The sequence below is a fragment of the Corvus moneduloides genome, chromosome 10 (assembly GCF_009650955.1).
Source record: "Corvus moneduloides isolate bCorMon1 chromosome 10, bCorMon1.pri, whole genome shotgun sequence".
Lineage (NCBI taxonomy): Eukaryota > Metazoa > Chordata > Aves > Passeriformes > Corvidae > Corvus > Corvus moneduloides.
The window spans coordinates 7,729,595-7,873,773 of NC_045485.1; the positions used below are offsets into that span (position 1 = coordinate 7,729,595).

General features: G+C 38.0%; 1 long non-coding RNA gene across 1 annotated transcript; it reads left to right on the forward strand.

The window, feature by feature from the left end:
• The first annotated feature begins 8,728 nt into the window (after positions 1–8,728).
• On the forward strand, positions 8,729–116,900 carry LOC116448987. The gene is made up of 6 exons (XR_004242186.1): positions 8,729–8,872; positions 23,416–23,486; positions 23,821–24,025; positions 24,349–24,520; positions 49,840–49,951; positions 116,713–116,900. It is a non-coding gene; the product is annotated as an uncharacterized LOC116448987 (long non-coding RNA).
• Positions 116,901–144,179: the final 27,279 nt, after the last annotated feature.

A 144,179-nucleotide genomic window follows, 5' to 3' on the forward strand; every position in this document is an offset into this window, starting at 1 on the left:
ACACAATAGTGTAAGACACTTTTGACTAGGCACATTACCAAAGGTGATAACATAATTAAGCCATGGCTTGTTAGAGGTTGAGACAGTAGCTAAAGGGAAAAGAGTTTCATTTCTCCATCTGGATCACAGAGTGAATTTGAAATCCTGCTGCTGTTTCTGCTGAATCTAAATAACGCTTCTCCTGGAGAATCCAATGCCCTGCAGGTGTGCCCCTAATGTGTAAGTGGTTAGCAGTGCTCCAGCAGGATCACCTGAGGTATCTCACGAGAGCTCTCTCAAGTAACACAGTTCTAGCTCACACCACATCTTATCGAACATTTTCTAAATGATCAAACTTCCACAAAAGGTTGAACAGGGAGTTCATGGTCTGTAAAGATCCTGTTTGAACAGCAGTGCTTCACGAGTTCAGGTCCAATCCCCACAAAGATTAACTTGAAATCAGCCTGTAGTTCTAGGAAAACTTAGCAGATCTTGTACTCTAAATTAGTAATCAACTAATGTTGCTACTTTGAATGTACAAAACATTCTCAATAGATTAAAAACCTCTCTTGTTCAGTTGTGGACATTAACAGCTGTCTTATCTCTGGTGCCCTTCTGTGAGCAGATCCCCAGCCAGAGGTTCATGCTAATTAGGAAAGGGTATTGTGTGTGTGTGTATTAGTTTCAACTTTGTGTTTAAACCCCCTAGATTTCTTAATGTTGATGTCAAAAAAAGGCTTTCTTTTAGCCTAACCTCTTGAAACTACTTATCCTAATATTTATCCTCATGTTATATTGCAGACAATCCCATTCCGTTAGCAAGTAATTAATGTGAAGCCGTGTCACCAAACCCTGAGGCCCGTCACTGTTGCAACTGAGTGTTAATTTAAAGCATGTTTTACTCCTCAAATTATCTCTTTTGAAGAGAGTCTCTCTGCCACAGTTGTGTATTGCTTTGTTTTCAAAGTAATCATCTACAGTCCAGATTTCCTTTGGGAGGGAAAAACAAACAAACAAAAATGAAAAGCCAAAATAAAGAGTTGGAGCCAAACCCTTTCAAATTAATGAATTAAAGACTTCAGACTTTTGTATTGTTAGCCGATGTTGAAGCATTAAACTGCCTCCCATAGTTTCCTTTCCTCCTTTGTTAGTTAAAGCCTCTTTTTTCTTTTTTATGATCAGTTTTTACAAGTCTGATTTTTTCATCTTCATCAGAAATAGTATGTTAAAGTTATTAAGCCAGCAAGGGTTGAATAGATTTTTGGTTTTTTTTCACCTCCCAGCCCGATATCAAAAAAAGGCAGTGAGCATGAGATCATGGCCTTTTAAGGCAAGAGTAATCTTTTTTCCAGTTCTAACAAATTTCAGACACTTTTGAACAGAAGAGATCACGTTTCTGTGCTGTAGGTAGATGGCTCCAGCATTATTCATATGATTCTTTGTATATGTCTGTAGCAGCCCTTTAACAAGAGCAGTGAGCCAGCTCTGAAATACAATAGCACTCAGGGCCACCCTTTTATGTTTGTTTACTCATTTTTACAAGCCTTCCCCAGTTATTTGATTCACAGAGCTGAAGCATGCCAGAAGACAGCTCAAGAAATTCATCGGCCTTTTTTTCAGAGAGTCCTGCTCTGCTGACCTCTCTGTACCAGGATACTGGGGCTTTCTCATGGAACTCAAAACTTCTATTTTTTTACCACACAGCTGGTTAACAACTTATCTGGACTGCTGTCTATAGCAGTCTATCTCTTGATTTTTAGTACATCTTCCCTGGCACGGAGTCTCCACTGCTGAAGGTCTGTTCCAGAGCAAGATAAGTCTGTAAACAACATCTAGATGGAAGAAATTTAATTAATCACTTAAAGATTTTGCCAGTGAAGGTCACATGGGGGCCAGTGGGTATCAAAGCTAATTTTGCTGCTCATATAAAAAAGATTTTACAGGAGATAAATTAACCATTGGACCATTTTTTCTGTTACTTTATTTCATTGTGGTAGTGATTTTGAAGAGCCAAATAGAAATAAAAATTGTAAACCATAATAATTTTAAATCAGCTGTAATCTTATTGCAGCAATGATCTATATAAAGTTTTCTCACTTTCATTATGGAAAATAGACAGGTGCAACATGATCTAGCTGAAATAACCTTAGATTTGAGCCCACTTGTATAGAGCTTCAGTTAGAAATTGATGTATAAATCACTACTCTCTGTGACCATGTGCCCAGTAAACTGAGGGCTGACTCAGTCTTTTGAGTATTTAAAAACTAAGCCAAAAGGTCTTTGGGTCTAGAACCTTCCTTTTATTCCTGTGTGTATAGTTGCATGAATAAAGGAATTGAATCATCCAGGTGCTACTGTACTAGAAGTAATTAATACTTAGAGGGTAAGTATGGTTTTTCCTCCCATAAATTGATTTAATTTTCCTCTCCTGATTGCCTGGAGTGGCTTACTTCAGCAACCTTGCAGAATTTTCTATGGTTTTGATTTATTGTACAGCATCCTTCTACACTTTTAATCCTTACAGCTTTCACGCATATGGAATTAGTTACAGATTTAATACCCCATTGATATCAGTGCAAATATTTAATTTCTGACATCTTTAAAAGAAAGGAGATCAGAGTTTCAGGTATTTTCCTACTTCTAATTCTCATTTAGATGTATTTTCTACTGCAAAGGTAACTTTTGAACTTAAAATATGACTGATATCTGAAATGCAGCTGATGGTAAATACGTGTATTATAAACATACTGAATGTCTCTACAAATCAGGGATAGAAGTTTTACACTCATTTGCAAGACCCTAAAATGTGCCTGATTGCTTACTGCCAGTTTTTTTTTTTTCTTCTTTTGAGGACCTCTAAATCCAGTCCTGCTGTAGCAATGGCCTAATGGTTTATCTGCCAATGATGGTGGCCTCTTCTAGAGCAGAGACACTTTTTATGATTTCATATATACATATGTACAAATATATGAAATACTTTTAAAGGAAAGGGATGACAGGTTTGGAAAGCGAGTCCCTGGGGAGTTTTACATATCATGATTTCTGAGGGACTGAATAAAAGGAGAAGGGTTTCCTTCTTAGCCATGTAGAAAATGGTTTCTATTCATCACATTGAACAAGTAAAAGAACTAGATTTTTGCTCCTTATCTGTATGTCTTTTGGGGATTTTTGTAAAGAACTTATCTGGTAGTTCCTGTCAATTTTTTCCTTGAAAAGTCATTTTTATTGAGGAGAGAGGGTTGTGTGTTTGATCCATAGCTATATCAAAGAAAATTCATGAGAAAAGTGTTTCAAACATTTTTTGAAGTTTTTTGGGTTACTCTTTTCTTTAGGATAATAGTATTTGTAATAGCATGTGACTTCATAAACAAAACTAATTTTATTTTTATGGGGTTTTGTTTTTTTTTTTTTTTAATTGCTCTCTTCTGAAATGAAAATCAGTTTTTGACCAAATATTTACTGTCCAGAGAAAATGGTCATGGCTCCTCCACATTCAGATTAGAGTAGTACACACAGGGCAGCATTCTCTAGTAAACTGTGTGGATATTCAAAATAGCTTCTATGGAGCGAGGTGCTAAAATGTAGCCAACCTCTTGAGGGCTTGCACTGTTTTCTTGGAGGAACACTCACAGGTTTTGGCTAATATTGACAAGTTTGAAATAAGTAGATATAGATTCTGATGGCATGTAATATAAAGGACATAATTATTAATGTAAAAACTTTGTGTTAGTAGAATAATAAATGCTGTGGAAATTACGGCTGACAGCTACTTCTTTATCAATGAGGTTCAAAGAAATTTTATTTAGGCAGGCACCAAGATAGATGTGGGCAGGAGTCCCCCTAAGCTTCCATCCTTGTCAAATACAGTCTAGCACTGAAATTGTATAATACATGCAAAAGTTCTTCTGCCTATATTCATTTAAATATTTCAGAAAACATCATCACTTCTGCATTGATTTCTCTCTAAAATTTTCTTTAATCAAGAAGATCGTCTACCAGTTTCACTATTAAAACATTAAAACAGGGCTGTCCACAATATTATTTACCATGCTTTCACCCTTGGCTTGTGTCTCTGAATTTCAAAGAGGAAAGCAGTCCTCACTGTCCTAACAGTTCTGATTCAGTTCCTGGTGTAAGAGATAACTAAATATACGGTGGGAATTTGAAGGATGTCAAATTAATAATTCCTCTTAGTATACAAGGCCAATTTTTCATGTAAATATGCAGTGATCCTAGATTTCATGGAGACTTTGGTGAAATACCCTCAGAGCTGCTACTCCAAGGGTTCAAACTCAGTATGGAGAATAGATTATTCAATCAAAGAAATTGAAAAAGGCTAATTTGATGCCTATCTTTGAAATGTGAAAAGGGAGAAAATTCATGGGAATTTTAGAGTGTTCAGCTTAATTGCCAGTTCTTGAAACACACCAAAACTAATTACCAAACAGAATGTTATGTCAAAATTAGATTGGATTTAAGATTGCCAAATTGTTTCTGCAGGTATCATACCTTGTATATAAGAAAGAAAAAGGTGTAATTTATCTTGTAATTGGTTAATTCTGGTCTCTTGTGATGCTCTCTGAAAAAAAACAGAGAACCAGCATCCTGACAGGTATAGAATCAAAGCAAAACTGGCTAAATAACTATTTTCTATGTGGCAATTATTGGTGCTTAATTGTCACAGTACTAATGGGGTTTTCATCACATTTTGTCTTATTTTCGGGATCCATTTATTTTTACTTTTAATTTTTTCATTGAAAATTGAGTATTGACTTATGAAATTGGTAGATTAGTTGATACTTTGGGAAAAAGCACTCCAGTTATCCAAGGCGTACTTTGAAGATCCTGGTAAGTTTCTGTGTGATCTTAATAAAAATGAGACAACTATGGGAAGGCAGTGACAGAAATGCAGTGTGTCCTGCTCTGTGAAATATGGTAAGGACTAACATGGCCTATAGAAATCTCTGTACTTCTGTGTCCCTGGGTCCTCATATTCAGCCTGGCTGACAAACTGAGAGATGAGATCTTTGGAGTCATCTGGAAATGGCTGAAATGTCCTGTTTGCGCCAAAGTCCTGATGTAGGCAGAAGCAGTGAGCAATGACCAGGCCATATTTTCCTTGTGGAGAAGGGCACATGCTTCTAAATAAAGGTGGAAAAATCTCTGCTTATATGCTGAAAAACACTGTGTGTTTTGTACAATGCAGTTTTGCACTGAGTTCTAGTTTGTTTTGGTTTTGGTTTGGAAGGTAGGTTGTTCTCCCTTGTTAGTTCCCAGATAGCCCACAGGCAGTAAAATTAGAAGTGTCCAACAAGCAAGAAAGCATACTGTAATTAAAAGCTGTTCCCTCTCCCTTTCCTCTACAGATCTCAGTAAAAAAAGTGTTAAGAATAAACTCTTAAACAAAACTGATTTTTTATGAGGTTTTCCATCTCTAAAGGTACAAAAATCTTAATTTGCCATTGACAGTCATAGTAGAAGCAGCTGGTCCTAATTGAAGAAAATCTCTCCTGATATTTTCTTCTCAAAGTCAGACAAAACCAAATGCTGAATCTGCCCACCTCTGAAACTTCATAGGTTTAGGGCTGAATCAGGCTGCCAACTTCGCATCTGGTCCATATGAATATAAGAAACCAAGCAAAAAGAAAGAAAAATCAAAGCAGTTTTAGAAGTAATGTGTACATTAAACCTCATTTCATTCATACTCTTTGAAGGTTATGCATTCCTCCCTATTCCAAGAGCCTAAGATTGTGCAGCTTGCTCTCTGAGAAGTTGCTGTGAGCACTCTTAATCTTCAGGCTTTGGGGGCAGGTAATTTTGCCATGACAGGTAAATGTCTGTGGATCATATCCTTCAAGGGGCTGTCCTGATGGAATGCTTTTGAGGCCTCTGTATGATTTGATGGGTTTGTATTATCTTGGCATCTGCTGGTGCCCGCAGCTGTGGAGGTGCCTGTGGGTCCTGCATCCCAGGTCCTTGGCAGCAAAGTGGCAGCAGAGTCTGGTCAATGTTTGCTAAACGCACACTTGATTAAGGTGAGCTGGATTTCCATAGGCTGAATATGATCCTGCTTTACTCTGCTGATGCCATGATGATTTTTTTGGCTTTTCTTTTATACATTTTTACTGCTTCTGTATTCTTAGTGCTTTTTGCCTACATTCTTGGACTTGTTTGTTAAGCTAGGAGACCAAACATTTTAGAAGCTTCATAGTTAGGGATCAATGTGCCCCAGACCCCAAGGTCCTCTCCAGAACACACTTTTTAAACTAAGATAGAACCATCCAGGGGAGGGTTCCTTGGGGAGGGGGGCTCATTTGAGCCTCTCATTGGGGAATTTTTAATAGATATGCTAATTAGTAAGACCTATAATGTTATACCCGATCTTTTGGGGGGATGCATTGCAGTGGGCATTGAGGTGCATTCGACCTGAACGTAGTGAACCTAAAGGTGCTTAAAATAAATACCAAGGTAAAACTCCTTTTTCCCTTCTAACCGTGTTTGACTCTTGATTTTAAGACAGGAAAAGGCATCATGCCTGTGCTTGGTGCACACCGAGCACAGCAGAACCCAGCTAGGGGGAAATACAGGCTGTGAGAAGGATGGGAGGGGGGGAGAGAGGCTGTAATAAATCCCCGACTACCATTTCTACAAGTCCTTGCTTGCAGATGCAGTAAAATTGAAGTGCTCATCCATAAATGAGCAACTAGAAGCAAAACCAACATAAACATTCCTGCACAACTAATCAATAAACTCGTATGTCTTCATTAGCAAGGTAGCATTTTGTGTTATTGATATTAAAGATCTACTTTCTGTGTTGGGTCTCACTGCAATTGTTATTGATGAATAAAACTCCCGTGGGCTGAAATTGTTGTCTTTTAAAAACTATAATCTTGATTGGATGGCTTTATTTTCCTTGCATTGCTTCTCACCACATCTCCTATTAAGCCAATAGTGTTGAGAATGTATCAGTTCACAAGTCTCAGTTGTGACTCACACTGGACTCTGCCTGGATGAGACAGTAGCAGAATGCTGAAGCTATATTGGGATATGTGTTTTACTTAGGGCTATTTAAAGAATGGATTTTGATTTGTGTCATTCCTACTTTAAATATTACTTGTTCAATAACATGTTCAGTAGTAATTAGATAATTTAATGTCTACTGACAGGTCTTTTGTGACTGAGACCCAATTTTAGCTCTGCATACCAAGGAGCTTGCCAAGGAAAAGTAACCCTTTTACTTACTAAGGAAGGATAATGGGTAACTTCTGGAATTAAGTGAAAAATTGAATCCAGCTTCCTGTGTGCACTTTAGGTCTCACACTGGGATTACAGAACTAGCTCTGAACTGCTTGGCTGCTGACAATAAAGATTTTATGTGTGTCATGTTGAATTTTCAAAAAAAGTTCTTGAATCAAAAGGTCAGTTTTACACTGAGTCCGGCTGTTTGTTTAGGAATTTAAGTGCTTTGCACTGGCTTGTCTTCTCTGTACCACTCAAGTTTAACTCGTCATTTTGGAGCAAAAATTGATAAGATTCCAGTTTAAGGAAAGGAGAGAAAGAAAATAAGGTCATATGCAAACAGAATTTCAAAGTGTTAGCTTACTTTCCATCATGAAGAATTTACCCACTGAAGAGCTCTTATTGGCCAAGTTCTTTCTTGCCAATGACTTCAATACAAGAGAAATTTTATAAACACAGGAATAATTTCATTTAGTTGTATTACTATGTATTAATATCTATCCATACACCTATGTATATTTGATCGATGCAGAGTTGGTATCCTTAGCAATGAAGGTGCTTCTGCCCTTGGAATGAGACAGCAAATGAAAATAAATACGCTTTTTCATGTATTCAACATTTTAAAATATTTATAGGCTGTCTTCTGTGGCACATAACCTATTACAGTATAGGTCATCTTCTCTGTGGAGTGTTTCATCCTGAGAACTGCTTGACTGTGCCATGTAATCACTGGGAGCAGACACGTGAGGCCCCTGCTAAAGGGAAATGCCATCATTTCTAATCTGTGCGTATAAATGGATCATGCAAGTCTTAAGACCTGTGTGAGTATCCACTTCAAAAAGTTTTAAAAGTCTGTATTAAAAGCTTCTTCATTTTAACACGGCATTCTCCCTCAGAGACTTTCTGCAATGGTTCATTAATCAAGAAAAGCTTCATTAATCAAGATATAGTCTGAATTTTAGAAAACATATTTAAATTAAATACTCAGTCCTGACAGAATGTATTTTCTAATGTATTTAGCTAGAACCGTGTGAAACTCTCAGTCAAGAAGTCATCTGATCTTCATTCAGCCTTCTAACAGGATGTCTAACTTTGATTTTTATGTTCTTTTGGTGTGAGAGATTTAAAATGTTTTTATTTGTAAATGATTTTTTTTTTTTAAATATAAAACTCCCGTGTGTACTGATTGGAGAATTTTTTCTTTGAAATTCTGCTGTCTGAATTCCACAAGAAAATAACCAGGAAGCCCTGTGATGTGATATTGTAACCAGACTCTCACTTAACTACTCATTTGTCTTTTAACTTGGTCGTGGGAATAGTAATTTACTAACCTAATTCAATGCATTTGTTGCCTTTAGAGATCAATGCTGCTCCAAGCAAAGTCAATAACAAAACTTAATTGATTTTCCTGGGACCAGGTCAGCTCCTTTACACAAGTGAGACCTTATAGCATCATAATTTTTCTGGACAATTGCTGAAATATTAACCTATGTTTTTGTCCTAGCACAGACCCTGATACCCTGTGTAAAAGGAAGTTCGGAAGGCAGCTGACTTCTCCAAAGAGCTGTGGCAGGTCAAAAACACAGCCAGGATTTCCAATCTACTGAACCACAGAGCATAGGGGGGCTCCACTCTGAACATGTGGCATGAAGAGGTAGATTATCAATATGTTATTAATATACTTGATAATTATTCCTTTCCACTACTTAAATGACTATTTTTTCTTTCCCAGGCATAGATAAAGACTCAAGTTTTTGGAAGAAATCAAATCTGTTATAAACCAAGTATTTTTGGGAGGCAGTGTAATTTAGTACAAGAACCACCACCCTTTTTGCCAAGAAGTAGGAATTATTGTACTGTCTGTGTTGTTGAACGCACTGTACATCCAGGGTCTTGCTGGACTCAATATGATAAAGAAATGAGGGTTTGTTTAAGGTATCTGTGCCATGACCTCCTGGTATTCAGCTCTAGATCAGTGGTAGGATTTGACAATAGCAACAACTGTTCTAAACCACATCTGTTTTGTCCCTAAAAGCATTTGGGAGCCTTTAATCTTTAGACAGAAGGTCATAGGTAGAGATGCACAGGAGTCAGTAAGGAAACTGCTGGAGGATGCTAGGAAAAATTCAAACAGATGAAGGTACATGGCAGATAGCTTAAGGTAACAGGAGATACCTGTTATCCCAACGTACAGCACCAAAGATGAAAAGAACTACCAGTAAAACATATTTTCAGATGGTCTCTACCTCTGAGATTGAGGGGAAAATCTGAATGTAGTAATTAAAAACTTTAAACAAAGAATATGCAAAATACAGAGAAATGCAAGTCTGGGAGCTGAGTCAATGGGAATGTAGACAGAATGAGATTTGTCTACTGCCTGGCAGCTTTTCTCTGAACTGCCTCAGCTCTGTTTAGGTGTCTGGGAAATGATTCCTAAGAAATTTTGAGGCTTCAGATCAGGGTCTTACAGAATGAGCAGCAAAACACAACCTCTGCATCTACAAACAAGCCTAGGTTTGATAAGCTATAAAAGCACTGTAGCCCGCAAAGGTCTCTTATGTTGTATCAGTTTAATCAGGCTATTAAAGGAAGACAAACCTGTTCTTGACATTTTTGAATATGCAGTGTACTGTGTTTTTTTGTGTGAAGCAAGTTCATATCTTCACCCTGTCTTCATCAGTTTTTTGTGTGTGAAGGTAAACTGTTTGAAATTATGCTTTGTTTTATACAAATCAGTTGAGCCCAGTAAAATATTTCTCCTACATACTATTCTAAATACAAAGGCCTTGCTGAAGTACAGCTGAATATTTTGAGAACTAATTTATTAAGAGCAGAACCAGTAATTTTTTTACTGGGGAATCCTACAGCTTTATCACATTGTTCTATGTTAAAGTAATGATGCATCAAGTTCCCCATTAGTTAGTGAGGAAGAAACCCTCAGGGCAATTGAAATAAAACAACTTAATGTATAGAGTACCTGGAAAAAAATTACAAGGCTAGACAAGAAGAATGTGGCTACGCTGGAGGTCTGTAACCACAGTCTCCAGGAGCCCGGAGCCCTGGCCATACCACAGCAGTTCTTTTGGACACTTCTTCCTTGCTGCGGAAAAAAGATTTGTAAATTTATATTTGAAAACCTCTGCACAAGACAGCTTTGTCAATGTATTTCAGCATGGGATATTGAAATAAATCATGAAATTCTCAATTAAACTTTGATGTGCAAACCCCTTGTTTCATAATAATTAAAAAAAGAAGTTGTTTATTAAGCAGGTTGCTTGGGAATAAATAAATAAATAAATGTCAGGAGGTATTCTGGAAAGATTTCTCTACATTGAAACCGGCAGATTTTACAAAGCTAGTTATGTACCTGAATATCAAAGTTTGTTTAAAAAAAATTTTTGTAAAGACCTTTAATAGGTCTTTCTGTTGGTTTATATTTGCTCCCCTAAGTAATGGAGGTAAGTTTTCATGAGCCAGATTTTCACTGTAACGATTAAACTTATTTTTTTGTTGCTGAAAATAAATAGATTGCTTTATGTGTGAATCAGAGAACAAGTTCCAGTGAAATTATATAATATCTTTTTCTCAGGTTTTATGCCTAAAACATAATTAGAAAATGTGTCTGCTAATTATGGATTATAATAAATGGAATATTGCTGGAATTTACTTGTGAAATTTCAAATTTGTCAGATTTTTAAAGAGCAAATTTGTGCTGCTAATTGATTATATGAGTTATTTTACTTGTGTCAGTGGGCAAGAGAGAGAAATGGGACATTATATGGAGAAACATAGCACAAGAATACAGATATTTTCTACACTGAAATCATAGAGCAACACATAGAACATAAATAAAAGGAATGAAAGAAAGAGTAAGTTTGAGTACCCTGATGCTTTACATCCTATACAGGTCAAAACTGGGCTCAGGTCTTTTCTGTGAGGTTCCCAAAAATTATGATACTTTGCATGAGGTGGCATTACTGGTGATTTATCTTTTCATTAACACACAGATACCTAGCAGGGTGTGTTTGTCTCCCACATACCCTGCTGGGTATCTGTGTGTTATTCTTCATTGCAATTAAAGTTATGTTTGTAGAGCTGGTATTTCTAGAACTATATATGTTTTATCTATATATAGTATAGAACTAGCAGATAAGTGCAAAAAACCTGAAGGTTCAATTATTTTTCCTTGCCTTATTCCTTTAACTTCTGAAGACAGAGAAGCTGACTGACTATTGCAAATTACTCAGGAGTGGTAGATTGAAGTGGCAATTACTCTTACACCCTTGACTGGAATTCTCACTCCTGCTCCTTTACGGCAACTTCTTCATGTGTTTCTTTCATTGTTAATTCACAGCATGAAAATTCACATCGAGAAATGTTCTACTGCAGTTTTGGAAGTGCAACATTTCTGTGCTGATACATCAGTTATTTTAATGTTCCTTATTTAATTAAATTATTATTATCAATATTGCTTTCTGTCTGAGGCAACATTAGAGCCTCTATTAATGTACGCATTAATATGCATGCCTGAAATATGCTGTCAGATGTTGCCTAAAGTTATTTACTTCTTAAATCCTAGGGATTGAAGTTCAGGCAATAGTTCTGTCTTAGCAGCAAGCTACAAACTTCTGTCAAGAGCAGTAGAACCTACCTGGGATGATATTCTCCTTCATGGGGTCTGGGGTTGAAATTAAAAATACCACTAAAATCAGAAGGAGCAACAATGTGTAGGTGACAGTATGTTTCAATTCTGCTGTTCTCTCAATGAGATCCTTAATGCCAGTAATGAATTATATGGAGAAAAGTACGGATCAGAAAGTCTCTAAATTCAGGTGTTTGTATGATTGCTGTTATTTCACCAGGATCTGTGGTTTAAGTACCAGAACAGTAGCAGATGTCGTAGCATCTTTAAATTTTACAACTTTGTTTATAATTCCACTCTGTTAAAGTTTTAATGCTTTGAAGTGCATCATACAAGTGCACGTGGCGTAACTATTGCTAGAATCACTTGAAGGGGATTTGAGGAATTCTCTTCTTAGCAATTTCCTACAGGCAGCTTTTCAAATTCACTTTATTGACTCCAAACTATTTCAGTTTCTACTTGTATAATTTTACAAGAAATATGACAAATGTAACTGTTTTCCCCATGTTTTATGTCTCTAATGAGGAGCAAAAGGTCAAGGACTTTGGGATGGAGGGGGAAACCAATTACTCTTGCTACTGTGCTTTGGAATACTGCTGGCAACTTGCACTCATTTTCTACCAGCAGGATTACAGGACAGTTAATTTCCTTAGAAAGTTTATGAGGCTCAAAGGATTGGGGTTTGTATTTTTTTTTCAATGCTTGCTATTCTTGCTTGAAAGAGACTGAGAAATATTCCCTCTTTATATATGCATGACATATATCATAAAAAACAAAAGCTTTTTAGAATATCTACAACTTGAAGGTTAGATTATTTTTTAAAGTCATTAGGTGCTCTAAGCTGCAGATAGATGTCTGACTGATTTTCAAAAGCATTTATATGCCTACCTTATCTGAAGAGTTGATATGCCTAGCCTATGAGGTATTTGTTAAAATCCTAATTGACTATCTGCTTCTTGGGCACATTAATTAAAAATCTGGCTCTAAATGTCATTAAGGGCTATGAAGAAAGGCATTCACTGGAAAATAAAAAGTCAGAAGGAAAACCAGGTCAGTGTCATTAGCAAACTCGATAAATTCTTCTCATGTTTGATTTTGCACAGCTGACTTGAAGGCTGGATGCTGAGGGAATCACGGACTGGCTTGGGTTGGAAGGGAACTTTAAAGTCCCCTAGTCCCCTCCCCCGCTATGGGCAGAGACACCTTTCGCTAGACCAGGTTGCTCAAAGGCCTGTGATGTAAGAAAAAAGGTGGGTAAGAGCTTTCTTTCCCCATAAAATAACAGATTGAATTTTCCCAGTGCAAGGAGCAAGGTCAGAGGGCAGGGACCTGCTTTTTGAAATATCAGACCTAGCTCCTGTTTAAGTAAAGCTTGTCAGCTCTCTCTGTGACATCAGGCAAGGCTGTGCCGTGTGTGAGGGTCACTTGAGCTGTTTCAGTTTGTGACCAGGGATGTAGGGCCAGGTAATCAATGTTTGTGCCCAAACAGCCACATTGTTAAATATCCTAACTGCAGGAAGTCCTCAGACACAGCCCATGGTGCTCCACAGTGTCAAGGGGGGACACAGGGACAAGGACTGGCCAGGACACAGCTGCTCCATGGGTCCCACTGCACAGCACAGGCCAGGCCTCAGTGGGGCTCTTGTCCCACAGGGAGGATTCAGGATCCACTGCTCCTCACCTGATGTCCCACTCAGGTGGAAGTCATGCTTCAGTGACTAGTGAAATGCATCTGTGGGCTTCTGGAACATGCTTTAAACATCCCCTGCTGGCCTCGGAACCTGAGACTAACTCAGAGAGTTTTAAAGATCATTTAGGGAAAAATGTAGTGAAGGATTTTAGCCAGTAGTGAGCACACCTGTTACAGAAAATTGAACCTTCAGCTGGGGTCTACTCCATGGGTCATGGTGGAGAAGAGAAAGGTTTGAGACACTTCAATCTTTCTTCCCCTAATGACTAAAGACTGCAGAGATCTGTCTGAGGTCTGCAGCCCTGTAACCTGTACAGCCTGAAAAGGGATATGCCTGATATGCCAGGTGGCCTTTAAAACACCCAGTCCCATCAGACTGGAACAGAGCTGCTTAATGCACTGCTAATTCTTCTCTTCCATTGCTGAGTTCTCTCCTTCTATCACATGTCATCCAAAGTCTATGGCTTGTCTGAAAACTGATACACTTAAATGTCAAAACCATCTGAGGATTTACACAGTCCCTCTGCCCTTTGGCTATTTCTTTCTTATTTTTTTTTCCTCTCACTTGGATCTCTCTGTGCTTAACTAAACTACTACTCATAGTCCTAGGAATAGAAATTGGTGGTCCAGACTTTAATATGCCTGTTGCTTTACATGCTCCCAATTTGAATATGTGATTTATATGAATCTGTTCTAAATATTGTGTTCTGTACTCACCTAACCTTTTTCTAACTTTAACAGAACCAAAAATAATTTAAAGCATTTGAAAACAAGCATTTAGAAAAATCACTAGGTGAATGTGGCTATTTAAGTACCGCACCGACTAATTCAGGCAAGAGTGGTTTCTTTCTGAAATAGCCTAGTACTTTGGGTAGAAATTTTGTCTGCAGGGGAGACCGTTACATGAGATGCATGCTGTGCAAAACTTTAAGCCATGATTGAAAAAAAGCAAACTTTAAGCCATGATTCACTGGCAGAACAGAAAATTGTATCATAGAAGATCTAGAATTTATACATAAAGAAAGAGCTAAGCTCTCTCTGGTTAAAGACTGAGCAGGCATCCCTCTGTGATGTGACTAAGCTCAGTCACCAATGAACTTAATTCCTATGACCAAAACTGCTGCTGATTTACTCTGGTGTAAATGAGCAGAAATTCCAGAGGAAGTCTGGTTGCATTTCAGTGTAATGGAGAGCACAAACCTCTGTAATGGCAACACAATAAGGCAGGGTTTTGACTGCCACTTGACTCCAAATGCTGTTTTACTTGACCTTCAAATAGCACAGCCTCTGCCTAGCAGTGTTTTCATTGCTGCTCCCGAGGTGCATTATTTTAGTTTCTTATTTGATTGCAGAGACCAGGAGATAAATGAACGAATAAATGGTAAATGATTACTTGAGTGGAGTTTAACTAGCAGAGTCTAAGCAGTGCAGTGGAGTGATAGGAATGTTTTGGTCAGGTGTTTTCTTGGTTTTATTGCCAGCATGACAGATCAAAGTTTTCCTGCGAATGGGAGTAAGGAGAGAGATGGATGAATTTTGGTCCTTTGTTTGGTCTTGGTTTAATTGAATGGCTTAGGAGGATGCATTGTTTGTTAAGCACAGACCACCATCAAATAAATAAAGACAAATTTCCTGGCAACTGTTTCTGAACATTTTGGGTTTCTGGTTTTGAGTTTTTTTGGGGTTTTCTTTAATATCTCTAAGAACATAAGAACATAATTCTGGTTTTGGTTTCTGTAGCTAAAGATTTGGAGTAGGGTTGCAGTGGGTTTTGTGTATATAGGAAAAATTCCAGCTTTTCTTTGCAAAACATACTTAATGAGACCCTGAGTAGCAACACTGTGAGAAGAGATGGATGCTATTTCCCTTTTAGCCCCAGCTACAGTCTCTAGACTAACCCACAGCAGCAATTGTCTACTTAAGACCCACACAAGAAAGCCTTATTTTGCCCTCACTTTCCCTCTCTGTCCATCAGCAGAGATGACTCCTCTATTAACACTGCATATGGTTTGTCCTCACCTGAGGATACCAAGAAAATTTTGGCTTTCTGGTATGGAAATACATATTTATATGTATGCATGCATATGTATATAAACATGCACACCCATAAATATTGTATTTTCAAAAGGTCTCACAAATACAGTGTTAAATGATGACCATCATGTGTTATGTTGGGCCTTTTCTTGCTCTGTGGTTTGCACAGCCCTTGGCACAGAGGTGTTCCCAGCTAGGAACTGGGGCTGTGGAAGGTCTGTTTGCCCTCTGATTGGAATGGCCAACTACTTTTGTTCTCTTTCCCAGCTGAAGCAGCCTGTGAGAACACACTGAAGTGCCTGGCAAATTAACTTATAAAATATGAAGGAGTTCAGTGTATTACTATCTTTCACATCCTGCACTTGGCATTACGCTTTGGGTGTCTCATTCTGGTGACAGAGGCAGTAAAAAGAGCAGACAATGCAGTACAACAGTCTCTAAATCTGTTGTGTGACATAATGAAAATGGAAAATGGTTCTGTATAAACCTGAGTTATTCTCAGTACAGTCTTTGGATTGCAATTCCTCGATAGGATGACCCAGCGTTCTCCTTTGTCTTAATTTGAACTGGCCACTGACTTGCAGTGTATGAGAATTCCCTGGATAACATCAGTAAGTGATGGATTCCCAGGACCCCTGGCACGTGTTTTCAAGGGATTTGGTTTAATGATAATTGTTTTTGTCCTTTACCAAAATCCAGCCTTGTTTCATGAAAAGAAAAAGAGAAAAGGCTGCCTCTGGAAATGTTGTTCATCTCTGCAGTCATATTGAGAAACAATGCATCTTGCCAGAGTGATGTGTCCAGGCAAGGAATCAAATATTTATTATTTTCTAACCCCTCTCCTTGCAGATAAGAAGCTAAATAATTTTTCAATCAAGTGAGAGTGGAGAATTAAGAAATGAGTGGGGTAACATTGGCTTGATCTAATGTTCACTGGAGACCCTCTTTATTTGCATATTTGGTTTTAGGTTTTCTGACACTCTGTTCTCCCAGCTCTTTGCTAGTGCAGAAACAGCAGTACAGTTCAAATATTTTCTCATTTGAATGTGTAAGCAGCACATGTACTACCTTCTATAATTCTGAAGTTACTGCTTGCATTTGTGTCTGTTTGAAAATGAGTATGTGAAGCTTAGGAATCAGATAAGTCCCCAAACGGTTTCTCTTTATGTTCCTCCTATTAAATAGCTTTTCTCCGTTTCTTAAATTAAGTGTTTCGTATTTGGACAGTAGATCAAGCTGGCCTTGCTGCCATAATTGTCATCTTAAAAGAACAGGTTTTTTATGAGAGCTCATATTGCTAATAGCAAACTGAATATGCATGGGGAGCTGCCTAGTGTGTTTCATCAGCATTCTCACTTGCCTTTCCTAGAATTATTATGCCAAATTTTTCTTGTCTTTTGTGGTTTTGCCTTGTAAATGTCTTAACAGCTCCAATGCTGTAAATTACAAGTTTAGCAGGTTAGTTGGAGGGAAAGTAGAACCACTTGAGTAGAAAAAATGGGGATGGAAATGAAGAAAACCAATTTGAGTGGACACAGTGTGTGGCAAAACCTCAATAGGTGAAGGATGTGTTACCCCAGGGAACAGCTTTATGTTACAAGCTGTGCCTTATAATGCATGTCTTTCTATTTTGACAATCCCTGCCTTCAGCCTGATGCTTAATAAAGCACCTAAACCTATATTCTACTCCCTGTTGTGTCTTGCTGCTTAATCATACAGTATCTGTTTGATATTTGATCATATTTTTCTGCAGAAACAGTTTTTAAAATAATTACTCAACATGAGCATGGAATTATTTTAGGGTAGTTTACACTGACAATTTCCTGAGTGACATCTCTGCAGAGGCAGAGTCACAGTGAATTGTCAATTCATTTAAAAAGTTCAGTGAATGGATGGAAGAGTGCTTTCCAAGCACAAGCTTTAGCTCTTCTCTTTAAAAAAGAAGAAAGACATTTCAAGCAGGAAAAAAAGTTAGAGTCAGGATCCTTTTCTGACCCATTATTGTTAGGTATGACAAATGCTAAAAAACAAAGCCCAGGTATCTGAGAAACAGGACATCTGACATTTGTATTCCCTTTTTCTTGGTGCTGTGGTAGCTGTCACAAGGTCCAGAGAAGACTGAGACCATTGTGTGTTCTGTGGCAGAAAAGGATGTTCTCTGCAGATGGAAGACCTTCCCTAAGGCCCAGTGCTTCCATCTTTAGGGCAGGGGTGCTGAGGACTGTGCTCTTTCCTCTGAGCTAGTGCTCATTTTGCCTGCTGCAGCTGTATTGTTTTAATTTCCTTCAATCTCTATTTTCCAGAGTTGAAGCCAAATTTTAAACACTGCTACTAGATCATAATGCCTCTGCTTTTCTTTCAGGTTTCTGGGTTTTTGTTTGTGGTGTTTATTTCTGAAGTTAGGCAAGAATACAAGGAGAGTGATGGTGTCAATACCAAGGTCTGTGCAAGTGAGGCAAACTGCAGTGCTTATGTCTTCTGAAAAAGCCATTGGACACATGGAAATAGTAGGAAAAAAACAATTAGAACAAAGATTCCTGTTGCCTCTAAAAGCACCCCTAACTAATATGAATGTTTCCACTTTAACTTCTGTCCTCATCAAAATGACAAACACCAAAAGTGTTTTTCCTCCAATTTTTGAGGGCTTTTGCTTTTGAAATAGACAAGTAGAATCTCCCAAGAAATATGTTTCTTGGGATTTTGTAAATGTAAGTTTTTAAACATGTTTTGCCTTACTGCAGCATTCAGTAATGAAAATATTGATCTTATTAACTGTGCTAATTAGAGCTGAACAAAATACCTCCAGCAACAGCTAGTGAATATGCAATGATATAACAATTCTGAAATTGCTTTGCCAGTGTTTACAGAAGATTAATATTGTCAGGGATAAGTCTGCTATCTGGAACATTGTGAGAAGAGAGCGTGGTAAATATTTGCACACTCTAAATTTTAAATTCATATTTCGGTATAAAAAATTTCCTTTGTAAAATCAAATAATCTATATATCTTTTTTTCAACTAATCTGCTTAATAGGAGAAAGAGAATTAAGCAGGTTTTGCGATGCAAGTTCAAATGAGAGTAATCCCCTGTTGTCAAAGCCTGTGAGCGGTGTATTTACAAACTGTCTGGAGAAGAAGGGAAGCCTCAGATAGTTTGGAAATGCAAAGTGTTGATATTTGTGAAGAAATTACTTGCTCACTTCTGACAAGGACTCTTTGTACAACACCTGATACTAAATGTTGAATATGCCCAGGGTTTATTGGAAATAGGCTTTAATATATATTTAAAAAGTGGGTTTAGTACACAGGAAAAGATGAGTCTATAAAATACTTTGTGAAAGGACTGAAGAAGATTCCTTCTGTTAACAGTGTAAGATTCTACTGAACTTTGAAGTAATGTCATATTTTCTTTTGAGTACCAGTCTCCCAATACATTTGTCTTGTAGAAGGTGGCAGAAATGCTAATGCAGGGAGATTCTGGGCTGGTTGCTTTGCGATATGGCCAGCAATGTAAGAGCTGAGGTTTCACTCTGAGCTGTTAAGTATTCTTCTACCCTCTTCTTTTACACCACAGCTCTTATGCTGGTACATGCTCCTGCAATAGAGCAAACAGTTGCCTCTGTTTAATGAGCCTTTTCATTACTAAAGTGCTGCAGCCATTTTAAACAGCATACACAGTACTCATATTAATAATTCATTAGTGTATCAATTACTTATTTTTAGTTCTAATTATTTAGTTAATGTTTCAAAGAGTTTTTCAAATGTAAGTATGTTCCAGGGACTTTCATTGGTACTATGAGTCGCTGAAGTTTTTTTGTTTTGCCTATGTGGAAAAAGAGGAAGTTGTTGAGTTTAGAAACAATCCTAACATATGGGGGCAGAATGAAAGATGTAGAAAATTTATGATACTGTGGTAGCCAAAAGCAAGCAGAGCTAAATCCAAAGTCTGGCATGTGCTCTTTAAAACAAGGCATTTTGCCATGTTTTTGTTGGAGAAGCACTGACTGTTGGGTAACAAGAATGAAACTTCTTAATTAATAACATCAACTCTTGTGAGGTGGGGTTTTTTTTTCAGAATAAAGATTAGCTAATCTCTTTATTTTTTTAATTTTTTTTTTTTTTCTGAGTGTTTACTTCCTTGGCCCATGTTATACTGTGGATTTATGTTCCAGTATCTCGGTTCTTCGTGTACTTTCCAATCCTGGTTCTGCAACTCAGAAATGGAATTCATTCATTACGGTTTCATTTTTGGGCATCAATCCCATGAAGTCTCTGGCATATGGGGATGTTGATGGGATGACTCACATGCATAAAATTAAGCTTGTGTTTAACTAATGGTAGGATCAGAGCTTTAGTCACTAGCAGAAATGTATATTTGATTTCCTCCTGGATTTAGCATAGCATATAGGGCAAGATATATTCCCAGCTGGAGATGGAGAGAAGGTGGTGATCAAGGAACAGGGACAAGTCCCTGCCCCTCATGTGTTTGTTTGAACTGACAATTTTTCTTGGAAAATGAGAGGCTTGAACTTCAGGAAGGTTTTTTTCTTAGTATTAGTGGTTATTCTAAAAAGGAAAGCACAAAAATATCACAATAAGGTAGAATGGTTGGCTAAGAAAGATCAAATGCTTGTGTTTCCTAGGTAGTTGTCTCTCCCTTATGGGATTCCTCTGAATGTTTAGTGCTGATGCAAACAACAAAAGCCACTATGAGACTCAGCTGTAGAGAGCTTCTGCTTTTGGCATTGGAAATAAAAACTGTCCAAATAACTCCCAGTGCTGACCTCTGGATGCTCCAAATTCTGTATACTTGGATTTTTATGTTCATGCATGCTGTTTTCATTAGTATAATGCTCATTATATGAGCATATGTTTGTTATGTGTGTAAAACCCTGACCTATATCTGAATATATACCTTAGTACCATCCCATGCTTATATCAATGTTCAGCTGCTTAATGGCTGTGCTGAATTTCTTCCCTGTTCTCATGCAATGGTCAGGTGTGGCTTTGTGTAAAACACAGTAAATTGCTGCAGTGCTCTTCTGCCATTCTTTAGCAGAATTTTTTGTCTGTTTTATATCCTGTGTCCCATGTGGTTGTCTCAGCTGGGTGCTGAGCCTGGATATTAACCAGCACAACTCAGAAACTTCCCAGACTGTGTATTGGCCCCCTCTGATTTTATTTTCTGTAAACTCAGATGAGTTTTCTTCCAACTTCTCTATATTTGTGTATTTTTTATGATACTTCCAAAAGACTACACTGAACTTCTTTAAAGAACAAGCACATCATTTGTCCATGAGGGTTTAGGGCTTGAAAGAAGAAGCAGAGGTGGGTAGCAGAAAAAGCAGCATTTTCCAACCTTCCCTTGGAGAGAGCTTCAGAGAACATCGGATAGCTGCATCGGCTGGGAACTCCTGGCTCGCTGCTGATAGTGAGGTTTAGCTTCCAGAAGCTTTTGCTTCTGTCAGCTCTAACAGAGAGCTTCTGCTGGCTGTCTCCTGTTTAGGAACTGCTGCAGCTCTTGCCTCCAGCTGACAGCTGTGCAAGGGAAGTCACGCACTGCTCCACAGGCTGTGGAAGAGCCCAGCTCCAGCCTGTAGCCAGCACAGAGGTCCTGCTTGTAGCAGCACTTGGCAGAGTGGCTGCAGAGTGGCCCAGAAATTCTGCTTAAAACTGTGCAGTGGTAGTGTCAGTGTGCCAAGAGCACCAGCAGAGGGGACTTGGCACATCAGAGGACTGAACCCAGATGGGACTCCCATGAGAGAGTGCTGCCATCCAGGTCCTGAGCTACAGGGGATATCTGATGCATCTCTCTGACTGAGCAACACAAGTTGAAATGAGGTTCCTGTTTGAGATAAGGAAAAAGATTTTTCGCCATGAAGGTTATCAAACACTGGAACATGTAGCCAGAGGGTGGAGATAGTTAAGTCTCGAGTCTCTCGGCTTGAGAAAGCCGTGCATAAACTGGCCTGGGTAGCAGTGCTTTAAATAGTGGGTTGGACTACAGAGGTCCTTCATAACCTAAGTTATTCTGTTGTACACAACAGGCAAGTGGCACAGAGCCTGTGAATATTGGCTTTGGGATTGGCTCAAATGAAAACCTAAAGAATGATGCCTATGTGTGACTAAAAAGAGCTTCAATTACTGATTTCATTAACTCAAAGTGGTGCTTTATGATTTCTTCTCCCACAACCTAAAGAGGCTTTTGAATTTCTCAGTTTAACACAGAAAATAAAGGTGACTCTCTAATCACTTTTCATGAAATGATCTTGTCAGGTTTGAAGTGATATTGATTTAAAGTTGTAGAGGGAGGGAAAACATTGCAATCCAACTGATGTGGCAGCCTCAATAGACTCAGAGGGATATGGTAATAATTATCATTGCCATTAAACACTAATTAGTACTGTTAATTAGTTAAACACTAGACTAAGCCTGTCTTGTTCTGCCGTTGTGTTGTTGATTTATTTATTTATTTATTTAGAGGAACAACGGAAGGTAAATTAATCAGGAAAATTTGATTTGGTCCCTCTCTCGAGTGGCTCTTGATCCTATTACTGCTTGTCTCTTTGTATTTTATGAAACCCTGGAAGTTATCTTATAGAATAGCTGGAGAAGATCAGGAGTTCAGCTATGCACAACTATCCTCCTGAGGAATATCCTCACTCTGCTACTCCAGCTCTGCTCTATAACACAATAGTGGCTCTGTGCCTGTGCAGACCAGTGGAGAGTTTGCCTTTGACTTCAGTGGCCACAGAAACAGGCCCCAAATGTCACAAATGTACTCGCCTGTCTCAGAAACAAGGGAAGTGACAGGTCTAGAATATGATTAAATTCTCTGATTGCTCTGAAGTGATTATTATGGGGATTTTTTCAGTGCACCATGTCAAGAAGCACTCTCAGCAACACAGTCCTCCTGGCTCTTGAAGGGTGAGTTTATAGAAATATTTAATTTCCCCTTATGGAGATTTGTACTTCGAAGCAGTAGTTGGCAAGAGAGTGTAGTGAGTGACTCATGGTGCCCTGCTCTGCCAGAATTAGGGGAAACTGAAGTGGGTAATGTTGCTCTGTAACTGTGAGAAAGAAATAGGAGCTGATTTTTTTGCTTTCAGTGCTACAGTTTGGAGTCCAGAATTTTCAGAATCTCAGGCAAAATACAGAGATTATTGAATTGGTGTGGGAACCACTCCAAGTAATATCAGACTGGCATGAGGATGAAAATGTGGAAAACTTTTCCTGTGAAAACATGCATGCTAGACCAAAGGCAGGTTACCTGAGGGAGGAAGGCCTTTAGTGACATGCATGAAGTCCATGCTTGAAAGAGTTGTTCAAAACAGACAGGGAAGGTCTGTAATGCCTCTACAAAATAAAGTCCTGTAGCTTTGGCAGTGAGTATCCTTATTCAGTGACTGTCCTTTTCTTCTGAAAAGTGTGTCTTTGCTGGGTAAAGGGTTTGCTGCCTGCTGCCTCTCTGAACCAGGAATATCTCCTGTCTTTTGCAGGTATTCTGTCTCAAATACAGGCCACTGCCATGCAAACACTACTGACCAGAAGTGGAAAAGGCAATGACCGTGTCTGAGATACAGAAGTGGCTGGGTGACTCTAGAAGAGGAAAAAATGTGCACTAATAAGGGGAAAATTGTGTATCTGTGTATAAAGTGTCAAATATGATTTGGTATATAATTTCCAAAGTTTATCTTTTAGGATCTATGTTGAAGTTCTTTTTCCATTTTTAATTACTTACATTTGTTATTGAACTTTTTTTTTTTTTTTCCTCATTTGTTCTCAAAGCAAACACTTTTTATCTAGTCAAAGTTTTCACTGTCTTTTTCCAGGTCACTTGATCCTGAAAAATGCACAGAATCCATCTTCATCATGTTTTTAATTAAATTTTCCATTTATTCAAGTAAGTTTGCTTTTGGCTTTTTTTAAAAATTTGTACGTGTTTTGCTGAGTTTCTAGACATGTAGGTACAACTTTCGATTATATCAACTTTTTATTTCACTTAGAAAATCTGTCTTTTTTTTCTACTTTACAATCAGATCTAATAGCAAGTATCTAGCAATACATAATAAAGGTTTGTATAGCACTGAGTAATTAATTAACAGAACAGGTACATGATGAATCATATAGCTGTACCTGGACAACTCTATACAGTAACAAACTCTGAGCATCCTGTTTTTTGGTGGGGTGGAGAGACTCCATGAAATCTATTAAAATTTTATGTATCTCTTTTCCAGAATGCAGGTGGGATCTGATCCAAACACTGGAAAGCTGAACTCTTGAGTACCAGCTTCCACTTCTTGTCCTGGACTCAACCAAAGCTTTTCTGGAGAAGAAATCTCTGAACACCATGCTCACTATTTTCACTGGAATGACAAAACATGCTTTCTTTGAATTTTACAATTGGCACAAAAGCACATGTGACAGCAGTTTCACAACACAGTAAGTAGAAATTAAATATAAAATATGCAGGTTTGCCCCTCTGAGTATGCTTGACCTGCCTGTGACACATCCTGTTCAGGGTGGGCTGTACATCACTGGTACCCTTTTTATGGGTGTGGTGTAAGAGGCAAAACACAATGGAATGTGTGAGTACCTTTTGGGCTGGAACTCTGAAGGAGGATGTGATGAGATGGAGTGTTAGCTCAGTATTGAATGGTCCTCCTTTGATTGCTTTGTGTAATTTTCATTCTAATATTCATAACCCCCCCTCAATTTTGGGGGTGGATGGTGTTAATGTATTTACAGTGTGGTTGGTTTAACAGCATGTCCTGCAACACAATCTGGCTTGCAACAGCAGAAACTGAAACTGGAGAAGGGCATTTCATATCCGGCAGACAAAAGTGGTGATATCCAAGACTTCCTGAGTTCCTGTGCCTTGATTCTGTAACATTTTGTTGATTTGACTGTGAGTTATGACTTGCAAAAGCAAAATAGGTAAGTCTTGTTATGGCAAAATCATTAAGGGATAATTTTCATTCCCACTGAAGCCTTTGACAAATGCCCTCTTGATGCTGGTGGGAACATTAATGATCATTAACATCTAATTTGAAGCATTTAAATTATGAGCAAAGGCCCATCTGGGTATTCTTTAAAGTAAAGTACTTTCAACAATGATCACTCAGTTCCCATTCTGCCCCCACTATCATCAGCTGCAGTAGTAGGAGGGGATTACCTGTCCCCAGGAGCCACGGTCGGGCTCCAGCACCTTTCCCTTGGCCTGGCAGAGCTCGGGGATCTGCAGCCAAGGCAGCCAGAGGTGTCTGTGCTGTCCGATGAGGGCTCTGTGCTACCTCCCATTCACAGCTGGAAGTGAACACTTGAGACAAAAGCAGTTGGGGATTTTTCTTGTGAGGAAAGAACAGGGACTTTTCCAAGAGAGGTGGCTCCTGCAAATGCTGGCTGTTAGAGTCAGAAATCTGGCTACCTGCTTGGGCTTGCTGATGTACTCGTTCCTTGTTTTTAATCCTGTCATATGCAGTGAATCATTAATGGGTTCAGAGGAGAGATGTAACCTCCATAAATAAAAATAGCACTTCTACTCTCATTTTTATATCAGTACATAAAATAGCCTCACCTTTGTTTGTCCTCTCCTCTTTCTCCATATTTTTATTTCTTTCCTGTAATACAGTTTCCTTATTTATTGTGTCATGCATCCTGCTCAGAGAAAACTTATCAGGCTTACTAAATATGAAAATGATAATATCTTTTAGGATTTATGTAATTTCTTCTGCTGTAATGGATGACCATATGCAAAACAATGAGAAACATAAGGATATTGAAATCATCCCTCTGTAATGAGCAAGTAAATCATGAAGCTTGGAGTTTAAAGGACTCCTTCATAAGTTAGGAGATTAGTTCCTAATATAAATTGGCTGGTCCAAAAAAAACCCAAACCAAACCTCAAAAAAGCAATAAATTAAAAGCAGCCTTTACTGGGGGAGACCTTGAAAGATCTTTTACTCATTTTTCAGTTATTTTTTCTGTCTTAAAAGTCCTGTCAGTGCTTCTTGTTCTGATTTTTGGCATATTTGGTAACATCCTAGTCTAAGAAGTTTGCTGCAGCAACACAATTCAGAAATGACTGCGTGGCAGGATTGCTCCAGCAGGAGACTCCATTCAGACCATGGCTAACATACATGTTGACTTAAATGAGCTCAAAAAAAAATGCTTGTGGCTGTTATGGATGGGAATGTGAATAATTTTTTTATGTAATGACCTAGGAAATCCAGTACTTACCAAAAAAATTAAAAAAAAAAATAAAAGAGAACAGCTGGCCCTCCTGTCCTCTTCCTCCTTTAAACCTCTTCAAAAGTTCTGGATGTAGTCCCTGACTGTAAAAAGAGATTGAAATATTTTTGTTGTCTTTTTATTTAGATAGTAAGAATGAAATCCCTGGCTGAAGGAGTTAACAGCATTGTCCAGATGTAAATGAAAAGTGAAACAAAAATATCAACAGCACCAAAATCAAATAAATTCTTTAATATATTGCCAGTACATTGAATTGAACTGCTAAAAATGTTGTGCTCTGGCTGGCAAGCTGAATGAAATGTGAGACCACATAGAAACTTCTACAGAAAACAGCTCGTTTGAGGATTGTCACTTTGCTCTGAGAGAAATGTCTCCTTGTTTCTTTTTGGCTGTGATAACTAGCCTTAAGTCTCCACAGAGAGCTGTATGATGATGAGCTGTGCCACCTGGGAGCCAAGTGTTTGTGCCCTCTTGATCTCTTGTATGAGAAATGAGACTTCAGTTCTTGAGGAGGAAGAAAAGAATGAAAAAGGCCAGTCCCTCAGGGAATACTATCAGGGCGTTAGAGCAAACAATGCCTGTATCCTTTCACCGATGACACAAACTGGTTCATCCACATCTAAAAGGATAGGGAAGAGAAAAACAGAGTTTGTGGTCTATATATCTTCATTGAACAAAACCTGTACTCTGGGCCTTGTGGCTGTTTGAATGATTCAGTCATAATTGTAGAGTCCTTATGAAATTCATTTTAGTTACTCCTTTTACTAAACAAATTGGTTATGGTTTGGGACAGCCTGAGACTCCAAATTTAAGTGTGAGAGAAGAAAGAGGAGTGTGAAGGCGAACATGGATTCTGCATGCCACGGCTGAGCAAGGAAGATGAAGTGTGATTCTCATTTTAAATTGGCTCAGTGATGGCACTTCTGTTTCAGGTGAATTGCAATAAGATTTTCACAGAACTCATTCTTCTGTACAGACTGGCAGACATTTAGTTCTGATTAGAGTTGTGCCTGGGTTGGGATGCTCGGCCACTTGCCCTGTCCATTTCACCCCATGCATACTGCCTTGGCCAAGGCTCTTCCATTCTTCCTGCTCCTGGCCTTGCTGGGCTGACAGCCAGGCAGAAGGAGGAGGTCATCTTTTGTTAGATATTTTTCTCTAGAACATCTGTTAACAATCTACCTTTATTTAAAAGTAAAAGCTGGGTAGCTGTAGCCAATTTAAGACCACATCTCTCTGGAAAAGGCAGCTTTAGGGAAGAAAACTAGATAGACACGTGCCTCTTTGTGAAAAAAAGAGTCTGGTGTGAAAACTGTTTGGAAGAAGTATTTCCACTACTCAGAGACAATCACATTGTAAATAGAAGTAGCAGAAGTAGAAAGGGTGCTGGTTATTTGCCTCAGGACTTACTAAGTGGGTTAGAAGCCTAGGCACAGACTGGCTGTAAGGGGTTTAGTCACGTGAGCTGAATACTGACATTTCTAAAACAAATCACCATCTTTATTATTTAAATTCAGACTATATAAAATCAGATAAAATAAGAGAAGTTTTGAGATTTTCCTGAGATAACTCCATCTATCTCATTTCTTACAAATACTTCTCAAGTAATTTTCAAGATTTTGATGAGACACTGCAACTTCCTTGGAAATTTATTCCAGCATCTAACTTTTTATAGAGACAAGGATTTTCTCATTTCTTGCAGCAATTCAAACCCATTTTTGCTCATCCTGTCTACCAAATATAAACAGTATCCCCTTTACAATAACTTATGTGTTGAAGAATGTGGTTGTGTCTTCTGGGTTTCTTTTCTGCAGCTTAAACAACCTCAATTCTTTTTTGATAGAACCTGTTTTTTAGGACCATTAGTTATTTTATTTTGTCTCTCTGGGAACAACTTTTGCTGGTCCATCTGAATTGCCAAAGCCTGACCCACTACTCCCAGCTATGAATTACAAATGTCCCATTCTAAAGGTTTTTTTCATACATCTTAAATATGTCGAACATCAAATCATCTGTAGGAGCCACTTATTTTTTAATAGAATGATTTGTCTTTACGTGGTTCTCATTCTGGTGTTCAACAGTTGGAGAACTTGTTTACTTCATAAGTGTGAACTGTCATCAATAACTGTCATTAATTATTACTCAACATATTTAGTGATGTCTTGTGAATGCTTTTGGAAATATACTTTTAAACTTTAGGTTTTGATATTGGTGACCTCTGTAACATGATGTGCAATTAAAATGAAAGCTTATTAACCAAGTTTCTCACCTTTTTATTTTCACTTAACACTATTCTGTGATGATGCAGGCAATGCAGCCATTCCCTAGATCTTTTCTATACCATATTTTACTTTTCTGTACTTCTTTTAGGCCTTGCTGAGTCCTTTTGTATCCAAAGAAATCACTCCTGTTTTTGTCAGTCTCATATTTGAAGCATTCTCTTGGATTATTTCCATTTTTCTTCTTGAGCCCCTTAGTCTGTCCATGAACTTTAAAACTAGGCTTACCACCACTCTGAAGTTGTCTCCACATGGAACCAAAGCACAGATTAGTACTAGAATGCATCTTGTGTCTGGCAATGGGATGAAGAATGTTTCATGTTTATCCTCGTAGGTTATGACACGTACTAAAATTCTGGTGTTAGCTGCAAACACGGTCTTCATGCTTCAAATAGGGTTTTTGTTGTTATTTTAAGTTATTTATATTTAATTCTCTCCTGTCTCGTTTCCGGCCTTCTCCCTTAAAATGAATAGGTGATCATGATGAGTTTCTAAATTTTTAAATAGTCCTAGAGAAGTGTGTTTTTTAATTATTAAAAACACGACATTTTTTCTTGACTTCTGGAACAACAATTGCACAGGACATGTTACCCAGGCAGTACTCTGTACGCTGAAACACAAGGCCAGACCATAGCTGGAGCTGAACAGCTCTGCCTGTGTCGATGGTAAAGGGGCTGGTCACTGCTGTGAACCTAAACTTCCCTTTGAAATGCTGCAGATTAAGATAGGAATACTCAAGGGGAGATGGCTGTGACTGAGGTAGAGTTGCACATGATTCCCCACTGTGCAGCATCCTGTTCCATCTGAAATTTTTGAATTTAAATTTATGGGTGTTTTTCTTTCCACTTGCAGGGCAGACATTCTGTTTCCTAAACATATCCACTTCCTACAAAACAGGCAGTTCATTTTGCTTCCATGGCTGAACTTGTACTCAGGCAGCTTTTGATGGATGTGTTGTTTATAGTTCTCCTATGGTGTACAGCTTCACCAGAAGTTTGATTGTCTCCTGTGTTTTGTTGTGTTCATTACAGGGGTATGCATACACAGCTTTCTTGAAGCTTCTCTTTGGTAAGAGAATTACAGGGAGGGAGCAGCCAACTCGTTTCCTCTTCAAGATGTGCTGAAACAAACAAAAAAAAACCCGTTGGGCTGCTCCTCTTCTTTTTCCTGTTCAAAGTGGATGACAGTTGAGGCAGGTGCACGTCAAGCAACGTGCTGAGTTCCTTAAATATCACAGTGCAGATTTCCCCTCATTTTAGGGTTTGTGTCACATGTCGTGAGCTGGATGGTGATTTTTATTACGTGCTCAGACATGTATTGCTGACTTCCTCTGATATCCTCTGACAGCTCTATGACTATAAGCTTCACTGGTCCCCTTACTCAGACACATGCACTCACCTGTCATTGAGGCACAGCTTACCAGTATTGCAAATTTTGATTTATTAAAGTTCATGTTGCCACAGAAACACTTTTATTTTCAAAATTATTTTTATTTTCTTTGGGACAGCTGACTTTTCTGTATTTTTCATCATGTCTCTTATTTCATTTTAAAATTAATTTCATGGCTAGGTGCAGTACCCTACTGCGCACAATTATTGCACCAATATAAAATCTAACCATCACAAAATAATTTCCAAAATCTAGGCAGTTGTTGGAACCAGTGCAAGAAAATCAACAGAAAAGTCCTCTTGTTTTTGCCTTAAACTGAGTCACCTGACATTTAAAATATTGTCTTTAATATTTCTTTCTACCTCATTAGAGAGTTAAATAATCCATGAGATAGTATGTATTAAAAATCTATTCAAAACATTACAATATTGCTTTTCAAAAAGCCTCACAAATCTACCTTGTACATTGAGCCTGTACCTCATATGTTGGTTAACAGCCAAATGGAGCTATGTCTTACGGTCTAATTAAAGGCAAAAATCAGGACAACCACAGTTGTCTTTTGTAAATTAAAAGTCCTCTTTTATGTGCTGCAGAGGTGTCAGCACTATTATAAGGACTAATCAGACATTTTACAATGTCCTGGTACCAGGGAGGAGGTGGTATTGTGTGTAGTTTAAAGATTATTAAGTTTCTTTAGCACACTGGGGTTAGATTTTTAAGGATGCCTTCAGTGCTTACCTGCTGCTATGAGGGGAAGTACTTTATTGTCTTGTAAGAAGGAACTGGGCTTTTTGGAGAATTAAATGCTTGTGTATAATGGCAAGCTTCCACTTCTAAAAGTCACTAAAAAGAACAAGCAAATTGTTGTAAATATAGTGGGCTTCATGTGTTTGTGTGCACTCATAAATCCCAGCCAGAGTATGTATCTATAAATCCAAACTCACCTGCTGATTGTTTGTGGTATTTCACATCCGTTTCCTCTGTAAAATATATATTTCTATCACTCATCTTCCGTCCCCCAGCAAACACCCAGATAATTCTTCTTTGCTTTCCTTAACAAACATGATTAGCAGAAAGCCTGGGCCAATGGTGTGTGCCTTTTCAAAATAAAATTAGATTATCCCTTTCATGCATAGATGTTTTATTTAACATCCTATGATTTACAAACCAGACTCATGCTTAAATTGGGCAGTAGGAAAGGTGGGGACCAACTTGTTTTCATACTTTATTTTTTAATGCTTACATTCTTGTCACTCAGAACTTGGTTATAATCATAATCTTGCTTGTTGCTTCCATTTTGCCCCCCCCATATTCTACCTGATTTTATGTGCATTCACATCTTGAGTGTGAAATTCCTTTTTTCTTGTCAATGCTTTATATGCCTAGCTAGAAAAAGAAAAAAAAACAAACCCAAGACAAATATGCATACATTCATTTTGTCTTAATGATAGGAAAAAATTGTGACAAAAATTATATTTGATGTGGTCCCTACTGTGCTTGTAAACAAGTGAGCATCGTCCTTTGTGAACAAAATTTGTAGTTATATCATCGATTTAACTGAAGCTTCTAGTATTTATGAGTAGATCTTTAGATGAGGCATTCTGAAGACATTAATCAAAGTCAGCTCCAAAGAGTAATTTTAAAAATTTCATTTAGTATATGAACTTCTTGCAAAAATATATCTTCTGATTAACTATCTAAACTGAAATGAAAAGTTCTGTCTGCCTAGTGTGAGAGCAATCAGTGTTTAACAGACTAACAACTGTTTCAAAAGAATTCAACACCCAAATGTAATGGGCACTTTTGAAACTAAATTTTCCACGTGGTGTTTAGGGATTTAACCATGCAGTGCACATTAGTGTTAATGGGAAATTGTCCGGACAAATCTCTGCACATTACACTGCAAATGCACTCCTTAGTGTTTAAAGCTGGCCTGTTAACACCCATTATGGAGCCGAATTCAGGAAAGGAGAGGAAGAAATATGGTACCTGAACATCCATCATGCAGCAGTACAGTCCTCCATTCAGCCCCTCTCCTCCCCACTCCCCCAGTTTTTTTGGGGGGGGGGGGGTATTTTATTTTATATTCTTTTGTTTTTTGGGGTTTTTTTTACAGAAATTCTACAAGAAGACTGTATGGGGATATTCTTCCCTATGGAAAGGCATTTTCCCAGATTGAAAAATAACTGTTTTTCCTAGGGGCCCAGTTGAAGTTGGCATGGAACCGGTGGAGGGGTTATAAATACAGCAATAGGCTTTTCTGGTTTTATTTTCCTATTTAATTTCTTTTCTTTTTAACTAGCCTTCATGTCAATCCCAGCCATTCTTATGCTGATTCTGGACCCGATTCAGCTCCAGCAGAACTTAGAGATGAGTGAGGGTAATGTGATGGACAAAGCCTCGCATAAATTTGACAATAGCATTTTTTAATCATACAATGCTGGTTTGGTAAAATTGGACTTGTGTTGAGAACACCTAAGTTTAGATAAAACTTTTGCTACCCACTGCTCAAATTTTCAGTCATTAATCTTCCTAGATAGCATATCTAGGTTCAAGGTCTGGTTTCTCCATATTTATTTATAGGTAATGGAAGAATTCCAATGAGAAATTTTGGAATTTGGTCATCTCAACATAGTTGTTGTCATCCTGACAATAAAGACAGTGAATCTGGAATGTGGGCAAATGACTGAGAGCAGGAAGCTGAAGCTGCTCTGTCACACCTATACTGGATGTCCCAGCCATCAAGTTATGTGGAGAAAAGGACTTTATAACACCTGTGAAAAACAGGAAATGTCTTTGCTTTGTTCCAGGTTACTGCTAACATTTTGAAATACCAAATTTACTCATTGTAGGAAAACCCCTTACAATGAGAATGTGGAGAGCCAAGAACTGGGTAGGGAAAATGAAGAATAAGTGTGTGAGATACGACAGAGATTTTTTCAGAAAAGCATAGTTACTGAAGAGCTGCATTTCCATCTGGGATTTGCAATTTTGTTCAAGGTCTTGTGCTTTACTTTGTTTTGGTATTCTGAATCTTGCCTCTTTAGGAAAAATTGAAATGAGGTAGAGTAGAATATTTTTGCTCTGGGGTGACTCAGCAGAAAAGCATAATTGCAGCTGTTTCTTCTTTTTTGGTCATTGAAATGAATGAAATGTATAAATACAACCCAAATCCACTTTGGTAATATCTCTCCCTTGGAGCATTATGGACCTTGGAACACGATGTCTGATGGCTCCTATCACTTTTCTGAGAATTTGTGCAAGGAAACTGAACTCGGGTTAAACCCCTGTTCTTTGAGGAGCTGACACAGGTTTTTGTATCTTCAATGATAATACAGTTGTGTGATAAAAATGCCTTCTTATTTTTCCAGTTCACAATGTGCATTTTATTTTTACTGGTGCAGAATGTGTGCTCTAGAGTAAATACTGCCTTGTAGTTTTCAACAACTGAAATCTCTCAAAATTGGCAGACAGATTAATAACACATGCTCAAGGTGCCCATTAGTTATGTCTACAATTAGTGGAAAAGTGCCACAGCTCATTCTAAGGAGTTATTAGGGGCATTTCTGTCGGAATGCAATCAATTCTTTGCTCCATATGGTTAGCCAAAGCCAGCAGAGCTAACTTAAAAAGTCCTTTTACGGATCCTTTAGAGACAAGTTAAACTAGCTTTGAAAGACTTACCACAAAAACACTGTTGATCTACTAATGTGATTGAGGCTCTGGCACAGCGTACTTAACTCTTCCTCTTTACAATACTTTTTCAGGGGAATATGAAAATGATGTATATGAGTTTCCCTTAACTTGCTGAAGTGGCTTATGACAATTTTTTTTCTTTCCTCCTCTCTTCTCTGTGATGTATGCAATGACAAACCATTCCTGATGAACAATTATTTAATGCTGTTCTCTGTATCTGTTCTTATTACTCACTAGAGTACCACTCTTCCAGGACTATGATTCCTCTCTGCCTTCACTTCCTTTCAGGTTTTGTAATTTCCTTGATTTGTCCCTTGCTGGTCTCCTGTTCCAGCTCTGGCACACAGTGCTGCCCTCTATGCTGCTTAACCAGGGATCTGCTCGCCTGCTGCCCAGCCAGCCTGTGTTCAGTGCAGGCACCTGTTGGGATATCTTTCCAGAGAGCTCCTTACAGCCCCATCACTGACAGCAGTGGCTCAGTGTCACATGTTATGCGGTCTCTTTGCTTTACTTGTCACCCATCAGCTTAGCTCTGCTCCTCTCACCTGTCAGGCCTCATTGTAGGATCCTTGTGGCCACCAACCCCACTTTGACATTGGATGCTTTGCTTTTCTAATTCCTTCTCCAAATCCTGCTTCACCTAACTTCCTGATGTCTTCTGCAAGAACTTTGTCATGTTTTCCTGCCTAAGCTGGGATCCTTCACTCTGCTTCTCTGGAGTGCTGCTGTCTCCAAGGACCTTTGGCTGAGGGATTGGCTCCTGACTGGGATCTCATGTGTGACTGCAGTGAGACTCAGGGGGTGCTGAGCTACTAAACGGGGAGAGTGGGATTCAAGACCCCAGAGGCTTTTATTCCTTCAGTAGGGCAGCTGTGTGATGCCCTATTGCCAAGGAAGGATTCCTTTATTAGAAAAGTGCCTTATAAAGTGATAGGTATAAGCCTTGGCACTCCCAGGTCTCTTGCTTTCTTCTCAAGAGCTGCGTATCCCACCATTGAGCCACTGTCACCAGGACTGCAGTGAGCTGCAGGAAGCAGAAGGCCTGAACACCTGAAGCTGGAGGCAGGGTGACAACGACACAGCTCAGGCTGTTCTCAGTGCCCAGAATATATTTAAAGCTGCTAAGGTGGTATAAACACTGAAGTAATGAGGCAGCCACAACCACTCTGATCTCTGATTAAGAGAACCCAAACCTCTAAGCAGGGAGGCTTGTTGAAGTAAGATAAGCATGGTAGTTAGTCACTGCTTATTCCACATGATCTTGATATATCAGCTCTTTGTCTTAACCACATACAGCTTGTGGGAGAAGTACTTTTCCATCTGTGCTCTGTTATTGTCAATTTTAAAAGTGAGTTTGAATCCTCTTAAACTGTTATGGCAGTTTCAGCCTCATCCTGTCTTAAAGATCCCATAGATTTTGGTAGCTGCTTTGTTCGATCCTTCTATTGAACACTCAGAAATCTGCCAGTACACCACAGAGTAGGTGTACTCAGAGTGGAATACTCTGCATTTACCCCAGTGCAGGGGAATGGGTCTGTGGTGTGTCTGTCTGTGCTCCAGCAGAGTGGCAGTGCTCTGATTAAACAGATGGATAATTGAAATAACTGCTCTGGGAAATTCTTACCCCTGCCCCATATAGGCATTTGGTTTATTTAAATAATACATATTTCACATTTCAGTGGTAGAAAAAAGACCTTTGAAAGCACTGTATTTTGTCCAAATTTGTGTTCTTATCTGCTGGTAGGTTCCAACTGTCCATGCAATAGCACAATTTCTTATTACCTTGCAGCTCTGAATTATGGGGTTTTTTTCACTATTAATTTGACAGCCCGTTGGAATACTATTTGAAAATATCCAGACATTTTTAATAAAATATTTTTGGTCATAAATGCTATAGGGAAATTTGGCACAATATATCCTACTTTCAGAAGACAAATTTGCATTTTTACAGGAGCAGCTACAATGAGAGAATAATTTAGGTGCAGCAGAAATTTGGGTGAAATCCAATTGCTACAGTGAAGGTACTATTAGTAATGTGCTTAAATCAATACCATTTATCTTTAACTTTCTAAGAACAACTAATTTACAGACCCTGAGAAGAAACAGTAGTAATTGGCAGCAGTGTGAATTCTCTTTTTGTCTGTCGTTTTTTGAGCTCCAGTGAGAATACTGCACATTAATTTCTTGGTTACTGAGAGACTAATAGATCTCTCTGTATTGTTAGCTTTTAAATTTGTCACATAACACTTCTTTATCTCTCCCTCTTCCGCAAGCCCTTCAATATAACATCCCAGGTGTTCTCCTTCACTGTGTTTCACCCTTTTCTGCTGAAGTTGTCACTCAGCCTGCCCAGCACTTTGGCAGACCCATACTGTGGAAGGAACAGTTCCCTAATCACGGGTCGGGTAAGGTTTTGGTAGGGAGGATGACTTGGAAATCAAGATTTGGGAAGTGATTTCAGGGATCAAGAAAGGGTGAGTAAAAACTATGGCACTGCTGCCTTTACCACCCACTCTCACTGGAGCCTTTTGTAGAACTTCCTAAACGGCTTTCTGCTGAGGGAAAGAAGAAATGTTGTGTTTCACTCTCAACAGCATATGCGTTTTTGTTCCTCAAAATATAATGTCAAAACCTCATCTTATCATAATATGCCTGCACTATTAGGAATTGTGATTGTATCTTGATAAAAATGTTACCCCCTTTCAACGGCACCTAGTAAAAATTGCCATTTTGGTCCATTCTAATGCCATTTACTTCACTGGGGATACTTGGTTCTTGTGATGGCATGATGCCCCAGTAACATTCTTTATGGATTTCCAAGCCATAGAACTAATGGAATTCTATGAAACTCAAAATCTGTCCCCTATTTTCAGATATACTGACCAGGCAGACTCCTAGGAAGAGCATTTCTATTTGTACATCATTTATCTACTCTTTTCTGTACCATTTGTGTTTACCTGTAGACTGCAAAGTCATTTTTACCTATTGCAGTTATTCCAGTAGCACCAACAGCCTCTGACTGATCTTGTCTGTGGTTATTCCATCCCCGAATGCAAGAATTGGTGGCCCAAAGCATAACAATATAAACTGACAAGACAGAAAATGGGACAGCGTAAAGCTACCCAGCTCAGAGGCATGCAGCAGGTCAGTGGTGTAGCTGAGAGAGAACTGCAGTTTTCTCACTGCCTCTGAGGCTCTGTACTTTGGGAACCTCATTCTCTTCTCACTTCAACAAATGTTCACTCTGCACATAAGTCGTGTAGGGATCTCCAGTCTTCCTCTGAGCTCTTGCCAAACCCAACAGTGGGAAAGCATGGTGAAGTGAATTTAATGAATGTCATTCATTTCAGCAGTGAAACACAAATTTAATATTTTGCTTAGCCTAAAATTTATATGGAAGGAATGAAAGTCATGAGCAGAGCTGGCCAGAATCTTCCAGGTTTTGGGTTTTTTTACAGACAGAAAAATACTTATATTACTAAGACAAAACATTCTGCTCTATGTAGTGCTGTTATTTAAGTTGTGCTAGAATCTGTAATATATGAGGCTTATTTTCTCCCTTCAAGGCAAATGGAAATCTTAGAAAAACAACCTCTTATCCCCCCTGAACTCACCAGCCAGAAACTTTTCCTGTATGGCTGTTGAGTGGGAGTGCACAGTATCCATCACTGCATATCCATGCCTCCTATTCTATCACACTGCCCTTCACAGACCTCTTTTCAATTTTAAATGAATAAAAAGTGCGTTGAATCATCTGACTTTTGTAGATGATGTTCCTTGTTTAGCTTGTAGCAGAAGAACTCAGCCCGAGTGATGTTGGCAGACATGCCACAAGAGCAGCAAACTCAGGAATTGAGCAGGGAGCAGATAGTAGAGTACTGAAGAGTTGTCTGGGTAGCTACTCTGTTCTTCAATCACCTGTTGTGCCGGGACAATATTTGCAGTTTGTATTAGGTGATGATTCAACAACATACGAACTTGGAGAGCAGTGATTCCCCTTAGCAGACCATATACCTCACTCTGATAGGATTCAGGAAGTTCTCCTCATCTTTGACATCCAGAATAATATTTACTATGTTGTTCCAAGCAAGTGCCTTTCCTTTATGGAAGAGTGGCCACTGGGGATGAGTTGTTTATGCTGCAGTGAAGCTGCTGAAACTGCAGTTTAGGGAAGATGCCCCTGAGCAGATTGGCTAGACTTTTGCCACAGTCTTTATGGAAACCTCCAAGAAGCAAGAATTCAGAGGATTATAGGTGCAATTAGTCTTTTTGTAAGTGCTATAAACAGAGAACTATGTGTAAGGATGTGGATGCTGAAAGCTGGATTGCAGAGAAATTTTCCAGCTTTCTGCCAGCATCCGTGTGAAAGTCTTGCTTTCACACGCACACTAGCTGGGAACAGTGAGGGGTTTTTGTAAAACAATACTTTTATCTTGCAGATGCAATTTGTTATGTAGTTTGTTATGTTACTGACTGGAGAAATATTTTGAAATGGGTGTTGTAAGGTTTAACCAATTATTCTAAGAGGTGGATGGTCAAAGGATCAATAACCTTATGCCATTCAAGTGAACCAGGTTATATAAACGAGTTTAGAAATTAATAAAAAGCCCCTTCCTCTTGACTGGAGTCTATGCCACTTTTCTCGCCGTCCCCAGTAAGACAGCAACACAAGGAGTATCTGGGGAGAGCTTCAGTCATGGCCAAGCTGCAAAGCTGGTGATGAGAAGAAACCTCTAATTGTCTGTGTGGGATAGATCAGCTCCCACAGTGCCATGAAACATTCAATGCCAAAGTTGGACATAAGAGGTTCACATTCACAGCCATATCACAGTATGTTCCAAAAGCTTTGTTGGCATCCTGCCTTTCAGTCAAAATCCCCATGCATTACCATGCAATCAGTGTTTTCTCCTTCTGGAAAGCCAGCACCCTTTCAAGGCAACAGCTGGTGCAGTTACTGAGAAACTGACTGAGCCTTATCTTTAAGGGGTAATGAAATGATGACATCTCTCCATTTCCTATTTTGTATATAGAACTTGCCATGATCTTGGATCATGCAAACCCCTGGGGATTTGGAAGATTGTGAAGTACCTCATTGTAAGCATTTTGTTTTCTTGCAAACGCAGGGAGGGATATGAGAAAAATATCTGTTGTAGATTTTTTGCAAATGTAGGAGGACTCCTGATGTAATCTTCAAAATATTCTCATGCCCATGTAGTCACCAGAAACATTCTGGCCGTGCTTTTTCTTCCTTGATGCTTACTATTGCTTATTCTTTCCTTCTTGATGCCTTTTGTTCTTTACTTCTCTTGTTTAGCTGCTAATTTTGCCTTGTTACATGACAGGATTTTGTGGTATTTCCTCCTCTCTGACATGTCACATCTTCTTAAGTCACAAATGCTCCGTTGCCACCATTGCCCACAGACAGAGCTGGTGGTATCACATGGTTTGTGTTAGTGTGTGAAGGGCTGCATCAGAACTTGTAAAGGATTCACTCCTGGAAAACTTCACTCTTAACAAATATAGTTTGGAAAGGAATAAGATGCCTGACAGACTGAGACTGATATTGCACAGTCTTACTTCTTTAGGAGTCATGCTGAAGGGTAACGCTGTCTCTTAAGCTTTTGACCTCCACAGATCAAAGTTGGTTTAATTTTGGTTTATTTTCCAGGCCCTTCTAAAAAACCTGGTTCAGTCAGCATTGTCCTTAAACACAACAGGGTTCCAGATAACACACTGGGCACTTTGTGTGCCTAGCCCCTCAGTCCTGATGTCTCTTCCCAATTGTCTCATCCCACCATGCAGCTGTTTGACACTTGCACTGCTTTAGAGTTCAGTAGAAAACAGCAGTTGAAGAAGGTGAGCTGATCCGATTTCAGAGAGAAAAGCTGGTCTGTTCTGACGGTAAAGATGTGTTTTCTGCAATTAATATTTGCAGACCTCTTTTGTGGAGGAAATAGGAATTGATTTGGAAGAATCCCTGGCATTGTAAAGCTATCAAAGCGAAATTGCTTATTTCAATTTGCCATTCATTTTGAAAGCCTTTAAGCCAATTAGAATTATTTTACTTCAGCACAGTCATTGCTTCCACATTATAGACACGTAATCTTGTTTCAGTAACTCATTAGTGGTTCATATATATTTTCATATATAGTTTTATATAAACAGTCTTTTTCTCCAAATGATTTAATATTCATGAAAAGTATCAGAAGCTACAAACATTGATTACATCTGTAGAATAAACAAAGATAAAAGAGTACTTGAAATACCCTATCTGTGTCCTTCAAATTTCATGAAAAGGACCATCTCTGAGATGACATGTTGTCTTTCCATCCACACAAGACTCCTGATGTTGCCAGCCGGTTGCAGTGAACTTCCACCAAACAGAACAGCTCTCCTCTAGGAAATGAATGAAATGAAACCAGTTAAGTCAATGCACACAAGTCATTGAGTCATGATGTGATGTAACAGCCTTGTCATCTTCTTCTCTTCAGTGTGCAGCTCAAAAATGCATTTCTTTTTCTTTACTAATGCTGTATTTCTCTGACCTTAGCTTAATGAACAATATTTTTTCCTCCTTTTTTCCTCGTCTTTTCTTGCCATGCTAAAGATGGATTTATAAGGCTCATTGCACTGGAAATGAGGTGTGAAAGCTTCTGCCTTTTGTATTCAGTCCAGACTTAACTTTAAGCAAAAATATTTTCATTTTCAGGTGGGAGGGTTGGTATAATCATCTTTGCATTTGGCTCTTGTGGGCCCCATCCAATTTGCCACACCTGAGGAAAAATGTAATGGGAGAGTGAATCTTATGATGGAATTGCTTTTCAGGGATAAATTCAAAACTATATTCTCCCTTAACTTTGTGTGCTAGTGGTTATTAATTTCTGATTTGTAATTTGGTTTGTGAGCTGATGATGGAGAGAAGTTCCCCTCTCACTTCTGTGATCAGAGTTAGTTCTTGCAAGCAGATGATGTGATTTGATACCTTTTGTTGTGGTTACTGCTGGTTTTGTCATTGCTGTTCATTCTCTGAGTGAACAAAGCAATGTAGCCTTGATCTCAGATTCAGTTGATATATTTAGTGCAGGCAGAGAATGCTCCAATAATGTCCAGAGACCAAATAAACCTGTAGGTAGTAAACCCTGCCTCTCTTTCCAAGATTTGAAGTAGACCTTTATAGCTCCAGATGCTGTCTTTTGCTCAGTCTCAGACAGCTGCCCGTGGATGCTCTCCAGAACGGTATATCTCTAGTTACAAAGCCTAGATCCCATGAAAGAGCTGTCTAATATACCAGAAACCAGCCCAACAGGTCTCTGTTTCAGAAACCTGCAGACTGGTTTTGAGCAAGTTACATCTTTGAACTGGGAGAACATTTTAAGTTTATGTCCTCATGACATCAAAAACCCTACAAGTTTTCAGATTTTTGTGCAATGTCTGCATTTATAAAATACTTTTAACTGTGGCTGATTAAATCATCTGTCTTAATTAAAAGCAGATTTTAAACATATGAATGTGCGATTGTAACAAAATTGCTGCTTTTCAAAAGTTTAATTAAAAATACTTCTGGAAAAAACCAAACCCATGAAGAAGTGAGGTGATGTCTGTGTGCCACCCCCTCCTTGTTCACTTTCTCCACAGCAATGACTGTGGATACTTATTTGGAAGAATACAGGGCTGAATGGTGAATCCAGCTAATTCAGGAGCCTCCTCATCTCTCAGCCCCTGTTCTCTTCTTCTCTTTTCCTCTTCCATCTTTTACTGTTCTCAGTGTCTTTCTTTTTCAGTGTTAACTTGTACTCTCAGAACCTAATGGAATAAGCTGCTGGCTGCAACAGCTTGTGTTAAGCAGCAAAGATGGTGTGGGAACAATTAATGAGAACTAGCTTGGAAGTAGCTTTCCCAGTTTTGTGATGGCTGTCATTGGGGCAGTTGATTGGAGGCTCATTCCAGTTTTTTGCAGTCTGTTCTGCAGCCACTCAGCAAGTGAAATTGAGATGGCATCACTTATAATAATGCACAATAACCAAAACCTGAGAAAACATTGCTTTCTATTCACAATATTGCTAAAATTCTAGCATGGGAGTTCGTCTCACTCCCCTCTTCTCTCTGCTGTCATTTAAATTTTGTTGTTTTGTGCTGTTCTTCACCAAAAAGTAAAATCACACTAACTAATCTGATCTGCTCTAAAAAGGTGGAAAGTGATTAGGGATGGAGATTTATTCTCAGTCTCTATTAAATTTCCTATGCTGTTTACTCGAATTTCCCTCTCTCTCTTTGTTTTCTAACAAGTTTTTCTTTCTCTTTCCCTGCTCTGGGTGAGGGCAAGGGAGAGGAGGGACTTGCTGCACACGAGCTGCTGGTGGAACCCTGTGGAGCGGGTTGCTGCCAGGGGCAGGAAATGGAACACATGCCTTCCACCCAGGCACATTTCTGCCTCTAATCAGAGCTGCAGTCATGCAGGGAGAAGTGGCACTGACAAAATGTCAAGAAATCAATCCTCACATGCACATGGGTTCCAACTGGAGCTATGGATGTATTTCTGACAGAGAGGAAATGGCCACAGCCAAAACTGTGTTGTACATCGTGATTACAGCTGTAAGGAACATTTGATTTAACCCAAAGAGTGGAGAGCCTTTAGATTGTGAGTAACTGATCCAAGCTTCCTAATGGAAAGTTTAAATGAACTTAATTAGCAGCTTCAGCTTGTTGTGTTTCTTGCCGTGCTGTACTATTGCCCTGAGGAATACCTGTTCTGCAGAGCTCTGGCTCAAAGGCTGCTAAGTCTTAAATAAATCAACTGTATTAATTTATGAGCTTTCACATTATTACTTTATAACTAAATATACATACATATATATTTTGGCCAAGGCTGAAGTAATAATTTCTCCCTCTCTTTAACTTGCATCCCGGGGCTTAGCAATAGAGTGCACTGTTCATACATTCTAGTGCAAAGGGAAAAGCAGAGATGCCCTTGAAGCTGTCTTTGGTATGCAGTGCATGCAGCCCTGGTGCTTCCCTGCTGCAGCACTGGAGCCTTTTTCCTTTGCACAGAACATAAAGAACCCTATTTCCTGGATCCCACAGTTTATATATTTTACATAGAAGATGAAAGCCTTGGAATTTGTCCTAGATTGGCTCTCTGAAATGAAAAGTACTGGGAATTTGTTTCTATCCTTTCAGGGCCATAAAAATCCTAGGTTAAGAATTTCATAGCAAAAGTACCACAATGTCATAGTTCTGTGGGCCCTTGATGTAAAGTATAATAAAGAGCACAAAACCAGTTAAAAAACAATTAAGGAGTTTCTTCATGTAAAACTGTCATTGTCTTTAGCTTTGATAATGATTTAACATCTAACTGCTATTAGAAAAATACTAATATTTCCATCACATAAAAACAAGTTACAAGAGAGTTTTCTGAGGCAGAAAATATGTTCTAAAAATATAACTTTGAAGTTTAGGATTAAATAATGATGGAAGATATGATGAGTTATGAAGTCTCTCCCATACAGAGATGGAAGAGAATGATTAATTCTAGTAAACACGAATTATATGAACTGGATTATTTATCTATCTGTTTATGTGGAAGTTGAAGTGAATATTACTGAGAATGCTTCTGGTTTTCTTTAATGTATTTAAAATAATGATATGTAAAATGAAGCATGTCCTCTTAATTAACTTGTGAGCCTCACTGCTACAAGATATTGTTCAAGGCAGAACATAGTAATAGTTTGTAGAAGGCCAAATAATTTTTTCAGTGAACAGAGATGTGATAGGTGAGGCCAAGGGCTGGAGATCTGCCTGTGACAAAGCACATGCTGATTATGATTGAATTTGTTGCTTGACAGACTATTTTCCAATTGTTACCTGTATCACCCTGGTTAAACTGTGCTGCTGCTGTCAGAGTGAGGAGCCCCATGTCACTGGGTCCTAAGGAAGTTTCACGAATAGCCTTTTTTCCTGGGGTGTGTAATGTGTGTGTATGTCAGGCGAAAACAGCTACTTGTGCTGAGATTTCAGAACAATTTTGGAGGTTTCTAACATTGTCAAATACAACTTCTGGAATTTTCTTTCAGAAAAAGAGCTTTTTTTCTACTAATTTTTAAGACTTTAGATATCACCATTTAGCATTTTTTTTTATTTGATACTTATAATCCTAATAGTTGCAAGCAAATATGGGTGTGAATTCAAGTACAAAATGTTACATTTCTCTACTGACTAAGCACAATCTTAATTAACTCTACACAAGCATGGAAATTCTGGGTGAAATTTGAGGGTCCTCTGCAGTGCATCCTAGTGCTTCAGGCATAATGGAAGGCTGCTTGATAGAAGGCATCCTATCCATGGGCTCTAGTAGTTGGAGATCAATTTAATAGCTAATTACTTCCAGCACAAGCAAAGGCTAACTCTGAACCTCATGTAGTTTGTTGATTATATCAATGTGGTAGTCACTGAGAATGCAGCACATAGCACATATTATTACCTTTTTTCATGACAATTAACTGTCTGCCTCTTAATAACTCTGCTTTGCATTACCGTGGAGAGCGAACTCCCTGTTGAGGAAGCAGGGGCACTGAAACAGCCATGCAGTGGTATGTTCTGACCTGTTGAAACATTCCATGTACAGTATACACAATTGTATTGACCTGCTGATGATAAAAGCAGTGTATTAAAGGGCATTGCTACAGTACTTTCAGTCCTGCCTACCTCCTCAGTCCCCAGAGTGGCTCCATGAACTGCTGAATTGGTGGCCTGGAGGAGAATCCTGACTTGGTGATGGAGGATCTATTTCAGATGCATAACCTTCAACACCAACCTACCTGTTACATCTTTTAGTTTAATGCTGTGAAGGTTTTCGTGCCTGGCACTTGAAAATATGTGTTACCTAATATGTTTCTTTTAATACATAGTCAAGCCACATACCTGATATCTGATGGCTTGGTGTCTGCCTATTAGTTTTGGAATAAGTTCTTTTTATTACTTGCTTTCCTTCCTCTATCTCCAGGCAGAATAAATCTAAATTCAAATTTTAAAGTGGAGTGGGGGAGGGCAGACAAGAAAAAAAGAGGCTAGCAGTCAGCTCAGCATGCCAAGGTTCATCCCAAAGCAATTTTTACAGCTGCATTTTAAACTAATTAAAAAAAAAAAAAGGAAGGGTTTATAATAGAGATTTGAACCATATCTTAACAATAGAAGAGCAGCTGGGTGCTGCTAGAATATCAGAGGTTGCTGAGCATTGCAGTTTGAATGAAACTGTCTGCCCAACTTTAAAAGAAGATGTCAAGTGTAGACCCTCTCTCACTGAAAAAGAAAAAAAACCATTATTGATCCATTTAGCTGGTAACAGATAGGAATCAAACCAAAAAGTATGTTCTTCAGCATTCAAGTTAGATAAATGTCAAGAGCTGCAATTGATCTGGAGCTCACTGCTAAACTCTGGCCATACAGAGTTATAGACTGGTGAATTCTGCAGGAAGTGATGGATTCTATAGAGAGATTTTTGTCATGTTTTCCACGAGAAACCCTATTTATACAGCAGCCTGCTTGAAGGAGGGTGTTATGGTACATGACACTGGTCAGAGTCAGCAGAACTGGGCAGAATTCCCTAGGTTTTTGAGAAGGTATGAAAGTTCAGGTGTATGATTTGGTCTGTTGGATTTGCTCAGTTTTCCTGTACTTTTGTACAAGCACTAATTATCCTCAATTATGACTGTGGTGGCATATTTATCAATTTATTGAGACAGGCACCTTCATATCCAGCACTGCAGAGACTAAGTTTTAAGTTTGGATTTTACTAGCAAAAAACCATCACTAAACAGTCTCTGAACCACACTTGTGTCCAATATGGAAAAATGTCAGTTTCACAAAAATATATTTTTAAAATAGTTAGAACTAGAGTCTAATCCACAAATACAGGCCAGTTTTCATACACTGTGAATTACACAAAATTAATTGCTTCCAAAAGTGTATTTTATGCAATAATGTCAGCAAAAAGTTGACAATTTTTACATTCAAAGAATCCAAAAATATAAATGTAGTATGTTTTTAATGCGATAGCGCATTTCCATAAAATTGATTTTATTTGTAATAAAAAATGGGTTAAGAATCATATGTGTCCAAGACAACCATTTGGAAAAACTCATTACTGTTCTGGACTTCTGTGCTCCTCTCATTTGACCAAATTCATCCAATCAATGTCACAGCAGAAGAATGGGACTTTTTTCACCAGGGCTGCAGGACAGGAGAGAAACGGGGGCGGGAAATAAATATGACAAGGGATAACACAGATCCACACTGTTTTTTGTTATTCAACCTGGATACCAATATGAGAAAAACTTGAGATAACTATCTATGGTGTATAAGGAGACCATAAACTGACATTGGGTTATCACACAATCTTTTGTGAAAACTGTGATTATGCACCAGTGTGAAACAGATTTGTCACAGCAGCCTCAAGGCCAGGTTTTCAGTCGTCCATGTTTTAAATCAGATTTTGATAATGATTCTAAACCAGGAGTAGGAAAGGAAAAAGTCCGAAGTATTCTCTGTGTTTTTCCATTTGTGGATTTTGCTTTTGCCTTTGATGGTTTTCTAGACAATGCAGTCCTGTACTTGACAAAATCCTGATAGGAGTATAGAATGAATATAATTAATATTTTAATGAGGTAACAGTGGGAGAAAGGTGGTAGATTGAATAAACAGGTGTCCAGCTAAGAATTTCTCAGTGTCTTTGTTCCCAATGTAAAACACTTCAAGTTTAGTTGAGTACAAGAAGACAGCATCCTTGAGCCTAAGGGCTCTGTCCAAAGTGCACCATCATGTTTGACCCATTGAGGCAGATGTTTCTGGCACTGAGGGCCCTTTTTCCTCCTCCGCTGTCTTTTGAGATGATAGCATTGGAGAACAATGTGAGCATGTGCTGGGCTCAGCCCACTCCCACCCCTTTGGCATCCTATTTAAAAAGTGCTGTAAAACCATTTTGCTGCCTGAGGAAAAGCCTGTATTTAGTGATAAAAGAAATTACGTTTGTTTTTTTTATGAGATGAGTACACAGCAAATACTTATGAATTCTCATGCTGATGGAGCTGCGTTGTTCTGAAGTAAATCATAGAGCCATAGCATCATTTAGGTTGGAAAAGACCTTTAAGATTATGGAGTCTGACCATAAACCCAGCACCACCGAGCCCACCACTACAATTCTAAATGTTTATTAGTAGATATATATTTGTCTTTTTGATGGACACATGCAAAACCAATTAATGCCAGTGTATGCAGTGAAGGGGAATAAAATACCTCTGCATGTGGACAGAGAGAACTAGAGGGGTTTCTTCAAAGTATTTAAAATATTCTAAAATATCTCCCAATTACTCATTTCATCTTTCATTGTTCTTTGAGTCCCTCCCTCTTCAGAAGATATTTTGGGGGAAGTTAACAAATTAGACAATTAATAAGAATGGTGAGAATTAAACACTTAGATACCCCAAAGTGAGGGGAGCTTTCTCATTCTGTCTAATCTTTTGAGGGTAGAAAAATTCTTCAACCAAAGTCTGTGGCTCTGAGCGTGTTCAGATCTTAGTGGGAGCTGAACACACGCTGCTGACCTACATACAGGTATTTGTTCTCAACTTCAGAGTTTTCAGTTTCTTACTAAGGTTCCTCCTTTCAGTTAAATGAACAACAAATCTATCTGCAGATTTTTTAAATTTTATTTTTAAAAAATAAATGACCATTTAAGGCACAGCAACAGCTCCAGTTGAATTATTTCTTACAAATGACTGTTGCTGTCTTCAGCATCTCTAATCCATGAAGTTGGCGTGGAAGGCATGTAGAAAAATTGAGTTGGAACATTTACTATAAGTGTATAACTGCTCTGACTGTATGGTATGTGGTTATGTTTAATGTAATGATTATAATCAAGTGGATGGCACTGGGCTATCAAATCACTGTCTAAATAAAAGAACCATCATTTTTTTCTTGACTAAGTATAGCAGCGCATGTGGCAAAAGTAATGTATTTTACTCTTTCTGTTTTTCCCCAAAACGTGCAGAATGAATATTTGATGTGTAGTGATCTTCCCACTCTGCATTTCTGTTGCATTTCATTTCCTAATGGCCCACTGGTAAAGGAAGATAATATTTCCTTAGGCTTAGGTAGGAACACTAATCTTTATATTACATCAGACTTGATGAATGGATCTCTAAAAATTTACAAGCTTTCTGGGAGGATCCAGAGGAATCTGCACAAAAGAACAGTTTGGCATCTGCTTGTGCCTCCAGAACTGTTGGAAGAGAACTCTTGTCACCTCTTTACCCCAAGATATGTCCATAGTCTGTTCTACATGTGTCCCTTAAAGAGTTCATTTCCACACCCAAGATGAAGACCAAGCAATGAAAGAAAAACACAGTAAGAATAATCTGAAAGGGAACAAAAGCCCCTACATTAAAACTCAGCCTCTGCAAAGTCTAAGAAAATGAGCTTCTTTTCATGAAAATTTGAGATTATAATGAATAGCAGAGCACTTCTTTGCCAGATGAATGGCTGCTAAATATAGCATTTCCATCAGAAGTTTCTTAGATAGTGGGTCTCTAGGTAAATGAACATCCTGCTTCTGCCCTGAAGATGTCTTTATCTTTAAAATTCCAGTCTTTAAAATATGCTTTTTATTCTTTAAAATAACTACAGAGCTCACTGACAGGCCAGGCCAGGCCTGAAAGTGCCCTCCAAGATGGCTCTCGCAGCTTATACTGCTCTTTGCAGCAGATTGCTCCAGCCAGGCTGCTTTCATCCCCTCACACGTGAAGTGCTGTAGAATTAGAAAGAGGGGGCTTGGGACTTGGCATTGCAAATGTTTGCACCCTGCCCCCTTCCCAAAGTCACTGAGTCTGGTATTAAAGATCAGAGAAAACTTTTGGAATGATTCATGAGACACCACTACACTCCCTCTCTCTGGAGCTCCCCAGTTGCCCGATTCCTTCTAGACATCAATGTGGTCTTTTATTGCTGCTTAAAAATAAATGGTATTTTGTTTGCCTACCTGACACTTTTATTAACTTCAGTCATGTGTGTATGTGCACATGTTTCTCCAGGCATGATTTCTCCCCAACACCCCCCAAATTAAAGGGGGGATGGGGAGAAAAAAGCACAACTTTATTTGAAGAGAATTTGTCCCTAATCTGTTGCAGCTGTAGGGGACCATTCGGCCAATTAAACAGAGCAGGCTTTGGCTCCTTCCCAAATGAGGTGACCACATGTTACACTTGGATCGGTCACCTCAGGGGAACTGTGGGTCACAGGGGCATCTGGTTGTCATTTCCTCTCTGGTCAGCATGAGGCAGGCAAGGAGGAAAAAAAATGTGCATTTTATTTATCTCATGTCTTGTCCTGCACCATCAAAAGTTCCAACAGCATCCAGTCAGAGCTGGAGAGGCTCACATGATGTGATGCAGTCCAGGATTTGGGAATGAGAGCTGTGTGATTGATTTGCTTAGCTTTGAGGTGTCATTAACTTATCTCTCTTTCTCTACTGCAATAGCATAAATGTGAAGGTTCTGTTAATATCAAGGAGCTATGGAAGTTTTGTGCTGTTCTAACTGACTTGAGAGTTGCTCTCCTAGGTAAGAAATCTGCCCCCTCTGTAAGAGGACATTCCCTCTGCCAGAGACAAGTGAAAAGTTCCCAGGCTGGGAGGGAACTGGGGTTTGATAGAAATGTAAGACATTGTGATTTCCAGTGTCTTGAGTGATGTAATCTCATGGTCAGCAAATAGTGTAGATCAGGAATTATGAGCAATTTTATAGCTGATCTGTAGCTTAATTGACTCCCAACCTGCACATACACCTAGGGCTGGAGGGTAACACTGGCTTCAGAGCCATCACAGCAAAGTTGTCTTCAAAAAAATCAGAAACATCTGGTTTCAACTAAACCCAGCCACTAATAAACTAATACTTATAATGAAGGGGGAAATGCTTCAATGAACTAGTCAGGTCAGTGAACTCCTTTTCCTCTGAAGGTGCCTGGCCCTCAGTTTTCAAACTGTTATGTTTAGCACAGACTGGTTATTTGGCTTTGCTAATGAAGTAGTGTCAGTGATGAAAAGGTTTTCTTGATCTGAAACTTTCATCCTTTCAGTGCTATGAATTTAGAGCTGTAAAATTTCCATTCTTGGGTACTGACCATCACAATAGCTAAGGAGTCATGAACAAGTCTGTGCAAGGCAGAGGAGCTGATAAATGTTCTTTCTTAGGCAAGGTGAGTGCAGATGTTGGTGTTAAAAAAAGGCTGTGAGACCCACTCAAGACTTAGAGAAGGAGCATATGGAGCAGCTGATGAACCATGGCAGCCTCCTTGTAAGGATCAGCCTTGATGAGAGGCTGGAAAGGAAGGAGTGGGTTGTTCCCCACATGATAGAACACAGCAGATCATACCATGGCCTGAGGCCTTGGACCAGTGTCAGACCTGACACAGGCTTTGTGGGGCAATCATTTAAAATAAGGGACAAGTGAAGTTACGGCTGTGTGCTATTCGGTCAGAAATAGTTACTCCAGTCCATATGTGAACCTCTTCAATTTCTTTGTAGAGGAAGAAAAATGACCAAGTTTTAATTTCTGTCTGGTTTTACTAACTTGTTTCTTGTCTTTCCCCCAACAGAACTTTGGTTTTTATTTCTGGAAGCTGCCCTGGCCTGAAGCCCAAGACCCAGCCTTCTACTTCCTTCATCAGTCCATACCTCCCACTCTGTTACGGGTTCTGGTTTTGCCATGTATGTGATTTTCCAAAGTGTGCTGTGTACACTACATTTGTCTGAAGAATCCTATGGTTTCTATTCTGCTTGATTTTTGAAATGTTTGCTCTTTTTCTTTATAGCTTCTAAATATCAGAAAACCTGTACAACAAAACTGAAAGTCATATGCAGTTACTAGTTAATGCTTAGTTATCAAATGGCTCTAAATCTGAAAGGAAGCAGGGGGGATTTTACTTTAGCTTTTGTCAATAACTTTTACTTTTTCCTTTGGACTTCAAACCCCTTATCCCGGTGGTTATCAATATCATAACAGCTGGTGAATAAAATTCTATGTGGCCACTTTCAACAAGACCTAGAGGGCTGAATTTTCAGGGTGTTTAAAATATGGTAGCCACCCCCTACCAAGGCTGAAGCTATGAAAATGTCAGATTTTGTCCATGAAAGACATTCAGATTTTGAGATATTATCATTGAGAAACTTGTCCTCCAATTAGGTTTCAAGCAGATTGAACACAAAACTTGATCAGAGGTGAAATGATCACTTATAAAAATTCTGACTAAGGCAGGCTGTGGGTACACAGGTGACATGGAGTGCTCCAGACAGTGCCCTTGCAGGCCATTTCAGCCGTGGTGCCACCAGGAAGGAAGGTGCTGGCATGCTTGGTGCAGGCTGCCTCACCCCCGGGGGATTTACACTACAACCAACCAACCAACCCCACACAACAGACCCCTGGCTGCTCCTGGCAAACCTCAGCTGGGCAGTCTCTGAAGCAGCTTAGGAGACTTGCAAGATAAGGTTGGAAACTTTTGAAGCTGGCCGGGAATCATTGCACCAGCTGCATATAGTCTTGAAACTTGGATAAAGAGCATTTTGCTCCATTTAAAAACAATCAGGGTAACTACTGCATTTTCAGTCAAATGCCACACGTTCTAAAAATTCAAAAGGGTGGCCTCAACTACACTGTGTTACAATCACCAGAGCTGGGAGGTCAAAGCACTTGCCATGCCCTTGATATCCTTTTAGGGCCTGAAGCTGTCTATCTATGGCACTGATAATAGGGTCTTGCATAATGAAATATTTCTCTTCTCTGATATATATTAATTCTCCAATTAATACTATTTGTTAGCAAAGTTAGAGGCCATTTTTTAATTATGGTTAAAAATACTTTCATTTTCTTCCACTTGGGAAGCTGGGACAAACTAGGAGAACTCAGTAAGTAAGTCCCATCCTTTTTGACACCTTAATAAAACCTGTCTTAATATTGGGCTCTAGAAAATGTAAGTGGCTTCCATGGAGATCTGATGGTTTAATCAACAGTGTGCAATAAAAGATGGTAATTGTGCCAATATACTCTGGTATTGTTTCCTCTTTAACATATCTCTGAGTCTTCTAAAGTTGATGACTGGGCTGAGGAGCTTGTAAGCAGTCCCTAGTCAGTTTGGTAGTGAAATTTTGATTAAAACCAAGGTGAGATTTTACATAGAACTCTGCAAAAGGAGTTAATAAATCCTATTCAATGTCATAAGAAAAAAGGAGAGAGAAAAAAAAAATTGAACCCACAAAAGCAGCCTAAATCTTCCTGGGTAACTATCAGAAGAAATGGCAAACTCAAGCATTTTATTTCTTTTCTTTTTCCCTGCATGTGCTTTTGATCTAGAGAGTGGACGTAAGTTAGCCCCGAATATTTCTAAAACATAGTAATTTGTCAACGCACTATTTGTGTAAAATGGATACTATAATAAAAACAAGTGACAAAACACTGGTCCTTTGTAGATCAGATTCAGATTTTTCTTGCATAGCCTACAATTTTCCTACTGTATTTTGTGGTCACCAATGCCAGTTCCAATGAATTTTCAAATTATAAAATGAGAGAGCTAAAACTAAACTCCTTCTGACTTAAGGTATGGATTTCTGAATTTTTTAATTAAATTTAAATTTTAGGGTAATTTAAATCATTTGCAGTTCAAAAATATTGTCAAAATAAATGGCAGATTATAAATAATTGTTGGGAATATGTTTTAATTATCCAAATATTGCAATTGTTTTATCTCAAATACTGTCCCTGAAGTCCAGACAGCTGCTTTTCAATCCCTTTACTGGCTAATATCAGAACTGAATATAAACAAGCTATGCCCTTTTAACCTGTAGAGTTTGATTGGCATTATGTTAAACTAACATACCTCTACCCTAAGAAAACACAAACCCAGCTTTTTCCAAAGTAGAAGGAAAACTGCAGGGCTTTTTGGATAAGGTCATGTTCATCCCCCTTTCCTTCCTTATTTGTAACATCTTCCAGAAGCACAGAGAAATGGCAGAGTGTTTTTGCATCACTAAAAATGGCACAGTTTGACTCAGATTAAACATAAACACAACTAAACATGAGTGGCAGAAGCAGGAGTACTTCAAGCTCCTGGAGTGAAGGTAGGGAAGGGAGGACTTGTGGCTTTATCTGCACAGAGTAATCATATACCAAAGAGTTGAATCATTTTCTGTCTCTTTCTGATTGCCTCTGATCAGATGAGAGTTATACGTCACAATTGAAGAATTTGTTATCCGTCTTTAAAAGTTCAAGTAAAGCCTAATTCTGAAATTTATCACAAAAATGTCCAAGGCTTTTAAGCAAATAGACTTGAAATAATAAAAATAATTTTTCTCTTAAATCTGTCTTGAAAGCGGCACTGTAGTAGCAAAGTCCCTGTTGAAATCAGCATCTGGCAGGGTTAGTCCTTCAGGTCCGTATCCCACCCTCATTTGTATGCATGAATTTAACTTTTTGCAGGAGAAGGCTTTTATTGAAAATTGTTTATAAAATTGACACAGGTTTATAGGATGTTAGACTCTTGTGCATAAGAAAATATTACAATTTGGCCATATGGAAAATGTATTAGAATAAATTAAAATATTATGAAAAGGTTGTAATACCTCTGTAAGTCACTTTGAACAATTCTGTGGTATGTATGAGAGAATTATGTACCTTTTAGAGGTTTCTACAACTTACATGTAAGCAAAGGAACCAATATTTTTGCTACAGTACTGTGATTTTAGGAATATTTCTGCATCTATCAATATGCAGTTAAATACAGTTCTTAGTCCAATTGATCATTTCTCTCTAAATTAAAATCCCTGATCCAATATCTCACAGGTACTTATGACCTAAATGAATTTCCAGTCCACTAACTGGCTCTTTGGTGGACCAAACTGGGGCCCCGAGTACTGGCCAACACAGAGGAAAGTTTGTTTCATCTGAGTCTGTTCAGGTTCAGCTGCACAAGCCCAAAGGCAGGAAAGTAAATATTTTGTGTACTGTTCCTTTTTTTCAGGCCCTAAATACATGGAAACAAGAAAAAAAAAAATTACAAAAACTGAAATAAAGTTACCATCGGTTGTGTTGACAGAATTGTTGTGTAGTTCAGGAAAATGAAATTGATGTAGTGATCCACAGCGCTCTTTGTCCTCTTCTTGAAGTAAAATAAGTTCTATCTTGTATTAACATTATTGATTCAGCAAGTAGTGTTGTGATATCTTATCCAGTAAAACTACAAACTGTGGTGGCAGTTTGCAGCATGGCTGAAAGCTGATTCAGCTCAAGTATCATGAGCGCGGTTAAGTAGATGAACAAATGAGAAATCTGTGTCAGGGGTGTAATATTTACAGTTTGTGTGCCCAGGAGCCCCACTGAGCATGCACTGTTTGTTTGGACAAGTGCTACTGGATTTCAGAACTGGCCCCCAGGTCAGTGTCAACACTTCTCAGCCACGGGTGGAAAAGGTTTCAGGAAATTTCTATCCAAGGCTGCAATCAGGTTTTCCCATATTTTCCTGAGTTGGTAGCTGTAGCTCGGTAAAACAAGGATGTTACTCTTGTCATGTTCTTCATGTTTTGTACTTGAAATATAATGGCAAGAACTTCCTGACATCTCTGTTATTGATTCTGCAATGTCAGAATCTGCTTTCCCTACAATCCATATGAAAATGAGGAAGTATCCTTAAACTCACAAGTTAATAGGCTCAGCAGCAAAGTCTCACAGTTTTTTGAATGTAGTTTTCTCTATCCATGTTTTCTCTAAGTGGTTTTGACAAGGGGCAGAAGAGGAATACAGATATTAAAGATATATCTAGTGAGTTGTATGTGGAAGTAAAAGTGGTTTTTTGTCTTAGTTTTATGGATTTTAGAAACTGAGATGGAAAGGAACTCCTAGGGGCATTTAAATAATAGGTGAATTGTATGCCAATGCTTTTCTTGGATTCAAACCTGTGACTTCTCCTTTTAATTATCCATATTCTCAATGTTTAAGACAAGCTAACAGCAATCATGAGGTAAAGAATCATTTAACTAGGACATACATGAACAATATTGACAATATGTCAGAAAGTAAAAGGACTTTTAAAATCGGGAAATAACCCATAAAGATATCTTAGAGAAGATATCTTAAAGTTTAGAGAATGGTATTTGAGATGATAGCATGGGGAATAAACCAGAAGGAAAAAAGAATTTAGGCTTGGTGATATCACTAGATAGTTTCCAGTTCTGCTTGGCTTTCAGGTGCAGAACTTGGATTATTGCAGCAAGAAGTGGATGTGCACACCTGTGAGGAATGATAAAGTTATTTAACTTGGCCTAGACTGTAGGGAAACATCTCAAGTTTTGATTTCACCACAAACTTTTATTCTGGACATGATCGAGGTATTCAGAACAGAATTCTGGAAATGTATGAACATAATGGACAACTCCTTTGAACATAATAAAACTCTTTTAAACACTCTGTGAAACTTCCTAGTTTCTTTACCTGTTTTTCACTACTTTTTCCATCAGAAAGTTGGGATTTTTTGCTTTGCTTTTTCCTGAAGATGAATTATTTATTTTCTGCATCTGAAGCCCTCTGCTCTGTGTACTCTAAGACAGGCTATTCCTATCTCTTTTCACCAGACTGTCACACACTTGATGACTTACATCCACTGTCATTCTTCTTAGGCAAAACAAGCCTGTTTTCTCAATCTGTACTACAGGGGTTTTTTGGGGGTGTTGTATAACTCTGCTTGCTGTTATTGCACCCACGTAACTTGCTTATGACTCATAAGCTTTCTTTACAGGGATTTAGGTAGAAGAAACATCTTTTCCAAACTCCCAAGTGTATAAATGATGAGCAGAATCATCCCTTCTTTATTCAATCACATCACTTAAATATTTTACTGGCAGAAATGGAATGTCCTTGGGATGCTGTGTTGTACAGATGTATTACAAACCAGTTAACAAGGACATTTCATGTAATCTAATTTTAATTTACATAACCTTTTACAATTGGATTATTAAAGCCTAGGCATTGTAATGCATGTGTGGAACAAGGTGCACCCCTGCCTAAGGAGCCAGAGTCACTTGGCTGCTGAGGAGAGTGCAGCATTTCATCTCACGCTTGGAGGATTCCTGCAGATTTGTGTTCTTTCATTCGGAAGAACAAACTGTCTTTAACAAACTGAAAAGTGTTTCAGGAAAGAGTTAATTAATTTCTCTATAGAAATTATGTTTCCTAACTCCATGCTAGAAAGGATTAAGTAAGAACTTGCTAATTGGAGGAGGTGGGAGGGCCGCGGATTTGTAGGCAGAGCAGGTGATAATGTAACTGGTGGAGATTACAAACTAATTGTGTGAACCAGCAATTGCCTGCCAGGTGTGTGAGATGCACAGCAGGGTGGAGCGAAGGGGTAGCTGGTGGGGAGCAGGCAAGGAGGAATTTTACATGCACTTTAAAGCTCCGAGTGAGGAGAGCCCTGATTAGCACTTTGCTCTAGGTGGCTTAGGCATGAGAGGGAAGGACAAACGGGCAGTGTAAGAAGCTGGTTGTGTTCTTACAGATTTGTTTTAAAGCATGACTCTGAGCTTCTGGGTTACATTTGACCACTGCTTGATGTTGTGTAGTCTGTTACTGTTCAGCAGCCACCTATAGGTTGGTATGAATGAGCAAGAATTTTGCTTGGTGGTATTAGTGAAATATGCCTGATTAAAACCGTGACAGTTGTTCTCTGCCGTAGAAAGGTCAGGTTTCATTCCAATTTAGGTTGCCTTTCAAACAAATCCTTGGTATTAGCTACAGCTTTAGATAGTATGGGGATTGCTGGGAACACTTTGTTATTCTCAAGTACAGGCACTGAAGAGTAATTCAGTCATTACGTATTTTAATACAAATTACAGCTTCCTGAGTAGCAACTATAAATAAGCTCTGCTGCCATGTGTGGAACAGGCAGATGAGCGTTGTGCTCTCACAGAGCAGTCCCATAATTGAGAACCAGATGCTCCTAAGCTCCAGCCCTGATTCTGGTCTTCATGTGCGTGCTTGAGTGATTGCCTGCATCAGTGAGTTGTAATTAATTAGTTAGTGCCTGGGAATGTGCAGAAGGCATAAAAGCACTACAGAAAGTATTTGAGGAGGTGTTTTGTTGCTCCACTTCCTTCCCCTCAGAACTAGGTGGTGTGACCTGTTGAAAAGCACCTAGGTAAATATGTGTTTCACAAAGAAGGGGTGTTAATATTTGTTCCATTTTCTTATTAAGTGAACTATGAAAGTGAATTGTTAAAGCTTTCTATATTAGACTGTAATGAAATTATATATTTTATTTGATAGGCAGTTAATGGTGATGTGTTTAAAGTCTCAGCCGTCAGCTGGTGCTTTATTTTGAGCTCAGCTATTATTATGGATGGTGACTTTTTTTTTATCACTGTAAGTTTTATTAATAACATTAAATACTACCATCTATAGATGATGATGGTACTGTAATAATATAATGAAAATATAGTGTTTTCACAGTGGCCCAGAGATGCAAACTGCACACATCTCTGTGTTTTAAATGAATGACTGTGCTAGGGAAAGGACCAATCCTGTTCACTTATCACTGGCTATTTTTAGGTATGTTGTAGACATACCACATACTTCTAGAGATGTTAAAGACAGTAACTTCATTTTGAACAAGGCTGTTTCTTGCATTTCTAGCAGTTATCAAAACATTTAGTGAAATATGAATTCTGCGGTTCTTGTATGATTTAAGAAATGTGAATTAATTTTAGTATTCTAACATTAATATTTCTTGGAAGGCTATTAATCACTTGACTGCCAGGTGTTTAAAAACAGTCTTTCAAATGGGATATGTACAAGGAGATGAATGTGTCTTCTATCTTCCTTTCAGCAAAGAGACCACAGCTTTTCACCCAGCCAAGCATAATGCAGGGAGGTCTGGTGGCTGAATGGCCTAGTGTGAGTAAATAATGGATAACGCAAGTAACTCAACAATAATGTAACTGCCTAACTACTGGATAACAGCTCCCTTCCCTGCCCTCCAGGCTATGCCCGGGACTCTGTTACCCTGTGGAGTGAATTTTAAAGGAGAGCACTATCTCTGTACTCAGGCTCAGCTGAGAGAGCCAAGAGCTTTGCCATGCGCCCTACGAGCTTGCCAAGGGTTTTGAAGACAGGGCAAGTTGATAAAGAGGTCTCAGGATCTGCTGTAATGCAAACAGAAACACCTTGCCTGGGAATGGCATGCCCCCAAAAGTGGTGATCAGGGATCAAGTCGCAGCTGCTAAAAGCATTTCTGCCTCAGAAGAGACAGAGTGAGCTGCAGGTGTTTGTTGTCCATGGCCCAGCTCGTGGTGCAGGTGTGAGCCAAGCAAAGCCTTTCTGCTCCACTGCTGCAGTGTTGCTGTGATGTTTCCCTGTTTTTCTAATGGCATTTCCATTATGGATGTGGAACTGTGATTGCTTGGTTTCAGTCTCTGAAGTTTCAATACTTAGACTCCTTGGAATGTGAGAGAGCAGGGGCTGGGCTCAGTGTGGTTTTGCTGGTGACATGGAGGTAGAAGAGAGAAATCTTCCCTCTTTTTAGCAGTTGAGAATATTGTATTAAACACTTCACTTCTTGGGGAGTAGTCTGCTGTTATATGGCAGATCTTTGCTGCACTAAGAAAGTGATTCTTAAAGGGCACCAGTTCTAAACCTGGGCCATGAAGAGTAAGTAAACCATCTTAATTTATACAGCACTGCCTTTGAAACATGGGTGCCACCTCTCTATTTGCCAAGACATAGGAGTGGCACTGCTTTTTTTGGAAATACTGGGTGTTTTTACTCCTCTTATTTTACATTAGAATAAAATTGTATTTTTTTAGAAGTGGGCTGTAAAGTGGACCAAAGATTTCTGTTGCAATTTGTGACTTTGCATCCCTGTCTCCTCCCTCTACCCTGGGGAAGATCCTAAAGCAACACTTCAGATTGCTGTAAAATGATAATGTGTCCCAGAAAACCTTCCCGGCTTTTCTGAGCACCAGTTTCTCTGAGAAGGCAGTTGTAAGAAGGGCTCCATAACCTTGGGAAGATGTCACAACAAATGAGCTTTTTGTGCCTGTTCTTAACCTTTCTGCTGATTATTTTAAGTATAAATATGAATATAATGAAATATCTTGCTGTACATTAAGATGTTAAGGGAATCCATAAATCTATACACCAGGCTGAATCTCATCCACACAACTTTATATGGCTTGAAACTATTGAGAAAAAAAAATAGTGTAATCTTCCTTTTCCTATAGTTTTACAAAGCATATTCTAAGTCTGTGAAATGAAGTCCACATGTGGGGTATCTGGATTCATTGGTTGGAGTCGTGGGGGGTGGGTTGGGGGATGGATAATGTAGGGTCATCAATTCTTGAGTGCACAGGAGTGCTTGTGTGAGATTAGAATAGAAGACAATTCTGAATAGAAGATAGTGCTGCATTGTCATAAAAATTAAATGAGAAGATTGCAGTGTTATCAAACTGTGTGCCTGACACTTATATAGTATAGTTTAAGTCTATTGTGAGTCCAAAACCAGTGGATTCAGGAAAAAAAAGGAAGTTTTCCATTTTCAGTTCTCTGCATCTCTCATTTCAGATGTGTGCACAATGCTCTTATGAGGTTTTGATTTGTTTTGTTTTTTCCTGTTGAATCTTATCCAGAATGCTTGAATGTGTTAATGACTCATGGAGTACAGACCTTGCCTTTCAAATGAGTTCTATTTTGTGGGCTGGTGAATTCTTAGCAGAGCACATCATCTTGATTCATTTGAAGATGATATTTAACTTCTTTTCTAAATCAAATCAGTTTCATAAAAAGGTATAGCTGACTGAGACTTACAGATAAGACCAGAACACTAGATTTCTTTTTTTTTTTTTAAGCTTAAATTCCATTCAATACTTTTTTAAAAGCTGTAGGAGTGGGAAAATAAGAATTTTCTCTTTGACTCTGTTTCCTGAAATTATTTTTAACTAACTATCAGTTATGTATGAATTTTTCCCCTTCTTTTTGGAGTTGAATACTGCTCTGCTCACTTTTGAGGGGTTTTTGTTGAATTCTTGTAATACTAGTCCTATGTGAGTTAATCTTCATGATGTCTGTAAGGATAAATATTTCTCTATAAATCTTGCATGCACCTCTACCTTTAAAATACAAAATGAGTTCTATTTGTAGATTAATTGGTACCCTTTCTCATACAAATGACAAAAGAAACCTGAAGTATATTAGTAATGTGATGGCAGTAGTACTTCAAGCCCAATTACTTTGTCTTAAATTGAAGATAAGCAGAATTGTAGAATTCACTCTAGCAATAAAGGCCACTTCTTCAAGTGGAATTAGGAAGAAATTAAAGGAATGTTTGGCAAATGTAGGTCTTTGCATGCTTTTTCATCTTGGGAGGTGTGTGGAAATAACAGAATGAAAAACAGAGTCAAGTGGGGTTTTTTAGAAGTATTATTCTACAGTTTTGACTGTTTGTGGTTGTCGTGGTTTGGTCCCTCAAAACCAGATCTTGAGGCTTGAGATAAGACACATCAAATCTGGTTATCGCACCCTAATTGTGTATTAGTTTTTTCTGTTTGGATGTATTCTTGATTGAATTCAGTCAGCGCTGACTGCCTCTGGGAAAACAGTTTTTTAAAACTTTGTGCAGGCTATTTTAACAAATGGCCAACAATGGATTTACTAAAAGGCAAGTTACAAATCTCTATCAGTGTGACACTGATAGAGATTAAAATTCAGCTGTGGGGCATCTATGTGAAACCAAAGTTGATGTGTGCTAAATAATGTGTATTTAAACTTAGTGTTTGTGTCAATCTATAAACATAAGCTTTGTGGATCTGCTTGAGTTTCATGTTAGAATTTTGTTAGTGTTCATATCAAGAAGTTCTAATGAAATTCCAAAGGAGCATAATGAGAAATTAATTCATAATAATACACGGAGCTCAAACACTGTTTAAAAATAGCAGCTGAACTACAGAAATGTGAAATAACCCTTTGTGTTATTTCCTGCAGACATATCCTTATATGTCTGCAGAACTAATCCAGGAATGTCCCCAACAATAATCTTATCCACAGGGTCAGTAACCTTCTAACATCTGTGTGTCACACTATTTTTCTTTTCCTAAATCAGAGACTCTTCAGGATCTGGTAGATATTGCCTGTCTCGAGGTAAAGAACTGATGATCAATCCTTATGCAAGGTCTGGAGTTCTCCGATAGCAGGGATTGATAGGAGGGAGAATCTAGAGTCACCTGCTCTGCTGTAGGACATGAGTGGCTCTCAGTCTCCTGGGAGCTACTAGGTCACACAGGACAGGCTCTGGTTTTGGACCTGGGTGTTATTTGCTACTTTAAAAACCTGCTGAGGTCAGGCTTTTGTGCCAGGGGGTGCAACTGGAGGTGGTGAGAGAGAAGACTTTCCTGTAGCATTGAGATTTCGGGTTGTAAGATAACCGTTATGGGGATTTTTGATAGTGAAGGACTTTAAAGAGCTTGAGAAGCATTTTCATTGCATGATCTGATTCACAATATACAGATACTCTGACTACTTAAGCAAACTTCTGCAGTGGTATTGTTGTGTACTACTTTTCACATGTTCCAAAAAAAAGTTTTTTTGATTAACTGCTCACATTCAGCATAAAAAAAACCTTTTGTCTCAGAGTCACTCCATCAAAAAAACTACTGATGAGGAGGAGAAGTTCAAAAGATACTTAATGTTTTAGATTTCTTTAAATTGTAAGAGTAGACACCTGTCACTTGAATGGAGAAGACATTGTGCTGCTTCTGCTCTGTTCTCATCAGTACAGCTTTGAATATTGGCAGTGGTAAGATTTCTTGGGAGGAAGGTGGGAGGATCACTGAGCATCATTCATAAAAACACCACCAGGAGCTGTTTGCTCTATCAGGGGAACTCATTCTGAAAGCAAAAGTCTGCATGTGCAGAACCTGGTGGACAGTCAGGGGCAGGTGCAGAACCTGAATACTGAGAGAGTTTTCTACCCAAAATTTCGTCTTTCATCTGATTTCCTATCTATTGTGGATACTGCCTTTGGAGCTCATAGAAATGTTGAAAAAAGCTAATAACTCTGAAAAAATGCTACACGTGAAAGCAGGAGCGACTACTGGCTGTGAGAAATGTAGGGTTTAAAATGAACTGAGAGAAAACCACTTAAAGGACATGGGCAAAGAGAGAACTATCAGAGAGAGGAGTCCCAATATCTGTGAGTCCTCTGATGACCAGTACAAAAATTTCTTTCAAGCCTTGAGCCCTGCATGAGAAGAAAGCCACTGAAGATTTTTTTTCTTTAGTTTTTGGATTTTTTTAAAAGGAGAGGAGAGCTGTTTAGGATTTTTTTCTTTTTGCTTTGGGTTTTTTTTAAAGGACAGGAAAGCTGTTTGACCTGGTATCCTATCTAATTACCTATTGGACTCCTCTAATACTTAAGCAGAAAGAAAGGACTTCACAAGTAAAAAAAATATATATAAAATTTAAATATGCTTAAATTGGAGATTCAATTATCTACCCAATAGTTTGAAAAAGTTCCAGGGGTCTGATGACAAATCCATTCAGTTTAAAGCAAGTCTTTAATGGGCTCTGGATTATACCTTAAAAGAGGAGACCCACCTTAGTCTGCTTATTCCCTCTTCCTCTCAATTTCCTGATTTGGAAAACTTAACACTTTGCCCCTGTCATTTGAAGTAAAAGTGAATTCCTTTATGATAAAAACACTGGAGAGGACAATAAAGATTTAGGTGAATTAAGAAGAGTTGTATCCATAAAATTCTTTCCAGTAGCCAGCACTTGGGTGGTCATCCTCTGTTCTGACTAATCTCTGCTTAGTACCACCATGTTCTCACACCTGTAGATGGAAGACTGGGCAGTAAATGAAGGGATCTGTTGGTTTTACATCTTGCTCTCTTTGTAGAAATGCAAAGTGTGACCTTCTCTGTCTTTGTTGCCATTGGTATCCTTTGTCTGATATTGTGTGACTTGTTGATTCTCCTCCCATTTGATATGAAATGTTGATATACCGAGCAAGTTTGCAAGGGAACCCTGAAAAAATCCTCTGGGTCACCATAACCAACAGGACTGCATCTTCAAGAAGGCTTGCCCCATCTTTTTAAGAGGTAGGCATTGTAATTCTGAGAAGGATAATGAATATTCTGTGATTAGGTGACTTTTTTTTGCATAATCCAGATGCAAGGTCAGATAGAACTATCATAATTACTGTAGCACAGTTCCATGTATTCCTAGAAATACATGGAACATGTACAATACAATATTCCTAGAAATCTTACTCTCCTAGATCCTAGTCTTTGAACTTGGGGGGTTTTGTGGTGGGTTTTTTCGGTTAGGTGTTGTTTTGCTTCAGGCTTCTGTTTGTTTGTTTTGGGGGTAGTTTGTTTGTTTTGTATTAGACTATATGATTGCAGGGATACAAACAAAAATATCCTGAATGGTTTTGTTGTTAGTGGTAACACTGAGCCAGTGCTATTGAGGAATAGCTGTTCCTCTCTGACTGGAGCTTCCTGTTGCTAAAATACACATCAGTTCTCACCTGTCCTGGGAGATTCTGCTTCTGGAGACAGGGAGACACATTAGATTTGTTTGTGTTTGTTTTGTTTGCTTTCATAAAGCAGTTTGGAATTGTAAACCCAAGTGTAATCAACGTTACATGACTTTGCTGTGAATGGCATAATTACATTCACATGCCAAGTGTGAAGTGCTTTGACAGTCTCGCAACAAAATTCATTCAAAGCTTTGAAGCAGAAGAAAGAAATGAAAAATCAACTATTGTCTTTTGGTGAGAATAATAACATCTGAGACTCCATCGTGCTTATCCACCAAATTCTAAGTGGAACGGCTTTTATGTGCAATAGGCTGTTTACAGCGAGCCATTTAAAATAATAGCCCGTGAGACCATTCCCTGATGCACGTTGCTATACCTGGAGAGCCTGCCAGATACCATCAGGAAAATGGACCATAAAAGCAATCCAAAACCTACATTCTTAGTGGAATTTATCTGATAAATACCTTGCAAAATCCTAAGTGTTTCATTCATCTTTTTTAAGTGTGATACACTGATCTGCTTATCTGTTTAGCCTCACTGGCAGCATTCTCTCCCGAGGTTAAAACACGTAAGGAAGACACATCCATTCACTTTAATAACTGTTATGTCCCGAAGAATAAGAGCTGCAGAATCATTAATTAAACATGATTGTTCTGGGGAAGGTCTCCTGATGAAGATGTATGTATGACTCACTCGGTGTCGGTAAACTCTATTTCAAATACAGTTTTTCACGTTTGACCATTTTCAGTGTCAGGTAAAAACTTGTCAACAAAAGAGCCTGTGTATCTAAAAGCATAATTTGTAATAGACGTTCAACCAATCCCTTTCACCTCCTTCTGCTATCTGTAACATTCAATAATGGAATTATGGCAGATGAATAGTCCTATATTTTTGTCATAAGACTAGAAGCTGGGAAATTTTTGGCATCAAACTCTGTGAGAGATGGAAATTTTTTAATGTAAAATTTCTGTTTAAACACAGGACTGTGTGATTTCAAATTTTATTTTAATGCCACTTCAGAATAAAATCACAACAATTTAAAGTTTTTCTTGAAGACATTTGAAGAAAAGTATCTTAAGCAAAACACTATTTCAGACAAAATCAAAATATTTCTGTCAAGTATAATATAAATCCCAGTGTCTTACTAGAAATATCCAAGTGTTTGATAATAATGTGCTTCTGATGAAAAGAAGCTGCATTTCTGTGAAGTATATTTGAAGTCAGAAGAGGTTTCATCTTCCTTTTTTCCTCGCCTTATATTTCACCTATATCCTTGATTCTTTCTTATGTAGATGTCCACCTTCTGTTTCTTCATAATTTCAAACACCCCTGCCTTTTCCTTGATGTGTTTTTTTTTTTCCCATCTATAAGATATTTCTCACAAACTTAATTAAGTAGACCTTTGTCTTTAAACTGCATGACTGGGAGATACCAGAAGCTACTCTAATAGAAGCATAATAAAATAGAGGCACAGAGTTTTTTGCCTGTGCTTGAAAGTGGAAGGGCAGCCATGTACTTTGTGACTCTGAACAACAGGGTAAATTTTCCCTTCCACCTCTACACAGTTTTAATTAATATATTCCAATATAAGTAGTAAGCTGAAGGCCTCCTTTTGCTTCTCTTCAAGACCAGTAGTAACTAACAAAACACCCAGAACAAAGTGTGTAAGTTTATAAACATAACTCAGTGGATGCTGGATCCCTTAAAACTTGGGAAACACAAAGGTATCATCTATTAATTGATGTAGTTCTAAAAGTGTCCTTTGACAAGGTGAGCAGAGGGTGTTTTTGTTCTATTCAAGGTATCCTTAGGTTACCTACCTGGAAAAAGAATTTGATGTGTATGTGAATATAAAGTTGTGAGTGGTTTGTAGGGTAGAAATTGTTAATTCTGGCCAAGAACACAAACATCTGCCATCTATTCCATGAGAATTTTGGAAGTAGCTCCACCACTGCATGCACAGACCAACAGACCCTGTCTGTTCCTAGCTATGGGGCCATGTGTATCTATAGGAGCAGTTAGGTCTGCGTGCCTTTTTTTGTTTCCCACTAAAAATGCAGAGATGACATGTGGGTTTATGTTCCAAAGTACTGTCCTTAGACTCTTTCTCAAATACATTCTGCTCCACAGCAGCAGTACTGGAATTGTGAATTTCTTGTGGTCAACTTTTTTCTATCAGCCTGAACAGAGGGAGTGGTTTCCAAGTAAAACTGCAGATGTGCAACCTGGCACTTCCAGAGAATCTTTTATCAGGACAAATGCTTCTTTGGTCAGTGAAAATATTTGCTAAAATGGAGAAAGATAAAAGAAATGCCCTGAAATAGATGGTAAGTGAAACATCAGCTGGGCTGGTGGGCTGTGGGTTGGTGCTGAGACTCAAAAATTCCACTCAAAGATTTGAGCCTCTCTATTTGCAAAGGAGTGACCTAAATTTGTTAATGTCTTTTTTGAGGCTGACTCTTGTACTTTGAGGAAAATCCTCCAGAGATACTGGTTTCCCTCACATGTAGAATGTGAATCATATGGAAAATCTACCAGAGCTGGGTGGGAGCAATTCTTTCAAGCTGAGATAGGATGCTGAGATTTAGCCCTTTCCTTTGGGACCAGATGCCAGATCTGTGTTCTGACTATCTTTGGTACATATGTGAATCTCCAAAAGGGCTCATTTATAAAAGGAGTAGAATATCTGATCTGAGATCAGTCATGTAGATCTAAGGGAAGGATTTTGCCTTGAGTGTGAATTAGTCTCAAAGACAAAATTCACAGCAGCCTACTTGTTAATGAATTACAAAGTCTTTATTTTTAAACATTTTAAGTCTTCTTAAGTTCCCACAAGGAACTCATTATGCTTTGCACTTGGAAGAAAATGGAGAAAGCGTTAAGTGGTGCTTTGGAGGGTGGGGAGTCTGGTTCCAATACAGATGAAGTTGGTGCAATTTTACACATGTAATATAAATAAAGGTAATGATAAATAGGGCATGCACAGTAGGTAGCTGCATGCCCTAATCTGTGATATGATGCATATTTATGAATGTGAATATAATTAAAAGCTGGTGCTCCAAGTGTCAATCAGCCCAATTTATACACAGATCATTAGAGGAAATGTTTCTCTTGAAATGGCAGAATATGTGGAGTGCGGACCTGGGCGTGCAGATTATATTTTTTCCCATTTCTTCATTTAGAGCTTCCTTTTATGGCTTGAGACCTGGAAAGTCCTTGAAAAAAACATTAGGAAGATATTTATCTAATTAATTGCTTTTAAGTCTTGACTGTGTGTGTGGGTTTTCAGGTTTTTCTTTCCTTTTTTTCTTAATGTGAGTTGCAAAGCAACAGAGGCATAATTAGTTGAATTTGGAGGATTTGTTCAAAAACTTTTGAAATAACTTAAAAATAAGCAAGTTTTTCAGTATCAGTAGAAATTTCAGATAATGTCTAGGGATACTAAGTTTGATGAAAATACTCTGGAAAATTATGATTTTGATGTGATGATGTTCTCTCCTTGTAACAGCAGTTATTTCAAGGAGATTTAGGGCCCTGGTCAGTGAGGTGGCACAATATTATCAAAGCCCATATCAGGGGCCCTTGGGATTATTAGGGGTTCAAGGGGAAGAGATATGGACTGGAAGCCACTTGAAGCTTCATGTGGACAATGTGCCCAGCTTATTTTATAGCCACATTTGTGAGAGGGGGAGGATGCTAATTCTCCATCCTCTGGGAAATGCTTGCTCTGGATCAGAGGCTGCAGAGCATGTGCAACTGGTACCTGAAGGAGGCCAGCATTTGTCTGGTTATGGGAGAGGAGGGAATTCATGTGTTGGGTTGACCCTGAGTTGATGGACAGTCTTTAAGACCAATTACGCTTCTCACAATTTACATATTTGAACCGCACAGAAAGGCGGGACTTCCCCTTTTGGTCGGAGCTCGCCTGCTGGAAGGTGGGGGGGCTCCGAGCCTCCCGGCCCCGCTGGGCCGGGCCGGGGCCACTGCCCCTTTCCCCCTTTCTCAGCACCACGGCACGGACCCTGGGTCGCTGGGGGGGACTGTCCCAGAGCCGCAGGCAGCTCAAACCAGCCATGGACTGCTCACAGCTAAACCCATCCAGCGCAGCTTCTGGGGACAGGCGGGTCCCTCTCCTCTCCATGCGGAGCCGGCGGAGCCAGCGGGAGCCGGCAGAGCCTCCTGTCTGCAGCCAGCACACTTCGTGCTGAACTAAAGAAGACACCGTGCAGCCAGCAGCACAGAGGGAGCGAGGCTTTCTCCACCGTAAAGCCCGAACAAGAACACCCTTCAACATGGCGGTTTCAGAGTCAGAGAAAGAGAAGTGAGTCACGTGGGACGGAGCTGGAAATGGCGACAGGAGAGAAGAGGGCGGTGCCGCGATTCTGGCGCGCAGCTTAAAAGAAACCTTCTTGCATGCCGTGGTAAGAAACCGTAATACCACAAACTGTTTGTCTCTTTAACCCAATGAAAGAACATGGGGGGATGGAGTATCCTCGTGTGCCTGTGAAGATTATGAAGAATGCCTATGCCAGGCTATATAGAAGTAGTAAGAGGCTGTTAGAGACTTGTGGCGAAGAAAAGCCTTTGTGTGCAGGCCAAAAGAACTTATCCTTAAAAAGATGAATAACCCCATGTGATGGCCCATGTTTTGTAGTATGAATGAACTGTGAAATTCTTCATGGGAGAGATGTTCTACACACAGCAGACTGTTTGTTTCCGGGCGGGCCTGCTATTAGTGGCAGTTTGGGAACCACGTGCAACTGAAGGAAAACCTTTTCTTCCTTAAGCATAAGAGAAAGACTTTTCAAGAACTGCAACACTGACTAACATCCCATGTTCTGTTATCCCTTGTGTGAGCTGGATAAAAGGAGAGAAGTGCTGGAAAGGGGGGGGGGGGGGGGGATTTACTTTAATTTTGTTTTGTTGTTTTCTCTTTACTTTTAATTCTGTTAGTAATAAAGCTCTTTCATTGTACTGCAACTGTTTAAGGTTTGTGCCTGCTTTGCTTTTCTCCTAATTCTTATCTCACAGAAGGAAAATAAGTAAATAATGGATATTTTGAATCAAAACCACTACATTTAATTGGTGTTTCCGCCCGGTTTCGAACTCAACCCGCTACATCAATGGTGGAGAATGCGGGCAATTAATGAGCGCTGTGAGATGAAGATTAATTAGGAGAAAATAATAAGCAGAGCAAGTAGAAAGTTATAACATTAAGTAGAATAATAGAAGAAATTTGCTTTGTAGTAGTGGTAAAAATTCTAGGGGTGGAGGTTTATGGAATTTGTTTTCTTTTAGCTCTGGTTTTGCTATTTTAAGTAACTTTTGGATATGTAAATTTTAAGAAGCGAGGGGTGGAATGTGTTGGGTTGACCCTGAGTTGATGGACAGTCTTTAAGACCAATTACGCTTCTCACAATTTACATATTTGAACCGCACAGAAAGGCGGGACTTCCCCTTTTGGTCGGAGCTCGCCTGCTGGAAGGTGGGGGGGCTCCGAGCCTCCCGGCCCCGCTGGGCCGGGCCGGGGCCACTGCCCCTTTCCCCCTTTCTCAGCACCACGGCACGGACCCTGGGTCGCTGGGGGGGACTGTCCCAGAGCCGCAGGCAGCTCAAACCAGCCATGGACTGCTCACAGCTAAACCCATCCAGCGCAGCTTCTGGGGACAGGCGGGTCCCTCTCCTCTCCATGCGGAGCCGGCGGAGCCAGCGGGAGCCGGCAGAGCCTCCTGTCTGCAGCCAGCACACTTCGTGCTGAACTAAAGAAGACACCGTGCAGCCAGCAGCACAGAGGGAGCGAGGCTTTCTCCACCGTAAAGCCCGAACAAGAACACCCTTCAACATGGCGGTTTCAGAGTCAGAGAAAGAGAAGTGAGTCACGTGGGACGGAGCTGGAAATGGCGACAGGAGAGAAGAGGGCGGTGCCGCAATTCTGGCGCGCAGCTTAAAAGAAACCTTCTTGCATGCCGTGGTAAGAAACCGTAATACCACAAACTGTTTGTCTCTTTAACCCAATGAAAGAACATGGGGGGATGGAGTATCCTCGTGTGCCTGTGAAGATTATGAAGAATGCCTATGCCAGGCTATATAGAAGTAGTAAGAGGCTGTTAGAGACTTGTGGCGAAGAAAAGCCTTTGTGTGCAGGCCAAAAGAACTTATCCTTAAAAAGATGAATAACCCCATGTGATGGCCCATGTTTTGTAGTATGAATGAACTGTGAAATTCTTCATGGGAGAGATGTTCTACACACAGCAGACTGTTTGTTTCCGGGCGGGCCTGCTATTAGTGGCAGTTTGGGAACCACGTGCAACTGAAGGAAAACCTTTTCTTCCTTAAGCATAAGAGAAAGACTTTTCAAGAACTGCAACACTGACTAACATCCCATGTTCTGTTATCCCTTGTGTGAGCTGGATAAAAGGAGAGAAGTGCTGGAAAGGGGGGGGGGGGGGATTTACTTTAATTTTGTTTTGTTGTTTTCTCTTTACTTTTAATTCTGTTAGTAATAAAGCTCTTTCATTGTACTGCAACTGTTTAAGGTTTGTGCCTGCTTTGCTTTTCTCCTAATTCTTATCTCACAGAAGGAAAATAAGTAAATAATGGATATTTTGAATCAAAACCACTACATTTAATTGGTGTTTCCGCCCGGTTTCGAACTCAACCCGCTACAATTCATCTCACACATCTAAAATTATCTTGATTTTCATTTCAGCTTTGTATCTCACCTTTAAGAACATGAGCAGCTGTCCAGTAAGTGATTCTGTGCCAGCCGATGTGGAATGTGAGGTCTTTTATGTAGCTAAATGCAGTGATTTAAAACATCTGCCCATATCCCTGTTTTTTCTATTTGACTGTTGTTCCATAGTGGAAACTTCTTAATGTGATGGAGACTTTTTATCACGTAGTATCAAATTTCCAGAGTTATCTTTTCCCTCCTTTTTAGAAGTAGATATGTATTTTCTTGTGAATGATGGCTTATATCTCAAATAATTTTGGGAATATATTCTTATAGAATTGTGGCTGTTGAAAACTTCTTGTATTTGTGTTTTGGGTTATTTTGTTGGTTTTTTTCTTCTGTGGGAAAAAAAAAATGTTACGTACCATATTACAATGACAGGGATGAATATTAATAGAGGAATATATTTACCTGTAGAGGTAAAGCAAGAGTAGTTTACAGGTATAATTTTGGGAGCTTTGTTTAAGGTTTTTGGTTTTTGGTTTTTTTTTTTTTTAAGTCCTCTACAAATAACTGCAATTCCAATGTGAGTGTCCTGGGTGTTAAAATAAAAAAAAAAAAAATTGCTAATCCTGCTGTAGGATACATGCTCCATTTGTATGACTGTGGGAATCTGCTGTGTGTTTATACTAGGAGGGGTCTGATCCTTTTTGTTTGCTCAGTGCTAATGCCAGAAGTTTGTGAAACCTGTTCACTCGCCCTCGAGATGGAAAGGTCAGTGTTAACTTCTGCCCACAGGGACAGTCTAGAGAATTAGGGTAGGCATGGGTTCCAGTAAATCCAACTAAATATATCAAGAAGTTCTATTTGCAGCTTTTTTTGGATGAACCCTTGTGTGCTTTTTATTTTGACTATGAACACAGTGTTGTGCAGACCTTGTATAAGTGCATTATTTAAGCCAATCCAAGCCCTCTTCTGTATATTGAGATCTAATGTGGGAATCCCTGGTAAGATGCCTTGACACAAGTGTTCCCTCTGTCAAATGGTACTAAAGAATAACTTTTTCAGTTGACCTAATCCTAACCTTGATCATGTCCAGATATGCTGCTGCTCATAGCAAAAACTGGACCACCTTAATTTATTCTTCTTTTAATTTGTCAGTTTGGGGACATATTACCTTTTAACTTTAGGAAACTATTTTTAAAATTTCTTTAGATTTGGTTTGTTAGAAGCTACCCATTTGCAGTTGATGTTTAATTATTTTTTAGGACCCATGAGTTATGAAAATATTTATATAGTTAATCAATTATACTACTAGTGGATAATGGCTAAAAATATAGTAAGTAACTTTAAAGTTATATATGGCTTATAATCTTTAAAGGGTTATAGGTCTTTAACTACCCAGTAAAACTATAGAGAATTTACAGATCACTGTTTTATTGGTATTATAACTTAACTACTTCTTTGAACTTTCATTAATGACTGTTGAGGCTTTTTAAGGATGACAGTATCTGTTTTACCTTTTGGCTGTTACTTTTAAGAAATCTGTGATGTGAAAGCAATATATACATGTATTTAGGTAACAGATTGAGAAATTGAAACAATCCAGAAAAATGGTAATGGAAGTTGCAAAGTATTGATATAGAGAGAGATATGGATATAGGTATTTATATAATATATAAGTAATATACATCAAAAATATGAATATTGTGCTGTTACTCATGTGGGAGTAAATGTATTTTATAGTTTCCTGCTTTGTATTGCTAAGAGTGAGGAAAGAATGAATGTTCAGGGTTAATCTTCCAGTCGTAGGAGTAGCTTCTGGGTCTAATTTACCACCAAATGGGTGTAAATAATTGAAATCTTTTTGGCCAGAGGGCTGTGAGCAGCGAAAATAGGAAAACACTTGCATTTATGTAGTTGGCAGAGCCACTACTAACCCCAATTAGGTCTTGAGTAATTAAGGCTATTCTCACAACTAGTTAGATAATTTCTTGCACATCTTGTTGAGTTAGATCAATTCCCCCAAAAACCCTGAAAACTGAAATGTAATACCTGGACTTCCTGGTGAAGCAGCAGCAGCTCATGCTGTGCAGGGCCTTGGGCTGAGTGGGCAGAGCCCAGGGCTGGATGGCCCCAAATCTCTTGAGTTACAGGGCTGGAGGAGCTTCCATTACCCAGAGTTGAAACGGAGATAGAAACCCTTGGGGTGGAAAGAGAAAAAGCCACCTCTATCTGCAAAGCACTGTAAGAAGTGCTGTGAGAAACGTTCTTCTGTTCTCCCAATAGTCCTAAATCCAGCTCTAACATGTTCTGTTAAATAAAATTCAAAGGGTCACTTTCTCCTAAAAAGTCATCTAGGATTTTAGTGTTTGTTCAGCTCAGTGTCTTATAAAATTTACTCTGTTCTGAGACAAAAAAAATTATGAATACGAAGCTGTACATAAAACATGGTTTTCAGCTCAGAACAACAGCACAAAAATTTACTTGAAATAATTGTGTGGACTGTCTTCTTCAATTACTTTCAATAAAACTGAATATTTGCAGTTCATGTTATACCAACACAGTCCCAACCTGCTGGGCCAGGTTTGGTTTTGAGCAGCCCATAAAATGGTCTGTGCCTTCTTTTAATACCTTTTTTTTCAATACCATTCCTCTAACTTTTAATCTCTACTTCAAAAAACAGTCAGCCATAGATATGTGTAATGTTTCTAAGCACTAAACCACACTGAGTTTCCTAAGTACTAAACCACACGTTTCATCTGAAGCCATCAAGAAGGAACAATGTTTATGTGAGTCTGCAACAAATTCCACGTGTGAAGTCTCTCATTTACTGAAAATCTTCCATTCACTGAGGCCAATGGCTTGTGCCAGAGCTTTGTGGTGTGTCAGCCGTGCAGATTGTTTCATTGCATCAGGAGTTTGCTGTGCTGTCCATTTGCCAGGTGTATTGAGGAAGAGGGGTGGGAAATGATGTTACTCCAAGGCTTTGATCTTTTTTTGTTAATGAGCTGGTTGACACCTCGGGTATTAAACAGTTGGAGGCTTTTTTTTTTTTTTTTTTTTTTTGCGGTGAAGGCTGCAGCTGATATGAAAACAACCTAAATTTGGAGTAATACAAGCTAAGCCAAGCAACATTTTTCCACCTCCAAGTAATAGATTCTATTGCCCCGTAAATTTAAATTACTCTTGTTGCTCGTTTCTTGTTTCCTCCTCCCATTCATTCTTTTTCTTACTCTTAACATCCTTGGAATATGGAAAGCATTTGGATTTAGTAGAATGGCTTTTGTTCTCAGTTTTAAAACACAACATCTCTCTGCCACCCATGTGCTAACTGCCTCAATTTGTGGGTTTAACCTTTTCTAAACACACACACACATGCACAGAGAAATCCTGCCTGTTGCCCTTCTTTTTGGTTTTCTGCAGGCAGGCATGGGTAATCTCAGATTACTGAATATAATTCCTGATTGCTACTGGATTCTCTGGATTAACCATTGTGTTGTAGGTTGAGGGAAATGATCTCTGGTTCCACTTTGGTTCTGTTTTCTTACCCAGGGGCAAAGAGGAGACTCGGGGAAATGACATCTCCTTAACTCTGCTGTCTTCTCCTCCTTTAATAAACTCACTGAAGGATGTTGATGTGTACCAGGGAGACATTATGCCTCATTTTGGGTGGCCATATTCCTGAGTAATTTGTCCAGTGGTTTTTGTTTCTGTGAAAAATGGAAGTCTGTCAAGTGAGAGGTTTAGCAGAGGATGTTGTTGATGACAAGATTTGTTTTACCTGCTCATCTGTGCAGCAGTATGTCAGGTTGTCTTACTTACCCAAGGATGATGTGCACTCTGTGTTTTTGGTAGTTAGAGGTTTCCAGTTTATTGTAATCTTGGAGCCCCAGCTCTGAGTGTGTCAGCTTTAAAGTTCAGCTCTCTGGTACGCATCCAAATACCTGAACATCTCTGTGTGAAAAACTGGTTTAATAACCCCCAAAGGGGCCTCAGGTTTAGTTGAGGAGAATAAATAAATAACATTACATAGGAAATAAAATTAGAATTAGGTCTTCTCTTTCTCATATGTCATGTCATGAGGAAAAAGTTTGGTATCCAAACTTAATATCATATTCAATTTGGTAGATCAAAGAAAAGGTGTGAAAAGTTTCATATGGGGCTATTAGAACATTTTATTTAAAGTTCAGGTGGAGCTGATGTGTTTTCATGTTTTTATGGGGTTGAGGGACAAGAGTTTTTTGGTTTTGTTTTTTTTTTTTTATTTTTCACAGGTCAAGTTGAATAAAAGCTGGAAAAAAAATTCAATCCTCTTGCCCTTCTGAGGGTGAACAAAGTATCACTGATGTCATACAGGTAGAGTGACTGAATGATGAGCACATTCTGCAGAAATTTAATTTAATCTCAGGTCACCATTTGATTGGAGAGATTAAGAGTTCGGTTAACCTTTGGTGAATTCCCAGGGCTGCCTCTGTGTGCTGACTGGAGGGAGCCTTGGGCAGCTGTCCTAAGGACAGGCACACCAGTGCCAAATGTAACTTTAATCAGGTGGATTTAGTTCGTCTGCCTCTATAAACCTCAAATCAGAGAGGGGACCAGTGCCACATGATTGGGAAAGGAGTGTATGTCCATGCTGACAAACCTCTGTTGGCAAAGAAGGTTTTTTCTCTCTATAGAAATGTTCAAAATTGGGTTTGCTTGGCTATATTCAGTGCAAAGCAGTAGGTGTGGAAAAAACCTGAAATAATGGAGAGTGTAAATTAATAATCTAAATGCTACTTTCTGATTATCAGCACAAAATTAGACATTAAATAACACAGGAGGCATTCATAGGCATCGGTATTTTTCCTTTGCTTTTTTCTGAAGTCCGATTTAGTGTTGATATGCTTAGTATCATTCTTTTTTTCTCCCCTTTTCAATGTCTTTGATTTTAAAAAATGTGGATAACTTTTTGCATACTGAACAAAAATCTATAAACCTGTTCCTTGCTGAAGCACTGAAATAGTCCTGCTCTTACGTCAGTGATGTCGATAATGCTACTAGTTCAGACAGTCAAATGGAAGTCTCTTAAAGGAAGAAAAGTAAAAGAAAAAAAGGGTGCTCAGGACTCGTGACCCTCAGTGTATATTTGAAGTTTAGAAAAAATAACTGAGAAATAAAGATATGTATACATTACTGTATCTCACATTACGAACGTGATATGAACTGTCAGGTCTGACAGTTTTATTTCTAATTCTTTGTAGTTCCCAAGTTTGTTTTTGGTCAGCATCTATGTCTGCTTAATCAAGACTGAAATTTTCAGTTTAGTTTTGATGGCCAAATGTATGACCTTTATATTTTGGGGGGAAAAATGTCACACTTTGGCAGTTGACTATGCAGAGATGTTTGAGTTACAGGCGCATATTAAAAGCAAAGAAAACAAAATAAATTTCATCCACTGATCAACATGGTTTTTTAATAAGACCAGTACACTATAGCAGCGATAAAAGGAAAAAGGTATTAAGAAGGTGGGGCAATGTGGGACAGAAGGAAAGGTAATTAATTGTCACTCAGGTGCTTTACTTCCATGTAAATCTTGTCAGTGTTGGCTCTTGCAGCCCCAGTTTAACAACATTATTATAATATAAACATAAATATGTTACCTCACATGACACTCATATGGGAATCTCATTCACAACACAAAACTAAAGAATCTGATTCCTCTGAGCTGCCTTTTCTCCCATGGGACACCTGGGAGAGCAAATGTGAATTTCTGAAAGGAGAGCAAAGACCACTTCAGAATTTTTTCTTCACCTTTCACCATTCATTCTTTGAATTTTTTTGTTCTACTCTCTCTTTGCCCCATCTCCTGGCACTTCAGGGAGTTGATTTGAAACCTTGCCACCATTGGAGACTTCATATTTTCAGCACCCTGTCAGCATAATCTTAATAGCCTGATGCTTATAACATGGCTGTAGAAGTGCTGTAAGTGGTATCACCCAAAAAGAGCTGTCTGTGTAGGTGAAACAAACTTCTCCATTCTTCAGAGCAAAACTAGTATTTATGCTATTTACACTTTCCTAAATGATCTCTCAGCATTCATTGTACATGCATTGTAGATACTACCAAGCTTGGGAGCACAGAAGAATGGCATAGGTAGAGATGTTCAGATGCATTGCAAACCTTTTGTTCAGCTGTCAGACCATCTGAATGAAGATGGTTTGTGTCAGGCATCCTGTTACAGCTACTTCATGCTCAGGCTTGTTTCACCTGTTCCCTGGGTGAAGCTGGCAGGAGTCACTGCAACGTGAAGGATCTTGCAGCTGCAATCCTGAGCTTTTGCCCAGGAAATCTGCATAGAACCCCTATATTAATGAAATGGCTCACGTCCTGCTTGGTTCATGCTAATATAGATATCATTAATATCGATCACAGATTAAACTTCTGTCTTCAAAGAAAGAGAGGCTTAATTATGGTTGAAATCCTTCTCTGTACTTTAATCTGTAATATTTTACTTTGAAGTTATAGTGTTTCTCTGGGTACCGTTTTCACATCTGAATATATTGTCATGTAAAGCCCACTAAGCTGCTTCATGCCCATTTATTGCCCTTAAGAATTGATTCCGTCCCCTCAAGCATTTCCTTATTTTTTGAAAGTGTGCCTTTGTAGACTTTACAAGATGTTACCACCTTAATCACTATAAATTCCAGTGTGTGCTTAAGGTCTTAAATGTTTAGTCCCAAGAGGCTTCACATTTAATACGTGAATTAAGCACTCTTTACATACTGAAAAACGTGCAGAATAAAGACATTCTGTAGAACCTGAAACACTTTAAGAAGAGGTTTGTGCATTATAAGTGCTGCTCTGCCTCACTTTCCTCCTTTTGTAGCAGTGCTTTTTGACAGTTTCTTGGTAAATTGGGCTTCCATGCTGTGTAATTAATTTGAACATTCATCTGTGCCTGACTGAAAATTTTTGATGGCTTCATCTTTTAATAAATAAATCTGATTGTCCTAAATTCCAAAGCAAATAAAAAGTATTTGAAGGTCCTAACTGCATTTTTCTCCAGTGAGATCTATATGCTCTAATGCTCTGCTTAAGAACAGAGCAGGACACATCAATCAGAAATGCAGATACTGATTTACAGGGTATTCAATTAGAGACCTGTTTTAGGGAGGAGAAATGAACTGAGCATTCAGCTGACCACAGTGTGTTCTTTGAGAATTCATTACTTGCTGTGTTGGAAAACTAACTGGTCAAGGAAACTTACCTTACCTGTCAGGGTTGCTATTTGAGAAAAAACCACTTGCCTCCGTCAGCACGGCTGTTTAGATAAACCGATCACTTCTCTAATCGATTCTGAGTGCTGAAAAGTTGCCATGGATACAAGATCCTGCAGCAATCAAAACAGAAGGTAAGTTTAGAATTGGAAGTGACAGATTTATTCATCACATACTTAACAAGCCTTTGAAGGGAAAGAGAGAGTTTGTCAGAGTCCTTAGGCTGTGTATAAAAAGATTGTGGAGAAATACTCAGAGAATTGCCAATAGGCACTTCAGTTGGAGAGAACTGGGTAATATTTGCATTAGAACCATTGCACAGATGTGTTTGCTTGAAACTTTTGCTCTGGATGACAAAACCATCAAAGTCTGCAAGCCTGTTACCATTTATCTTCTGTCTTGCAAGAAATGGTCAGCTGCAAATTTCTGTCTTCATGATGGAGGGTTTCAAACTGTTCCAGGCTCAGCTTAGGAGGCAAGGAATGCAGGGCATCCACTTCTGAAATCAAGCCTTTGGATCCTTCTCTCCTTCAAAGTAAATTTCAGAAAGTGAGTTTTTAATGTCCCCTACTAAAAATTGCTAGAATCCTGCAAAAGAGTTTATTGGATTTCTTTGTGATCCTGCTGAGCTGCCTTCTGCTCTCCTGTTTTATAGTCTTCTGAGTTTAGTGTATTTTTCAGCTGAATGTTGCAGGGATGTCACTCCTTCATTTGCTGATGATGTCGCGTCGCAGTTTGGTACACAGGACTCAGTCCTCAGAAATTCACTTACTTGTATGAGTGAGATGGGAAACAAAACAACAAAATCTACTTTAAATGTGAAAGGTCATGGAAGACAAATAAAAATAACTAAAAGGAGAGGGAAGTGTTGCAGTCATTTCATTCTCCTGGGTAAGCTTCTTGCAGTCTTAGAACTGTGCTGAAATTAATTTTCTCTCTTAGTTCTTTCAGACTCCTCAGAAATCACCTCTCCCCCTCCCACTTCTCTAAACCGAATGTATATGTAATAAGAGGACATGTAAAACCAAACTCATTTCCTGCTTTCTCCTATGTATAAACATACAGTGCTAATTGAATTTTTTTGGTAAATCAGTGTGCACCAAAAAATAAAGCATATTTCCTTAGTTCAAAACATGTCTGGGTTGGAGGGTTTTGTGCTCAAATCAAGAAACCTCTGTGGCATTATATAAACATGCAAAGAAAGTCAGTATAATCGATAGGATTTGCTTTTAATATTTTTTTGGTTTTCTTTTCAACCTGTGGCTTCCTAGTAAAACTTGGAGATTGAAATTCACTTGCAAAGAGCCAAGAGAAAGCATTTAGTGAATCTGTATGCAGCAACCCAGCTGTGTTTAGCTGGCCTCTCATCCCAAGGAGGTGAGCTGCCAGAGAGGTGCTGTGCAGCAGAGAGGGCACGAGGCAGGACTTTAAAGCTCACAATTGGTGTTTAAGTGCTCGATAGAACTGTTTGTCTCTGAACCAGTGTGGTGTGGGGCTCAGTCATGTGTTCCCTGGAGATGCTCTTCAAAACAAAAAAGTTCTCATTTCACTGCATTCAGGAGTGCTCTTGCTTTTGCTTAGCAATTCAACTCTTGTACATTCTGTGTTTGTGATCACAAAAATGTTTTTCCACAGAATCTTCAGTCTTTGTGTCTGAGTATACATCATTCAATACTTATGTCTTTAAGCTCACATGCACATTGTAAACTTAAATAATGCATTCTGTTACTAGACATAAATAATGATACAAATTTTGTTTCAATTTAAGTGGATCTGTCTTAATTAGTATACTATTACGTATCTTCCTCTTCAGCATTCTGAGGGTTACAAATTAATGAAGTCCATCTCATAGCAAAAAAGAAAAGTTTTCATTAAAAAATTGAGATTTTGTTTGCTACTATATCTGAAGCCAGTGCTATTCACGAAAATTTGGGTGGCTGCCCAATATTCTTTTGAAAATCCTCAATCCTCCAAAGATATGCAGAAGAATGTGATTTATGGTGCTCTCCTGTATGCTGTGTGTCTTTCTCTTTTGTTTCAAACACTCAGTCACAGAGGAAGAACACCTCCTTATGGCCTTCAGAATCATAAAAAAATGAATAGCCAGCATTTGGTGGAGGGCTGGGGAGGGATGGAATCCCTAAAACACCTGGAACGCATTTGCCAAAATATTAATCCTGGGAGTAATTTCTAAGAAGTTTGAGAAGGGTAAAAGAGTTTAATGCTCCCAAGACAGTTGCATGGGTGTCTCTTAAATGATACTTTTTTTTTTCTTTTTTTTTTTTTTGCTTCTATAACTGCAAAGAATTATTGCTCTAGTTGTCCATTGCCCCACTGCAAACATTTACCAGCTCCTCTGTGAACACTCCTGGTCTCTCCTGGTGCACAGCCAGCCTTGTTAGTGTAAATTAATGTTTTCTGGAGTGTCAGATATATGTAAAGAGACATGGTGTTAGAAGGTTATTTAGAGAGACAGAGATAAGTATTTTTTTAATCCATTAAAATAAGTTTAAGTTGATGTTTTGCTCTGAACCAAACTTGCAATCTTCTATAGAATTTAATTTGTGAGGCTGCAACATTTTAGGCTATTCTGCTAGACCAAATCTGTCCATATCCTTCATGTACAAGGGAAGAGGGACCATTGCAAGGGTCGATCTCAATCTTACATCTCCGCTCTCAGTAATTTATAAATAATCACTTATTATATGAATAGAATTTTTTGTATTTCCACTTAAAATTTGCTATATTTCCACTTATAATTAACTCTCTAAGATCTAATACCTACTTAAGGAATGATGTAATTAAAAAATACAATCTATATTCAACAGGGAAATACATTGTTTGGATGTTTGGATAAGTAAAACATGAGAGAGAATGTTATACATATCACCATGCATAGCATGTAAGGAGAATAGTTTTGTACTATTAGATACAGGTTAATCTTTACATTATGAAATTAAGTAATTTTGCCTCACTACTTAGATCTACAGCAATTTTTCCTCAGTTATTGTGTTAGCAAGTACAGCATCACCTTATTGAATTGGAAATCCTGTTAGTCCTTTGTACCAAAGTCACAAATCACAAAGAGAGTTGCACTAGAATACTCTGGGGTAAATACTCAGGTTTGAAAACTGAATTTACCTTACTTTGGCTATCCTAGAGGTATAATACTCCTTAATGTATTTTTCTGTGTGTATCCTTGGTGGACTTTATAAAAGGTTTAAAATAAGAGGTCTGAGATCAAAATTAATTTTACTCTCTTTATACAACATACAATAAATCCATTTCAACAAACATGGAAACTGAAGATCCTATCCTGGGATGTAGTTGTATAAGTTAGCTAATGCATCAATTACTTCTCTACTGTTTTTTTATTGAAATTCATGATAAGGTTTTATTTAGAACTGTTATAGTATAATATTTCTAAAGAGAGGAAGGAAATTATTTTATGCTAAGGAATGGACTATAATTCCTGAGAATGTAATGGAATTGTCCCTTGAAAACCTCAAGCTGAGATACAACAACTTGCTTCCTGCCTTGGCAGGCTGTTCTAAGAGCAAGGGGCTGAAGTGGCCACTGATTTGAACTATACCCCCTGATCAGCAGTTCAAACTCTTGGCAAGTTTTGATTTATAGCCTTGCAGGTTTAGGAATTAGGAGAAGGGAGGGAGCTGCTCCATTAAGCTCCATTGTGTCTGATTATGCACTTTGCCCTCTGAAGAAGGATCCTGCAAAACAGTATTGGGAGTTCTATATCCATGCTGGTCTTTTTGTCGGGCAATTTCAACAGAGTCATACAGGAATGGAAATTTCATCCTGACAAATGAGTGAGCCGTCTTTTAATTCTGCCAGGACTGAAATGTATTGCTCTAGAACTAGAATCTCTAAAGGTATGAAACTCATTACCTCTTCAAGCTGTCAAGTACAATTAAAGTCTAAATCTTTAAACCCTTTTTTTTCCAGACACTAATTTCCTTTTTGGGGTGAACTGTTTTAATGCTCTCTGCAAGGCACTGAACTGAAATCTGAATTTCTGGAGAGTTTCTCAGAGTTTCAGGTCCTGATTAACAGCAGGATGATGCTCATTAGTATGACATTATTTTATTACCAGATAATTAGGCTGATAATGCCAATTCGGATCTTGATCACTTTGATAACAGCACAGAATGAAGCTGATAATTAGGAATTCTAATTTGTTAACTGGATATTTGTTCACAGACCCTAGATTGACCACCAAAAAAGATTTCAAAAATAGTTTTCTGCTTTCACTCTCTTTTCATTTTGGAGGTTCAAAACCACTAACCAGACATGGGACAGATCACCTAAATTCAGGAGAGTAAAATATGGTTGGCATATGGAGTCACTAAATAATTTATTACCTATTCAACTATCAATGAATAATTTTATATTTTTAAGATAATATTGATGGGCTCTAAAAAAATGGGTCAAAGAATTTAATTCTGAAATCACTAACACTATTGGATATACTATGATGTAACTGTAAAGATTAAATTTAGATAAACTTACCACTCAATGCTTCAGCCTGTTAAGCTAATTTTATACTTTACAAATTGTTTTGCCCAGAACTTTTTCTTCTCTCTAATGAGAAATGTCTCCTTTGAATGTCCTGCTTAAATGTATACTGGGGACATGTGAATTATTCAATATAAGATATTGTGATCTGCAAAATTTCCAAGTTGGTTTGTGTCTGGACATCCAACAAAAGTCTACGGTGGCCACTTTGCTCTGTGGATTTCCTTCTACACTGACTTTTCTCAGTGCTCAGAATGGTTAGAATTTTGTTTATTCATTGTTGAGTAAGGAATGGCACATACTCATAACATGTTACTTTCTTTCTGTTAGGGGAGGACCATAAGAATTCCTCCTGATGCTAATTAAAAAAATTAGTTCATTTGTATAGATCGATTGTTTGCTGTTTACTCTCTGAATATTTAGCAGCAGAAAATTACTGGCAGGAGTTGTTACTGACACAGCAAATTTTAAATTGACACTAGAGAGCATTTATGGGAAATATGTTTCACAGCTGGAGTAGGAAGATCGAGTAGAAAATCATCACCTTAATACTCTGTGATCTGCATGGGTAAAGAAATCAGCATGTTTTGAATGTCTAAAAAAATTAGTGAGAAATGGGTAGCAGAACAAGTGGCTTTTACCTGCAAGATGGCTTTTAAACAGCATGGAATTGCGAGTAATGCAATCATCTAATAGGGAAGCCCTAAAGAGATCTCTCTTCCTCTGAAATTTGGTACTAAAAATAAAAGCAGGTGACAATTCCATAGCTGTATGTGGAGGCTTGGTTTTTGGATGATCATCTATAAGTCGAGACATAAAAAAAATTCAGTGCTAATGGACATGTAGCTGAGGCACAAAATATACACTTGTGAAGTACAAAAGAGGTCATACCAATGCAAGTATATGAATTAGAGTTTATAGATTTTCACGTACACTTTCTGTATTTTTTGCACCAAAGACATTGCTAAACCACAAGCATAACAAAGCATGCAAATGCCTTATTTCCATAAGAAATAAGGTTTGCTTTTCCTTTCTCTTCCCCCTTTAACAATTAGTAAATGTAAATAATAAAAGAGACAGAAAAATTACCTTGAGTTAATGGAATAACAGAAATGTTGGACCATGATAACTGGAAAAACTTGGAAATGTATTGGGTAGTTTCAATATATCCGTGGTCTAGAAGGCCACTTTTTTGTTTCTTTGTTTTTCTCCTGCCTGAACATTATCATCTTTATGTCCTTCTGGCAATACAAAGAAGGTCTCAGGTTTAAAGTAATTTGCTCTTGATTTTAAAAAAACAGTTACAGAACCAAAGTGAAATAAAAGGACCAAAAGGTTAATAAATCTTTTGTGTCTTCTAGAAAATCTTTATAATTTAAATATTGAAAATGATTATTTGGATGCACTTCTCCAGTGCTTTTAGGTGATATTTCAGATAGCAGTGCGGTGAACTGGAGCTAATGTACAGTCATCTTCAAAATTTTAAGTCTCATGGTAAACCAGATTGCACTACCTCGGATGTGAATTGCGTCACTGAGTTGAACACTCATGTTCCTGATGAAAAAGAGTTCCTGTCAAAAGCAGACCCAGCCTGAGCTGGCTGAGGCCAACTGAGAGCAGGATGTGGTGTTTGCTGCTGCTCACACAGGGCAGCTGATTTATAATTAGAAGTCCAAGTCCAACTCCTTGTTGTTCACCTGAAAAGAAGAAATAATTCTTATCTGGCTTTTCAGTCGTGCAGTGTGAGGTTTAATTTCTCTTCTCTCGTTACCTGCAAATACAAAGGTATTTAGGAATATGCTCTCTGACTTGGTGAGGTTTTCTTCTATAAATCTCTTTTCAGTGCAAACCACATCTAGTCATTATTAAAGCCGGTGGTGGCTGTGTTTACATTGGAACTACAGAACTACATAAGTATTTCAAGAAAATATTGCCATACTACTTTTGCTTCCGTTTGTGGAGCTTGATTTGTTTTCACTGGGCCCTGGATTTTTTCTCCAGATTTGCTATACAGACCCTGAAATTCGTTAATCACATGTTAGCTCTGGAGTACTAACCCCAACTTCACAAGGGGGTGGAAAGTGTGGAGTGAGAGACGGGATAATTTTACTCTTGCTAATAGCTCTTAGGTAAAGCAGTTCTCAAAACAACAGATTTTTTTTTTTTTTTTTTTTTTTTTGGCTATTAAGTTTCTTGGTCTCTTATTCTCATCATTCTCAAGAAAGGCTAGTTCTTGGTTCCCTGAGTTAAACTGTGCTGGATGCCAGAGGAGTTTAAAGTTTTCTGCATGCTAACATTGAATGAACTGTGTTAATTTTCTTTGCTAAATAATGTGCTCTGCTATATGTTTCAATCTCTCGTTCATCTGATATATTAGACATACATTATCGGTGTTTAATGAATGTACCAAGATGTTTCTCTTAGAAATGATAACTATATAAATAATTCAAGTAGTCAGAAATCAAAATTACTGTGGCTTGCCTTCTGCTTTCTCCCCTGGCAATCTGACACCACAGGAATATATGGGTAGGGAATGCTGCTTGGGAATGATGGGGAAAGGTTTACACTTCCTCTACAGGAGAAACTAAAGACTGTCAATATGAAAGAACAGCTAATATATTGTGATTTGCCATTAGACCTCTGAAACCAGCATCAGGGGATAAAAACTGAAGAGAGCAACAGGCTTGAGCAGTTTCAACCCATGAACTCCTTCACAGTGGTTAGGGCTGCCCAACATCCTGACAGATAGCATGTTCTGGACACAGGTGTGGGAATCACACTGGAATTGTGATTAAACTGCATATTGCAGCTGAGATATATATCTCTATCATCAAATATAACCTACCTTTATGCACGATATTTTGTACCACTCCACTAAATCAGAAATCTAGTGTAACATCAGTGATCTTCAAATTCGTAAATATTCTATTAAGCAGTACACCCTACACTTATAAAATATCTAAAAGAGCCTGGTCAATGAACACTGGCCTCTGACAAATGTTGTTAATCAGGATGGTCTTACCAGAGTAATTTTTCTAAGGAAAGTAATATCTAGTCATAAAATAAGTGTTCATCCTGTGAAATCGTTTGATGTCCAAAGTGGCACTAAAAAGCCCTATTGCTTGCAGGCTAATGGTCAAGTGCAAGCAAACGCAGCGTGTTGAAGGACAGAGGATGGGAAATTGGCCGTTGTGGAATGAGAGGGCTGACGTGAGAAGCAGAGCATTTCAGTGAGGATGTGAGAAATATTTGTAATGACTCAAGAAAAATGAATCTAGCAAATAAGCTTAGAACTGCTGCCAGATCTAACATTGCTGATGGTTTTACAAGATGTGAAAAATAAAAAAAAAAGGAAAGCAAATGAATATTTCCTGACAATATTGGTATTATAACTCTTGGGACCTATTTGTGTAGCTTTGTTTTTTCAATTACGGCAATATTAAGTCAATTGAAAAAAGTTTGTTAATATTTTTGGTGATATTCTACATTTCTAGGCCTTTTAATAAATGCAGGAATACAATATATTACTCCTCTTAAATTCTAGCTGCTTCATATTTATCCCTTACTACTTTGTAGTTAGGGTGTAAGAATGTTGCTTGGTACATAAGTTAGATGCTGAACTATTGCTGTTGATGTTTTGTAAGAATATATATAATATATGTGTGTGTAAAAAATCGCTCATACATGGCAGGTAAAAATATTATCCTTTTTTCTTTTGTCTTCTGCGGATTGAGAAGACACTGTAAGTAGACTGGTACTTTTAGGTCTACTTCAATGAGAGTGTCTCATTTTCTTAAAACTAAAGTATCTTCTGGGGAAATGAAATGCAGCAGGTCCTGATGCTTTACCTGGCAATGAATAATTCATATGCAATGAATGGAAGCTAAAATACCTCCTTTACAAGTGAAAATACAAGCAATGCTTTTCCCTTTGAAAAAAGTGGGTAGCTACAGAACTTGGGAAACTATTTGAAACATATCGAATACTGTATAACAAATAATAGTTTTGTTTTGCATTTTGTTTTTATTTTAACTGTACCTGTTTTATGATGTTCACACAAGGTGGATAGAATAATACTGTAACTTCATCACAGCTCACTTTAGTGTTTTTGTTCCAAAAAAATCCCTGTGCTTGCCAAAACCTCTTGTTGATACCAGTGTGTCATGTGGGAGGGCAGTTCAGACTTCAGAGGAGTCAAATGCCATTTATCTGCATCATGTTGTTATCTATACAGGCTTTTTCAAAATGCCCTTTCCTTACTTGCTGATTATGATATGAATCACATTATGAGGCATTTGTATCCTCATATGTGTCTACTAAACAAGCTTTTACAAGGGCTACTTTGGTGTGATTGCTGATGTCCTGTGTTGCTGGGAAATGAAGTAATTTCATGTCTTATGAATACTTGGTGTAGGATATGCTATGAAAAATATCCTTAAAAAAATCTGCTGAAATTACTTATGAAGTATTTGAAGACCCATAACTCTAGAATCGACTGCCACAAATTATATTAAAGAAGGAGAATGAAAAAAGTAATTTTTTTGCTGATGGAAGTTGGCAGCTGTATCACTCATTTTCTTAGTGAAATGGATTCAGCGGAATTAATGTTGGACATAAAACTTCCTTTGAGAGGCAAAACTGCTTAAATTGCAACCGTATAAATATGATAGGTCTTCCACAGGAATAGGAATGAAGATTTCTAATAAAATACAGGCTTAACTGGAAAGGTGTTTTAGATGTGTGCAGGAGAGGGTACATCCATTTCCAAGAACCAAACTTGATGCTCCTGTACGTCTCAAAACCCCACTTGTGTGGGCAGACGCATGCTTTGGGCAAACACAGCCTTTCTCGGTGTTTTCAGTGCACAGAACTGATTTTGTTTGGGAGGATTGATTTTTTATTTTAGTTTCAGCTGTTGCAATTCTTCCTTTCAATCTAGAGTTAAATTTTCAGAATTTTAGCCAACAATGCAGCCATACTGCAAACCCCAGCATAGGCCCTTTTCCCATGGACAGACAATCATTATTCTGCCCTTCTCCAACCTAAATAACCATTACTCTTATGTAAAGCAGCTGCTTCCATTTTAAGGGTGTTTCTGACCAGGTACTGATCAATTGCCTTGCTATTAATATTATTACTTCATTTAATAGTGAAACAACTACTTGGCCCAAGTGTCTCGTTCTCCCTTTTGTTGTGGAATAACTTTATCTCTTTGGAAATGGGCAGTCACAGGAGGGCAAGTGTGTTTCATACATATCATACAATGATGGTTTGGGGAAGCAATGATATCTTTGTTAAAACAATTGGTCTCAGGAAGCCGCCAGTAAGCACAGAGAATTGTGTGCATCAAGGTTAGATTGCTAGCATTTACATGAGAGTTTGGGCACTTTTTTTTTGCCAAAGCTTTCTTTTTTCTAAGATAATTTTTTATTGTGTTATTCAGTCAAACATACTTATAGGCATTGACAGACATCACAGAATTGTCTTCCTCAAAGGGAATTTTTTAAGTTTGATAAATTCTTTTTTTTTCTAATTTCTTTTTTTTACTTTTTAAAAGTTCTGAGAGGCAGGGACTTAATCAGCCAAACAATAATTTTTATATAGGTAATTTACATATAACTGTATCAAAACTGCAGTTCCCTGCCAGCTTTCAAAGGCCATACCAATATGTCCCAATAATACAGGTTCAATTTTTAAAAATTCAGACTGGCTCTGAATTTCAATCCCTAGTTTAGTCCTCGACCAAACTGGCCCGTATTAAAATTTCCTTCTCCAAGTTGCCTTTCCCATCTTCCCCTTGGTCTGTCACAGCATTAACATGGCACTTGCTGTGCTTGCTCTGCCTTTTTGAAACCAAATGGACCTCTTCTAAATTCAGTGAATCTGACAGCTGGAGAGCCATTGGTGATGAGTTTTTTGGTATTCTTAAACTTTTTGTTGCTGGAGTACTTTTTTAACCACTGCAACAGGAATTAATTGATGAAGCAGTGAATGCAGAAGCCAGGTGCTTTTCCCTTGCCCAGATTATCCTGTGCCTTCACTGGGAATTGTCCCCTTGCAGTACTGAAGAAAACTGAACTCAGTCCCCTAGGCAGGGTGAAGTAAATGTGCTGGAGAGCTGAAAATGTTTGCATTTCTTTGTGGCTGCTGCCATAGGGAAGCTGAGCAGCCTTGGACTGCAGTGGCTGCACCTCCTGAGCAACAGGTGGGGTCAGGATTTCAAAGCTGAAACAGGTGGTGTCAGGTGGGATTTGAAGCTTAAATCTCTGATTTTTTTTGTTTGTAGCCTGGACTAAATATGTGTTAAGTGTCTATGCCAGTTTTCTTTAAACACAAATTAGTTCTCTTAACCAGCCTCTGTTTTGTTTTAAAAAAACAAACCGGAGGTCCTAATGTGTCCTTGGAGGTTTAAAACAGTAATGTGTCCTTAACACCTTAGCTAAAATACATTTACTTTAGTCCTCTTTCATAGTTCACCAAGTGACCTGGAGCACAAGCTATCGAAATGACGTGCCTGGCAAGATGAAGAAGTCTGCAGCTGGAAAATGAGGGTATAGTAAATGCATCTCGCTTGGCTTGGGAGTTAGCAGGAATCTCAGATTTGGGAAATGAGTCAATACCTTGCTCAGGAAATCAGCATGGGTATGACAACAACAAGTAAGACACACCAAAGAATTTTTTTATTTCTTTCTTTCCTTTTTCAAACATAAAATGCGACCCAAGTAATTCTGTCTCTGCTCCCTCAAGGACATGCTCATTATTATTCTGTGTAAGGTCAGGACAGGAAGGAGGTGGGTTATGCTGTGCTTAGCAATGGGCCTGAAGAGCTTAACCAAATCAGACCAAGGATAAAGGAATCGATAGTAAGGGACAAAATAAGCAGTGCTGCTCTCTGAATATCACATTAGTGTCACATGTTTTCCTTTCTGTTTTGTGAAAGAAAAGCTCTGGGCTCATATAAATGTCTGTTGATTTTTCAGGTGTGGTGGTGCTCAAGAGCTCTCCCTCTATAATGACAGAAAATTGAAGGCAGACAAAGATGGATGGGGGAAAAGTAGAACAAAAAAATGAGTGGGATAAAGCTAAGAACCCAGGGTTTGGTATTAGCAATGAGGAAGTAAAAAGGGGATCACCAGAATAAAAAGACACCCCCCCTCTTTCCCAAAAGAAAAAAAATGCCACCTGTAATGACTAAAACCCCTAGTGGCCCATGCATTCCAGTAGTTTTAGGGTTGGATTAATCTCTCCCAATTCAGGTATCCAAAGAGTATATTTTTGTATTTGACAATTTATATTTTTAATAATAGAAAATAACTAGGGGCTGTCTAGGAATAACTGACCCTATTACAAAGATAAAAATTGGGATGGTGTGTAAGTCCTATTGCATCAGTAATATTGTGGTATCGTGGCCTAAATGTAAGTGTAGGCGTGACTTCCTATTTATATATTTGTATATCCCTATTCTTCCTGCTTCTTTCTTCTTTCTTTTGCTGTGTTTTGGAAACTGAAAGGCTTGTAGCTGCTTTCTGTTTGTTACTCTGATGATTTTACCAATGAAAACACAACTCTCTTTCTTGGCTTTTTAATCCAATCATCTAGGTCTGTATGCAGTGGTTCACAGTCAGCGTGGGAAATTTTGGTTAAAATCAACCGATGCTGAATTGTTAATGTTTTCATTGAATTGTCAAACTTGGTGAATTCATTGGTGTATCAACAAGAGACCTTCTGAGAAAATTCATAGAAATGTTTGGTTTAAAATTTTTGGAGAAAAGGAACAGAAATGTCCATTCTTGCTCTGTTTTTTGCCTATATTGCCATACCAAAAAGTTTCCATACCCCCTAAAGATCATATTTTGTTAGAGTAAGTCTAGGTTTCAGGAACAGCATTAAGTTCTGGGTAAACATGTAAAAGGAGAGTGCAATTCTTTTCTTCCACCGCTCAGAAGTTTAGTTCTCTCTCCAGAACAGCCACTTTTAATTGCAGAGTTGCCCATTTGTTGTGTTTCTGACAAGGGTCCTGCATAAAGCCATTGCATTTTGTTACTGATTTCATAGAATTAAATTTGACACTGCTGACTTGAGAGGCATCATAGAACTTTGCTATGAGAGAGTAAAAATGTAGTAAGGAAAGAAAATAATATACAATAGATTAAAGGGGGGCAGAACCCCAAAATGCTCACGTCTAGTGAAAAAGATATGAGATTACTGAAGGAAACATAATTACCTGACTTAATGAGGAAGGTCACTCTGCCAGCTCTGTGGTGCAGAAGAGACTGAATTGAGAGCTGTCTGCAAAGAAGCAGGAAAGTAATGAGGGGAAACTTCCTGCCTATACAGCTGCAAACATCTGAGAAGGAGGAGTGGAGAGCCACCCACTTATCTAGAAATGCCTTTCAAGAGTCCTTTTGAAATGGTGCACTTGGGAGAACATTTACCTGAACAACAGCAAGTAATCCCTAATTGAACTGCCAGAGGCTGTTTCTTGACAATGCAAAGCATTTTACTTTTATCCTTCCCTTTTCTGGTGCTGATTGATAGATGGGTTGATTCTGCAGTTGCCACTGTAATAGAAATCATCACAATACTATCAAGTACAGTTTGGAGAGGGTTTTATGTGTCATTCTCTCTCTTTTCAGTAACTTTATCAAGATCAAAACCAAACCAATTGGCTTAAAAACACTTGAACTATTTAGAAACAAATACTTGTGTACGGATTTTGATTTATGTAAGTCGTCCAAAAAATTCAAAAGGTAATAAACCTTAAAATAAAAGTTAAGTTTTAGTGTGAAGTAAAAACATCCAAATACCAATATTCATTGAAAACACTTTTAATTAGCCACTTATCAAGGGTTTAATTGTATGTGTTTATATAATTTAATGCATTTCTTGCTATCTCTGAATTTCTATTTAAAAAATTACTGCTCTGTTTTAGTCGCTGCTGTAGCTAAACCCATGAGATTTTTAAGGATGATATTTCTTCTTTCGTGTCTGGGTCTTGAGTATTGTTGTCATTAAAACAGCAGGTTGGGAAAAGAAAATCTGTTCATGAAACAAGAACAATTTATCCACATGCCACACACTCAGAGTCTGGATCAGTTTGCACAGCCTGTTCTCACTGAGCCCAGCCTTGTTCACATGTGTTGCATTTAGTATCAGCTGATGCATTATATATAAATATGTTGTACTTTTCAGTTCTTTGTCAGACACCTACAAGTTTACTTTAGTAATTTTATTTTATTACAAAAATACTGTATCTGGACCTTTTGTTGACTTTGTTCATTGCTTTCACAGCAAGACTCTTCATGAAAGTCATTAAAGACTCAATGAATCTTACAGATACCATTATGTGGATATGTTCTCATCTTTCTTCCCAAAGGTGGTGGCCCCTTCTGAGTATGTAAACAGAAATGCAACCAAGTGTTGGCTGCGAGAAATGATGAAATAGATTGTTTAAACAGCACCAGGAGTTTGGGTGAACCAGACTCTTTTCTGGCACTGATGTCTTTTCTGGGTTCTGTGAAAGGAAAACCCTAGAGCACTCAGAACAAGAAATCTCTTCAGCCTTTCCCCTTTTAATAACTAGTAGTTTACTTATTTTTAAAATTGTTTTTCTACTTTGCACTTGAGGACACAGAATAGGTAGTGATATGGTCACATATATGGCACTGATTTTGCTCATTTCGATCAGTCAACATGCGACAAAAATATATAACTGCTACTCTGATGCCTATTCCTGTCTATAAGTATTGGAGGAGGAGTTGCATTTCATCTGTTGTCCATGAAACTGGTAGGGGAATAGAAGTGAAAAAAATTGAGCAACTTGTCCAAGTAAAGAAAGTCTTGGGCAAAACCTGTGATAGATTTAAAGCTTTTAATGTCCTTCACCCCAGCTCTGCTCTCAGTGAATTTTCTGTTCCCAGGGAGACCTGTGTGGCCATTTCTCTCTGTCATCTGAAAAACTTTTCTCTGAAGTACTAAGGTTTTATCCAGCAATTATTGCAGGTAAAAAAACCCCCAAAACCTACATGTATTTATCTACTTTATTTATTTTAAAAGAAAACCATGAAATATCTCACCTGGAATTCTTCAAAATGCTGATCTACTGCACCCCTAGAAAGGGGAAGTTGTTGGTATTTTAGGCCACCTCTCTCTTCAATTTGATTGGAGATTTCTGATTTATTTATGAATCACACTCACTCCCCATCCCTGTGTAAGATGGGATCAATCTCATCCTAAAATTTGACACAATCCTGGCAATGATTGAGGTGATTAGTACTAGCCATCAGTTTTACCCTTCAGAATAAAATGTGGCAAGTGAATAAAGCCTGATGGCATGGCTGTGCAAAATTTCATTTAACAGCTCATTGCAGGCAGGCCAAGTTGGATTGCCAAATATATCAAATCACTTTTATAGATCTAAGCTGTCTACCTCCTGATTTTCTTAATCGTAAATGGTATAACAGATATTGCTATGGCTTTCCCATGCATTGTAAAAGGAAAGTGTTTCAAATAAGGAGCAGAGCAAGCTGATTTGTTTGGTTAAGTTTACAGGTATAGATTGTATGTACTCCAGATGTTTGCACACATTCCCAGAGTCCTAGGGCCCTTTGTTTCTCCTGAATCCACTCTGAATACTCCAAACACATCCAGTCAGTAGGCAGTTGTTGTCAATGAGTTACTAAAAGGGCTCATCTGTTATATTTATGTGCTTTTCATCCAAGAATGAGTAGTTTTTGCTGTGCTGTTTCCAATCCCAGATACAAGGAAATATGCCAGAGCACAAGCTGCTTGCTTTGTTTACAGCTACATTTTCGGTTCTGACTTTTAGTACATGGGATGACAAAATGTATCTATTCCTCTTTCTTGGTATTGAACCTTTACCTGGATTTTTACCACAGATCTGATCTCTGTATCTATAACAATACACATCTATTTCTGTCTTCTCATGTGATCTCTGACACACTTCACACACATGTTCTGGGAGGAGAGGAGGTGCTATTATCCCTGTCTGAGAGATGAGGAGATGAAGCACAGAGAAGGAAAATTAAAAATCTTCTTTAAGATCCCACACAAAGCTTATGGTGAGTTTGGGATAGAACAGAAGTCTGTTGGAAATTCACTGTGATTCTGGCTTTGGATACTTCTCAAGCTCAAGAGTTCAAACCTGCCACTCAAGTCCTGCTGGTGGGAGTGGTTTTATCATCAGTCTTGGGGAGGGTATGGTACACGCATGAAAATTTAAAAGCATCCTTGCCCAGGTTTTTCAGCATCCCATTGTGTGCTTTGGGTCCTAAAGTTTGCCCTGTGGTGGTATTCCTGATACTGTGATTACTTTGGCACAGGTGGATTAAGGATGTGACCCTGCAGTTTTTTGTGTTTTCTCCATGGTACACCAATACATGTAGAAATATCAGCCCACAGTGGAGGGCAGTGGTGTGTATCACAATATTTATTTTGACACTTTCATACCCTTGAATAAAAAATGTGTTCAGAAAGCTTCTTTAACTAGCTTTATAAATGTGACAGGCTGAGGGTTGTGATGTACCTGTCTACTAATATAATATCTCAATTGCCTAAATATTGGGTTGCTTCTCTTTGTAGCATATGAAATCTCAGCTGGCTCATATAAAGATCAAGATTGACTGAGATTTTGCAGAGTATGAACAGAAAAAAACCCACCACAGGAACAATTGCACTAATTTATTGTCACAAAGTGATAGTTAACTCTGTAGATTTCTAGGATTCTCCTTTCCACCAACTTCCAATGTATGAGATTCTGAATAATCATCAGAAATGTCACTTGATACTGGGGAACCCCCAGTTCTACTTTTCTAGACTCCATGAATCCCAGATGAAATGTCCGTAGTTTGGTGGAGTATCATTTATTGAAATGATCTCCGTTGCTTAACAGCAGCATGATTTGTCAGCTGTATTAGAAAATTATACTTTATGTGAATTTAGTAGAAATGTGTTAGAAATATTAAATCTCACTATGGAAATGGAAATTAGTGTGTGAAGGTTCACATGGGGGGCAGGATGATATAATAATGCTTTACTAAGCCAAATTAGCTTCTCACACTTTGTAGAAGGTTTTTACAGTTAAAGGATTATTCAATATTCTGCAAACTAAAGTCTCTTCAGGGCTAAGATGTCAAACCTAGAATGAATTTGTATCACCAAAAAGAAAGTTTAGAATCAACAAAAACCAGGGAAGTAGAAATTAAAGTTTGAATTCATTTTGACATTATTTGAGTAGTTCACTGCAAAGGAATTTCTGTGAACAATTACCACTATTCAATAACTAAGTTAAGATTTGAAAATAACCTTAAAAATAATTTATTTTTTCAAATTATTTGTGTTGGAGTGGGTAGAATATCTCATACATAAATAAAATGTGTATCAGAAGAGTTTAATTCTGCCAGTAAATGCTGCTCAAAAAGAGAAATGGAGCATTATTTTTCACACTAATTGGTACTTAGAGGTCTAAACCTGAACTTTAATTTACATAAGTGACACTCTTTTGCAAATGATAAACATAAGCAAAATCAGTCTTATAGATTTTTTTTTTCCATAGAAATGAAGATTTATGACATTATACTGTTTGTGAGTGAATATAGGAAGAGATGTCTCAGATATCTTTGCCTTAAGAACTTTTGCCCTTTTAGCTGATCCCAGACAGTCAGGTCTCAGAAATGCAGCAAACGTTGTGGAATGAAAGTATTTGATAGAGAGGGATATCTCCAGTGTATCCTATTTGGGAAAATGTAAGAGTATGTGTTCAGTCCTTATTAAGCTTGAGACAGCCTTTACTGATGTCTAAACAATGGGAAAATCTCTTTGGAGCTTTTACTGATTGGTTGCACATTCTTAGCAAATTCAGTCAACCTTCACCTGTTCTGCTTCTTATAAAGCTTCTTATTTCTCTTTGGATGTTATTTGAGCACAAATATTCCATGTTCCTCTTAAACTCTAGGCAGACCTGTTGGCAGCTGTGTGTATCTCACCCTGGCATTGTGCTTTCAGAGGAAGAAAAATAGGAAGAACTGGTAAGAAAGGATATTCAGTTCTCTGCACAATAATCAATACAGACACCTTGGATATGAAGCAATTGTTAAATAAGAGCTAACATAGGCCTTGTTTTTCTAAAGAACCTTTAGTCTGCAATGTCAATTGAATACCAACTTGTAGATGAATACTGAAAAGCACTGAGACTGGTCTGAGCTATAAACAAGACCTGAATTCTGCACAATTTTTATCACTTGTCCAGTCAACAGCAAAAAAAGTTATATGAGTCAGGTGGTCATTAGGAACCAACATATTCATTTTTACACATTTAAAATTTGATTGAACATTGTGGGATATTTGGTTGATTCAGTTATTACTGGATTCACATTCTCTTAGAAGGGGCTAGAAAGAATGACTACAGGAAGATGTGAATAAGGAGGGGGGAATTCTTATTTTAGCAGTCATGGATCTCAGTCATGCATATCAGACAGCAGCAAATAATGCACTGCCATAAGTATCTATGGAAAGACAGCAGTTGTATAATTGGAAAATTTGCTCAAAACCTGCAAATTGCAATTGGACAATTTTTTATTTAAAAACAAGCAAAACAAAGTAAGAAAGTATTCTGTTTCTTAAATTGTTTTGGGACATCTTCTTGAAGTCCAATTTGTTCTTTTTGAATTTAGATATGCATCATAGGATTTTATGTATGTGCCTTGCAAATCATTGTCCTAGGACAATTTATTCCTGAATGTAGCCACCAAAAGACCCCTCTAAGAGAGAGAGCTGCACCTCATATTTTTTTACTGTACTTAGTATTTTAGAAGCTCTGTTTGCTCAAATAGAAGGGCATCCCTCAAATATAATTTCAAAAAGGGCTTATAGGATTTTTCTTTCTGCTTCATTACAATTGTAGTCTGCAACCACGTAGAAAATGTCACTTGAAGTGTAAAAGGAGGAAATATTGTCTTGAACAAGAAGATGCATTGAGCAGGCTCTCAAAGCCAGTCCTCCTTCAAACCTGAATAATTTGACTGAAGAGATTTAGAATTGATTTTCTCTCTTTTTCTTCTCTCCTACTTTAATTTTCAGTGTTGTAGAGTGCATTCATGTTCCTCTAAATGGCACAGCAGTCTTGGGCTCCATGCTTTTGTCTTAGATAGTTGCTAGTAAAACAGGTACTTTTTTTGTTTAGGGATCTGCTGAGCTAATCCCTGAACTGATCAGTGGGAGACAAAACGTGGGGGCCCCGGAGGGAAAGACTGAAGGTGTGGGATGTGGAAAGCAAGGAGATGTCCACAGAGACAAGGAAGAGGGAAATGTTTCCAGCTGTTTCCATTGCTAAAAGAGGGATATTCTGTGAAAGATGACCTTAGAAACAAACAATTGCTGAGACACCAAAAATTGTGTCCTGCCTTCACAGCTGCCTGTACCTGTGGGTGGCAAGGAAGGATGGAGGTAGCTCCTTGTTCTTTGCTGTGTCCCAGAGGTCAATTTGGCAGTGATAAGACTGTCAGCAGTCACTGATGTATTGCAGAACAGCAATAATGCATTACCATAAGTATCTATTGAAAGGTAGAATTTATATAATTGGAAAATTTGCTCAAAGTCTGATAATTGCAATTTTTTCATTGAAAACATTGCATTGAGGGCATAAAATCATGGATTAGAAGCTCTTAAATCTCTAGCTGCCTTGATTAACAGAGAGGCATATCAATGTATTTTCAGATTTTATAAAAATCACTAGATATTTTTTAGTTTCAGGGAGCTTGAAGGAATTTTTAAATACATTTCAAATCATGTTTAAAGTATTTTAGACTAAATAAAAATATTTGCATTTTATTTTAGCTTCATTTTCCTAATAGAAGAGATTAATATAGTGAATTTTTGTTCATCCTGTGCTTGTTTACTTGTTACAACCAAGTTTGACAGCAGTATATTTTAAATTAATAATTACTTTGAGGATAAAGAGGCAGTAAAGGCTAAAATTTCACTATGATGCGAGTTCAAGTCAGCTATTCCTCATGGCCTGCCTGTCACAGAGCAGGCAGAAGAACAAACAGGAAAGAAGCTGAGAAGACGAGGAGGCTTTGGAGGATGTATTGAGATCCTGTTGAAGAATGGAAAGGTGAATTCCTGGGTGTAAATAGAGCCTACTGCTAAAGCAGAGGAGTGTGGGGATTTCAGGCACAAAGCCACAGAACTGAGGTCTCACAAGTTAAATACAAATACTTGCTTGCATAAACACAGAAACAACACTCCTGTGTTTGAATGGGAACCTGTTCAGCTGGCCTTTAAGTCCTGAAGTTAAAACTGGCTGATTTGTTGCCCAAGGGAGTGAAAAATAATAGCACCCAAATACTAAAGTCTTCATGGAAGAAAAAAAATTGTCTCCATCAATAATACAATGAGTAGCAATGTAGCAAGGAAATCAGAACAAACCTCTTCTTCTTTTGTCCATATTTTCAGCCTTACAAAGAGTAGCTTTCCTAACAAGTCTGCAGAAATCCTGCTGTGAGGAGAGGGTGAGCACCGAAAAGTTAGGGCCAGTGTGTCCTTCTGAGTTACAGAAAGGCAGATTTATGAGTTGGGTCTGTCCTTATCAGGTAGATCTGTTTTTTAGCTTGAGTATTAAAATTACTTGCTCTGGACAAATCCTCACTTTTCTGAGAACATTAAAATGTCAGAGAGTTTAATATAGAGTAATTGGAGAGAACCCTACTAGAGAAAGAGATAAAGTGAAATTCTTAAAACAGATTTTAAGACTGCTGTGAACCCTTTTTGTCTGTCTTGAATAAGTGTGTTCTGCTTTAATGAGATTATTTTGAGGCTCCCATCATGTTTTATGCACAATTTTCTGCTGGTTTTCCAACAAAGGCTTCTTTCTGTTTTTCAATAGAATTTCCTTTCTATTGGGTTAACAGTAATGTCTTTATAGCTGATCAAAAGCAGTCAAGTTAACTGACACGCAAATTATTAAAAGCAGTTATTGTTCTGATTCATACATTTTCACATTTATTTATTTAAATTTATATACATATCTCAATTATGTCAATATTTATTTTGTTCTTTGGCTGCCTAATCTAATGCTTGCAAGAGCATTTCCTTTCCCCGTCTCAGGGTAGATGCAGTTGTACATTTTAGGAGTATTATTTCCCTGCTGTTTCCTATGTGAGGAAAAAGGAATGAGAAAGCATTTAGGAGGAGGGCAAAAAAGAGAGGGGTAAAGGCAACCTACAGATTAGCATCATTTGCATACCCCATAAAATTTAATTCAACCAAGTCCACTCCCTGTTGTTACGAAAGAAAAATAACACACATCTTAATTTTGTACTTCAGCCTTTGTTTCTCCCTAGAGAAAGGGGGTTATTGTAATTCCAGCTTAGTGGAAATATGTAAGGCTTTTACTCATCTTGTGCATAAAACTGATAACCCATGCAGTTGGGACTGCTTATTTATTTCTTATTAATTCATTTCAGTTTTTATAAGTCAACCGAGCATTCAGCATTTGTAAAGTGATTCTGGAAAATTATTTTGCATAAGTAATAGTAAACACTGGCATTGCTTCCTGGCAGGGAGTGAAAATGATTCATGCAATTCCCAGTGGCCTAATGAGCAGAAACAGGGACTGGAGCCATGAATAGCTCATTGGCTGAAGTTTGGCAGAAGAAAAAGCCACATTGATCAGCTGTGCCTTCACCAGCAGGCATCTCCTGAATCAGTGGGAATTGCTCACTGTGAGGCATAGAGGGGCACAGAGGGAAGATTTGGCACACAAATGTGGAGCAGGGGGAGATGGAGAAAGAAGAAAACCTCATACCTGGAAAAGAAAATTAGTTGTGAACAGTGTTCTGTTTTCTCCTATTAATTTATCAAGATTTGTAGCAATTCCAAAAAGTTTTATATTCTGTGGAGCACTCCAGCAAGCTTCCAAAGTACGCCTAAGATTTTACAGCCTACGCAAATTCAGTTCTCCTAGGTCTGCCAAGTTCTTGGTATTTAAATGGGACCCCATTACTTCAAACAATTTTGCTGTCAGCCATTACACGGGAAATTCTTCCTCTTTCTCTTGTTTGTTTTTAAGCAAATCCAGTTTCAACTTAATTGTGATTTAGACTTTTATCTTTAAAAATCAGCAAGTGAGCCAATGAAAGCACTCTATAAAAACATAAATAACAGAGGTAATCAGATACTGAAAATAAAATACATGAAACAAAATCTCATCAAGTAATGAACTGACACAATTTTCTTATTTCTCTTTTTGTTTCACAACAGCTAGATTGTCAGATGACTCATCTGCTTTGATTTAAAATAAGATCTGTTTCTGTAGAGTCACTCGTATCACTGCCTTTTGTCAGTGAGAATTAGGGAGATTTTCACAAAGCTGTACAATTTAGAACAGTTTACAGTTGCACTGTTGAGATATTTTGTTTTCTTCACATCGAGTGTTATTGTTTCAGTATTTGTGCTGTGATGCAAAAGTCGTTGCAGAGAATGTGTTTCCATTGACAGCAGGAAACTTTCTGTCAGTCTTTCAGATTGCTTTGGCTCATTCTGCCAACTTCAGACCCAGAACTGGGCTCTTTTACCCCTTCTATATATCCTATTTGTGGTATCTACAGAATCTCTTAATTTAGATCCAAAAGAAAACAAATAAATGCTGATGCTTAAGCACTTGAGTAAGGGGAGGGCTCTGGATACACAAGGTATTTCTGTTACCTGGGGCAGATTTGGTTCCCTCTAATCCTCAGAAAAATAACGATGCAAAGAAATAATTTTTGCATAAATTATTGCATCATTTCAAAGGGAAATGTCAGTCACATTGTGGGTAATTTGAAGGGCTAATGAGCCTTAATGAAATAAGGAATGGAAACAAATAAACTGAACACGATATTATGAAAATAAAAATATGGAATAGACTGGATAATGGGAATAAGCAGTGAATAACATAGAGTAAGGAGAAATAAAACATTAATGTAGAAATTTTTAGACTGCCCTGCAGCCCAGGTGGTTGTTTCATGTAACTCTGTAGGGTTTTTTACCAGTAAAAATGAACAACTGTACTATAAAATGTATGGCTGTGCACATAACTACCACAAAAGCTACAGGAAAGACCATTAGTAATTATTATGAACATTAAAAAAATCCAAAACACCAAAAAACCCCTATGCTTTTGCTATCTGCACATGGTAGTCATCTTGGCTCAGTGAGCTCATTAGAAAAACAAAATGGTTTTGTTTGATCATGATGTGAATGATACTCTACAGGGACTCCAGCAAGTGCTCACTAAGCCAAAGCCAGTGTGTGAAGCCCATGTTCTTCTCATAGGGTGGGAAAACAAAAATTAAAAAATCACAGCACTTTATATACCACACCTTCCAGTTTGTCACTTTTTAATGTTGCAGTGTGGAAACAGTTACTCAGAACAAGATAACTGCAAGTGTGTGTTCGCAGATTAATTTTTACAATGGAGTTATCTTGATTTATTGGGAAGACAATTATGTTTAGCTGGGTCCATTAATAATTAAACACTTCCATTGGTTTTCCCAATCATTGCCAAACAAATGTGGAGGCTTTTAATTTTCCTAACTTAAATGACTGCTTTGCTGTTCCCAAAGGAGTTCTTTGCAGCTTTCTTGGACTTCTCAGGATCTTATTCTTCAGGTTTTTTTTTCCTTTTACCATAGTCTGCTCTGTAAAACTGCCTGTTAGTTTATAACCCCCAGAAATTGAAAATGCTGCAAATAACCAAGCTAAACATTTGAGACCACAAAGAGATCAGTAACATTTGAAGCAAGTTATCAAGATTAAACCAGCATGAGGTCATGTAAAATTGCTTAGAAAATCATAATTTATCAATGTTAAAACAGAAGGTGGTGCTGAGAAGCATTTCAATGGTTCAATTTCTATTCTGCCTATAAAATTATTTGATAATAGCAGTAAAGATGTAGATCAAGTAGAGATACATGGGTTGTGTTTGCTAAATCTGTATAGACACCAAGCAGGCAGTGAGTGCAATTTGCTGTGTTGCTACAGAGAAAATGCATCATGGATTGTTTAGGTCCTTTTTGATTCTTTGATTACCTTTTGAGGAGAAAAGGTCTGGACACAATTTTAGGTCATGCCCTACAGTGAGCTTTGTATTGAATAACGTGTTTACAAATGAAGTCAAACCCAGCAGTGAACAATGGTTACCAAAAATAAAGTAAAATATCTTATCTTTCTCATGAAGTAAAGCTGCTCAGGTGGACCAGAAAGGTGTGCTCCTTCCCTTTAGAGGAATATTGAAAATCTGGATGATATTTATTGATTGCTGAGCTGGCAAAAGTTATAGCTAGCAGTGTGCTGGAGACTACACATGAGGTCAGGGACATTTATGTTAACTTTAACTTGTGGGGTCACTGGGTGCATCTTTAAAATAACACCTACTCTCCAGACCTTGTCTGTATTACAGCACAGAATCTTGGCTTCTTAAAATGCAGGGTTGATCTGTCTGAACCACAGGGTAAATTGTAGTTAAAAAACTTTAAATATTTGCATTGTGAACCTAACTCTGGTCTCATTCAATTTGTTGAATGTATTTTATCACAGCAGAAATACTTTTAAGGATCAATACCAAATTGCCTCACTAAGGAAATATTATTCTCTTTCTTGGTGTCTCTAAATTCATTATCAGGAGTATTTTATGGGCAACAAGGATTATATCCAATAGCCCCAGAAAGCAAAACAAACCCAAGTCTGAAATGGTTCCGGATAATATAGTCAGCAAAACCTGTTTGAGATTTCTGCACTATAATCATACCTTTGCAGCCAAGCCATTTAAAACCAAAATCTGTTATTGCTTTGCTTTGTTTTTGTTCAGGAGAACACAGCCATGTAGATCAAACTTCAGCTTCTTAATTTTATCTCCATCCTCATATTTCAGTGGAAATTAACTGTTCCCCTGTTCATTTGAATAACTTAGGGATTTTATTCCCCTTTCTATAATCTTCTCTTTTTATAAATATTATTTTGTTTATTAAATAGCTAAGCTAATATAACAAAATAGCACACAGAGAGACAGCTGAAGAATTTTAAACAGAGAATGATTAGGAGATCAATAAACAGTTCAGTAATTCTGAGATGACTTTGAAGTGACCTTCCAGAATGAAAGAAGCTCAAAGCCGTAGGACACACAAATCTTAAATGATAGTTACTGTGCCAAGAAAACTTGAGTAGGTCGGTAACGTTGATTTAGCTGTCATAATTGTGTTGAGCACTGCAAGTCATAGAATAAAAGAGCAGTGGTGAGAACAAAAGAAGCACACACAGTAAAGAAATACTCGTGGAAAAAGAGAATGAAAGAACCAGTGAAAGTGAAATAATAAAATGAAGTAACTGGATAAGGACTGAACACGATAAACTAACATCATGGCAATGTTCAGCTAAAGCCTCCTCCATAATTCCAGGTGAAATGGAATTCCATTCTGAAGCACAGCATTTTAGCTGCCTGTATCGCTTGTAATGAGGCTCAAAGCCAGAACTCTTTCATAATGATGTGAGAAATGATGCCTTCAGCCCCTCCAGTATAAACTTCCCCTATGAAGCTGTGTGATTTTTTATTTATTTTGTTGTATTTTGAGGTCAGTTGTGTACAGAAAAAATTCTTGTGCTTTCATTTAATTTTCCTGTAACATTTAATGTTTCCCCAAGACTGGCAGAAATATTGCTTGATTTTCTTTGTATTTTGATGTTTCAAGAAACTCAGTCTCACACATGCAGAAAGGGCTTTCACTACACTTACAGTATTTAGTATATAATGTCCCAAAAGATCTTGTTTTATGGAACATACAAAACTGTGGGAGATGACAGTGGAGTGCTGCAGCATATACAGAGCCATGTTCATGTTTCTTGTCAAATTCTTAATGCTATTGAAATGTAGATCTTTGTTCAGACACTGCTGCTCAGACAGGTCTACTTTCCTTTATTCTGGAAAAACTTTATTTTATGAGGAAATTGCTATTCTTCTTTTTGACAAATAGTTGAGAAGTAGAGACAAAAGGCTTTTTAAAATTTTTTTTGATAAGTCTAAGCTTCTCCAGCGAAACCACTTCAATTAGGGAATCTCAGCATGCATGTCAAATCAGCTCCAGCTTGAACTTCCAGGTAGGAATAGCCTTCAGGAGGCAGCTTAATTGCTACTGTTTCACAGTGTGTGGCTGGGAGTTGGCATTGTTTGACTAGGTAAGCTGTTTTAAAAATTGCTTACAACACAGATATTTGGGAAAGTCATGAACCGTTTGGCAACCGAATGGAAACAAGAGACCAAGTGACTGAATTATGTTTCATTTCTAATTGTTTTCTAGTGATAAGTTTGAAGAAACCTTCTCAGCAGAAAAAACCCCAAGGGATTAGGAAGATTATATCAGCCTAGAAAAAAAAAAAAAAGAAATTGGTAAAGGTTTGCTTGTTTTTTCTTTTTGTCTTAGGAAAATAATACTGGGCGACCACTACTGTGTTTCCAACTTCACACCCCAGTGAAACAGCACATTTCTTTTCATGTCAGATGACATTTTCTGTTAAGCCCATGACAGTTTAATTTCAGTTAACCACTGCTAACAGCATGAACATACAAAGAAAGGAGACAGTCCCACAGTCATTGACTGTATATGTAAATTAAGTAATCCATTGTGTTGGGTCATTGGGGAGGTTGTTGATTATTAAAAACTAAAAAAAAAGGTTCTTCCCCCATCCTTGTGACAACCTTTCTGCCTGACTGACACTTATAAAACATTTTGTCTATAGATATGCAAAACTACCTGCAATAAATTGAAATGGTAGAAGAATGAAATATTAAGCCATAATCTTGTTGTTGATTTAGTGTTCCAAGTGTATGTCTGTTAAGTGACTCTCTTCTTAGGTTAACTATCTTTTTAATGTCCCTTTCATTTTTTTTCCTTTTCAGATGATAACATTAACAGTGTTAGTGTTATTGAAACACATTGTAGTTACCGTCTTATTGTTTTTGGAGGTGGATAGGATGTTCTGTATGGTGCTAGAAAACAGGAGATTCTGGAATGCAATGCACTCCTGAAAATCCTGTTGTGCTATAGGAATGGTCAATTTTTACATCTTTTTAATTACTATCATTTTAAGTGCTTTATCCAATATTCATCTCATAGAAATGTCAGTAGCTGTCCTCTCTACTTATGGGTAGAGTCAAGCACAATTTCCTCCTGAAATCCTGTCAGTGTGAGATCCTCTGTAACTTCTAAGAGACTTATTGATCATAAATAGCTTCCAAGACCTGTAATAATTTATCATTGGTGGAAACATACAGATAATTTCCACAAATATCGAATATAGAATTAAATAGGGATACTGTGTGTTGATTTGGTTTTGCTGCTGATCTCAATTGTAGTCATGATTCCATAAATGCTCTCTAATTTGCACTTAGGCAAAGAAACTGTAATATAAAATTTCTCTATAGGTTAATGTAAGATAATGACTTTCTACTGGCAAACATTATTATTTATAGATAAGGAAAGGAAAAGTCTCCACGTGCAAAATTAGGGAAAAGGAGGGTAGGTGAAGGAAAGGAACAAAGAAGACAAATCAAAGGATATCCTGCACTTTTACCAGCACTTTTTTTCTCTCAGTTGGACAGAACCTGCCTGTACTAATGTCACACGGCTGTGTTTAGAAAAAATTAGGAAAAACAACTGGAGGAATTTGATATTTCTATAAAATTAAATACCATTCATAAAAACACTGGAAAAATGAATTTGCCTCAGAGGAACGCCTTCTGTCATTCTCGTTCATGCTTGGCATCCTGAGCTGAAATTAGTCCTGTGGAATCAGTTATTAAAATCTGTGTAAAGGCTCCCATTAACTTCGCATTGTGCCCTACAAATGCATCTCTTAAATGTATAGACTGCTCAACAAATGCTTGGCATCTTATAAATAATATACCAGTCATTAGAAACATGCAATAATATTGTTATAACAATATGATTGTTGTAATGCAGATCATTCACTGGGCACTCCATGCATATGGGAATTGCATTTGTGTGGCATAATCAAAGTCAATGACAGTCTTTCCCTTGATTTCAATAGGCTTTGGATCAGGCTATTTGAGAAGTACCATTAGCTGTCAGATGTGGTTTTGAGACTATATGTATCAATCTGATTAATTAGTAGCAATCTAAAATGTTTTCATGAATGGTTTCTTCAAATTCAGGCTTGCATAAAGAGCACTGTAATATCTCATTATTGTGGTTCCTCCTACAGCCTTTGAAGTTCCTGTTAATTCTCACTTGATAGTAAAGTTAACCTCCCTAGCAACGTAATTGATTAAATAACAGGGATCGTAATGAAATTCCAGTAATTCTTTCTGCATGCAAAGCTGAAAAGGGAATAATTACTGTCAAAGAAACTTCTGGATTCATCTTTCTCAGATGAATTTCTTAGCAAAGTAAGAGTTCTTTTAATCTTTTAAACTTTTTTAGTTTGGTTGTGCTGTGTAATTAAAAATGCTCTTGTGTTATTTCCTTTTTAGAGTGAGGCAACAATCAGAGGTGACCCTGATGTTGGTGTGTTCCCCTGCAAGCCTTTCCAGGCACAGTTTGTACCCACAGCAGGACTTGCTCTTTCTTCTGGCAGGGCATTTAATATGCTGGGGATTGACAGCTGTGGTGTTCCAATGGTAGGGCTGAGCAGCAAACAAAGTTTAAGTTTTAATGCTGACATTAGCGTACACTGGCATCAGCATTCATCGTGTCAGTATTATTTAAGAGGAGCTAGAGCTCCCCAGGTTTAAATAGCTGTACAATATTTCAATTTAATCAGTGTTTTATTACAATGCCTCCTTTGAAATGTGATCTTAAAATTATCCAACAAGCAAAGCAAAAAATCCGATTAGAAATAATTTTTGCAGAGTTTTGCTCTTAACTTATTGCTTATTAATTGCAGCAATGACTTCTGTAGCTTTCATCATCAGCCAATTTCAGCCCGCTAAGAAGCATGAAATTTTATCTTCATCAATAAGTTTTCCTTTAAAGAAGCTATATAAAAATTGATTACAATGAGTACAGTGTCTTTGGCATTAAGAAGGATAGGTTTGTTTTCATCATAAAAAAAATTAACTACATTTTTATTAACTGTTTTCTTAAACCCCTGAGGCTGATCATATTTTACTTATATTTTAGCAAAGTACAATCATAAAGAGAATGTGCTTTTTATCTTTCAACTGCTGAGTTAGGCTAATAATCTTTGATTGTAAAGTCTGTCCTTGCATATTGCATATTATTTTTTAAGCTGTTGTTAGGTGTACTCGATATAATGCTTATATTTGCTTACTTCCATGAGTCTTTGGCTAATTTGTATATGAGTTAAGGTGTCACAGACAAAATATCTAAAAGAATCTATTTTTGTTCTAGTACTGGTTTTCAGCATAGCACATTATGAAGGGTTTTGCAGAAGGTTATTACAAAACGTGACAAATAAAAACATTAAATTCTTTGGAATGATGGGAAAATTCTCATATTATTTACTTTTAATGTTTTCTCCTGAAAGGACATGGTTCCACACTGTGGTTTTTCTTTTGATTCTTCTTCCCTCTCCCCTGGTTTTGGGAGTTACTTGGATTATTTTTTAAATTCCATCCTTTGTCTTCCTCATCTCCCTCCCCCCTCAATACTTATATACACCAATGCCCTCAGAACCAGAAGCTGACATAGAAACTACGGAAATTTAACTTAAATCTTCTGGAATCCTTGTCATGCCACCTCTGACAGCCTGATGGCTCCAGTCCTCCCAAAATTCTTTATAGAGAAGGAATAAGAGAGAGACTGTGCCTCCTTAGCTGGGTTTCGGCTAGCAGTTGCTCCTCTGTAGCAGCCATGTACCCTTTGATAGCCAGGCTGTGTGAGGGGCTATTTGGGCTCAATCAAATAGATTTGCATCATTTTTCATCCATCCTGTAAAGGACTTGCTTTACAGCTGTTCTTTCCTGTCATCACCTCAAAAAAACCTGCCTCTGCAATTGCCTTCCATGATAATATCAGAGATCCCTGGTTTTGACAAAGAGGTTTATAAAATAACTCGAATATTTTTGTTACTTTGTGCCTCATCCTCTTGCCTTCTTTTCACCATTCCTCTAGCTGACAGATATTTGTGTGCTTGGCAAATGCTCCAGGCCTTTTTTGCTGACTTTGAGCAGTTTTAAGTGTTGTATATGCGTTTCCTACTTTCTCAATGAATGCAGCCTCCAGAATATCCTCACAAACCTTCACTCTGCTCCTCCTTTCATAGTATCATAGACAATAAATAGCTGGGCCCCGCAGTCTATTTATGGGAAGCAAAAAAAAGCCTCTCAGTGGGATGCCAGTGTCAGTTTTTCATGGAGTTTTCAGAATGTCATTTTCTTGGCATAAATGTTCCTGTAATTAAGTATTCTCCATGCAGAAAAAATTGATTCTCCATTCTGCAGTTTATAAACTTAAGCATTTCTTTGAGAATACCCAGCTCATCTGCAGAGCTCTGTGCCTGCTTCCCTCGGCATGTTTCAGTTTCATGTTACTAATAGAAGCTTATTTAAGAGGAAAAAAAGGCTATTGAAATATAATCAGACACTGTGTGGGTTGTTGTTATATTAATTCTATTTGAATTTTGTTGGCATCCACATGACTCATGCTGAATCTAAAAATAATTTTGATAGAAATAATCCTCTCATAGCGTAAAAAGGAATATGCCGAGAAAGTGTATGAATTACTATGCCATGTACCTGAGTATAAATAAAAACATATTTTAACTTGCATTATTTTTAGTCAGACAAAATAGTAAAATGAAGATGTCCTTAGTGAAAATTGCTTCCTTCCCCAGGTATGTATACAGAGTGTAGGATTAGTTCCACAAACCTGTGTTTATGTAGATCTTCTTTTTCTTGGTTCCATTCACATGGACAGATCACAAGGAGAATATGAGGGCACGAATATATTTTGTATGTATTTGAGTATATTTTCCTTTGTCAGTATAATCAATTGATCAGATCTGGCCTATAACATGCACTCATTTTTTACATTATATTACTTCATTTCTGACCATCGTGGTCTCACTACGGTTTCTGATATCACGGAATGTGCCGGTTCTCCCAAGCACAACAACTCTGAGCCAAACCTGCTCTTAGAAGTTTCTTAAACTGCTTCATAATAACTATTGAAATAAAGTCACGTTATAGAGATAGGAGAAAAAAGCTGATGGCTGCTGATGACTTGTAATAATTGGACTGGTTTTACATTATTGTAAGGGACTTGGAAAAGAGAAAGGAGGGGAGAGAATATTTGCATGTGCATGTGTTCCCACATCTTGCACAGTGCTGTGTTTTCAGTGCCTTTTAGTGGCATAAATAAAATGTATACACTGGGTAGTTACTTGATATGTCAGATATGGATTTGAAAGTAGAGTGTGATTTAAAGTATTCCTATGTATAACCAGGGCACTGATCCTAGTGGGCTGTAATAATTTGTCTCCTTTTCTTCCCTTCTCTCTCCTGATCCTGCAAATAGTATATTGGCAATATTTAAGCTATTTCACACCTGAAAAGGAAACTCAAAGGAAAACATATGTGTTTGCTTATTTGTTTGTCATTTGTTTGTTCATTTAATTATGTTTTTCTAGCTCAAAATTACCTAGATACTAAAGTCCTAAAAATCTTATTTATGTAAACTGTGGGAAGAGAGGAACCTTTTAAATGCTACCCCATTCTCCAGCTAGGCCAGGTGAAAGGGCAGTACTTATCAGCTGACTATCAATTTTTAAAACTGTTTCAATAGGTGATATTTCCATTGTTGCTGATTCTGCTTGGTTGTATTATTTTTCCTGCTGGGAAAAAAACACTTTCTCCTTCTTGAGGTTTTTATGATGTATGGTAGCTAACATTGACTAGTACATTTCAAAGAAGGAAGGTTTGCTGTCCTTTATTGCTCTAAATGTAGCATGGTAATCCATGTCAATGGTTTTCTTTTTTTTTTTTGCATCATCATCCAGGCCACATCCCTTGGACAGAGGGACGCGTCTTCATGGGCCAGCAAGGGAAACTTACAAGGAAAATACTCATAAATTTCGTTTGCTATAGAATCTCGTGAATGGGAACCCCCAAAGGAAACTTTTTATCATGGTCTTGCAGCTGTGCTGTTCATCTGCTGGAAGAATAAAAAGACTGATGGTCTTACTCTTTTAATAGACATAAAAATAAGGGCAGTTTCAAGTTCACTTTGTTAGTCCAGACTGAACAAGATGGGACCTTGCAGCAACTATCAACCTGTCTGCTCACAAAAAGTCAGAATGCCAGGATTAAAGGAAAGAAAAGTGAAGGAGGAGAAAGTGTTCTTGTGACCTAATGAGACCTAAATGCAGAACAGCAAACAGAGAAGACAGCGGGGAAAATTCTACCCTCTGAGAGTAAGTTTGCAGTAAATGCAAACCATCCACCATTGTTTGGTCTTGCCTGCTGCCAGTCAGGCAGTAAAACTGGCTGCCAGTAAGGAATGATTACAGCTTTAGTTCCGTGATTGCTCCTCTTTGCTGGAGAGTGTTCATTAGGAGGAACATTACCAGTCCATTCTTTCTTTTAGCACTGTAGGATGCTACTTGATTTTTTTATAACTATTGGGGAGGCAGAGGGAAATCTGAGAATTCGTTGTAAGGAGGTCTGTGGGAGTTGTTCTTTTTAATTACATACTTTTAAAAATGCCTTGGAGTCACAAGGTTCTTTTCTCCAATCTCCCTAACTTTCTAATGAACTATTAAAACTAATCTTGCTTCTAGGCTTGTGAAGCACCGTGGGTGGGAAAGCCAATTACATCAATATTTTATTTTTAAAAATAACATATATTGTTCCCCCTATCAAGACCTGTTACATTTCCAGCAGCATTCAATACAATAGAGTACTGTTAAATATACCGTTGGCATACAATCAACTACCATTTATTTTACTGTTGAGTGATTTGTTATAGTAGATAGAAGCCATTCAATACCATTGACAAACAACAGACAGTCCATAGCTCTGAATTACTGTTAGACTATTTTTGTAATGAATGGAGACTTAATTTCAGCTCAGTTTTCTTGGGGGTGCCAGACACAATTGTGCCGAGCAGAGCAACAGCTTTATTTATTAAGGCTTGCAATGCTTTTGTCTAATTACTGCTGACTTGTCAGACAGTAGTCAATGACCTTCATCAGGAAAGGTGAAACAATTCCTCTCACCTGATTCCTCCTGGCCTTTTTAGCTTCCAAGAAAAACACTAGATTGTCTAAGTGATTACGTAGGAATCTTACAGACCAGTAGTGTTTGAGAGGCCTTGGGGGTCCAGCTGTGTTTTAGATACAGACGTTTCCCTTTCTATCACAATACTCTGGCAAAAAACTAAAGGCATTGTGAAGGTTTTAGTCATGCCTGTGTTAGGAGACTCAAGGGTCCACTCTGAAGTGTTGATGTTGTGCAAAAAAAATTTATTCACACTAATGACTTTCTGAGATCAGACTGAGCATTGTATAATTTAGTCCATCCATGCTCTGTAAAGCAAAAGGTATGAAGCACACTCTGCAGGTAGATTGCCCTGCCACACCAAGGCACATCTGGCACACAAGTGTTGGGTGCCTTTTTATTTCTTGGCTAACAACCCTTGTTTACCCAAAATAGATGAGGGGAAAAGAGCAGGCAATAATACAGTTCTCATCTATGTGCTCTAAGTTGTACACTAGACTCTTTTATACTGACAAACCTGTACAGAACAGCATCAGGGATTCCTCTGTACTTCTTGTCCCTACCTCCGAACTCAAAAGCTTTCCGTAAAAACTCAGATTTACTATTCTCCATCACAATTCATGCAGAAAGACTCCCAGCTAAGTCTGGATATTCTTTCAGAATAGACTTTAGCACTGAGTATCTCTTCGCAAAAGTCCTTACAAAGTTTACAGAGTCAGTTTATAACACTACAATTATCAGTCAGCCTCAGCAATAAGAACTTCTTTTGAGTTCATTCTTGTTGGGGAAACTGTAGACTGTCTCCTCTTGTGTTATGGGAGAAAGATCCAGATGTTGTTGACAAAGACTATCTCTGAAGCTGTGGAATTTTATATGGAATGGAATATGGTACCTTACTAAAAGACCTAAAGCGGTAGCATGTGGCTTGGGAATGAGATTGCTTTTCTTAAAAAGGAAAGATGTGCCAGCTGTGTAGAATGAAGACCTGTATATCGATCCTCAGCTGAAAATAGTTTATTAATTCACAGCTATTGAAGATATGTTCCACAGATAATGATAAATTAGATCCACAGCCATCCAGTGACCATTTTCATGGCTTTTTCAAGTCAGCAAATGCAACAAGCATCTTTATTAACCAGAGAGACAAAGGTGCTCTGATGTACTGTATCAAAGAGAAGCAGGATAATATGGTCAAAGCTGTAGAGTAAATAGAGAACCTTAGAAATGCTGGGTGAGCATAAGTGTTACCGCAGCAGAAGCTATTAAAAAGAAATTTAAAAGTTTTAATTGTTCTGCCTAAAGGATTACTCGATCAAATAAACATCTTATTGAGCCTGTAACCGTAATAAGGTTAGAGTCCGTTATAAATTAAAATAATTTTATTCTCTGAAAATATTGTTATTTCAATATCCTGTTATTCAAAAAAATCCTGGTTTTGTAATAAGAAACTGAATTTAAATATGTTATTTGAATGTAATCTGTCAAATCTTTTAACACCTGCTTCTTCAGATTATTGAATGAATTATATTGACTGTTGAATTAATAACACTCATAAGGATGGAAGTAATTGGAATAACTGAGGTTCAATAATTTCTCACCAGTAATATTTTCTTCCTGAAGAAAAAAAGCCAAGGAGATTTAGGCTGGATGCTCCGAAATATCACCACAGGGAGTTTGCAGTCAAAAGAATAACTTCCATCAAAATGTGGTCAGCTTCAATAGCAGGATAGTTTGGGGATATATAACCACCCTGAGGGGCATGCTGGCTTCACTAAAATGACCCAAAACAAACAAAAAAAGGAAATATTTTGTCCTTTAAAAAGAAAAGGAATTTAATTTATTCTTTAAACTGTGGAACAAATGGAACAATGAATGTAACTGGAGTTTTAAATGTTTTTGAATGGTCTGTAACTATTCATACAGTTATAAAAAGAAAATTTAGCTACTTCCTATGTCTATGCCTGGAGCCCAAAAGCCTTCAAGAATAACAGCTTCTCCAGCTGTAGCATTAAGGGAGAGCAGGCAGCACCAACTAAATAACAGATTTTGTCCATATTGTGATTCTCCATGGGTATGACGTGCTGAGCAAGTACATTTCAGTACGTGATGACTGAAACATATATGAGCAAATTATAAAAACACCAATAAAAATATTGTCAAATGGAGAAATAACAATTGCATTTGGTAAACAGTTTCTTAGAGATCACATTTTAGAAATATATATATATATATATGTATATATCAGTTTATACCTATTGGGCTTACCAACTCTGGACAGTAGGAGTTGATGTAAATAAGAGTGAGATCCTAGAAACTCATCACAGGAATTGAGAGGTAAAACCACACTTCCTAAATGTTTTCAGGTAATTTTGTTTTATAAAAGCTTTGACACAAAGAGGTACTCAAGAAACAAATGTTAGGAGTGGAAAGTCTCTTGTATGGCCCAAGTTATTTCTTCCAAAGAACTGTAAGGGATTTTGAGAAGTTGCTGTGGGAGTGGGAAGATACCTGCTAAGGGAATGCTCACAGTGAGACACATTCAAACATAGTTCTGTGGAATCTACAGGGGACAGTTCAAATCCTCCTGACTTACAGTTTCTGTTAGAAAAAAACAAACAGTCAGAGTTGATTTGGCAATCAAGGTGCAGTTTATAGGCAGGCTGTGAGTACAAGATAGGGCAGGTTTAATGTGAGTGGTGTTGAGAGCTTGCAGAGTGCTCTGCTGCAAGGCATCAGACAACACCTGGAGATGCAGTTGCTGGACTCCAGCTGTGTGGATTTGGGTCTAGGCCCTGCTATGGGAAGGTACAGTGTGGGGTCCACTTTGAAACCAAAGCATTTTCACCTTGTGTGTAAACTTCTATCCAAAGAAAGTGAACAAGTTTTCTTTCTTCTCCTGTGGGTAATATGGGGAAAAGATCAGGGTCTGTTCGTTATAGCTGTGGCAGATTGAGGTACTCAGGCTTGGAGAACTCAGTGCACCAGGGCATCACCGATGTGGGTTCCCCAGACAGGCAACAGGTTTTGGAACCTATGCTTTTCTTTAAAAAAAACCCCACACCAAACAAAAACACCACACCCTAATCAGCTTTTGTCTAGTTGTGGAGAGGACCTGTGACTGTATATGCTGTATTACTTTGATGAGACATTTACTAATTGAAATAGGGAGCAGTAAAGGCTGAATAAAACTATTTATCGTTCTCACTGGACCCGGACAGAGGAGGAATAAAGGCTGCTGGCTTGCATAAGAGAAAATTTGAAGGCCTCAATTCAGGCGAATGGCTGAAACCCCTTCCGGTGAGATGATCTTGAGCTAAACAACCACATTTCACATGGTGTCACATCCTTTTTCAGTCATGAAAAAAAGTGTGGCTTTTTAAAAGAAAAACAAAATGAAAATACCCTGATTTAGTAACTTACATGGGTTTGCTTTCTTCTCAAGGTCAAGTTCAAAGTAGAATTGTCTGCTGTTTGTCTTTTCATTTAATAATATCCTGGAATAAGTAACTGGGAAAAAACAAGAAATAGACATAACATCAATGAAAAATACTGTGTACAGCAAATCCATTTTGGCAGGATGGGAATTTGTAAGCAGCTCCATTTAGCACCTACCTACTGTTTCTCATTCATTCCTGCTGTCTCTGTCCAGAGTCTAACAGAATTTTGTTCATACTGCTGCTTTGTCTAAAACACTTTCCATGCCTCATTCACTTGCCTCATTCACTTGCCATCACTTTTCAAACTGTAGCAGACTCAGTTTTTCCTCTCCTTGATCTCTGCTCCAAATTTCTTTCTCTTTATGTCATTATTTAAGCTGTATGAATACTTTGCCAACTAGTGAGCTTAAGGTTTAATAAGATTTCACTTAAAATATAAGGTTAAGTCAAAAGTCAAGCGGAAATAAGAGCCTAAATTCATTAAAAACTAGGTATTTAATTGTGCCATTTCAATGCAATATGTACAAATAGAACCATATATAAATGATGATGACCTAAAAAACAACTCCCAACATTCCTGCGATTAGGGATCTTATTTGTAAAACTGCAGTATTGTTTGTTTCTTGTGTATCATCCCAAACAGAGGTTAAAAATTTTGTTTTAGAGATTCAAAAAATTAAAATGCATTTTAATTTCATTAAATGAGCCATAAAAATGTTATAATTCTCCTCAAAATAAATTAAAAATAATTGTTGCAGTTTGATAAATGAAATAATCTCTGCTCCTCCCCACCCCACTCCTCAATAAAAAGCAAAGGTAAAAATGAAAGCCTCCTTAGAAAAAGACACTAACATTTTTTTTATAAAAATAGGAGGAAAATAGTTCTTTTTAAAGCTCTGTGAGTTTCCTTCCTTTTTCAAGCTTCAGCTCATTTGCAATGTATGATCATGTTTCCAAGCAGCCATCAATTCTTCTAAAGTTCTCTCTCCCCATTTTCAACTGATCCGCTTATTTAAGGACAGGGAAGTGGAGGTGCTAAAATGCAGTACCACCTCCTTGGAAGTACTACTGGATCAAAAAATAAGATGATCATCCCTCCATATTAGATGAAAAGTCTTTCTCCTCATTTAATTTGGCTTTCCCAGAGAAAAATCTTCCATGAGCCCTCCAAACAACAAGGATACGTCCAGTATGTCATGTACCCCCTAGAGAAGTACAACCTACCTGTATCCTGAGCTTTTTATTTATTTGGACCTCTTAGCATTCCAAGGAGCTTGAAAAACTCTTTTTTGAAGATTGGACATAAATCAGTGGAAGACACTAGGTTATATCTTTTTTATCCATATATTTTTCATTTCCTTGGTTTGGTTTTATGGTGGTGTGTGTTTGGTTTGGTTTGGTTTGTGTTCTATCTTTCTTCAATCTGACCAGACTCTTCCCAATTGATTTTGTATCAGAAATACCAATGGTTTCAGATGAGGAAAGATCAAAAATGAAGGCAATCTTTTTGGTAAACCACCTCTTTAATCTGCCCCTGAGCCCACTCCTGTTCTTCATCATCTTTCTTGCAAAGTGTCCAGCTCATTCTGCCCACTGGAGTGCCGCCAGACACATCACAGTGCCTCACCACAGAGGCAGCAAGTTCCTTGTCAAACTGCATTTGGGAACCTGTACAGCCAACAGCAGGTGGAACAAGAGCTTGGACAAGCAAACTTGACCCTTTCTGAATCTGGGGGACACTTTGCTGTCAAGAAAAATCAAGTTTGGCTGCTTCGTGTCTCGAACATGTGAAATGGCTGCAACAGGAAGAGGTAAATCTGTCCAACAAGTTTAATGTCAACAGAGTATAAACCATTAAATGCACTAGCTGGGATTATAACGCAGTCAGTATTGTCAGATAAATATGATGCTTTAGAGGTAAATTTCTTTCCTGAGTGTGGAAGTGCAGGTCTAGTAACGAAATGGGACACCTTTAGCAAGATATAATCTAGTGTTCCATCATACACCTTCATTATTTCCCCTATAATTAGGATTTTAATCCTTGTATTTGTTCTTTTTAAAAGCCTATTATCACTGCTAGGCATTTCTACTGATTTATTGATTTGTTATGTATATCATGAATGACTCCTGAGGAGTATAATAATGAAGGAGAATGTTATTTAATTCTATACAAATATTTAGGGATGGAGCCAATATTATTGTGTAGTTTTATTATGAGAAGCCCTATTTCTTCTAATATCAATATCACCTTACAAAGCTCCTCATCTGCTATGAAGAAAGAAGGATTATTAGAACTGACATAGTACTTGGCTTTTCAAAGCTATTATATTTCTTGTAATTATTTCTTTTTGAATTTCTAGTGCATCTTCCACTGAAAGCCTGTTTGCCCTGTTGGTCTGGTGGCAGTTTAAATAAACAAGTTGCTTCCTTCAATATTGAATTATCAAAATAAAACTGCTAGTAGATAGACAAGATACCTGATATCCATTTTATTCTTCTAAACTGGCAACAGGAGACATTGGCAGACATCTTCATGGGGCCTTCCATTAAGAATGAGTATTAAAGACGTACATATAGTACATATATTTTCATCAAATTGAAACCTCTTCTTCCTGTCTATGCATAAGGATTTTTTTCATAGTCAGTTTCGGGGTGTTCCTGGTTTTGGAAAAAATAGGAGTATTTAAAAAAGAAAGGAAAGAAAAAAAAAAGAAAAAAAAGGAAAACCTACAGAGAAAAAAAAATACATTTCCAGTGGGCTCACAACCAGTGCTATGTTTTCCTATTCACTATATAATTTGGCATTTATCTTTTACAAGAGATGCTGCTGTTTTTTGTAAGCATAAATTGCTTTCTCTGGGGTTTTCTATTAGAGGTAAGGAAAGGGAATAACATGAAAGCAGCACTTATGTTTTATAAATTATGTGGATTTTTTTCTAAAGAGAGCTGTAATAACCTCCAGTCTCATGTGGCAGCAATGCATTTTCCATATGTTTAGTATATGTGTGTATATATGTGTATGTTATGTATATATAATTTTGTGGTTGTTGTTGTCGTATTTACTTTTGGGTTATATTCACATCAAATGTCCAGAACTTAGGCTGAGGAGATTCTCTAAGGAAAATGCAGGATGCCACAGGAGCTGATTCAGTGGGTGGTACCCTTCCTTTGGAGTCAGAACCAAACCGATGCCTCAGCATGTGGCTGTGGAAGGAAACATCTGAATGAGCAAGAATATTCCAGACTGTCAGTAGGCAAGTTAGCCATGTTGTAATAAGCTGAAAACATGTCAGTAATAGCACTAGATTAATTTAATCTTGTATAAACACACACTTTAAAAGAGGTTTTTAAATCTCTTTGACTGGAGGGATGGTTTTGTTTTGTTTTGCTCAAACGAGGCATCAAAAAAGAATTTTAAGAGTTTGCAACATTGTAAAAATGTCAATGACGTTCTGTATTTGGACTGAATGCTGGGATTGTAGTTTTAATTTAAAAGAAGCTAGGAGCAGATGCTCAGATGCAAGTCCTGGTGTGTTTGTGATAGAGGGCAGAGGATTGTTTTCTCAGAGCAGGGGACATCTCAGAGCTTTCCATCACTCTGATCCTGGAGAGTGTCTTTACCATGCAAATACTTGCCCACGGGTCTTCTGATTTCCTTACAGAAACTCAAAAAGTGCTCAGCAGCAGCTGCTAAAAATAATTTTTGTGTAGCTGTCACTAAGGTGGCTTTTCCTGTCTTTGCAGATGCGGAGGCAGCCATGGTAACCTGTGCATTCATGATGCACATGAGCTGGCTGTGAAAATGATGGCCTTGCAAAAAGTGTCCAGACTTCACTTTGAAGAAACACATCCAATAAAGCAAGACATAATTGTAACACTGTACTATCTGGCATCAGACAAGCTCTGTTGAAAAACAAATTAAAACTTTGGGAGTTCATGTCCAAATACCTTCTTTAGCTTGGTTTAAACTTTGTTTAGAACTGGTCTTGAAGAAGGGATCTTTATTTATCACATTAGACAATATGTATGAGGTGTGATCCATTAAGATATTATACATATTTTTCTTCAATTTAAACTATTTCCTCTGAAGGTATATTACTAATAAATTACTAGTAAGGAAATCTTTGCCTGAGGATGAAAATTTCAATTTGCATCTTTACCACAACTTTTGTCATTAATAATTGTTATGGATCTGGCAGGTGTCCATATTTTCACAAAGTCTACATTTAGACTCTAAACAGAATTCATGTAATGTTGGCAGATGTTCAGATATCAAGGCAGAGAGTGCAGAGGCAGCCACAGAGAATGATTGATCTGACAGGATATCTGTGAATTGTTGTATGAAGGAAAACAAGCCTGTTTATCAAACAAGGTATTTACCTTCATGTTCCAGGCAACTTTCTAGAAATGCTGAAATTCAGTATAATTCCAGGGTGATACTTAATACAGTGAATCAAGATATCACAGTATGTGCTGGCAGTACCTCATGAAAGTCAATGTGTTGAGCTCAAGTAACCTTTCCATTGTACACATGAACTGTGTATCTGCTTGCTGTGTTTAGTGTTTGTCACATCCTTGAAAGATGAGGTGAAACTGAAGATAGACATTTTCAGGTCCTCTTTTTCCTGTTATCACTGTATGTAATAATGAGATATTGAAATTGGAGCCAAATCTACATTTCCAAACCTAAAAGGGAATAAATCAGGCTTTTTAGCAAAGTAACTATGCCAGCAAAAACTCTGTGGTGAAGGTCAGAGAAGGCTTTTCTGGATTAATAATCTTAGACATACAATTACCACAACAAGATGTATAGAAAAATAAGTCCGAGAACATGGTATAACCAGGTATATTTGTGTCACAGCTACTCAAAATTGATCTTGATTTGTCAAAAGGTCTTCTGATTTGCTTGGACGCACAGATTGCCTTAAAGGTAACTGAATATAACTGGTGATATTTCAGTGAATAACTTGACTAGAGTTATTTGACATTTAGTAGGAGGTTTCTGTGTTTTTCTAGGAGAAGAAGATGTGTACATCTGTGCTGCTAAACAGCTCTGATCTATGCCAGTTGTCATGGTTTGTTGAGTTGAATAGAATCTTAGCTCACTTGGTGCTGGCCTGTTAAAACTGGAGCCATGGATTATGTGCAGAGTGACAATTATCCAAAAACTCAGAGGGTTGTTTTATTAACCCAAGCCATGGAGCTGAGTGTTTTCTGCAGTGCACATTGTATCCTGGAACAGTCACTGTGCTGCACGAGCTGAAGGTTCCCTTGTATTTTATGAAACTGAGTGAAATTTTAGGAATTGTTTCTCTGCACCTCCAGCTTGATTCTGCAGACACTTTCAGTCAGTTTTGTGGGCTGTAATGCCTCTTTGCTCATTTGGTCATTGCCCAGTTTACTGTGTTCATGGGAAAGGGAAGAGACAAAGGATTCAGTGTGTCAGCTTTAGAAGGTGATTGGATGGTGCTGATGCATCAGCCTGGCTGGAAATGTCTGCTCAGCAGAACCTCAGCAATCCTGCAGTGGATGGGACCGAAAAAGAAATTGTGAGAATGCTCCTTTCATGTTAGCATTTAACTTCCAAATGGATCTCAAATATGTCTATGGAATGTGACAAGGGTTCAAAGCAGCATGTAATGGATTCTGTAACTGGAATTCTCTATTACACCACTCTTTGACTTCTTCCAGCGCCCTGTAAGAACAGTTCTACAAAGAATGGAATGGGTCACATTACACTGACTTTTTGTTGTTGTTTGGTTTTGTTAGGACAGTTTATACAAATGCTGTGCCTGAAAATCTGTGCAAGGTCAACTGACATGGAAAAAATGGTGGTGGTGGGGTTGGGCAGGAAACAAAAAAGTTGTTTAAATTAACAACTTCTGGACTTAACAGTATTTTTGTGACACTTGATCAGAGTGTAGCCAGAAGCTACAACACAGAACCAGCAGGTTTGAATCTCATGAAAGAAAAGACTAAGATCAAGTCTAATTAGCTTTCATTTATAAAGAGGAAAAGAAAGAAAGAGAAGTTTACGGACACTCTCCTTCAGGACGTTCCACACTGAAGTGTTTACAGCCTGTAAACTAATAAAAACAGACAGCTACACACAAGGCCATCAATATAAGGCTTGTTGAGTGGAGAGGGTAAAGCTTATTTCCCTCACTCTGAAATGGATTGAACCTTTTTGTTGCATTTATTTGTCTGTCTTGGAGAGAATATAGTTATATTCAGCTCTCAGAAAAGGCTTATATGGGTTGCATGTGGGATGGACTATTGTCTAAGCTCAAATTTTATCTTTGTCCTCCTGTTTGTCTTTAAATGGTCTGCAAATTTATTTGAAATTTCCTGGGTTAGCTGACAACAGCATCTTCCAAGGAGATGATCTTTCCTTACTCCAACTTCATCTAAAAATGCTGCTCCCTCTAGTCAGCTTGAGTAAAAAAATGACAACAACAAAACCCCCTCCCTGCCCCAAAAGGCAGCTTTTCCAGGGCTAACACACAGCGAGGGTCTGACCCTTTAAATGGAGAGAAAAAATATGCTGGAAGGTGGAAGAGGGAACGTGCAGTTCTTTCCTGCATGGTCTGGTATTCAGAAGGTGAATGTTGGTCCCCAAAAACTATACCACTAATCCTGCTATTTTACTTTTCCCTTTTTCCAGTCCAAAGCAGGAGGAATTTTTACACGATCTTCATTCCCATACTTCCCCTGTGACCAAAAGTACTATTTCTTTTCATTTTCTGTTTCCAATAAGGTTTTCTTTTTATTTCCCAGATCTCAGCTTTGAAGTCAGACTTGAACACCCAAATCTTGACCAATTTTCTTAATGATTTAAAAAGACCTGCCATTTCCATGAAAAACTGTGCTACATTAAATATGAATACTTCTGCATCCATTTCCTGCAAGCAAGTCACCTCAGCTGATGCCCCTCAAGTCTTGGCATGAAATTGATATGTCTGTGCATTTTTTAAAAATTTACTCTGAACATTTTTGTAAGCTGGAAGGGTGAGGTTTGGAGGGGTAACAAGAAGGTTTGAAACAGAAGCTCTGTTAATGTGATTGAGTTTGTTTCAGACTTGTGTGCAGTTGCCAGTTAAATGTAGTGCTTAGGTATCTTCTGCACCAAACAAGACTAGGACAAGAGAACCAGTTTTGTTTTTTGTCCCTAGATCATATGTGAGATTTTAATCCTCTTTTTCCAAACATTCTTTTTTTTCTTCTCACTGGTTCTTTATAATTGCTTTCAATATATAGTGAGCACTATAAACACAGAATCCTGCTCAGTGTGTGACAAAAGGACTTCTGATCTGCATGTGGCAACAATTCACAAGTTGTAGTTTGCTCCTACATACTCCCATAACAGAGGGACCAAGAGATTCAAACTCAGCTGGTGCTGTGGCTCTAGAAATATTGTATTAGTGCTAAAGTGTCCTTTGCATTGCTTTATTAAACAAATACTGCTTTGGAAAAAGTAAAGCTCTCATCTGCTTTCCCACTGGACAAATATAAAAAAACCATTTTCGTCCTTTCTTCTCTGAACTCTTACTGTGCAAGCCATGTGGTTCTCCCCACTGTGATCTGTTTTGCAAAAGAAGCCTATTAATTGAGGATGTTTTTCAGTATTGCCTAGAGGTCACTACAATCAATTATGGAGAATATTTGTAAAAGAGAAATCTTGCCTATAAAGCAATATATCCCGAGTGTCTAATTTGTTCACTGTAATAAGGCCATGCCTAGTTATTGATTAATCAATCTTTGTTGTCTGTTTGCTGATTATATCAGGAAGTCTCTTAATGTAATGGAATATCATATACAGATTGGTTTGCAAAAATATTTATTTCTCCTATTATACTGCATGTGTTCAACCTGAGGAGATTATTTTTCCAGGATAGATCATTTTGATTTGTTGTGGCAAGCCTAGAACCGAAAATGGAAGCATATTTGGGTTTGAAACATGAATAGAAACATGACTAAGGTCATCAACACAGATTTTTTTCTATTTTGATCCGATTTGTAAATCATTACCTGATGTATTCCATTCAAAAGTCTTAATGTTATGCAATTATACTGCATCAAGATATGCAGTGCAGGAGTGTAATTGATCAAAATGAAACTTATGTTGTACGCCAAAAAACTGGTTGTGGATACATTCGAAGTGGTTCTCAGGCTATATTTAAAAGTGTAACATTTGGCTGTTTTTTTAAATCATAGAAAGGAAGCCAAGCATATTAAAATTAATTCATGTTCATGTGCTCGATATAATTAAGGTTTTTATCTTGTCATGAATCTTAGTGTGATTTGTAGGACACAGAGTAGTGGCAGGAGTTATGTACATAGAAGATGTTTTAAGTTATAGTATAATTATCATTATCTCTGTTGGCAGGAGTGCATCATTTCCATTAAATAACATGCCTTGTTTCACTGTGAGTCCACGATTCATTTCTGATCTTTTGTGCTGTAGTTGATGTATATGAGCCACATTAACTGCCCCCCTGCCTCACTTTGTGCATATTTAAGGATTTAAAGTGTCTCGGGAATCCATTATCACTCTGTGACAGAAAGGTGAGAAAAATGTGTGAAAAAGTCAAAAACAGGTAGAACTAGATCATGTCTATATATTAACTTTTGACAGGTGTGAGACATCTAAGATTTAATCTGGAATTTGTGTTGGAATTCAGACAAAATAATGCATACTTTAAATTGAGAAGAAATAAAGAATTAGTGATGCTGATGTTCTGTGTTATTACAAAGAAACAATGGTTCTTAAAACATTTAAATTTTGCAAGAAATTAGCATGATCTCAGTGGGACCAGAGAGTCAAAAGGAGAAACACAAGAACACATAAATAATTTTCCATTTATCCTTTCTTCAGTATTTAAAGTGCTGAAGTTCAAGCGCCTCTTTTTGCTGTATAAAATGCTTATAACATGATTTATCATGATGCACATCTCATTGTGAGTAGCAAAACTGAAAAAATAAAAATAGGCTCCAATTCTGCAAGCAGTTTTGCACACATAGATCCTATTTGCATTACTTTTGTACACTAAAATTTACTGTGATATATAAGGAGTATTAAAGATAACGAACTTCAATGAGAGGACAGTTTTTATAAAAGCAGCGGTACCACATCTCATAAAAGCCAGGCTTGGCATCCACAACATGTGCCATGTCTGCAGTGCTTTCAAATTACAAAGCAATCTTTTTACCAGAAGGGTACTTAAAGTCACAGGTTCTACTAACACATCCACTGAGAATAAGAATATAACAGTTCTCTCTAAAATTTTAATATGTATATTGATTCTCAGTGCATTCTGGAATGTGGACTCAGCTTTTCCGGCTCTGGAAATCTAATGTTCAACATATGGCCACCTGCAGTTAGACCATGGTAAAATTTCTGTGCTTTTCCCCAGGGAAAAATCAAGGTATCAGAGATGTTTTTTCTGTTTCCACATGCTATGTAGATTAAATACGTGACATGCAATTTAAATCCAGAAGATTTTTGGCACTGATAATGATGACTTGAAAGATATCATAGCACAATTTTTAAACTCATTTATGTGGCAGTCACTGTTGTTGAAAATACAGCCTCTTTATTGTGGCATCAGGGCTTCATCTCTGAATCGGTGACAGCCAAAAAACTTCTCAGTACTGACCCACTTTGGGAATGTTGCAATGCTATCACATTCCTTAATCCTAGGGAAACTGAAGTGGTGAAAGGGTTGTATAATTCTGCTGTCATTACTGCCAAAACCAGGACAAATCGTCAATGTCTCCATAGAGGGAAGAAAGAGGAAAGAAATACCTTCTGAATTTTTTCAGTAAAGACTGAAAAAAGAGAATTAGAATAGTGTCACTAAAATGCCCTTCTGTGTCTTAGCACCACTAAATTTCTTCCAATGTTTAAGTGGGGATATAAAATTTACATAAGTAATATATAATGTGGTCCACAAAAACAACCTTAAAGAATAATAAAATAGACTAAAATATGTCTTCCATTGCCAAAATACTATAAAATTCAGTTTCTTAAACATAACTAAAGTATGGGAAAATAACGTTTTGTATAATAAAGCATAGATTAGTCCCAATAATTCTTTTAAGCGAAGTGTTGGGTTTGTTTCATTTAAATTATTTGTCTACAATACCATAAATAATAATGAAGTTTACTGCCATGATCTATTTAGCATTTCTTATCTTTCTTTGAACTGTTTACTGTGTAGAGTTCCACTACTTTTTTGACACTGCCTTGAGGAGAGAATGTTGTTGTGACAATTCTGGGTGACAATTCCCGACAGTTACATGTAACAACATCCTTGACCCTGGTGTTTATGCTGACTTAAAGGAGCTTTTGGAAATGCCTGTCTCTCTGAGTGTGAGTATAGGTAGTACACACACAGGCCTCAGACTGACAAAGGAAGTTGGTTACCTAAGGAAAGTTCTCTAGTAAATGTGGACAATAAGATGCTCGTGCTCAAACTCTCCTCTTGTGGATTCCCATGCAAGCCAAACCTGGGGTGGTCAGACTGTAACCCTGAGTGAACTCTGGTGTAGGCTGGAGCAAAACCAGGTTCAGACTGTGGGCACTTGATATTAGCAGAAACTGAAGTACAAAGTATGCACTTGACAGCTCCAGTTACTCAATTACAAGTTATTGGAGAATTTATGAGCTGAGTGCCAAAGGTGAAAAATGATGTTCTGTGTGTCACTGAGAGTGCAATAAACTGTCCTGTGAGCTCAACGTGTGCATTACTTTGATGCTGAGCGATTTGAATGATTAATTTATCTAGTGGCATGTGGTTGATCTTGAAACCAGTTCGGTCACATACATGTAGGAGTATTTCAGGTGCTCCCAAAGGTGAATAGCAACATTTTACCACTGTGCAGCATGGCAGTGATGACAAATGTGCTGTCTGGCTGGAGGAATGCTGACAGTAGTCACATTCACCAGGGTGCTCTTGTTAAAATGAGAGTGGGCTTGGATGAGTCCATTGATTTTTAATCACTCAGAATGAAGTGAAAAAAGCAAGGATGAACTGTATTCCACATACAGAGGAGACCCTCTTCCAGGGAAAGAGGTTCACAAGGTCCTACAAAGATCTTGCAGAAGGTTTATACCTGTCTTGCAACAATCTTATTGAAGCTGACATCCTGTGGATGCTGAACTTCCACTCACTTCAGAGGCTTTTTTCCAGCTGTATTGAGGAAGGCGGCTGTAGTTCAAGGTCCTAAGTTGCCTTGATATTTTGCATTTATTAAGACCTCACATAAAGCCATCAGTGTTGAGACTGGCCCATCCACACAGGAAGAGAGCTTTGTTTAACATGTTTTATAATTTTTTTAGACAATCACTACATGACAACAAAATAATTTAGTGTCTTTCCACCAAATTTACTAATGATTTGGTCAATGTGTAATACTTAGGAAAAAATTTCTATTTTCATTGTAGTAGTACCTTAAAGATATTAAAAAGATAGTCTTAAAATCTATTTTTTCCTGCTCCTTATTGCATAGAAGGGTTACATAAAGTAGCAATGCAAAGGGAAATAAATTCTATTTGTCACCAAGGCCTGCAGTCCATTTTCAGAATATGTTTGTGTGCACAACTGAGGAGGTTAAGCAGTCTCCTAAGGTTTGACTGTTGCTAACCCAGGCTCTTGGGCATCTTGCTGGAGCATCTGGTATAAAGTTATTAATGGAGAAAGGCCATGAGATTTAACAAAATCAAGTTTGACTCAGTGTAATAATTTCTTTGGGTTTTTTTACTTTTTTTTTCAGAAGAGGTAATTAAAGGTACACGACACAAAAGAATATTGGCATCCTAGTTAAACTTTACATGTTTTGATAAAACAGCCTGACCTTGTCATATTTTTTTCTGATTCTAGTTCATTGAGCTTTAACCTCAGCAAAGTAAGTTGTGAGCAAAATCTGAATCAACAGCAGCAGTAGATTTATTGATTTTTTTATCAATACCTTTGGACAACTCCTGAAGAACTCTAATTATCTTAGAAAACAAAACCTTTGCAAATGGCAATTGTGTGATTGATTATTTGCCACTCTTACCTTAGAGTCTGAAACATGAATCTAAGGACTAATTCTGAAGCTGAGCCCTTTGAAAGAAGTCTTTGAATATGGATTACTCTTTCAGAACAACATCTGAAGCAGAAATGTTCAGAAGCAGAAGAATTTCATCATTTCCCCAATCAAGGGGACCCTTGCATGTGTCCACTCATACAACTGCACCAAATTCTTGAGGAATTCAAAAAACTTGATTGAGTAAAATATAACTCTACCACACTGCCTTTTCCTAGAACTGCATACAGACCAGAAGTGTTTGTACTCAGGGCAATGGTTTTCTGAAGAGCCCACTAACTCTCTCAGTCTCCAGTGAGAAAACTGCTTGCAAGACTTATTTCACAAACCTGGGTAGGCTGGAAGATAAGGATAAAAATATGTACTTTAACTGAAGATTTCTCTGAGATGATAGAAGATAAATCAAGCCACCAATGACAGCAGAAAGTTGAATTCTCAACTGGTTTTGCCATTAGGAAGTAATTTTTTGTGCTGTTGACATGATAAGAATAGAAAGCAGACAATGAAGCAGAATTATTAAACACCTATGGGTGATAAACTAGATTCATCTCTGGTTTTGGGACATAGTTGAGTTCCACTTGGAATAAAGAATCCTCAGGAGTAACATCATGGAGTCTTGTAAATCCACTAAAATATCAACTATGGTAGAGGTTAAAATGGATTTTTCCCTAATTTATGGCACATATTAACATCTTTTAAAAGGTTCACTTTGCCTTGGTAAGAGTTACAATGGAAGATAAAAGAATTACTTATTTAATCAGAACCCACTCTTGGCATTGTAGGTGCTTTTTCTGTCTGTCAGAACATGACAGAAGGAGTCAGCTTCTGTCTATAAATGGGGAAAATGAGACAAGTGCACTTGTAGAGATTCTAAATTGTCAGCTCTGGTGGAGGGTGGGGATGCTCCCAGGTCCAGTTAGGTGACAAGATCAGTGTTATAACCCTCAATCCACCCCCCAAGTGTCTGTGGTGAGCTCAGAATAGCAGACCCTGGAATACAATGCAGGTAAGCTCAGAAATCATACAGACAACTCTGAAAAATGCTGCCATAGAATCATGTTCTGCCTTGCTTTAGTGTCATTTGCTTTATATAGTCAAGACCTGTCAGTTGGAGTTTATGGAAAGTATATTTTACAGAAAAGGTACAGGACAACTTGCACCACAAAAATAAAGCTTTCTATGTGAAGAAGAAATACACTTAATTGATAAGGTAAGATTTACTTGGTTATACTCTCCTATCTTATAGACAACTTATTATTGAAAAAAATGGAATGCATACACTTGACAGTTATAAAGGGGAATTTGTGACTCATTCATTTAATCTTACACTTGGTAGTTCTTGACCTCTCCCTCTCAGTTCACTGGCAAAAATTACCATTTATTATCTGCATAGCAGTTATTATAAACCAAAATTTATCCATTTTGCCAAAAGGAAAACATTTTTCAATGCGAAATATTCTTTTCAACTGAAATTTTTATCTTAGCATCATTAATTGTGTTAACGTCTTCCAAGTGTCCCACTTTATTAAAACATTAAAGGAAAAAATTATTAAGGAGATGGATACTAGATTGTGGCACTTTTTTTTTTAAACTCAATAATTCCGAAGTTAGCTTTCATGATATATTTGAGCTGTGAACTTGCAGGTCAGAATTCTCTTCCTTGTTGTGTGTGGACAGTATACAGGGCTGAGCTTGCAAGGTGGGGAACGAATCGCAGGAGCTACAGGCGGGGAGACATGACAGTAGTGCTCATGGTCTTTAATTAAAACTGAAAAAATGAGGAGTAACCAATTCTGAAAAGGGCTGAACTTTTGGGGTATTTTGGGTTTGCTTTTTTGGTGTTTTTTGATTGATACAAACCATAGTGATCTCTGATGAAAAGTCTGAATTTAGAGGAGAGCTGCCATGTAAATTGTGAAGTCTGTGAGCTGTGGGAAAGCTGCTTTTGGGCTCCCTGGCTCCTTCTCAGTCCTCACCTGTCAGCAGTGCAATAAACTGCACCTTAGTTGTATGTAAACAAACAGCAGCATCGCAGTCCTGTGTAGCAGCAGCCTGTGAAGCCACCCATCAGGCCAAATGGGTCAAAGCTGTGCCTTTGCCTTCCAAAGCCTGGCCTAATCTCTAGTACTAGCAATTTGCTTAAATCCTGAGTATAAAGTTTAAGTGATTTCTCATGGCAATCTCAAGCCTGTACTCATTTTCAAATAGACAAGAGTTGATAGTAGATGGGCTGGAGAGGCTGTGGGGCACCAAAGGGCTGTCTCCTCCCTCCTGGGCTTGCACAAGGCAGGCTTTTCCCCCGTCAGCTTTCTCTGGAAAAATGAGGTTCACAGTCACCCTCCCTGGACCTCAGCTCTGTGGATGAATGGCAATCTGTGGGATCAGGTGCTCCAGCAGTTTTTCAGGTTTCCCTGAGCCATCCTCTCTCCCCCATGGGGAAGCCCCCAGAGGAGCCCAGAGGCAGTGGGCACACTTGGGGGATCCCATGGCAGATGGACACGGCATGTGTGGGTGGAGCAGGACTGTATAGGATGGCTGCTCTCCAGGAGAGGTAGTGAGGCGCTGTCCCCTGCGCTTTTAAACTGGTTTTTCCCTCTGATTCACTTGGTGTTCTTGAGCAGTGTTGGGTGGGATCATCTTCCACCTGCTTTTGGCTTTTATCAGCACAAGGGATGGCATGAGAACAGTGTTTTGAACATGCAGCCATTTTAAAGGAGAGGACTGTCACCCAGTCAAGTTGTATCATCTTTTCTTACGTGTTGAAAGAAAAGGGCAACATAAAACAATGCCAGCAGGGTAGCCCTGTGCCTGGCTGGGCTGAAACAGAAGTAGCAAAGGGCTTGTACCGGCCTCGTGCTCCCCACGAAGGATGTTTGAGGCTGCCCCCCATGCGTGGGGAAGCTGCTGGCCCCAGGACCCGTAGGGGCCGGGCACTGGCCAGGCACCCTGGCTGAGTTCAAACCTGGAAGAGTTGGAGGCGTGTGGAGATGAAGAGTAAGAAAAACACTGACCACCCCAGCATGCTGGTAAGGAAAGAAAACACTGGAGGGCTGTTGAAATATTCACAGAGGATTAGCACAATGTTACTGTGTTTAGCACAGGTGTTTCTGTAGCTGTGATACATTAGGAAAATTTACAATGTTCAGTGACTCACACTTTCTCCATGTAGGGTGGTAGTTTATTTTCCTGGGCTAGAGTACAAAGTGAGGAGGAACACCTGCTGGTATTTTGGCTTTCCTGTAATGTCTAAGCTTTTGTTTAATCTAGGTGTGCTTTTTTTTTTTTTTTTTTCTCTGACTACATTGAAACATTTTAGCACATAATATTTACAAGGAAACTGATTTCACCAGAGACATGTAGAAATATTCTGTTCTTTACCTCTGTGGTATTGCATATCATAAACTACTATCAGTAGGAAAATATGGACATTGCTCTCAATATCTTTTTGGCTTTACTTTTAGGCACAAAGTTAAACAGCCGAATTTTGAAAACAGATCTGTACACTGTGTATTGCAGTTCCTTTTAAAATTTTATCAAAAACGTCTGTTTCAATGTCATATAAAGTTGCATATGGTCCAAACTAGTTCCACTGCAGAAGCAGAGCTAAGAAAGATCCTCCAAACTGTTATAAATTCAATATTGATATGAAATGCTTATTTAAATTGTTTCTCATGGTAAAATTCTTAGTAAAACATTAAGGAAGAAAATTGAAACTCCATAGAATAAATGCAGAAGCTTAAGAGACATCATCTTTTTGTTTAAGAAATATTCTTAAAAGGAATAGATCTGGATTAATACCCTCTAACAAAATTAATTATTAATTTCTACAAAGAAAACAATGAGGTTTTTTTCAGAAAGTATACAAGATGGTCCACAAGCAATTGAAAGCAGTCTCTCTTGGATGGGCATTGCTGCTGTGTGAAGGAATGAAAAACTGGTAAAAATATGAAAAAGTAAGGGAACACATCTTGATATGCTGTCTCAGTGGAATATTCAAGACTGACATTGAAGGGAAAAACCAACCAACATTACCAGAATTTATCAACTAAACACTTTGATCTCAAAATTTTTGAATGTTCTTCTAAGATTAAAACTGCAATTTAGGGGGTCTATACAAGTTGTAACTTAATGACTCTGTATTTGCCCTGTTTTCTCTCCTCTAATTTCTTTGTTACATCTCTTCCTTATTAAATTAATATTTAATTAATTAACTAAATTAATATTTAATTTATATTCAAAGGAGCAAAAGAAGAACACTGGACTTATGACGTGGGTGAGTTGCAGTAGCACCCTTATCTTTAGAATTCCCTATATTGTGTGCATGATTTTTTTTACTTTTTTTATTGGATATGCTGTATAAAGTACACTTTACATGTTTATTTTGAGTTTCCATACCTGGATTGTATCTCCTTATTTTGCACTTTCTCTCTTGTTTTCACTTTCATTCTCTTGAATCAATTAATTCTCTTGAAGCAGTTAAGGACATTTTTATTAGAGTACATGGAAGCTGGCCCAGATTTAAAAATGCAATTGCTCTTGATTTGTGATGTCTGACAGCACTTTGTCCATAGGGCCAGACACCTAGAGGGATTGTTTATAATTTTCTGTAAGTGTATATATAAGAATAGCTTATAGGGGACAGGCAGGCACTTGTGTTCAGATGTGTTCCACAAATGTTCAGTAATCTTACTTATATGAATAATGCCTTTTATGCAACAAATGCAAGTGGAGAGAATTTAAGAGAAAAAAGTTTTCCTTGGGCTTATTTGGGGGTTCTACAAAGGAAAAGGAAAACATAACAGATGCAAACTACATTAAAGGGGATCAGAGACATACATTAAATTCCTTATGTCTTTTTAATTACACAATTGTGAATTATATTCCTGTTGCATTTGTAATTAGAGGGCAGAACAGATGGTAAAGGCTTGTTCTAAAGTAATGTGTCTATTAAAATTATCCACATAGCTAAACTGACTGTTGACTATAACAGGGTTTCTTAGCCATTAAAATACCCTGTGCAGATATGTGCTTGATTATTATAGCTCATTACATATGAGCACACACAGTAGATATGCATATATACAGAAACAAATCTAATCTATATTAGTTATATGCTGTATATGTCTTTAAATGTCGTTTATTACAGTTGTGAAGGAAAACGAATACTGATTCTACAAAAAGCCTCCCACGTGGGTAGACAAGATGTGCTGTTGTATGGTCATCATGTATCGTTTGTTTTCTTTATCTCCAATTTTATCTGGAGCTAAAGTGTGAAGATAAATTTACGAGATGAGGTGTTCCAATATAGGACATGACACAGACAGCTATGATATGGTTGTTATTACTCTGCAGAAGCTTGCTTTATTTTTAGTCAGTATATTTGACCTATTATCTCTTGTTTATGCATTTTTCTTATCTCAGGATCTGGAGATACTCGTGTTGGCAACCATTTCTTTTCATGCCATCTGTAATGTTTTCCAGTATAAGCCATGCACTGAGTGAACCGATATTATCTAATAATTTGTGATGTCATAAAATTCTCTCCTGGCACCAGACCCCCCACATTTTAGGGAGTTAGGAAGGTACAAAATGAGTGAGAGGAGATGATCCTAGTTTTTACAGTTCTTATGAATAAGATATTTGTTCTCTAAACCAAAATTATTCTGACATCTGTGTATTGACTTAAAATGGGTTCTGTGCAACATCCCCGAGTATATTCAAGGCATGATGGCATTTCTCTGACCTCTTTAAAATATCTGAATTCCTGGTTGCTTTATTGACCTGAAAGCCCCTCTATAATAATGGGTATAAAGGAAACTCCTTAGGGTATTTAATTTCAAACATTGAATTTCAGTGAATTACTCTATCAGGGTGTGATGCTTTAGTTCAGAGCTGAACCTGTGTGCTTGCATGTGGTTGCACATCGTTAAGATCATCCTAGCTCCGTACCAAAGTACAGTACCTGGTATTTCCATCATGCCACTTGTTCCAGCCAGAGGTGGAAGACAGTGACAATAAATGTCAAGCCCATTCACTCAGGAGGAGAAATCAGCTCAGAAGATTTTTTAAAATCAGGATTTGACAGGCAAATGACTAAACATATTTCTTTAGTGATTCAACACATCTTCTTAACGAGGCAAGTTGTCATTGACTCTGCTTGTTGTCTATAAATTCTGACTGACTCAATCTTCATAATGTCAGACTGGTCAAAGGCATCAGTAAATTACATGAATAAAACATAATACTTGGTAATTGTCCTTAGCTGCTAAGATACTGTAATTCCATTTGCTCAACAGCATTTGTCCAAAATAGTGTTTCTTGAAATGGCCATTACTTTTACTTTCCTAAAATGGATGCCATAACCTCTGTAAACACCTTATCTACTTAGGTTTTATGCATTATGATGTTGCAAAGATGTCAGAGCTTTTGCTCCTCTGATTCTTTCCCCCATCCTGCTGTGGGGAAGGGGGTGGGGACTGAGTGACCATGTGGCATTTACTTGTCAAGTAGGGATAAACCACTGTGGCAAATTGAGCACTTTTCTTTATCTCTGGAGACTTCAAAAAATTAGTTTCTTGCATCTGGCAAATAAAACAGTAAGCACAGTTTGCTGTAAGGAGAGTTGACTCTTGCCTTAGTGTCAGGTACCGTAGAATCACATTGTCCTTGCATGTGAATTGGATCCCCTACTATGTCCTACTCATAGAAAAGCCAGAACTGAAAAACCAAGAATGCTCCTGGCAATGCCTTCTGGCTTTGGGGACAATGTCTGGATTCATGCATGCATTGTGCATAATGCAGTATGTCCTTGAGAAAATCAAAGTTAATTTCTGTGGTTTGGGTTCTTGTTTATTATTATCTATATTAAAACAAAACAAAACAAAACAGAAAACTGAGAAATATTATTGTCTGCCAGGAGCTAAGTCGATTGACAGCATTTCTTTCTTGTCCTTAGACCAAGCCTCTCACATGCAAATATTTTAAACTACATCTGCCAAATAAAACTGTTGTGAAGCAGACCTTTTATTTTTCTAGGTTCTTTTGAGAACATATCATCTAAACAGGCCCTCTGACAAACTGCCAGGAGAACAATTTTTGACACCAAATGCTGTAGGAAAAGAAATGAACCTATAAGATCCGCTTACAGCTGCTTCCCTCTGTGCTCTTTATTCTGCACCTGGAATGTTCTTCCTGGCTACATACTTAAATGCTTTACGGTAATGTACATATCCTCTGGTTTCAGAAATATGCCTCGATGCATCCTTTTCCAGTCAGGCAGAAAAAAATGTCAATCCAACCCTAAAGAAAAGAAATCAAAGCTAAATAGATGACAAGCCACCTTTCTAATTGAAGGACCTGCGAGCAATGAAAATGTAAAGCAAAAGAGAGTTCCGTGTTGATCATTTTGCTGGACCAGCAAATACATCAAGCATCTGACCAAATTCCAGCAATTCATTCAATATTTAGAAAGAAACATATAATCAGTCCACAGCCTGCAGTGAGAAGGAAACATGAAACTAATACTGCAAAACCAGGTTTGTTGGAGACCTGTTCAGGCAGATGGAAATCACCATCCCTTTCTCCTTAGGTGGATATTTGATACCCCTGTACATTTACCTGTGCTGATTCAGAATTGCCATTTCAGTCTCTGGTCAGATTCTTATGGGGTCTAAATCAATTTAATTCTATTTATTTGTGTGATCTGACTCATTAAAGCTTAACTTGTCCTGAGTAATGCTTCCTTATTTTGACCCAAAATATAGCATATTTTTTCTGGTTAACCACAGACCACAACAATTAGAAATACTCAGATAAAAATCTAGACAATGCAGTGAAAGCAGTTTCTCATCCTCTGCAAAAACTAGTTTAAAGTAGGATAAACTACAACTCTCTTTATTCTGGAACAAGTATTTATGATATTTTCAAAATATCAGGTATATAGTAACTTCCATTAATTTTCAGTCATTTTAAAAATGCCTAAAAATAGTTATCTTACTGCTTTAGATAGCTTGACACATCTGAGTAGGAGAGCAGATGTTTCTGAGTTTGCAGAACAAAGGGTGACTAATAGGAAACACCTTTTTTAAAATAAATGGCATGTTCATGCAGTAACATTTAGCCTAAGTGCTGCTCTTTCATCTTGGGTTTTTTAATTTGATTTATCCACCAAAGTATTACACTGGAAAATAATGTGGCTCTGTTGTTTAATTATTGAAGATTATTAAGTATTATAGGAATCTTTTGATCAATAATAATTTTAGACTTTGTTCAAAGCCTCGATAAGTTGCTGTGGTTTGACCATTCCAGAGCTTTAGGGAAAGAAATTGCATTAGATCAGAGAGTAAATAAGCAATTAGTACACAAAATAGCTGGAACCAAGCTGGCATTCAACGAACTGGAATGGATTCAATGATTGCATGTGTCACCCTGATTTACAGATGTGTTAAATATGGTTTTTTCCAGTTTCTGTTCTTGGCTAATAAGCTAAGATTTTAATCAGAAATTCAGAACCTATTTGTTCATTCTTCAATGTTTCTTGTCATATGCTGCAAGATAAATTATCCCCAAATTATATTTGGTATTTGAAAAATTAAGTTTTTATTCTATTTAGGTATCTATTTGTCTAAGAACACGTCCAAGCTGGTAACTTCATCTTCACACAATGGTGCACTCTTTTGCAAAGCAGAATCCTCCCTCTTTTAATCTTGCATTTTCCTCCCTCTTTTCCCTCTTTCTCTTTTTAAGAATTAACTGTTCCCTCCAAAGGCACCACCTGAGTCATGTAGTTCAGTTTAAAATGGCAAACAAACAAAACCTACATTCACTCTTTTTGTTGTGAAAGAAGGTGGAACAAAAAGTGGCTCTACAATGGAGGAGGGATTCAGAGTAAACCAGCAACTTCTTCCATTTGTTAATATATTAAAGCCCAAGAAATGAGGAGAATGACTGATATGCTAAGACACCATTGGGTAAAATTTGGCAGAATTGCTAAGGGGTTCTGTTATTGTTAGGTCCAAAATATACCATCAATCCATCTATCATGATCAGCTGTGTTAAGAAGAAGGAACTTATTCATGAAATATCCCAAGTACTAGAGTATATTTAGTGCATAGCTGACACATGCTGCACATTTTTCTGTGATGTCATTTAAATAGTTAGTTATCAGTGACTGAGTCAAACAATACGTCCCAGAAATAACTGGTTGCAAGTTCTGAAGGGCAATATATGGACAAGATTTTCCTGATAACACAGCTGTAGGAATGTTCCATGTATTTCACCTAACGTAATCAACTTGATTTCTGAGAAACCACACAACTTCCTTAATGGAAAGTAAAAAGGCAAGAATGGTCCAGTGGCCAACATCCTGGTAATCAGCTGGGAACAGGTTTCACCTTTTTCTACAATAATCTACCCAGGTCTGCTGTGAGCTGAGGAAGTACATTTAAGGCTGTGGAGAGACACTACAAAGGGTATGGCTTTGTGATTGAAGAAAGTGCATCCCAGAAGTGTGTGGACACCCTCAAGCGCTGCTGCCAACTGCAGCTCTGAAGTGCTCCAAGGGATCTGCCGATGTTTCCAATGATAGTGGCTAATGGGGCTGCAGTTGGTAGTCCCTCAGGAATGGAGGGAATTTTGTCTTTCAGCTCCAGGAGCTGGAAGCTGTGCAATATCAGGAATGCAGGTGGAAGAGAGGTTCCTAGGAAAAGGGAAGTCTACCAGGCACATGAAAAAGCAATGTTTTCTGCAAGAATGATTAGGGTCTCAAGAGAGCATTACTGGGGAGAAAACACCTTGATATTTTCCATATGCAGCAGGGAGAGGCATAAATCCATTTTTCATTTCTTTTTTGTGAGATTAAAATAGAAATCTCTGCTGATTTCATTCCTTGAAAGAACTTTTCCAAAGGATATTATTATCTTTCTGTTTGCAAAACTTTTTGTTTTGCATATGACATTACCATTGCAGTTAATTTTTCCTATGCTGAGTTCTAATGAGAATGGAGACAAGAGGATAAATGAAGCATGGATCATCCTGCTGTTCATCATAAAGTTCGAGGTTCTGGCAGAGTTTTTCAGAAGTTTTCACATTTAAGAACAGTGAAACTAAAATTTCTAATGCAGAATTTGCCTAAGCAGCTTAAGTCTTCTGCCATATAATTTTTGAAGTTTTGGTGTTGTTAATTACTATGACTTCCTGAAGAAATTCACAAATTTCTGTTTCCTGCCTACAATTCTTTGGTTCCTAAGCCACTGTGTAACTGCACAGCTGGTTAAAACTGTTCCCAAGAGAACTGTTTAGTGCTGAAGAGACAGATTAAATAAAACTGGAGCTCTCTGAGAAGAACATGTTGCTGGTCTCTTACCAGCCTTACAAGAGCTGTCAAGCTGCTTTTGGCCCCTTGATTGTAATTAATATCCCAGGAGGCTGAGATCTGACTGGTGATCTCAACTGACTCTGGCTTTACCCATCTTATGTTCAAAGGTATCGTATCAGATTGCTTGGATTTGCTAAGTGTATGAATTTCCCACAGGTATTCTCCAGGTTCTTGTTCCCAAATCCTACCAACTATACTTACCATGATCTTGTGCTTCTTGAACATACTCTTCCCTTACTCTGAGGGAAAAGATATGAAAAAAGCTAGGAAATCCCGTAGCCACACCTACATCAAGCTCTTTTGTTGCTTTTGCCTATGTTCATAGCAAGTTTTAAGATTCTTGTTGACTTCCACAAAAAGACTTACAAGGAAGAGCTCAGGAGACGGTGTGTACCTTGTCCTCTTCAAGCTATTTGCTGGGACCTGAAAGTTCAGCTTTCAAAGTGGCCCTTAGTAGTGAGACAAACCTTCAGTACTGATGACAATAGTCACAACTGGAAGCTAGAGATCCTCTAACAGAGATAGAGAACCTTTCTCAGATATTCAGAAGCCTTAAGGACCCAAGCAAATAATGGGACTGGTGTGGAATAAATAGGCCATTCAGGTACGGTCTGCAGTCAGTATTAGGTATGCCACACAATGAGGGATTGTTGAAGTGGCAGAGCAGATGTTTTGTTTTACAGAGGTCATGTACAATTTATCTGTGAATTGTGATAGTTCTCCATAGCTGAATAGAATGCCACAGAACCTAATGGAGCAAATTGAGTAACTGTGTCAGCACTGGAACAGAAAAAATTGGGCTCTTGGAGTAGCAGGATTATATTTCTGCTATTTAAGTTATCTTTAGGTAGTGTTAATTGTTTTGGATTAATTTCTGAAATTCCATGTGGTATTTGTACAGGTATTTCATCAGTTATCACTATGAATGCAATTATATCAGACTATGAATTTTGTCTGTTCAGGTGAAACAAGAATGTGGGGATTAGAAGAGTCTTTGACTAAAGTGTTCAACATCTCCTCTATTATTTCTACAGGTAATGTCAATAAAAATCTCTCAACTCTTAAGTCCTGAAAATGAGCATATGCTAAAATACTCTGCTCTCTTTGGAGTCTTTGTAAACATTCATGATTTGTTTTCTGTCTCCAGTATCTCCCATGTAAGTTTGTATTTATGATCTGTTTTCTATTTTGAGACAATCGAATTAAAACTTGCTTTGTTTCATAATTATAAACATCCATTTTGCCTAACTGACAAACCTTGCTGGTTTGTCATTTCATTCATTCACCAAGACACAAAGCAACAAAATTTATTAGGATGCCACCCAGTTTCTTTAAATTTTCTTTGGAATTGTACAGCATCTATTAATTTACATCACTTGTCTCTCTTCTTTCCTATGTGATTTAAGGTTTATTGATTGTTTTTCTGCTTTTTCCCTACTATAATAGAACTATGTAGAGATAGGAAACACACAAGAAAGCTAGAGAATTGTCTTCTACTTCTTACTAGTTGCTACAGAAATTTTCCCTCTTGTAAAATGACCTTCATAGTAGATGGCAGAGGGTTTTATTTTTTCTAAACCTTACCTCAACACAGGAGTTATATGATTAGGGACAGATTGTCATTAGCCCCTGGAAGACTCAAGTCTTCAGCTCAAGTGAAGTGAATACAAACAGGATTATGTTTACAGAGAACAGGTACATACAAAGTTGTCTGTTGTCTGGGTCATGCCTTCTCATTTGGTTCCCTTTACTGGGTAAGTGTGAGCAGGGAAGTCAAAGGTATTGTGTAAAAAGTGAGAAAAACTTTAATGGAGAGGAAATTGCAAGACAGTTCCTTGCAACAGCAGCTGGAGAGGAGCATCACAAAACTACTGCTCTTTCTGATGTGCTGAACAGTTAACTGTCATCTCCTGCTGGTAAAAGCTAATGTGGAGAGGTGTCCTATTCCTCACATCAAGACTCCTGAATCTCCTCCATCCATAGTTTTTTCATGTTGGTGAAGAAAAACTTCACTTGAAATACTGGTCTCATTCCTGCTGAAGGGTTGAAATCCCCTCTTGTATTCAGGGGCTATGACTGCAGGTTTGCCTCTCATTCCTGTCCTCACAAGGTAAGAGAGACTCCAGGTTTTCCAGTCACGCTTTGAGAAGCTCAGGAGTGGAGTATATTTTAGTCAGGAAGAGTACAAAAGAAACAGCATGAGCTGATGAGTTTAAAGGAAAATATGCTTGGCTGACATTCTGAAGTGTTATTTGAATATTCTTTCTTTTGCATGCAAGGTACACATCTGAAATATGTGAGTCTGGCATCCAAAACACTAGAAAGAATGGAATTAGAAGAATGTAAGAAAACCTCAGATTCTAGTTTAAATTCAGGGTATATAAAAATGAAGTGTAGAAAGTCAGGTGGAATGTTAAGGGATTTACAAGACAACTTTATAGCACCTGATATAATATTTATTTATATTCACTCTCTTTTTAGATCTCATGTGTAGCAGTGAGATCTGAAACAGTTCCATGCCAAAGCAATTCTAACTTAAGACCTACAGAACATTTCTGAATGGGCTTGCTTGAATGAGAGGCTCAAAAGCCTAAGGAATAGAGAATTAATTCAAAGTACAGATGAACTTAGTTGTGACAGACATCATAAACAGTCCTGAGGATTTAGAATGGCACGGACTATACTGAGTCCTTGTGTGAATGAATTAAGAAGTGATCCTATTCTGAATGGAATTCAAATGCAGCATTTGAAAAGCCACACATTTTTGGTATAAGCTAACTTGATGTATTTTTCTTTAATTGATTCATTTTACTTTCCTTTCTTTATCAAGTTTTAAAGTTCTGTGGCGCAGGTTTCCACCTTTTTTTTTTTTTTTTTTTTTTCTTATTTTCTGCACAAAGGATATAGAAAAAAATCTATATGGTAACCTTACTAAAAGAATATCTGTAGAGCTGTTTTCTTAAAAAGAGTGTCATATTTCAGCTGTGGAATTTGAAGAGCTTTGGCAAAGGCTGTATTCCAGAGGTCTAAGCCAGTGTGGTAGAAATCTGTGCTTATAGTTAATCATGTTCAACAGTTTTACCATCCAAATGAAAAAATTGCATTTAACTGAGATAGGCCATATAGAAACTCAGATTCTCTTAGCCTGAGCACTCCCTCTTCCCTCAAAATATGGGCTACCCCCTATACTTTTTTCTTGCTGGCCTGCTTCACTTGCTTGCAAATGTTTAATATTGATCAGCTCTGTCCTTCACTCTGGGACATCTGCCAAACACCTCATGCCAGCTATTATAGGATTAGATATATTTTGTCTAACTGGAGGAAGATTTTTCAGTCTCTGTTGTTCCCTGGCATCCAGCTTACAAGGGTTGCTTTAATATACCCTGCCCAGGGCCAAATCACCATTGCTAATAACAAAACCTACAAGAAGGCCACCAGCAGGGAATGAATTTTTGTGTGCTTTAGGGGGATGAATATTTTAAACATCTTCTACCCAAGAAGCCAAGAGTTGGAGTGTGGGCTGCCACCCTTGCAGTGCCACAGAATAGCAGGCATCCTATTAACCCCCATCCTTAAGTTTCTTTTCTGCCTCACTGCGCACCTTTCTTGTGCCGTGCTGATAAGTGCAACACTTGCTTGGCCTCTCAATTACATTCCTGTGCCCTTCCTGGAAGGGTGGGGCCATACAGGTATCAGATACCTTATTACCATTTGTTCTGTTGCCCTGGTGCTCCTCAGCTGTGCCTCAAGCAATATCAATGTCATCTGGGACACCTGCTCACATCCAGGCCTTTCCATGCTTGCTTCAAGCCCTTCTAGTGACCCCCTGACCTGGACCAATCTCATCTGGACTGGTCTGCTCATCCTGGATGAAGAAACCTGGCAAGGATATTAATCTACTTCTTATTAGCCTGATAGCAATTTTATATACTCCCCCATTTTCACAGAGAAGGAAGGATGTAATCAGACTGTTCAAGTTATGGGTGAAGTAGTGAGTCTTTGGGTCAATAGGTAGAAATACACCACACTAAACTACTACTCTCTGCCATAAGAACATTGGCACTCAGCCAGTGTGGAGAAGAAAAGATTACAGCCTTGCCTAAGCACTCAGCTGCTGCTCTGTCCCATAAAAGATGAGGTATTTCAAGCAAAGACAGTTCTCATTGTAATTAAAGGCCCTGATGTGGCAATTGCCTGTTATGTGGAGTATCCTGCTTCTTAAATGTAATATTTCTGTATCCTGGCACAGAGCTGTCAGATTGCTATTTATTTAGAGCCACAAGATCCCGTGTGTGGCTTAAAGGCATCTTTCTATCTTGTAAGAGCACTCTGCTCTTACACAATGAGGATTGAAATCCAAGTGTTACAGTACTTTTAAATGCTGAACTGAGAAAATAACTTCAAACCTTAGGGTCTTAAGGAATTGATGTGGGATTAGTCCCCACATCTGAAACTGTGTGGTAAGTCTACTGCTCCTTGCAGCCAGATGGACCTTGGAGCAAAATCGTACCTGACATTCTTCTAGTCAAATCCTTGGGCTGGGAGCTGTTCAGGCATCAAAAAATTACCAGTAGGAATGACTAGAGGAAAGGCACCTTACACTGTAGGAGTTGCATACCTTTGTGGAAGGAGCCAGCAGGGGTGCACGAGCCTGATTTTTACCCTAGAATTTTCTAATTTTTCTCATAGCCATTCCTTCTTCTGCTCACATCCTTTATGGCCCCTACAATGTTTCAGCATCATGGAACTCATCATAGGCTGGGAACAGGTCATGGCCATATGCAGCACAAGCTGAAGCAGAGCTGTGACAGCATTGCTGTTTTGCAGTCCCCTTATGAAGGACAGCTGGAGCTCTCTCTAGGGCACGGCAGCAGGGACACCCTGGAGCAGAGGTGCAGGTACATCCTGAAATTATTGGGTGAATGCATGCCTGATTCATTTTCCTGTCTCCATCCCCTCCAAATACCCATTTCCTGGGAAATGTTGCATCATTTCTAAGCTCAAATGCATTCTCAATAGGATAATACATTCACCTTCTGAGGTCCTCAGAGAGCCAAAGAAGAAGTAAGACTTCAATGTGCTTCCAGAAGCTAATTTTCAGCAGCCAAAAATCTGATCCAGATTAGTTTCTTTCACTATTAACAGTTTTGCTTAGCCATTTTCATTCCAGAATTATGTAAATGGTCTGAACCTGAAGCTACTCCCAGTGACTTAGAAAGGTTTCTGACTCACTGTGCTCAGATCTTGGAAAACAAAAATAATCTGAAAAAAGACAATTTCTCAAAGGTTCTTCTTGTGCACTGTAATTGCAGGTGAGTTTTAATTCAGTGTTTGTGTCTGGGTTTCTTTGGTTGGTTGGTTGCGTTTTGGATGTGGGTATTTTTGTAGTATTGAATTAATTTTACAGCCTTTCAGACAAAAAAAAATCCTGCTTTGTGTAAATATTCCTCTCTAGAAATTATTTTATCTTTTTTTCATATATTATTTTCTATTCCTAATAATCAATTCTACTCTTCTAATCTCATTACGTATCTATTATACCATATATTAATTTTTTAGTTTTTTAGGTAAAAAGTGCTGTTCAGTTTTCTTGAAGTCTTCTTTATTTCTAAAAGCTTCCTTCTTTTCTCTTTCTTTTAATTTGCAGATGTATCCTTTCTAAGTTTTGTATCCCTTTAATCTTTCTTCCATTTCATTGCTAGTGTATGTGGGTATCTCTTGGATATAAAGTCAAAGGCATCTAAATATTTATACGATATTGTATCAGTAAATAGTCACTTCAAAACTGGAATGAAGCAGCCGTTTCAGTTCCTCTCTGAAAGGTTCGGCCCTAAGTCATTGGATGTAAGGAGTACTGCACAGAGAGTGTTTTGCTCAAGACTAGAAATGTTATTTGTGAAGACAAGAGCTAATTCCAGAGTATATGTGGAGTCTAGCACCAGAATAATTTTCTAGGGGATAAGGTAGAGTGTGAACTTTATCTTGACTTCATTAACTACTCAGCTTTATTGCCTATGTGCATATTCTTCTGTTTCAGAATTGTATTGTAAATATCAGGGGGCTTATACTTTTTCATTTCTTTCATCATTTGCTGTTGCTAGGGAATAGCAGGAATGCTAGAAGGTCACTCAACAGCTTCCCTCATGAAAAGCATCTATGTGCATGTGAAATGTGCCTTCCAATGGTGAGATCCACAACTTGCATGTGCTTGTATTCGGGGTGTCAGTGCTGAGAACAAATATTTAAATGATGTTCCTCTTGTCTCCGTTGTATTTATTAGTGTGTGTGTGCATATGGTCTGGTCTGTGTACTCTTCTGGACTCAAGAAGGTGAACCTGAAAAGAGAATCAAGCAAACACATCTTCCTCCCTTTGCTAAAAGTGCTTACTGAGTTCAGGGGCACTACAGAAGACAACAGAATATAATGGCATCTATCTGTGTTAGGTGACATTTGAAAGCTCAGAATTTGCTTTCAAATTTGCAAGGGTACACGTCTTTTTTGAGCCCCAGGGTGCCATGGCATGAGAGAATACCAGCTATTGAATTCTCTCTGTGTAGACAATTTGACTTTGTTTCTTATTGGAATCATTATCGTCACTGGGTACAAGTAGATGTATCTTGACAAATTAAATTCCACTCCAGAGGTGAAGAAATAACAGAAATATTTTGTATCTTTTTCACATTAAAAAAAATAAATATGGTGGTCTTTTGAAGCTGATATACAAGTTTGAAGGTAAAATATTTATGGAGTTCATTTTTTGCATATGGATCAGACCGAGTCCCAAGAATATGGTAAATATAATCACACCACATGTACCATGGTTACAGAATTTCTCAGACTAACAATTTATTTTTCTTCCTGACTGCTTTGTAAATGACAGTACAAATAAATTCTGTACATTCTTAAGTTTTATTTTTTACTTCAGTACTTTTGCTGCTGACAAAACAAGGAGTGAGAAATTGTTTCTAGGCCTATTGCAGTCAATAGGGACAAAATAAGATTTTCTTGGCCTAAGACCAGCCCCAAAGCAAAAGAATAACTTATTTTGTGGTAGGAGTTAGCTTCAGTGGCAATCCATTCCTTCCCCACGGGTAAAAACACATAGTGTAATTAACCAGATAAAATGGGTACTTTTAAATTCAGCATGGAATGGAGGGCAAAGCATGCACTCACCCCATGAATTTTGGATAGTTATAGTCCATATTTACATTATCAAGGAGTGTGGACTGATAGAAGTAAATCTTTAAGCAAAACTTTGTGAAGAGGCCTATGGTTTGTGACATATTCTTACTTGGCCATGGTACAGCCTGTGATAGTATGAATTTATGTGACTTTTTCAGCAATGTGGTAATACAGCCAAAAGCAATATAACCCTAGAAATCATGGAAAGGACTGGTATTTCTGACAGATGTAGAGAGAGGAAAGTGATCTTACCTCTGTCATACTTGCTTTACCCACAGGCTGGCCACTGTTCCTGCCCAAGTATGTGAGTGAAATTGAGCATTTAATAAAACACTAATTAAAGTAAATACCATAAAAGCATTAACCTCCATAAGGTGTTTAAATTGAATTCCTGGGTACTTTGGCATCATTCCAGCTTTCAATAAGTTCCGATCTAACTGTATCAGATCACCAATTCAAAGACTCTGATTTTAGTTTATGGAATATTCCCGTTAATAACGATACCTTAGACATCCATTAAGTCTGGAACATTAATTTTATGGAAAAGTTCCAATACAACTCCATTAGATTTTTTTTTAAGCTAAATTAGCAGCATAGGCTTTTAACAAATGTCATAAATAGCTATATTTAATGGAAAGATTACCCAAATTAAAACCAGACCAAAATAGAAAATACAGCTCCCTCTGTTTAAGTCTTGACCTTCAGAATCCACTTAAAAATTGCAAGCTGAATGAAGCCACGGGCGTTTCAAACTTCTTGTTGTTCGTTTGTCTTGTGGCCTAGAAAAATAGCAGTTGACTTAGGAAACACCAATGTGCTTTATGCATCTCTGGTAGGTGAAATCCTTTACTTACACAGATTGTTACAAAGCTTTTGAAAATGCAATTGGCTTATAAATGTGTAGTGTATGACACTAGCCATTTGAAATACCATGACAATCTATACATAATCCAGACATTCTATCTTCCATCTTCCTTATTTTTTTTTTGTTTAATTAGATCTTTTGTAGGATGGTTTTCCAAACAGAATGATTCCTAAATTAGTAAGTGTAAACTATTCAGCTTACCTGTCTTCTGCACAGATTTCTGGCCTGTAAGTCACGTTCAGCCAATGCGACAGAAGAGCCAATGCAAGGAGGAGGAGGAGGAGGAGGAGGATTATACCTTCCAATTTCATGAGAATCTGTCGGGGTCCCTCCCCCTGCCATGGAGCCCTGGGAGAGGGGCCCTGAGGGGAGGCACGGGGTTTCCCTGCCCCTGCTCAGCCTCGTTCCCCATTGGTTGTTTTGTGTTCCCCTGCACAGGCAAGGACCCTCAGGTCCCGTCATTGCCGCAGTTCCTGAGCAGAGCTTCAGCCGTGGGGCTGGAGAAATAAACATCTCTGAAACATCTACCAAGAATTGGTCCATATCTATTTCTTTTCCATAGGCCTCGTTGTCTGATACACATGTTGCAGTACCTCCGCTGTAACAAATGGTAGAGAATGCACGCAGAACGATCCCCGATCCCTAAGGACAGCGACTGATTTGTGAGTAAACTCCAGATTTCTCTCCTTGTTTTTGTT